This window comes from Phodopus roborovskii, unplaced genomic scaffold (assembly GCF_943737965.1).
Source record: "Phodopus roborovskii unplaced genomic scaffold, PHOROB, whole genome shotgun sequence".
NCBI lineage: Eukaryota > Metazoa > Chordata > Mammalia > Rodentia > Cricetidae > Phodopus > Phodopus roborovskii.
In genome coordinates, this window is record NW_026126560.1 from 200550 (window position 1) to 326726 (window position 126177).

General features: G+C 43.8%; 3 protein-coding genes and 2 non-coding genes across 16 annotated transcripts; 3 read left to right on the forward strand and 2 right to left on the reverse strand.

Annotated features, from left to right (window-relative positions):
* Nucleotides 1-4807: 4807 nt before the first annotated feature.
* Nucleotides 4808-80282, forward strand: Cnot1 (CCR4-NOT transcription complex subunit 1). Of its 8 annotated transcripts, none has more exons than XM_051201908.1 (49): nucleotides 4808-4956; nucleotides 19157-19432; nucleotides 28994-29101; nucleotides 29829-29927; nucleotides 30605-30673; nucleotides 30760-30814; nucleotides 31783-31986; nucleotides 33104-33272; nucleotides 34796-34922; nucleotides 35060-35170; nucleotides 39073-39243; nucleotides 39626-39753; nucleotides 41039-41279; nucleotides 43064-43183; nucleotides 43927-44049; nucleotides 44328-44479; nucleotides 46745-46895; nucleotides 48023-48224; nucleotides 49282-49428; nucleotides 51073-51197; nucleotides 51441-51727; nucleotides 52588-52666; nucleotides 53443-53673; nucleotides 54150-54290; nucleotides 55328-55507; nucleotides 56755-56871; nucleotides 57229-57339; nucleotides 57771-57848; nucleotides 58014-58191; nucleotides 59193-59323; nucleotides 60581-60877; nucleotides 61661-61801; nucleotides 61896-62000; nucleotides 62999-63118; nucleotides 66566-66757; nucleotides 67272-67414; nucleotides 68177-68285; nucleotides 68373-68542; nucleotides 69158-69410; nucleotides 72005-72253; nucleotides 73590-73753; nucleotides 74121-74238; nucleotides 75224-75325; nucleotides 76489-76662; nucleotides 77293-77442; nucleotides 78307-78487; nucleotides 78687-78819; nucleotides 79645-79779; nucleotides 79925-80282. In XM_051201908.1, exons 2-49 carry the CDS (start codon nucleotides 19331-19333, stop codon nucleotides 80001-80003), a joined length of 7152 nt encoding a protein of 2383 aa, XP_051057865.1. In that variant the 5' UTR covers nucleotides 4808-4956; nucleotides 19157-19330; the 3' UTR covers nucleotides 80004-80282. The 8 variants fall into 8 exon arrangements, with proteins under 8 accessions (XP_051057865.1, XP_051057870.1, XP_051057868.1 ...); XM_051201913.1 differs by having other exon boundaries at nucleotides 69158-69389; XM_051201911.1 differs by having other exon boundaries at nucleotides 49282-49413.
* LOC127234899 (small nucleolar RNA SNORA50) lies at nucleotides 47171-47305 on the forward strand. The gene has a single exon (XR_007835662.1). It is a non-coding gene; the product is annotated as a small nucleolar RNA SNORA50 (small nucleolar RNA).
* On the forward strand, nucleotides 56324-56458 carry LOC127234898 (small nucleolar RNA SNORA46). Its single transcript, XR_007835661.1, has one exon. It is a non-coding gene; the product is annotated as a small nucleolar RNA SNORA46 (small nucleolar RNA).
* A 759-nt stretch (nucleotides 80283-81041) lies between the features above and the next one.
* Setd6 (SET domain containing 6, protein lysine methyltransferase) lies at nucleotides 81042-84196 on the reverse strand. Its single transcript, XM_051201918.1, has 7 exons — nucleotides 83818-84196; nucleotides 83603-83744; nucleotides 83308-83502; nucleotides 83059-83179; nucleotides 82043-82223; nucleotides 81809-81951; nucleotides 81042-81668 (listed from the first exon to the last, which is right to left on the reverse strand). Exons 1-7 carry the CDS (start codon nucleotides 84179-84181, stop codon nucleotides 81363-81365), a joined length of 1452 nt encoding a protein of 483 aa, XP_051057875.1. The 5' UTR covers nucleotides 84182-84196; the 3' UTR covers nucleotides 81042-81362.
* A 1058-nt stretch (nucleotides 84197-85254) lies between these two features.
* On the reverse strand, nucleotides 85255-119980 carry Ndrg4 (NDRG family member 4). Of its 5 annotated transcripts, none has more exons than XM_051201900.1 (17): nucleotides 119932-119980; nucleotides 103377-103471; nucleotides 100621-100665; nucleotides 94121-94226; nucleotides 93775-93895; nucleotides 93628-93690; nucleotides 93395-93455; nucleotides 91522-91608; nucleotides 91384-91440; nucleotides 91009-91112; nucleotides 90455-90511; nucleotides 90324-90375; nucleotides 89555-89602; nucleotides 89372-89407; nucleotides 89196-89247; nucleotides 87798-87836; nucleotides 85255-87048 (listed from the first exon to the last, which is right to left on the reverse strand). In XM_051201900.1, exons 2-17 carry the CDS (start codon nucleotides 103446-103448, stop codon nucleotides 86894-86896), a joined length of 1155 nt encoding a protein of 384 aa, XP_051057857.1. In that variant the 5' UTR covers nucleotides 103449-103471; nucleotides 119932-119980; the 3' UTR covers nucleotides 85255-86893. The 5 variants fall into 5 exon arrangements, with proteins under 5 accessions (XP_051057857.1, XP_051057855.1, XP_051057856.1 ...); XM_051201898.1 differs by lacking the exon at nucleotides 119932-119980 and adding an exon at nucleotides 119445-119588; XM_051201899.1 differs by lacking the exons at nucleotides 87798-87836; nucleotides 119932-119980 and adding an exon at nucleotides 119445-119588.
* Between the last annotated feature and the right edge of the window lie 6197 nt (nucleotides 119981-126177).

A 126177-nucleotide genomic window follows, 5' to 3' on the forward strand; every position in this document is an offset into this window, starting at 1 on the left:
TCCCCTAAAGTTGGGTTGCTCCTCTTCCAGGTCTAGCCTAGAGTTCAGGGGATGCTTTTTCCTGCTTCTGCCTTCAGCTCTTTGCCACTTCCTCTAAGGCAGCAGCTCCCTTAGCCATCAGTAATGCTGACGCTAGTTTCCAAAATCTCTTGGAGCTTCAGTTCAATGGGAACCATTGTACAACTTTACCTGGGTGAATCATGGGTACCTTCTACTTCCAAATAGAACTATCTCTATTACTTAGGGTTCTCTAGAGGAACAGAAATGATATGCATGCATGTGCTAGGATGCCAAAGAAGTAGGTTTTAAAGCCAGTGAAGAAGTAGTCTTGCTAGCAAGAGTGACAGAAAGGAGGCCTGGGGCAAGCTTCCTTCTTCCATGTCCTTTCTATATGCTGCCATCAAATGTGGCCCATATTAAAGGAGGATCTTCCCACCTCAAGATCCAGATTAAAAGTGGACCTTACTACTTCAAAGGATCTAATTTAAAAAAAAAAACCCTCATAGGTGTGTCCAACTACTTGGGTTTTAGTTAATTCCAGATATAGTCACATTGAAACCAAGAGTAGCCATCACACTACCTCAATCTGTCCCTAGACTCATTGGTGGAAAGGCCTTTACTTCAGAGGAGCACGCTGGCATCTGCTCCAATCTCAGTCCTTGGGAAGCTAAGGCAGGAAGACTGCCCATCATTCAAGGCCAGCGTGGTGTACACAATGAGCCCCAGGCCAGGGGGGATCGCATAGAGACTTGCAATTTTTCTCTCATCTTTCACTGTCTCTCCATCAGTTGCTGAATTATGATTATTCTCTCCTCATCTGTGACTCTGGATCTATGTCCACCCCACAGTGCCTCTGATGGGATACCAATCCTTATTCCTCATCATAGCAGAGTCTAAGATTTTGAATATAAATTCACCCAGAAAAAGGCAGCACAGTAGCCCCCCCCCCCCTGTATGTGAGCTTCACACATAGACAAAATGAGCAAGTGATCCACATCTGGGTTCATGTTCACATCTCTCAGTTTTTTCTAGTTTGGTGATCCTGATCTATAGCAAGCACATCATCCAATCCCAGTATGGTGCTTTTGTGCATGGATTTCCAGCCCTTGACTGGCACATGTGAGGTTCTGTGTTGAACTCCATCTGGGGAGGGGAAGTAACTTATTTGTATAACACAGGAAGTTAGTGATATAGCCCAGGAAGGAAGTGGGTTTCTGAATGTTTCAGAACTCCCCCCTTCCCCCACCTTTTGGGGAATTTTTCTGTCTCTTTTTCTCTTTCTTTTTTGGTCTTTCGAGACAGGTTTCTCTGTGGCTTTGGAAGCTGTCCTGAAATTAGCTCTTGTAGACCAGGCTGCCCTCGAACTCACAGAGATCCACCTGCCTCTGCCTTCCAAGTGCTGGAACTAACAGCATGCGCCACCACTGCTTGGCAAAATGTGTAGTTCAAGCTGGCCTCCAACTCAAATCCACCTGCCTCTGCCTCTTCAGTATGCCCTACCAGCCTGTGCCACCAAAACTGGCTTTTTGGATTTTTGAGTGAGAGTTTCTCTGTGTAGCTTTGGAGTCTGTCCTGGGAACTCGCTCTATAGACCACGCTGGCCTTGAACTCAAAGAAATCTGCCTGCCTCTGCCTCCTGAGTGCTGGGATCAAAGGCATGCATCACCATCACCAAGCTCATCAAAGGGTTAAAACAACAACAACAACAACAAAAAAACAAACAAAAAAAAAACCCAAAAAACAATGCAATATCGCAATTACTACTTTGAGAATGTCATATTTAATATATTTAATGTATAAATAAATGTATTTAATGTATTATGATTATATTAACCCTACTTCCTAGCCTCTCTCCCAACTTTATGGCCCCTTCCCCCACACTTTTGGAGACAGGGTTTCACTATGTAGGTCTAGCTGGCCTGGAATTCACTACATAGACCAGGCTGGTCTGTCTAACCTTGAGTCACTGAGTCCAATTTGATCTCCCCATGTATTCAAGGATGAGGGTCCTCCATTGGAGCATAGTGAACCTACCTACCAGGATCAGGCCACTAAAGAAAATGCTCTCTTCCTCCAGCAGTCATCAGCTGTCAAGAGCTCCTTAGGCAGGGTTGGGAGTTTGTGAGCCCCTCCACGATCTGTGCTCTCAGAGAGATTTTTTTTTTTTTTTTTTTTTTTGTAGTTGTTTCTTGGATATCGTTTGGCCCAGGGAAGTCGAAATAGGAAGGAGTCCTAAGCTGATCAAAACTACCAAAAATGGAAGTTATTCAGTTATATGGGGAAAAAAATGGAACTAAAAATACCATCATAGACAGACAAGACCACTGATTTCTGCTCTGCTTTCTTCCAAGTACCTCCACTTTTTTTTTTAAGTCTTCTCAAATGTAAATAATTCTTTGTTGTATTGATGTGTTTTGTTCCCCACCCTTTCAAACACATAAAACAACAAGTTTGCTAACATACATTTTTCTCTTCAAGATTAAAAAAAAAATCTTTGACATGGTTTGTTTGTGTAGCCCTGGCTGTCCTGGGACTCACTCTGTAGACCACGCTGGCCTTGAACTCATAGAGATCTGCCTGCATCTGCCTCTGCCTTTTCAGTGCTGGAATTAACTTTTTAAAAATTTTTGCTTTTAACACAAAAATTTCTGTTGTATTTTACTTTATTCCCAGGACATTTTGTGAAAGTTATGTAAAACTCCTCCAGAGCCTGGGGTGCATAATAATTGGAGCAGGAAGGATGGGAAGAAGGTTGAGCAGGGCCAGGTTAAGACATCCTGTTCTTAAATACAGTTGAAAGCAAACATTTGTAATGCTGAGGTAGAAGGCGACACTTATAGATCCTTGACCAAGGTCTTTTCAGCTTTCTGGTAAAGACAGGAGCCATCCAGTCTAGACACACAGTCAAGGGTATTGTGAAAATCTTGGCTCACTCTCCATGGCAGTCCGATTTTAGTAGTGACATTGGTACAGCGTTGGTACAACCAAAGATGGGCAGTGGGCTTGAGAATCTCTTGCAGGAGCCTTGGTTTGAATCAGCAAACCATCATCTTGACAAAAATATGCTGAAGCAGGGGAAAACAATTCAGATTTATTTAAACTTACTTCACTTTTGGGGGAATCTATGTTAGAAAGGAAAACTTTTTTTAGAATTACCAAGTTGACCTTAGGCAGTTAATTTGTATGGTTCCCCCCCCATACCCTCCCCCACAATAGTTTTTCACTATGTAATTCAGGTTAGCCCAGAACTCTTGCTCTTCAGCCCCGTGAGTAACAACGGGCATGTATCATTACGTTCATTATTGTCCCTCTTTCTTCAATAAACAACAGAAGAAAACAAAACCCACGAAACAACCCCCAAATTGCTAAATCACACAAATAAAACATGGATAAAAAAGTTCAAAATGGGAGCTTGAGTGATGACTCAGTGTTCTAGCACTTGCTGTTTTTGCAGAGGAGCAGGGGTGGGTTCCTAGCACTCACAGGGCGTCTTCTGACCTTACAGCTATAGCTCTCATCCTAGTCCAAGGGGATCCAGAGGGCCCAGGTTTGATTATCAGCACCCATCCGGTGGCTCACAACCATCTGTAACTCCACTTCCAAAGATCCGATACCCACTTCTGACCTCTGAGGACACTCTACACGTGGTGTACAGATTTAGAGGCAGGCAAACACCCATATACATAAGATAAAAGTATTTACCAACTCTCTTTGAAGTTCAAATAATCCTGGTGTGAGAGGTCTTGCTTATTATCATCTCAGTAGTTGGGGAAGACTGCAAGGAGCTCAAGGTCGATTTATGCTACATAGTGTGTTCCAGACCAGTTTGGACTACAGTTGGGCTAAGTGAGTGAGACCTTTTCTCAAAACCCAAACAACAAAAATCCTACAAGATAGGAGGAGACAATGGATAACAATGGATAACAGCCTTTTATCCAAGAAACAAAGCTCATTAGCTTAGCATCCTTGAGTATAGCCAAGAACAGGAGGGATATTTCAGTTTCTACATCTCCGCAAAGCGTCCCCGCATTAACAGACAGACAAGAAACTTTAAAAGAGCTAGCAATATGTGTGCATCTGGAAGACTACATTCTCCAGCATGCATTGCTTTCAGGGCGCACACAGTGATGGACACAATCACGTTGCTTTTGCGACAGGAATAGGCGGGGCGTGCGACTACATAACCCAGGATGCAAAGAGCCCCCCCCCCCCCCCCCCGCCACTTTGGCCCGTGTCTGATGCTTTCTGATGGCTGCTGTTTCTTGCTAAAGAGGTTCCCAGGGGTGGACAATGCTGCCGCGGAGAACCAGCGCAACCTCTCCGACCGTGGCATTTTGAAAGACTAAGTAAAATAGACGAGGGTTGCATCACCCTATTTTTAAGTTCGCTTGTGCTCTGGGTGACAGTGCGTTGCGCGCTTCCTCCCGTGTTTAATTGTTTCTCGGATGCAGTGACCAGCCAGTTCCCATAGGTCGAACACCTCGAAAGCAGCTATCTGGAGCCCCAAATCGAAGTTGCCAGAGTCTACTCATTGGCCCGCACCTGGTGCGCAGGCGCTCGGGCTGGGACCGGGTCCCTCAGGGCTAGTGAGCGGCAATTGGCCTGGGCCTTCGAAATAGGAGTCTGGATTGGTAGTTGCCAGCAGGAGCCTGGTTTCTTCCTTGACTTCTGCGAGTGATAGTGTGTGATTGGTTTAAATCCGCGGATACCTGTCAGCGATTGGGCAGCATTTGTGGACGGCGTGCCACCATTGGCTGGCGCCAGGGCCATCCCTCCATCGGCGGGCAGCGAATGAAGAAATGGGAACGGGGAGGGGAAAGGCCGCGACGTGAGCGCGCGACCTCGGGCGCCATTTTGTCGAGAAACAAGCGGAGTTAACCGAAGAGGGGGGTCGAGGAGAGCCGGAGTCGAGGACCCAGGAGTTTCCTGTGTCCAGCGCTGCGGGAGCCGCCTGAGGTGAGGCGGGCTGGAGTTGGGAGTGGCGGGGCCTGGCAGTGTCAACCTCAGGACGCGGGTGCGGGAGGGAGCGGTGCCGGGGGTGGACCCGGACCATTGGAAGCGTTTCCCGGAGCGTCGGGACCCAGGCGCAGCCGGGACGGAGACGTGGGGCGAGGCGGGAGGGGACGGGCTCGGCCCGCTCGCGGAGGCTTTGCACCCAGAGCGGAGGCCAGCGTGGAGGCTGCTGGAAGCGGAGCGCCGGGCGCGGGCGAGCCTCTGGAGCGGCTCGGCCCGGGGCCTGGAGGCTTCCAGGATGGCGGCGGAGGCGGCAGTTCGGGTCCCAGGCCCTCGCCTCTCGGCGCGCGCAGGCTGCGCCCTCTGAGCGCACGAGCCCCTCAACTGCCCCTTTCTCGCGGGCTCGCGGATGGAGGCGGTGGGCACAGGCGCCCGTCCGCGGCCTAGGTCCCCGGCGGGCGGGGACGGGGTTGGAGTTGTTGCCGACTCTAGCGCTTCCCGGGGACTCACTCCCCTCCTCCGCCCCCTGCACGTTGTCAAGCCCCCAGCTTTCGGATGGTTGGCGGTGGGAGGGGCGGGCGGGAGCGAGCACTTCCGTGTTACTTCTCGCCACAGGTTTTTTTGTTCCACTAGCGCGCCCCGACGCTCGCACTTTGTACTAAGTCGGTCCCCACTTACTCAGTCACCTCGGTGCCTGTGGGTTCGGTTGTGACGGTTCTGCCTGCCCTGCCCGCCATCCCCAACCCCCGGCAAATGCCCACTAGTGAACTGGACACTTGTAGGTCTTGAAGTTGGTGCAGGTCTTGGAGAGGCTTAAAACCTAAGGATAAACACATCTATTTTGGCCATGCCACCGGCTCTGGGAGTTCACCCACCTGTGCTCACAGACGTTACTTGCAGGAGTGTGCTTCGTAGGTTAAAAAAGTACTTTTGAAAGTGTGTATTTAAAGTAAAACTAGATGAGAAGTAAACGTTCCTCTCAAGTCATCCCATCAAATGTCACACTCCCTCTCTCAGTGGGCATTAATCCAGGCAAGCCTTGCACCAGTGAACTCTAGCCCCAGATGTCGCGATTCTTTGGGGCGTTAGTAAAAAAAGCCTATTCCCCCCCCCATTCAAAATTTGGGTAAAAGTACTTGAGTTTCCCTACATGTTTTGTTGCAGTTCGATCCCCTGTGATTACATTGGAGGTTGGAGTTTTGTTTTTTGTTTTTGTTTTTTTTTAAGTCAATAATTGAGTAAGTGTACTCCTTTTTATAAAAAACTACCAAAGATTTCCTTCACGACCTCCCCTTTGAAAAGGAATAGAGCTACATAAGTGAAAATGACGGGGGTATAAATGGTATCCGTTTAAGTGGTGCATGAGGACACTACGGATTCTTACCTTGTCTGCAGGAAAACAGATTGATAGCTGGATTTTGAAGTAGTACGAAATGCCCTTACTTTTTGCAAGGAGAGGGACTTACTTAGAAGTTTGGGTGTTTTTTTTGTTTCTATTGAGTGGAAGCAAGTCTAGATGAAGCGAGGCACCAAAATAAATAAATAAATAAACAAACAAACAAACCTATCTTGACCTTTTGAGTGGTGGTACTGGCTTGTAATCGCAGTACTACAGAATCAGGTATGAAGAGCTCAGCAGTTTCTTTTGTCAACAGCCAAGGCAACATATCAAACCTTTCTCAAAAATAAAAAACAAAAAACAAAACAAAACAAAAATAACCCAACAAAAACGGGTGAGGGGGATGACGGGACACACACCAAAGAACTGGGAACCCCTAATGAATATCTGAAGGTATTTTTTTAAAGCCCACGATTAAAACAATTGCAAATCTTATTTTGTGTGAGTGTGTGTGAGTTTTGAATTCTTGTGCCACAGCTCTTGTGTGGAGGTCAGAGAAAAATTTGATAACCTTTATTCCCAGACCTGGCAGAGGCTAGCCTGGTCTATAGAGAGTCCAGGACAGCTAGGGTTACATAAAGAAACCCTGTGAAAGAAACCCAGTATTCTTACTCTTATGTGAATTTCAAGGAAGGATAGAACTCAGGCTTCTGTGGCAGATGCTTTTACCTGCCTAGCCATCTAGAGGACCCTAAGCTTATAATCTTACAAGTTAGCTTTTTGTTGTTAAGCTATCTCTCCCTCCCTTTCCCTCCCCCCCCCCCCCCCCCAGTTTGGGTCTCTTTGTATAGCTCTGGCTGTTCTGGAACTCTGTAGACCAGGTTGGCCTTGAACTCTTAGAGATCTGCCTACCTCTGCCTCCTGAGTGCTGAGATGAGAGGCATGTGCCGCCACCACTACCATCCAACCTAATTTTAAAAGTTACTTTAGACTTATTTTTTCATATGTTTTGTTCGTATGTATGTGCACCATGTGTGGCCTGGTCAGAAGAAGGCATTGGAACCCTTGGAATTAGATTATATGTGGTTTTGAGCAGCCATGTCAGTCCTGGCAAGAACAGCAATTGTTCTCTTGATTTGCTCAGCTATCTGTTTAACATCTTGTTTTGAGACAGACACTGTATGGTTCAGTTCAGAATCCTCCTGCCTCAGCTGGGCTGTGGCGGTGCATTACCCTTAGTCTCAGCACTCGGGAGGCAGAGGCAGGTGGATCTCTGTGAGTTTGAGACTAGTCTGGTCTTACAAGAGCTAGTTCCAGGATAGCTCCAAAACCACAGAGAAGCCCTGTCTCAAAACAAAAACAAACAAACAAACAAAAAAAGAAAATACTCCTGCCTCAGTTTACTGTGTGACAGCACCATTGGATTATAGCTAAAAATAGATTAATCACTGTATAACACTATCATGTTATGTTTCTTTAAAAATCATTTATTGTGTGAGTGTATTTATACATTTGTATGAGTGAGCCCATGCCACAGTTTCATACATATATAGGGGACAACTTTAAAGAGTTCTATTTTTTGGATCCTAGGGATAGAGTATAGGTTGTCAGGTTTAGTGGCAAGTGCATTTAACCACTGATGCATTGTGCTTGCCTCCATTTGACTCTTGTTGAGTTAATAAAAATAGTATCTGCCTTTTTGAAATGCTTTGTTTGGTGTCACTGTATATGTGGTGTTGGGGCTTGGACATAAGACCTTAACATATGCTAGGCAAATGCTCTGCCCCTGAGATATGTGACTTGCTTTTTGTTTTGTTTTTGTGTCAAGTACTCATTTCCATGAAGCACAGGCTAGTCTTGAACTTGTCAACCTCCTGCTCCAGCCTCCCAAATGCTGAAATTACAAGTGTATGCCATCACTTCTGTTTTGGTATATTTTAAATAAGAGAACACAACTTAAAAACTATTGTTTATGTAAGTATACCCTGTTTATATATGCACCATGTGCATTTGGGTGCTTGATGAGGCTAGAAAAGGGCATTGGCTCCCCTGGAACTGGAGTTAACTTGTGAGTGGTACCAGTGAGCGCTGGGAATGGAACTTGGGTCCTCTATAAGAGCAGTACATGTGCTTAATCACTGAGCCCCAAGAACAAAACTTCTCATAAGACTTAGCTGAACAGCTGGGCATAGTGATTCAGGCCTATACCTGAGGCTCAAGTCCAGCTTCAACTCATAGTGGTATATGAGATCCCATCTCAAGGGGAAGAAAATTAGCTGAAACACTTTTTAAATGACCCTGAATAAATTTTCTGTTTCAAAGTAGTGACATATAAATGAGGTTGTTTTGTTTTATGGTTCTGGGTGTGCTACTTAGGATCCAGCATATACTAGGCAATCATCTGTTGTCAAACTGCACTACCAATGAATTTTTTTTTTATGTTAAGATTGTGTATATAGAAAGTCCAGTAGTGCTTTTCTGTTGGCTCATAGTTTTTTTATTACGTGTGTGTGTGTTTGTGTTTGTATGCCAGAAGACAGCTTATGGGAGTTAACTCTCCTGCTGGGTCCTGAGGCATGGTGAAAACATTTTCCCATTGAGCCATCTCACTGGCCCATGGTCTTTGGCTCACAGTTTTTTGTTGTTTGTTGTTTTGGTTTGTTTGTTTCTTCTTTCTTCTTGAGACAGGGTCTCAACTGTGTATAAAACTAGCTGTCTTGGAACTCCTTGATCTCACAGTGATCTAGCTTTCAGGTGCTGGGACAAAGGTGCTGTCAGCCAGTCTGGGCTGGCTCACAGTTCTTAAGCATGTTTCAAAGCCAAATTGATCATCTATATATGTTTTTTATGTTAATTTTTATTGATTTGTAAGAATACAGCAAAACAAAAGGAATCATTCTTTGAAAAGTGTTCTTTGAGAAAGTAGTATTAATCTGAGAGTTTGTGTTAGGATTTGTAAAAGCAGCCTCTGGAAGAATAGAGCAGGGCAGGTTTAAGTGTCTTTCAGGGGCCTGGAAGGAGAGAACCAACTCCATCAGTCTCCATGTTTGCTGTGGCATGAGTTATACACACATAATGATAACAATAATTGCATTTCAAGCCAAGGCAGGAGAATCCTGAGTTCAAGGCCAGCCTGGTCTGCATAGTAAGATCCTACCTTGGAAAAACAAAAACAAAACAACATATCAGTCTTTCATTTTTGGCTTCTCAACTTCCAGGATGTGGCTTAATTTTTTAATACCTGTTGAATTAGTGAGATAATAAACTGTAGTGGAAAGTGGGTTGTGATGGTATATGTCTGTAATCCAGTCACCAGGGAGGCTGCAATAGTAATACCAACCTGGGGGTGCAATAGTGAAAGCCTATCTCAAACACAGGTGTAGAACTTTGTGTGTGTGTGTGTTGGGGGTGATCACCTAATTATATGAGATGCTGAGGATTGGAAGTAAAACTTTGAAAGACACCACATACATTGTGTGTGTGAATGAATGCAGGCTCAAATAGCCTTGTCATTAGTGTTGTCAGAGGACAACCAGAGGAAACCTCAAATGTTGGGCCTCATTTTCCACATTTTTTGACAGTTGTCTTTGTTGTTTTTCCACATATATGCCAGGCCAGGTGGCCCAGGAGCTTTTGGGATTCTCTCATCTCCACCAAGATTATGAAAGATGCCACAGTTCCTGGTTTTTTTAATGAGGGTTCTGGAGATTCAAACTCAGGTCCTCATGTGTAAATGGGAAGCACTTTTAATAATTGAAATATCTCATCCCCAGCCCACTGTACATTTTCTTTGTTGAGACAGCTTCATTGTATAACTGGCTTAACTTGAAACTTGTGATGTGAACCAAGCTGATCTCAAATTGCAATGCCCTTGCTACTTCTGTCTCCCAAGTGTTTAACACAACACTGTCTTATTTTTTGTTTTTAAGATTATATGTGAAGTGTCTTTGCCTGCATGTATCAAGTATGTGTATGACCAGAAGAAGGGTTAGATTCTGGAGCTGGAGTAGGTGAGCTGCTAGATGTGGGTGGGTGCTGGGAACTATGAGTCCTCTGTTAGAGTAGCACGTACTCTTAACCTTAACCATGATGCCATCTCCAGCTAGTCTCAGCTTTCCTTCTGCTCCCTTCCTTCTCCTTATTTGAGATAGTCTTGCTAGGATTTAGCCCCTGCTGACCTGGGACTGGGGAACCTTAGTCTGCTTGGGCATGTGGGTGCCGTTCTGCACTACCATGTTTCCTTCCTATCTACTTGGGGTGGGGGTGGTTAGAGGCTTGTCATGTAACCCTGGATGGCATGGAATGTAGACCAGGTAGATATCCACCTGCCTTTACCTTCTGAGTGCTGTGATTAAAAGCATGTTCCACTGTGCCTAGTTTACTTCTATGGTATTAAGAACTCTTGAGGGTGGGAGGGGCTCCAAAGGAGGAATACCTTAGTTTTTGTTGGGGGGCGAAAGGCAGAGAGGGTAGTGAGTATGTTTTGGGGAGTAGCTATAGTTCTCTTAGAAATAACAGGATTGCTGTTGCTCTCCACCCCACCCCCTCCTTCCTGTTTTCTGAGACAGGGTTTCTTTTCTGTGCAGCCCTGGCTGTCCTGGAACTTGGTAGAGCAGGCTGGCCTTGAACTCAGAGAAATCCACCTGGGATTAAAATGTGTGCCACCACACCCATCTGTAAGCAATTGCTTCTTAATGTCATCAGCTTTGGTGATTTTAAACAGAAATACATCATCTTGCCCAGATTATCACCCATAATGATGATAACACCTATCTTCATGTTCTTAAAAAAACTGTGTGTTGTTTATTTATATTTACATGTATGGCTGTTGTTTTCCTTTGTCTGCCATGTGTGTCTGGTGCCTTTGGAGGCCAGTGAAAAGGCTTCTTGAAGCTTAGAGCAGTATTTTGTTTGTTTGTATGTTTGTTTGTTGTTGTTGTTGTTATACTAGGGAACCAGTTTCTTCCAGCTAGGCCCTGTGGCTTTGAAAGTACATGGGCTGCATTTGGTAAGCACACTTGTTCTGAATGTCTGCTGTCTTCCCAGAGGCCTGTGTGCGGGTCCAGGAGGGTGAGAGACAAAGAGTGAGTGAGTGAGTGAGTGAGTGAGTGAGTGAGTCTGTCTGTCTGTCTGTCTGTCTGTCTGTCTGTCTGTCTGTCTGTCTTGTGCATGATTGCTCTTGAAGGTAATGTAGGTCAGGGAAGAATAGCGGGTGCCAGTCCTTCCTTTCACTTTGAGACAGGGTTTCTTTGTTCACTGTTACAATGTGCCAGGCTAGCTGTAGGGAATTTTCCCTGCTTCTGACTCCCATCTTGCTGTAGCACTACTGGGATTACAGACACACACCTGCTACCATGTCCAGTTTTTGTAGTTCTAGAGACTTAAACAGGTTGCTGCTTATGCAGCAAGCTTTTTTTTTTTTTTTTTTAAACCAACATAGCCCATTTTCCAGCCCTGTTTTTTTTTTTTTTTTGAGGTAGGTGTGTGTGTGAGAGAGAATGTCTGCAGTAGGTTCCTAGAGCTGAATTTACAAGTGGTTGTGAGCCACTTGATATGGGATCTGAACTTGGATCCTTTTTGAGAGAAGTAAGTGCTTCTTCCCTCCTAAAAGCATTTTTGACATTGGGCATTTCTAAGCCCAAGAATTAAATTTTTAAATATTCAAAAAAACTTCAGTTTATTTGTTTGGGGAGACTCTGCATGTCCTAGTCTCCTTGTGGAGATCAGAGATAGCATGTGGAAATTGGTTTGCTTCACCATATGGCTGCCAGGGATCAAGTTTAGGTCTTTATGCTTGGTAGCAAGTACTTACTGAGACATCTTACAGGCTCAAGAATATATAATTAAACATTGTGTGTTAGCGTGTACTCACCATAATCAGAGGACCCCTTAAGACAGTCTGTTTCTTATTCTATTGTGTGAGTTGAGTCCCAGGGATTGAACTCAGGTGGTCAGCCTGGGTAACAAGTACTTTTACCTGCTGAGGCATCTTACCTGACTAGAATATTTAATTTTTGGAGCTGAATATGATGGTATATGGCTGTAATCCTAGCTACCTGAGGCTGAGCTGTGCATGGATTATGTATTGGAAATGACCCTAGGATGTGTGAGTTCAAGGCCAGTGCTGGCTCTTCTGTCTCAAAAAGGCTATCATTTTTTGTGTGCATATGGTTTATACTTTAGTTTGTATAATTTTGCTTCTTAGCTGGTATAGCAGAGATACAGATACATTGCATGTACCCATTGTTACTATATTTCTGAGAATATGTCCTTTTCCTTTTCAGGCATTTATATGTATACTTACTTGAAAGTGTTGCATACTAAAAAGATTATATTTATATGCATGTCACTGTGGGTTTGTGTATGTGGATGCTAGTACCTGTGAGGCCTTGACGTGATGGTGTATGTGTTTGGCATAACAAGCTACAATAAGACCATGTTTGGTTGATCCTTGGAAGGCCTGCTGAGGGGAGGCGAAGGGAGCAGGGTGGATCTGGATAAGGCAGTCCACAGTAAGAAGAAATGAGTCCCACAAGTAGGCAAGAATCAGAGCCCCCCATCCCCACCCTCCCATTAGAATTCCATAAGAATACCAAGCTACTTGTCCATAGCATATATGCGGAGGACCCAGGTCCTCCTACAGGCTCCCTGGTCTCTGCAAATGGCCATGAGTCCTGGTCAGTTGATTTTGTGGACCATGTTCTGGTGATGTCCCAGACCCCTGACCCCTCTGATTCCTTTGATCTTTCCTGGTCTTCCTCTGCAGGACTCCTGTTTGGCTGTTTCATTCTTTCTTTCTTTCTTTCTTTCTTTCTTTCTTTCTTTCTTTCTTTCTGTCTTTCTTTCTTTTTCTTAATAAGGGAAGGGATTTTTTTTGGGGGGCGGGGAGAAGGGAAGGGAGAGACCGAAAGAGCAACAGAAGGAGAAAGAGACAAAGACTTGACTGCCTCTTCAGAGGAACAGCATCATCTCTTAAAGAGCAGAGATGACAAAACATTTCTCAATTGTTGACTACATTGTTTTCCTTTTTTTTTTTAAAGATGAATTTATTTTATTTGTATGAATGTTTTGCTTGCCACGTGTGTGCCTGGTGTCTTCAGGTCAGAAGATGATGTCGGGTCCTCTGAAACTGGAGCTTATGACGCATGAGGGAGGGTGCTGGGAATGGATCCAGGTCCTCAGCAAGAGCAAGAAAACCTCTTAACCTACTCAGCCAGTTCTTCAGCCTTTGTTTCTTTCCCCTTTGAAAAAAGCCTCATCTTTCAGTGGGGCATGGTGTTCCCATCTTCTGTCAGGTGGGGTAGTGTTTTTCAGTGAAATGCTGAATGTCTTTTCCTATGCTTTTTCATTCTACAGAATACAGAATGGGTATTTATGAGAAAACTACATTAAGTGGTTATTTGCCTTTTGGAGAAAGTTCTGTGGACTGCAAATAATCTTTTCACCAATGGAATTTTTGGTTATTTGTGTAATTGTTGGAAAAATACCCCAAATGCCTTTATACAAATTTTGTCCCCTGTGATTACCATTTTGCTTTTTATAAGATACTTTTTTTTTCTAGGGTGTGTGTGTGTGTGTGTGTGTGTGTGTGTGTGTGTGTTTGCTAGGAACCAAACCTAGGGCCTGTGGGCTAGGCAAACACTCTACCATTGAGCTGTATCTCCAGCCCACTATAAGTAACATCTTTCATATATTTAAAAGTATTAATGTTCAGGTACTAGTTGACTTGTGGTATATTGCTGTGACATGTTAGTGCCCTTTTTTGAGGGTATGTTTATTTTGAGACAGTTTTCCTGCTTGCATATAAGTATCTGTACTACATATGTGCCTGGTGCCTTCAGGTCAGAAGAAGATGTAGGGTCCTCTCTGCAACTGGAGTTTATGGGTGGTTGTGAACCATGTGGGGGCGCGTGTGCATGCAACATGCACACTTGCTCCTGTGTAGGTTCCTGTAAGGTCAGAGGTGTCAGATTCCCCCTAGTGCTGAAATTAGTTGTGAGCTGCCAGATGGGGGTGCTGGGAATTGAAGTAAGGTTCTCCAGAAGAGCTATGCATGTTCTAAAGGCTTTGGTTTTTGTGTTTTAAATATTGGTATGTGTCAGTGCTCTGTTGTAGGAATTAGAGGATGACCTTCAGCAGTTGGTTTTTTCCTACCTTCTATTCCAGGGAGTGAACCCAGGTTGTCAGTAGCAGGTGCTTTTATCTGCTGAACCACTTCACCAGCCCCCAGGCTTTGGTTTTCAAATGAAATTGTTATAAAATTTCTGGGTATAAAAACAGAATGATCCTGTTCTACTAATTACATGAAGTTACTGTAATAGAAAATCATTTGGCAGTCTTGATTTTTGTTGTTATTTGATAGGATCTTGTTTTGTAGCAACCCCCTGAGAGCTGGGGTCATAGGAAAGTACACTCTATGCTGGGCTAAAACTTTAGTAATCTTGAGATGATTTAGGCAGAGTGTGGTGGTACACATCTGAGGGCTTAGTAATTGAGGGTCAGTGAGTGGTAGGAGCAAGAGAGAAGTCAAGGACACATTGGGAGATTCTGTCTCAAATCAAAATAACATACACATGAACTCAAGAGACTTTGACTGCAGAGACAAGACTTGCAGGTTCACACCAGCAAGTTTGAATCTTAGCAGGCAGAGGGGAACATGAACACAGTCCCACCTCTAAGCAAGAAGCTATTTACGGTTGATAATTGCTTGGAAAGGGAAAACAGGTTTTCTCCAGTGGAGTGTCACTCTGTATCAACCACACTGGAGGGCAGGCACTGTGCCCAGGAGTAGTTGGCCAACACAAAACTCACTCTTTTTTATGTACCAGTTTTTATTTTGTATTACTAATTTTCTTTGAGAGGTTGAGTCAGTAGGCAGATGGGTAGGAATTTGAAGGAGTTGGAAGGATAAAGAATATGATCCAAAGTATTACATGGAAATTTTTTTTTTTTTCAGGAAAAAAAAAATCATCTGAAAAGGGAAAAAAGAGACTATGGTGGAATGAAAATAGGGAGCTCTATTCATTCAAACTTTTTTTACAGTGGGGCTTGTGAGATGTCTCAGTGATTAAGGTTCCAGAGAGCCTGGGTTTAATTTCCAGTACTTACATAGGAACTCAATAGCTTCCTGTAAGTCCAGTTCTAGGGGATGACACCTTCTTTTGGCCTCCAAAGGCATTGCACACATGTGGTGGTGCTCAGACATACAAGTAGGGAAAATACTCATGCATAAAATAAAGGTAAACTTAAAAAATTACAACAAAACAAAAACAAAAAGCAAACCTTCAAACCAAACAATCGTACTCCAAAACAAGCAAACAAACACAAAAAAAAGCTAAAGAAAATGTTTAGTGGAGAGCTTGTTAGCAGTGGTTTTGTAGCTTTGTATTACAGTGTTTAGGACAGATACAGGCTATAGCATACTGTGATCTAAATTATGTATAAAGTTATAGGGCTAGAGCTTAATTGGAAGGGCCTTACTTAACAAGTTAATATATGCAATATAGAAGCTGGTAAATTAAAATTTACAATAATTAAAGTCATGGGCCAGTAAAATGACTTAGATGCCATAGATGCTTGCTACTAAGTCTGACAACCTGAGTTTGATCCTGAGATCCATCCACCTTGGACACTTCTACATAATGGAAGGACAAAACTTCCACAAGCTGGACTTGAACTCAGAGAAATCTTCCTGCCTCTGCCTCTAATTTCTGGAATTAAAGGTGTGTGCCACCACACCTGGCACAGTAACATTTAGAGTTTTTCATTTTCATGTTTTTTAGGGCTTAGAAGATGGACTTAATGGGTAAAATGCTGTGTAAGCATGATGATAAGCGTGTGGATGCCCAAGCTAGGCATTTGATCTGTAACCCCATAGTTAAGGAGTGGAAACAGATAGGTCTGGGTGGCTTGCTGGCCAGCATATGTAGCAGAACTCTAGTTCCAGGATCTGTGAGAGACTCCCAGTCTCCCCAGAAGGGGAAGATAGAAGGAAACACCTTGACTTCACCCCCTGACTTCCACACACACCCACACAAAACCTTTGTTGTGCCTACCGGGTTTCCTCAACCTCCAAGGAAGTGACTCCCAACTGCAAAATCAAAAGGTTTTTATTTATTGGTAGGAACCAAACTGGTTGGAGCCTATCAGAAGAATAAGGTGCCTGCTTACAATTGCAAAGCCTTTTTAAAGGGAAAGGGAGGTTTGAGACTGCTAGTTTCAGCCCATAAGGTTTCCAAGGTTACAGAGATTTTATAGAGTACAAAGTGTTTACAAGGTGGGATTGCTTAGCACACCTGCAATGTTAGGGGGTTTTCTTTCTCTAGGACCAGTGGGCTCAGTGGCCTTGTCCTTAAGATAATGGGGAGCAGGGAGAATGTACTCTCCAGTCAGGGAGTTAATCTATATCTACTGGCAGAAGCACTTGTTCTTTCTGGTTTCCCTTCTTGCCATGAGTACCATTATCTTTTAGTTATTAATTTTCCCTCACACCTTCCTCTCTGGTTATATTGATAATAGACTACAGAGAACATATAAGATCTGAGAAATTAGTTGGAAGCCTATCAGTAATTCTGGTGAGAGACAAAGTTTAGATTTAAAGATGGTAGCAGCTTGGGAGTTTAAGATCTTGGTGTGAGTAATTTAAAATATAATCGTATCAATTGAGACTGGGAAAACTTTGCAAGCGTGTAAATAAAACAGTGGGAGGGAAGACCAGACCAGATTTGTTTTTTTTTTTTTTTTTAAACATACTGTGTGTTAGTATTAAGAAACAATGTAACAAAAGTCTGGACACCATGAACAGAGGTTTGAGCTGGAGATAGAATTGGAGAGTTAATGCTGTAGATGATGGTTTTTAAAATCAGAGGGGGGCTGGAGAAATGGCTCAGAGGTTAAGAGCACAGCACAGGCTGCTCTTCCAGAGGTCCTGAATTCAATTCCCAGCAACCACGTGGCGGCTCAGAACCATCTGTAATGAAATCTGGTGCCCTCTTCTGGCCTGCAGATATACATGCAAAGAGAACACTGTATACACGTAATGAATCTTAAAACCAGAGGCTGACGATTACTAAGAAAATGAATATAGAGAAGGAAAGGCTGAGAACTCTTACGTGAAAACAAGAGCTAGTAAGGAATCCAAAGAGAAATGATGTAGAATCATCAGAATGAGAAAGTATAACCATCATATTGGAGGGAGGGGAAGGGTCAGTTTTGTTTTAGGTGACACAGATCACATATCTTGGTTCACGTCAGGATGTTTATGGGAGATGGGGGAATAGTAGGAGTTGTAGTTGGTAGTGTCTTATGGAGCTAGGGATAGACTCCAGGGCCATGCAAATACTGTCAAGTGTTCTATCAGTGATAAACACCTATAAACACCCCCAGATATTTGTAATATTCTGTCAAATAATACTGCTTGTTTAAAAATATGCTTTGAATATTATTTTGGCTGACCATAACTTGCAGAAATGAGTTTTTAAATTATGTGGTGTCTGGACAGATGACTCAGTGCTTAAGGGCACTGTCTGCTCTTCCACAGGACCTGGCTTCAATTCCAAGCACCCACATGATGGCTCAGACTATCTGTAGACCAGGTACAAAGCTTACAGAGATAGGCCTACTTCACATCTGATTCTAATTTTTAAATATTTTTTGGGGGAGGGAGGTAGGGAGGGAGGAGAGAGAGAGAGAGAGAGAGAGAGAGAGAGAGAGAGAGAGAGAGAGAGAGAGAGAGAGAGCGCTCTTAGTATGCTTACTCCTGCAAAAGCTAGAAGAGGGCAGCAGCAGAATCCTGAAGTTGTAGTTACAGGCAGTTGGGACCTGGCCAGTTGTGGGTCCTGGGAGTAAAATACTAGTGTTCTTAAAAAAAAAAAAGGAACAAAACCCTCTTAGTTCCTGAGTTGTCTTTCCAGTCCCTCACTTTATTCATTTTAATAACTGTCTTATGTTGGCTATATTATATAGTTAGTAGTGTATATGGCCCTGGGGATTCAATCTAGGGCCTTGTGTTGTACATGCTGGGCAGACGATCTCCCTTCCCTTCTTCCTCTATTTTTTTGTTTTTAAAAATTATTTCTGCTGATGGAATTTATTTACATTAAAAAAATAGTCTTTTTGCATTTTTGAGACAAGGTCTGGTATAGGTCACATCAGCCTTGAATTCATATAGCCAAGGGTAATCTTGAACTGATTTTCCTGCTTTAGGATTACAGGCATATACACCACAATTAGTAGGAATATAGTCTTCATCCAGTTTTAAGGTTCAAGATTATTAGCGTGATAAACACTTTATTATCGTTAAGTAATTTAATGATAATGGTTAATTTTCATGAATTTGGGCCTGGAGAGATGACTCAGTGGTGAAGAATACTTGCTATTCTTGTAGAGGACCAGAGTTTGGTCTCCAATGACTAAATGAGGCTACTTTGAACAGCCCGTACTCAAGGATTCCAGTGGCCTCCACAGGCATGTGTGTGTAAATAAATCTTGGGGAAAAAACAGACAAAAAACCCCAAAAACATCTTAATGTATACCTTAAATGATAAAAGCTTTTAGTTTGTAATGGAGAAAAGGTGCGTTTGTTTTTTTGTTTCTGTTAGCCGACGAGAGTGGTTGGGGATAAACTAATGAACAACCTGCCATTTTAGCTTTACTACAGTTTAGGTTCATTTCTTTTTTTCTTTCTTTTTTTTTTTGAGACAGTTTGTTTTCTAATTTAAATTCAAGGCATTTTTAAAATCCACACTATTTGAGACATCATAATTATTTTTAAAAATGTCTTTAATAACATTTTAACTATTGAGAGACATGGTATTTGCTTAATCTTCCCCCCCAACTGAGTTCTGGAATTTTATTTTTAAACAGGTGCCATGTTTCAGAACAGAGTAAGACACTTGGTAAAGAAGAACTGAAGACATTTTACAGATAACAGAGATAGCTTAATTACAAAGAAAGCATTAACCTGCCTCTGAGGTGACTAAAGGGGAATAATGGTGATTTTGCGCCGGGCTCGGCCGCCTGCTTCCGCCCCAACCAGCAATGAATCTTGACTCGCTCTCGCTGGCCTTGTCTCAAATCAGCTACCTGGTGGACAATTTAACCAAGAAAAACTACCGAGCCAGCCAGCAGGAAATACAGCATGTAAGTATAATAAGTTGGCAATTTATGTGAAGATGTTGTGTAAGAGGTTATAATACTGCTTCTCTGTGTTTTTGCTTTAATGCAGTACATAAAAGACCTTATACCAGTCTATGAGTATTTATTCTTTATTTTTCTATCTTACAAATGAACATGAAGCCAGGTGTAGTGGCATATGCCTTTAATCCCAGCACTTGAGAAGCAGAAAGAGGATGGATCTGCACTTGAGGCCAGTCATGGCTACAAAGAGACCCTGTCTCAAAAACAAACAACAATAACAAAAAACCCAGTAAAGAAACATGATCTAAGGTCTAGTCCTACTTTTTTTTCCTCTTTAGCTTTAAAATGGGACAGCTTAGTAGATAAAGTGCTTACTGTGTTTTAAGTGTGAGGATGGGTGATAGGATTCCTTGAGCCTACATAAAAGTTGGGAAAGTATGGCAGCTTTCCTCTAATATCATTGCTCTGGAGACAGATGGGATCCCAGGGCAATGAAGACTAGACAGCCATAATTGATGATCTCTGTTCAGCCACAGACCGACCCTCCCTCGATCAGTAAAGTGGGGAGCATGATGAAGGAAGACATCGGATATCAACTCTGGGCTTCTATAGGCACACTCATGTTCCTGTAATGGCATGTGTTCCCACATGCTAACAAATACATAGAAAGGTTGAAATTGCACTGTTAGTGTAAGATGCTTGGTGGTGGAGGGCTTGCTTAGCATAGGTGAGTTCCTCAGTTTAGTAACAGTTGCTATCTTTGGGCTTTTAGCAATCTTCCTGGATATGAACATTTTTTGATTCACAAGTGTAAAGATGCAGAGTATTTGTTCCATGTATTGGTTTTACACCTTTGGAGAAGTACCTCTTAAATCATCATTTCCCACCCTGCTGGAAAAATTGCTTTGCAGTTATAGGAGCAGGACTGGAATTTGGCTTCTCACTCACATTGGGTTCCCATAATTTTAGTTCCAGACAGTCCAATGGCCTTTTTGTGTACACACACACACACACACACACACACACACACACACACCCCCGCCGCCGCCGCCGCCGCACGAATGTTTAAAAAAAAAAAAAAGCCCCAGTATTTAAATTCTTGCCTTTTCTGTAGTGTATACTTCATATATTAGTATTGATTGAAGCAGAATTCTTAAATATTGAAGGAAAAAGATTGCTATGAGCTTGAGGCCAGCCTGGACAATCCCGTAGCCTTGTCTCAAAAAAACAAAAACCTTACTCTTTCCTTTCTGTAATAGAACTTTTAATTGATTCATAGGTAGCTAACATAAGTGAAATTTGTGCCTGTTTATCTTAGCCATATCTAATAAAAAGGGATTTATACAGCTGTATTCAGTTTTGGTTTTTTATTTTGGGGTATGTGTGCAACAATTGTGGTAGGTTTGCTAATTTTAAAAAGTGTATAACACATGAATTGGTTAGCCTGCTTCTTCATTTCTACCCACAGGCAATGAATATTAAGTCTCCCCCTTCCCTTCCTTTTCCCTCTTCTCCCTCTCCCTCTTTCTGTCCCTCTCCCTCTCTCCCTCCTTTTTTGGGACAGGTTTTTACCATGTAACTCTGGCTGGCCTTAAACTGAACTTCTATACAGATCAAGCTGGCCTTTTACTGCCTGCCTCTGTTCTCAAATGCTGGCACACCAAACATTTTATTTATGAATGAATCTTTTGCCTGTAGCATACATGTATGCTCTGTGCCTTTGGAGATCAGAAAGGAGCATTGGACTCCCTAGAACTGGTGCTGTGGGTGGTTGTTGCCTCCATGGGGTATGGGAACCAAATCTGGGTCCTCTGCAAGAGCAGTAAATGCTCTGAACCACCCAGTCCTCTCTCCAGCTGTGAATAGTCAAATCTGATAACTATTAGAGAGAAGACTCACCCCTCACCCCTAGTTTTCTTGATTTGGATTAATTTTGAAAGTTATATGCCCTGAGCATTGTGACACATGCATCTAATCCTGGCTCTTTAGGTGGTTGGTTGAGGCAGAAGTATCTCTGAGGTCAGGCTAGCCTGATCTATACAGAGAGTTCAGGACAGCTAGAGCTAAAGATAAACTCTGGGAGGTGGTTTTCCAGACAATCAAAGAAAGTCCAACCCATTGAGCATCCATTTTGGGCCTCTTTTATGTAGGTTTTCTGCTTCTAAGCTCTTTCTCACCAGAATCTGCTTTGTCTTACACGTTTACCTGTGTTTTTTGTTTTTTAATTAGAAATCATTTTTAAGGGGAATGTGGCATCCCAGCTCACCTGGAGAGGTCAGAGGACAGCTTGAAGTAGATCTGATCTTCCACCATGTGGGTCTCAGAAATTGAACTCAAGCTGCTTGGCTATCTTGGTGGTCCCAACAGTTAGAGTTTAATTTTGCTTATTTTGAGACATGATCTCATTATGTATTCCTGGCTCTGCCTTCCATGTGTTGGCATTCAAGGCATGTACTGTAATGCCTGGTACATTTACTTTTAAATTTTTTTTTTAATTTAAATAGATTCATACAAATCTTATATGGATATCTTACTGTTCATCTGAACCTGCCTGTGATACTGGTTGAGAATGTATTCTCTGGAAGCAGGCAGGTATTAGGATTTGGAAAGTAGGATAAAAGTAATGTGTCATCTCTGTACAGGTTAGGATAAGACTGGGACATCTACAGTTTTGCTTAGTAACTGTGGTTCAGCCCTGATAAAACCTGGTTAATGCTAGGCTATGGTGACACATGCCTTTAATCCCAGCACTCAAGAGGCAGAGGCAGGCTGATCTCTGAGTTCCAGGACAGCCAAGACTACATAAACTCACTCTCAAAAAAACCACCCACCCAACCAAATAAATAAATACATGGGTTAACATTGTGTGTTAACTTCTAAGTCATATATCATAGGTGTACCACAGTGGGCTCAAAGGGCTAGACCATATTTGTACCCCTGCTGGATAAGGGCTGCCCTAGAGGGGATGCTCTTAGAAATTGACATTCTGCAACTGAGGCAAATTCTAGAGAAGCTATTTGTTGGCTACTGGATATGGTTTGTAGGTAAGAATCTAATGACACCAGCAATGCCCTACACGATCTAGTTGTACTATATTTTATAATTGGTTTATTCATTTTTTCCTTCTAAGTTCTTGATGTCTAAGAATATGTATGTCTCTTATGCATGACATTTAGTTATGTGGCCAAATCTGTGATGAAGGAATAAGTTATTTAAGATTTTTTTTTTTTTGCGGGTTTTTTTGTTTGTTTGTTTGTCTGTTTGTTTGTTTTTTGGAGACAGGGTTTCTCTGTAGGTTTCAGCCTGTCCTGGAACTAGATCAGGCTGTCCTCAAACTCACAGAGATCTACCTGTCTGCCTCCCAAGTGCTGGGATTAAAGGCATATGCCACCACTGCCCTGAAAGATTTATATTTTATGTGTATGTGTGTTTGTATGAGTTTTATGTGTACCATGTGCATGCAGAAGCCTATTGAGGCCAGAAGAGGAAATCGGAACTCCTGGAACTGGAGTTACAAATGGTTGAGAGCTGTGATGTGGTTGCTGGGGACTGAACCCAAATACTAGCACCTCAACCCTGAATAAATCATGTAATCATTTATTTTGTGTTTTTGTTTTACGTTTTTTAGATAAACTTTTTCTGTGTATTCTAAGATGGCCTTGAACTGGGATTACTGGCATATGTTACCGTGTCTAGGTCTAGTAATTAAACTTGAAGATAAAATATAAGAATTCATTTGATGGCTGAAGTTTCATAGTGTGCACAGATATTAAGATACATAAATTCTGTGGCTTCAATAGTGCCTTTGTATCTTTGCATATAACCCCTTTTAACACCTGGAGATTAGAAATTTAGACTTGGGATAGTGGCAAAGTTCTTTTTCTTGACATCTTGCTTTTTTCCTTTGGTGAAGATGATCAGTAAAGCTTCTTGCAAATCTTGAAACACTTAGTACCATTTTATGAAACTGATGCTCTTCTTACTATACAAGAAACAAGGAGGTCAGGTATATTTTATTGCTGTTTGACTGTGGTTAAGTCTAGTCAGGCTTAATAACTTGGCTAAGATGTTTTTCTTATGTGGTTTTACCTATTGACAAATGGAAAGAGGGGGATTTTTATTGATTTTTTTAAGATAATCTACTAATGTTAACTAATTAGTATTTCATCATCTTACAGACTAGAAAAGAGACTTGCCTCCCAGGTGAGATTTCTGTGATGTTATTCAAATATTAACATTGCAATCAATCATTCCTTTAAAATTATTGTTTTGGGGCCTGGTGTGGTGGTTAAGAGCACTTATTGACACAAAAGTCCTTGGTTAGGTTCCCAACACCCACAAGGTGCTTCACAACCATCTCTAACTCCCATTTTCAGGAGATCCCACACTTATCTGAGGACACCAGCATGCATGTGGTGTATATATATGCAAGGAAAGCACTCATAAGTAAAAAAATTTGGGGGGCATTGTGATGGCTCAGTAGATAAAGGTGCTTGCAAAAATAATGTGCCAATCCCTGAAAATTTACTAAGTGTAGGAGAGAACTAACTTTTCTAAGTTCTCTTCTGACCTCCACATGTATGTTTTTTCCATGCCCACCCACAATCATGTGGGCATAGCACAATAATAATAAATTAAAAAAAATTGGTGGGACTAAGGGATAGCTCAGTGATAAGTACTTTTTAGCTAGCATGGTTTTAGTCCCTGGGTTAGAGCCCCTGTACCATAGCATAAGTTTAAAAAAAAAAAAAAAAATACTGGTTGTACCATAGCATAAGTTTAAAAAAAAAATACTGGTTGTGATCATAAAGAATTTAAGACAGAAACTTGGAATAAAGTCCTTTTTCCTAATTGAGTTTAATTCTAGAGCCTGCATCTCGCTAGGCAAACAACATGTTGCCATTAAGTTGTATCTTCAATATGCTTTAATGCTTTGCTTCTCCCTTCTGGGCTTTCTCATTATCCCAAGTGCTAGGATTATAGGTGTTTTTATCATACCTAGCTGGTTTTTTTTTTTTTTTTTCTCCCAAGCCACAGCCCAATTTTATTTACACCCTCTGCAAATCATTAGTTAAACAATAGGTGTTGTAATGGGAGGTTGAAGGTCATAGAGGTTGCAGAGATAGACAGTGGGTTGGGAAAGAAAGAAGGTGATGATGGTGAGGATGGATTAGACCCTCTTCCAGTATTGTGTACCTCCTCCCCCCAGGTGCTGCCTTCAGGGTTTGAACTTGAAGACAGCTATTCTGAGACCAGCCAGCCCCACCACACCCACTGACATGCTGCCAATAGTGGCCAGGTCTTCTTGGCCATCTTACTTCGTGTCCTTGTCAATGAGAAATTCCAGCTCCTTTTCGTCTGATGGCGTGCGTGCGTGCGTGCGTGCGTGCGTGCGTGCGTGTGTGTGTGTGTGTGTGTGTGTTTGTGTGTGCACGTATGCAGATTGACTTCCTCAACCTGGGTCAGACTTCAGGGAATCTTAATAACAGGCGATTTATTCCCCAATGTATTTAAATCCAGTATAATTTGGAAAAAGTCTTCTGGTATAATACAATCCCCATTGCACAACGAAGTGTAATTACATTGAAACTTGTCAGGGTACATGTTATTTCCTTCCAAGAAGATGGGTTCAGTAGATAGGCTACCTACACTAGCTTAAGGGCCTAAATGTCTGGCTTGATCTCCATCATACAGATAGCCTTATAGGTCATTTGGACTCTTAGCCACCTCTGGTCCTGGTTGTGGGGAGAGGGAAACCATACTTAGGTCTTGATATGGCCTGGCCCAACAGATAACCCAGATCACCAGGCGTCTGTTAATCATGTCCAATCCTCAGCTTTCTGCATGGAAGAACAGATTTTTCATCTTTGCCATTGGAAAGATAATTTTGTGTGATTCCTGGTTTCTCTGGAGATGTGTGGGTGCTGTTTCCAACATTCTGGATCTCAGTCTGCAGCAGTCCTTGACAAATTTTAGAGCAGTTGTTGTTAACCTTTCTAATGTTGCAACCCTTTAATACAGTTTCCTCACATTGTAGTGACCCCTCCCCAACACCATAAAATGGCTGTGTTGCTGCTTAATAGCTGTAATTTTGCTATGGTTATGAATCTTAATGTAAATGTTTGATATACAGGATATCTGAAATGCGACCCTGATACATACAGGTTGAGAATTAGAGCCTTTTCCTATTCCTTGTGCTGATAGTTGCCCACTGACAAGTAGAAATAATCTCTTGACTCCTTTGGGCAATAGCTTAAAGCAGCATGATGCCTCTATGCATGTTGTCATTGTATTTTTGCTTCGTACTAGGCATGCTCAAATTGCAATTTCCTTTCAGAATTCTTCAGATCCTTCACAGAGAGCAGCTCAGTCAGCATGGAGGCCATCACCCCTGCAAGTCTCACATTGAAGTCTCTTTCTTGGTTTCTCTTTTAAAAATGCTGATTTATGATCATATTTTTAAGTGATATTAACACTGTTCATTTTTTTATTATTTATTTTGATGTGGGGGTATTTTGTGACCAGGCTGATATTGAATTTATAACACTCCTACCTCAGCTTCAACTGATTTAGTCAAAATATTAAGGAAATAAACCTATACTTAATTATCATCTAACTTTATTTCAAGACATAATCTGTTTTCATCTGGCCCATTTGCCCTATTTCTGAAGAAGATTTCGTACGTAATTTTGTCTGTTTGTGGCAATATAAACTTATCCTTAGTACCAGTTTTCTGTTTCTATTATTATTGTTGTTTTGATTTTTTGAGACTGGATTTCTCTGGGTAGCCTTGACTTTCCTGGAACTGTATAGGCAGGCAGTTCTTGGATTTGCCTGCTTCTGCTTCCTTAGTGCTGAGATTTTAAGGTTAAGATGTGTGCCACCACAGCCAGCTTGGTTTTAAATTTTATAATAAATAAATTTTGTCTTCTATTTTTAGACAAGGTCTCATGTAATCTTGGTTGGCCTGGAATTCATTACTTTTCTGCCTTGGCCTTCCAAGTACTGGAATACCAATACTGTCATGGAATTAATTTATTTTTTTCTTCCTTTCTTCCTCCTTCCATCCCTTTAAGAGCTCAAGTGATCCTCTTTAGTATCCTAAATAGCTGGGGATACAGAAATATGCTACTGTACTTAGTCTTCTGTGTTTTAAAAATGTAATAAGAAATTTAAATTACATTTACTTAGCAAGGTGTAGTGGTCCATGTCATTAATCCCAGCACTTGGGAGGCAGTAGAGGTTGCCAGACCTCTTTGATTTCCAGGACAGCCAGAGCTACATAGTGAGATTTGTCTCAAAACAAAACAAAACAAACCCCAAAAAACAACAACAAAAAATTTATGGCATTTTTACATTATTTATGTGGAGGCTGGTTGTATGTGCCACAGTGATTATGGTGGTCAGAGGACAGTTTGCAGGAGTTGGTTTTCTCTTTGTACTAGGTGGCTCCAGAGATTGAACTTGAATTGTCAAGCTTGGTAGTAAGCATCTTAATTGCAAAGCAATCTTGCATGCATAAAATAGCAATAATATTTAATCATCATAGTCATTTAACATTCATATTTTTCCTGTTTGCTTTATGTAAAAAGTTGGTGATGAGGGGTTTGGGCTAGTGCTTAGGATAGAATCTGGGAGTTTGTGCTTGCCAGACAAGTGTGCTGCCTCTGTGCCATATTTCCAGCTGCCTTGACCCTGCTTGTGCATGTGTGTTGAGATAGTTATTATAGTTATTGTTACTCATTCTTTGGCAATACGAAATGCCTATAGCAGGTGCTGGTGGGTTAAGTGCTCATATATATAAAGACCTGAGTTAGGGTTCCCAGCGTCCATGTAAAGAGTCGGGCTTGATAATATAGGTACATGCTTTTATAATCCTGGCATGAGGAGCTCGAGACAGGTGGATGCTGCAGAGCTCACAGTTGGCAAGCAGTAGAAGGGAAGGCGCTTTGGCCTCTACACAAATGGCACACATACAACCATACATACATACTCAAATATACACAAAGAAAAGAGGACCAGCAAGATGGCTTGGCAAACAAAGTGCTTGCAGCCAAACCTGAGAACCTAACCCAAGTTGGGTCCCTAGAATCCTACTTAGTAGAAGGAGAGAAACTGCCACATGCACACTGGTTCACCCACATCTACTCACACCCCACCCCCTCATATAGAGTAATGTGCATGTGCTGTTAAAAAATTGCTCAAAGCCTGCCTGCCTATACTACATTCATTATAAGTGGCTTGTTGAACTTTATGCTCTCTCTACTCTTAAACTGAAACATCATTCCTATGGGTTTTATTATGGAGGATTTTTTTGTTCTGATCTCTATTTAGTTCTCTGGAACTCACTATGTGTGCCAGGGTAGCCTCAAATTCACAGAGCTTCTTCTGCCTGATTGAAAGTGTGTTTTCTAGAGGGAGAGAGTCCATGATGGTAGAGAAGGCATGACAACAAGTGACCTGAGCAGGAAGCTGAGAGATTTCATTTCCATCCACATACATGAGACATAGAAAGTGAACTGGAAGTGGGGAGGTTTGGGGGTATTACAGACTTAAAGCCTGTACCTCACTCTTCATCTCTTAGCTACCAACTGCCAGTACTTCCTTCTTGGAGGAGTTTCATATCTTAACAGCAGTATTGAACAAATGTAACTATATCTAGAATATGTAACTTTCTAGAATATGCAAATTCCCTGATCTCCTGCAACTTAAAATAGCAAATGTCAAGTAACAGTAAATGTTGTGGAGAAAAGCAAAGGCAAATGAGGGGTAGTGGGCATGAGGAGGCTGCTGTTTTAGACAAGGTAGTTAGAAAAGGTGAGAACAGGCTTGCCTGAACTTTTCCTGCTAGAGGTAGTAGGCAACCATTGGAAAGTTTAAAGCATTTAAATCCCTGAAGTTGGATGTAGCTGTCTAGCTGTCTGCAGCTTCATTTAGATCTGGCCATATAAGGTATTTGTCAAGAGTTGGTTGGTAAGGAAAATTGAGTTATGAAATTTTTGCTGTAAAACTGTTAGGTGAGGAAAATTGAGTTATGAATTTTTTGCTATAAAACTGTTAGGTAGAAAACCCCATTTGATGACAAGTAATATGTTACTTTTGGTGTAAATGTTGACCACCATGCCAAGTTATTTGGTTTAATTGCTGGTAGGTTTTGTGTTTTTAGTCAGTTCAAAAAAGAATAAATTTAAAATTAGTCATTGCATATAGGTATTTCTACTTCAGTGATTACTATAATTTTACTTTTGTTTTTGAGAACAGGTCTTCTGCCTTCCAGTCTTAAACTTTTTCTGTTGCTTGAGGCTGGCTTGAAATCCTGACTGATTTGCCATTCTTTGAATCCCAAGAGTCAGGATTATAGTGGCTTTTACCACTATGCTTAGCAGTAATTTCTATAACTATTGCTACAAGATAAATTTTACCCTAGAGGTTTACTTTCCTAGAACTGTATTTGTAAGATCCAAAATGTCACGCATACTTGGCAAGTGCTACCATTGAGCTATGTCCCTAGTCCTTTTTTTCTTTTCCCAAACCCCCCTTTAAACTTATATTTTTGTGTTTCAGATTGTGAATCGGCACGGTCCTGAGGCAGACAGGCATTTATTACGCTGTCTATTTTCACATGTGGATTTCAGTGGCGATGGTAAAAGCAGTGGCAAAGATTTCCATCAGGTATTTGGGGAGTAGAGTTTAAGTCTATTATCCCCAATCATCTTATAAATTTGTAGTTTAGGTCATAGTATATGAACACTACGAACAAGATAATGTCCAGAACATAATCTTACAAGGGTAGCTAAGAGGTATTGGGGATTCTTTTCTGTACTTTACTGAAGACTATTTAATTTAGGATTATCCAGCTGCTGCTGGATCTGCCTTATGAAGGAATCATGAATTGGGGAGGGCCTGCTGGACAAGGTAAATAGGTTATCTCATGTTGTGCATGGGATCTCTTTGACTTTATTTTCAGTCTTGTCAAAGTTAATTATAATATTGTTTGAGACTTACAGAATTTAATAAAGATATTTTGATTTAACACTTGTTGCTGATAAGTTTTATATAGTTAAGTGGGATTTTTAAAGAGCTGGGGTTTATTTGTTGATGGTTTTGTTTTTCTTCAAGGCGGGGTTTCTCTGTGAAACAGTCCTGGCTGACCTAAAACTCACTTTGTAGACCAGGCTGGCCTTTGAACTCATAGAGATCCACCTACCTCTGCCTTCCGAGTGCTGGGATCAAAGGTGTGTGCCACCACTGCCCAGCACTAAAGAGCTGATTTTGATAGTAAAACTATATATCATTTGATGTTCATAGGTTCTCTTTTCCTTTATTTATGTGAGATGATGGTTAATGCTAATAGAAGTTCTTTTTTTTTTTTTTTTTTTTTTTTTTTTTTTTTATGAAGACACAGTTTCTGATTCAGGAGTGTGCCTCGCTGATTACAAAGCCAAATTTTATCTCGACATTGTCCTATGCCATTGATAATCCATTGCACTACCAGAAGGTTGGTATAATTTTATCTCGACATAGTGATAATATCTATCTCTCTCTTTCATTTTTAAAGCCAGGTCTTTCTATGTAATGCAGGATATTCTTCCATTTCAGTCTTCTCAGTGCTGGGCTATCGTAGGCATGAAGCACCACATCTAATTTGAATATGCTCTAATTTGGGTTATTTAAAATGACTTCGGATTTTTACTTTTGTGGTTTTGGTGTTTGTTTTGCTTTGCCCTTTAAAGATCTGGTCTCTGTGTATGTAGTTTTAGCTGACCTAGAAGTCACTGTATAGATCAGGCTGCTTTGCTGCTTTGAACTCACAGAGAGCCAGCCACTTACCTGATTGTGTGGCTCAGGAGTGTTGGAAGTACCTGTATGGTTTTTGTTTTTTTTTTTTAAATAGTGCCATAACCTAATTTGAAGGATTGCCTTTCTTTTGTAACTTTTGGAGAGAATTAAGCCAATTGCTTAGGTAGTAATGGAAGCTTAACTAAAACCAGATTTGGGTCAGTGTTTAAGTTTGTTCAGTTACAGTTCTAGACTATAATGTATTCCTTATAGTAGCTCAGAATTATGTCATGAGTATATTGTGTCATAACTGGATGAACTAATACTTTAAAAACTGTAAAAAAATTGTTTTGGGAAAAAAATCCCAAAAATTGAATCTTAAAATTTATGTTTCAGAGTTTAAAGCCTGCACCCCATTTATTTGCCCAGCTGAGTAAAGTTCTCAAGTTAAGTAAAGTACAAGAGGTAAGTGTTTTGAGAAAAGAAATGTAGGTAGAAATGAAAGTTAAAAACCATTTGACGCTTGTTAATATAACTCCTCCTTGTTTCAGGTAATTTTTGGTCTTGCCCTTTTGAACTCTTCTAGCTCAGATCTCAGGGGTTTTGGTAAGTTATATAAGATTTTTTCTTGGCTGCTTTTAAAATTCATTTTGTGTGTTATTAGGGATTAAATCCAGAGCATTGGACATGTTAGACAAAATGCTTACATTTCTGGGTTCTTAAGTAGTTTTTGTTGTTTTGAAGTTACATTTATGCATGTATGAGTGTTTTGTGTATGTGTAAGTGCGTCATGTGTATACCTGGTGCTTGAAGAGGCCAGAAAAAAAAATGTCAGGTCCTCTGGAAGTAGTTATGAGCTTCCGTGTGCATGGTGGGAACTGAACCTGGGTTCTCTGCAAGAGTAAAATTGTTTTAACTGCTCTCTTTCCAGCTCTTGTTTTTGTTTTTAAGACGCAGTTGTACTTGTATAGCTCAGGCTGGCCTCAAACTCACTATCCTTCTGAGTTGAGTGTTCAGATTGCAGGCATGGGCTATGATGTCCAGAGCGCTGGCTGTCCTGTAACTCCCAGTATAAGCCAGACTGGCCTCAAAACTCAGAGATCCACCTGTCTCTGCCTCATGAGTGCTGGGATTGAAGACATATAACATCATACCCTGCTCTAGCTCTGGTTTTTTTTTAAACATAAATTCTATGGTTTTAGTTATGTTTGCATTATTGTATAACTGATTTCAGAGGCTTTTCATTTTTGGGGGAGGGGGCAAGGTAATAGCCCTGGCTGTCCTAGAACTCACTCTGTAGACCAGGCTGGCCTCAAATTTACAGAGATCTGCCTGCCTCTGCCTCCTGAGTGGTGGGATTAAAGGCTGTACTACCATGCTAGGGTCAGAACCTTTCATCTTGTAAAAATGTTCTTTCTTTTATCAGTGATTGTTTGAGTATGCCTCTCAGTTAGTTATGTGAAAGCATAAGAAAGGTAACAAATATATACAAAGGTAAATACAAAGGGTGAGCATTTGAATTTTTTTTAAAACCTATTATGGTATAAAAGTAACTTGGTTTATTTGACTTTTAGCTGCCCAGTTTATCAAACAGAAGCTTCCAGATCTTCTGCGTTCTTACATAGACGCAGACGTCAGTGGAAATCAAGAAGGTGGCTTCCAAGATATAGCAATAGAGGTCCTACATCTCCTACTCTCCCATCTCCTTTTTGGGCAGAAGGGAGCCTTTGGAGTTGGACAGGAACAGATAGACGCTTTTCTTAAGACACTGCGCAGAGGTAAGGCATAGCCTATTACAGGTTGTCACAAACTATGATTAAAAAAAATATGTTGAAAATATAAGTGAAGATGATGATTTCCTATTCCTTGTTTTTAGTCTTATAGTATAATACCATTTTAAATATAAGAATTATAATAGAACTTTGTTAAAGAATAAGTATAAAATAAGCTGAATTTAATCTGTGTTTTTGTTATGTAAGTACAATCACGTGAGGCTAGGAATATTTCTTTTCTGCCTTTTCTCTACTTTAGGGAGGGAGACTACATTATGGGACAGGCTGTTTTTAATTAGAAAGGTTGGCCATGTTTTTAGTTTTCAAGACGGGGTTTTTATTTGTAGCTATGGTTATGCTGGAACTTAGATCTGCCTGCCTCTGCCTCCTGAATGCTGGGATTAAAGGCATGTGCCACCAGGTCCAGCTAGGTTGGCCACTTTTGATAATACTTACATTATTTCCCCAGCGGTTAGCTTTGTAATTCAAGATCAATAAATCACCACCCTCTTGTCCTCAAAAAAGAGAAATAGGGGTCTTCTTTACTTATGTTGTTTGTGTGGTTTAAGCTGCATCACCCTTTTCGGTCCTTTTGTAGTTGTAATACATTCTGTTCCCCTATAATGAATTCTGCCCTTTATATGGGGATTTTGCTGTAAAAGTTTAATATATAGTATGAATTGATAAGTAGATACTCATATCTGCACATGAGCAACTGTTTTGAGATACCCAATAAAATTTGAGATTATCAAATTTTAGGCTTGGTTTGAGGTCATAGCGTGGGTCAGCTTGGGAAAACTTTTGAGACAGATTCATTTTTTTTATGTAGTCCTGGCTGTCCTCCAGCACACTAAAAGAGATAAACTTCTGCCTTCTGAGTGCTGGGATTAAACGTATGAATGAAGGATTACACCCAGCCATAAACTGATTTTGAATATGAGCTTGCCAAAGAATTGAGTTTGAAGGAATTTTAGAGCAATAGCAGAGAAATGTGTATTTATGTGTTGCTGGTCATTGAACCCAGGGCCACAGGCATGCTACACAGACTCTTAATGTGCTGCATCTTTAGCCTCTAGGTGTCTTTTAGTTGTTTATAACAGTTGTATTCCCTTTCTTTCTTCAGATTTTCCCCAAGAGCGTTGTCCTGTGGTGCTTGCACCACTTTTATACCCTGAAAAACGGGACATTCTAATGGACAGGATCTTGCCTGATTCTGGAGGGGTAGCTAAAACCATGATGGAGAGCTCTCTGGCTGATTTCATGCAAGAAGTAGGCTATGGCTTTTGTGCAAGGTTGGTAGGAAGACCTGACAAAATTGTAGCTGTTTTAAAGCATAATTATTGAAAACAAGTACACAAAATTGTTTAGTTATTATGTGCATCAGGATTATTGCTTCTGAATTTTAATCTACACCCTAGTCTAGTGTTGTTGCCAGCTATAAACATTTTAGGACTTGAACTTGTGAGTTCTCATCCCTACCAGTTTCTCAATGCTTAGGAACCAAGTTAGTTTAGTTACTAGGATAGCCATATTTTATTTAGCACATATATTTTGAATTAAATTTCTAGAAGCAACATGAAGAGGATAGGATACACTTTCTTTTTTTTTATGCATATAGAGTATTTTTTATTTAATTTTATATAACAAAGTCCAATTAAATGAAAACAAACATTTATACACAATATTTGGGAATTTGGGTGTCGTTCTTTCCAAACTACTTCCTGCTGGTAAGGGGCGCTGTCTTGGGGGATTCGAAGAAGATTCAGATATCCTAGCTGTAGTCTGTAGGGCTGTTTTGTCCAGCTGTTTGGAATGTAGGATCAGCTTGTACTCTGTTTCAGGCGGTCTGGTGTGATCAAACCACATTAGTCTGGAAGGAATCCACATCTTTTCATTTTCTGTGGAAACAAAAATAGAAATACTTTTCCCCAGTAACTTGTTCTTCAACTTAAATTTTGGAGTCAAAGTAGGATACACTTTCTATTTGATATATCCCCCCGCAAGACAGGGTTTCTCAGTGTAGGTTTGTAGACGAGGTTGGCCTTGAACTCACATAGATCTGCCTGCCTCTGCCTCTCTCCACTACCTGGCTACATTTTCAAAGTGTTGTAAATATTATTCAGACTCATCTCTGGGTGTGAGATTAGCTCTATTTTGGTGCTGATGAGAAAGCTCAGCTGGTAAAGGTGTTGCTGAATTTGATGAGTGCAATCTCTGGAACCCATCTGGAAGGAGAGAATAGATTCTACTCAAGTTGTTCTAGTGCTGGAACAAAAGATACACAGGCACATGTGTGCAAAGTGTGATTTTAAAAAGGAAATTGAGCAGGGCAGTGGTGGTGCACGCCTTTAATCCCAGCACTTGGGAGGCAGAGGCAGGCAGATCTCAGTGAGTTGGGGCCTACCTGCACTACAGAGTGAGTTCCAGGACAGCCAGGACTATTACATACAGAAACCCTGTCTCAGAACCAAACAAAACAAAAAAAGGAAGTTGATTCATATTAAAAATGAAGATGCTATTTTTGTTTTTCACTCTTTCGACACAGATTTTCTTTTGTGTAGCTCTGGCTGTCCTGGAACTCGCTCCATAGGTCAGGCTAGCCTCAAACTCAGTGAGATCTGCCTGGCTCTGTCTCATGAGTGCTGGAATCACAGGTATGTGCCACCATGGCCTTACCAGATAACTATTAAGCAAAGTAACACATCAGTTTCCCTATGTTAAGGATTTCACAACACATTTATTAGTAGCCCTTTTTAGTCTTGGTGTATGAGGTTAGGAAGTTAGCATATTTTTAAAGTAATATTTTTTGTTTCAGTATTGAAGAATGTCGAAATATAATCATGCAGTTTGGTGTTCGGGAGGTCACAGCTGCCCAGGTTGCCAGGGTTTTGGGAATGATGGCTCGAACTCATTCAGGATTAACAGATGGTATTCCATTACAGGTGTGTTGACTTTGTTATACCAAAAGACTTGAAATTCTGTCCTCTTCTGTTTATTAAATTGCAGTGTGATTCAATTGCTCTAAAGATGAGATGAAAACATTAGTTAGATTTGCTTAATTGTAGTTTTACTTTTACAGAGCATCTCTGCTCCTGGCAGTGGGATCTGGAGTGATGGAAAAGATAAAAGTGAAGGCACACAGGCACACACATGGAATGTAGAGGTTTTGATTGATGTTCTTAAAGAACTGGTGAGTACATGTGATTAAGGTTTGGATTCATATTAACATTATCTCCTCAGAGGATTTTTGTTATTGTTTCTTTTATAAATTCTATGGACAGCCTGAAGAGGAGGAACAATGTTTTGTAATATCTCAACTCTATTGGTTCAAAAAAAAAAAAAAAAAAATGAAGCATTTATAGTAATTATATAGGCTAAACAGTACAAAATCAAATTCAAGCCTCCCACCCCTCCATTAGGAGCTGTCAATTTCCAATTGTATGTCTATGCATGTATGTGGAGGCCCTAGGTTAGCTGTGGATGCCTTCTTTCTCTCTGTTTTCATCTTACTTTTGGAACAGTATCTTACTGAATGTAAGGTCATTGACTCAGCTAGGTTGCCTCTGGCCAATGACTTCCACATAGCCATCTGTTGTGTTGTCCCCATCTCCTACCCATCCTGTGATTACGGATGCATACCATCACACCTACCTCTTTTTTGGAGGTTCAAGGTATTGGACAATAAACACAGTTTCTGATCCTCCTGATCCTACTGCTGTTTAGCTCCAAATAAACATACTGAGACATATTAATTATTAAACTGTTTGGCCAATGGCTTAGGCTTCTTACTGGCTAGCTCTCTTAATTATTAATTTATTTCTAATAGTGGAAGTTATTTCCACATGGTCTTATCTTACTGGATAATTTTGCTCCCTCAGCAGCTTCATGGTCTGCTCTGGTGGCATCTCTCTTTCCTCTACCCTGCATTTTCCTCATCTGGTAGCCCCATCTATACTTTCTGCCTGGCTACTGGCCAATCAGTGTTTTATTCATCAACCAATAAGAGAAACATATACAGACGGACATCTCCCATCATTGGATTCAGTATTCTTTAGACTGGCACAAGGAAGCCATCTCTGTAGTTCCTATTTTACAGTCCTGAATGGTGAATTGGTTTCTGGGTGTTTTGAGGGCAGCTCTGGCTGCCCTGGAACTCAATTTGTAAACTATGCTGACCTGGAATTCAAAGAGATACCACCTGTCTCTACCTCCTAAGTGCTGGGATGAAAGGCATGCAGAACACTGCCTGGAAACATGGTGAATTGTTAAGTGTAGTCTTTGGTCAGGTTCTGGGATGGGCTAAATGATTGCAAAGTAGTAAGTTAAAAAATTAATTGAAAAGGCAAGCCAGAATTTCTTAAATGTGCACCAAAAATTATCTTTACTATATATTGATATTTCTTTATTTTCTGATTATTCAGAAACTAATTGGCCCTTTATGTAAAGAAAACACCTGGATGAAATATAGAAGTGCTTAAATAAAACCTAAAGGACAAATTGGAGGGATTGACATTTATTCAGCAGGGGAATAGTAAATTCAGATGTAGTATATTACTTGATAAAATATCAGAGAATAAAATACAAGAATTATAGGGCTGGAGATTAGTCTTAGCAGTTGTGAGTACTGGCTATTCTTCCAGAGGATCGGGGGTTCAGTTCCCAGCAACCACATGACAGCACAGAACTATCTGACTCCAGTTCCAGGTGAACCAACACTCTTACATAGATATATACAGGCAAAATATCAATGAAATAAATAGTAATACTTTTTAAAAAATTATCATGGGTTCGAATGGTGATGCATGCCTATGAGGCAAAAGGCAGGATTTTTTTGGGGGGAGGGGTGGACAGACCTCTGCTTTATTGATTGAACTTTTAAAAAAATGCCAAAGGCATTTTACATTTGTTAGCTTGACCACTAGGGTATGAGAGCAAGTGCTTTCTATGCCTTGCTTGCTAACAGTCTCTCCTCCTTTAGAGAGGATTTTGTAATGGTAATGGTGATGGGGAAGGCTGTTGCCAACAACACAAATACATTTCTGTGGTGGAAAGGTATGTCAAACCTTCCATCTCACTTGAGGAGTCTTTCTACTTGAGGTGGGCGCTGGGGTCTCTTTTGGGGAGTGGAGAGTCTTGGTGGGGTATCCACCGAAGATGGGGGCTTTCCTGGGGTTTCTTGGCTCCTCAATTCACGTTTATAATTTCTGATAAGGAACCACATGGTTCCTTCTTAATAGGAGAGTGCTTAGGAGTTTTTGTTTTGACTTTTGAAAATTCAGGAGCCAGTTTTTTAAACAGGAGTCTTTCTGTATTTCCTAATGGGGTTTTCCTTTTGTGTCCTCTTCCACTTCATCCACATGAGAAAGGCTTGGAAGGCAGAGTCTGGGATGTCTCGCAAAGCTCCGGCTGGCGCTCCAGTTTAATTTTCTCAAGACAACTTTTCTCTCTCTTCAGGTTCATAGCCCTGAAACAGTTTGTGCCTTTTTCTTTCTTGTTATCCCTCTTTACCAGCTGCATCCATTTTTTAATACGTGCAATCTGAGCAAGGAGTGTATCTCTCTTGGACTTCAGCTCCTTGATCTCTTTTTTTCCCCTTGGCCTGCAACTGCTGCTGCTTCTGCTCAATGAGGTCCAATTGCAGCAGAAGGATCTGTTTGAGGCTTCTCAAAACTGGAGGCTCTTGAGCTGCCACCACCCCTGAGAGGGCTCTTCCTCATACTCTTCCATCTGCCCTCGCTGTCTGCCAGGGTCCCGGCAGTGGCGGTGGGTGTAAGAGGTGGCGGCCTGGGCAGAGGTAGTGGTGGGGATCCCACTGGGTCTGAGGCAGTGGCAGCTGGGGGAGCCACCCCACTCTTGTCGCCAGCCCAGGATGTAGGCTCTTTGGCTGCCACAAGAGAGCCCATCTGAATGGGCAGCACTGCCTAATACTTGGGCCGGGGCCTGCAGCCAGCTCCGGCTGGGACTGGCTCTCCATCAAAGGCAGGAATATTATACAGGTGGAAACTCTCTGCTCTGCTCTGCATAGCAAATTCCAGGCCAACCAGGCTACATCACAAACTGTCTTGAAAAACTGGACAGACAGTAATAGCTTTTAGAGTTAGTTATGTGAAGTTGGCAATGTGGCTCAGTGGTAGAGTGCTTACCTAGCACACTGAAAGCTATGTTCAGTCTCTGAACAGCAGAAAAGACAAGCCAAAATCCTCAGTCCTGGAGCTATGTAGCACATAGTACAGCCTTGAACTAGAATCATCTTATACCTCCAGAGTGCTGGGACCACAAACATGTACCACCAACCCTAGTAGGAGTTGAGTCTAAGACCTCAGTACATGTTAGATATTGTGCCAGAGCTGTTAACCCATCCCTGCTCATAAGTCTTACCACACATTGAGGTATTTATCCTAGTTATCAAGTTTAGTTTTTCTGTTTATAACTTATTACCAAGACCTAGTTGCAGAGAACCCTTCTGTTCTTTCATAACTTCACTATTAATAGAAATTGGTTTTACTCTATTTTCTAATAGCTTCAGGGAACAAAGCCTTCTCAGACTTCTAAGGATTTTCTAGTTGTGCCCCTCGTTTTGCTGAATTACAGGAATGCCCACATTGTAACAGCATTGGTTCTGGAGGTTCAAACTCGGGTCATTAACACACCTCTTGAGCCATTTTCATAGCCTTTCACCATATTTTTTTGAAATGGTCTCTAGTTGGAGCTCATCAACTTGGCTAGGTCACCTGGTCAGTGAGCTCTAGGGACTGTTTTAGGGACTAAAGAGATGGCTCAGAGGTTAAGAGCACTGGTTGCTCTTCCAGAGGTCCTGAGTTAAATTCCCAGCTCTAACATGGTGGCTCACAGCCATCTGTAATGAGACCTGCTGCATTCACATGCATGGGTTACATGCAGGCAGAACACTATATACATAATAATAAATCTTTAAAAAAAAAAAAAAAAGCTTTTGGAAGCTGCTAAAAATCTTTGCTATTGGTGGATATGTTAAATAGAATGCTATCAATTTCAGATTTATTTTGACTTGGCCAAAGCATCAGTATTTGTCCATATTTGTTTCTTTAACTTAAAATGTTTTCATCTTCTTAGAACCCGAGTTTAAATTTCAAGGAAGTAACTTATGAACTGGACCATCCTGGATTTCAAATTCGTGACAGCAAAGGACTTCACAATGTGGTTTATGGTATTCAGAGGGGCCTGGGCATGGAAGTGTTTCCAGTGGATTTTATATATAGGCCTTGGAAACATGCAGAAGGCCAGGTAAGAATGATGCTTCAGTTATAGAATGAAGAAATAATAATGACTTCTTTTATTAGGACAGTTTACCCATTGATTACAATATTATACTTATTTCGCATAGCTTAGGAAATTGGTTTGCTTGCTATCAGGGTTTATATGTTCACAGTTTTAGTTCTTTGAGGTACAGCAGTCAAGCTCTTCCAATTTGATTATGTTTATCTCTAAGACCATCTTATTGTCCCTTTCCATCTTATCTGGTTTCCGAAGGGCAAATAGTTCTTTTTTTTTTTTTTAAAAATGGGCAATTATGTAACGACTCTAAGATGAGTCTCATGAAAGCGGTTCATATTTTTGAGCATTCCTAATCCTTTATGGCAATATGGACATTGTCTTTCTGTTGCAGCTTTCCTTCATCCAGCATTCCCTGATAAACCCAGAGGTCTTCTGCTTTGCCGACTACCCCTGTCATACTGTTGCCACTGACATTTTGAAAGCACCACCAGAGGATGACAATCGAGAAATTGCCACATGGTAAACACTCCTGCAAGTAACACTGTTAATATATTTAAAGGAAAATTTATTTTTATTTATTATGTATATAGTCTTCTGCCTATATCAGGACTTACTGTAAATGGTTGTGAGCCACCATATGGTTGCTGGGAATTGAACTCAGGACCTCTGGAAGGCTAGATAGATAGTACTTAACCTCTGAACCATCTCTCCAGTTCTGAAATTTTATTTTTAATGAGGTGACTTAATAAAGGTTTTTATAAATGATGTTGATTAGTAAAAATAATTTTAGTTACATTGTCCCTAGTTACAATTTTTATTTTTGTGAGTTGTGATATTTATGTATTTTCTACATGTAATTCTAATAGGCTCAAAAGAGTCTTTTTTTTTTTTTAAAAAAAGCATTTCTGGGACAGAATGTAGCCACATGCCAAACATTTCAGTTGTATAAATTCTCTCAACTCTTTTTTTTTTTTTTTTTTTTTTTGCCATTGATACATCATTTGTCTTCTAGACCCTTCTATGGCCTTATCCTTTTCCTCAAGGACTAAATGTATATAGTTAGATTTTTAGATATGATTTATGCCAACTAAATTCTAATTAATTAGTGCAGTATATCAGAAGACAGCTACTGAAAACTTTGCATTACTATGGTTTTAAGGCTATATATTTTGATAGAAATTTTATCATATAAATTATCTTACTAATGTGTATATTTTAGATTTTTTTTAAACTATTATAAAACAACATTTGTTTTTTTTATCCCAGTCATAAAAATCTTGGTAATGATGATCTATTATTATGCAAATTGGTTGATTGTTAATTTAAATTTCCTTTTAAAGTAGTTTATAGTCGCAGATTAAATTAATCTATAGGCATAGCAGTAGATGTCTCTCCCTCTAACACACATAATGCTCATGAAATGAGGGGCTTTACAACTTTTAGGCAAGTGCTTTCTTGCCTTGCTATACATAACCTCAGAAGCCTGTGTGTTGTGTTTAAAATCCATAGCAGACATGTAAGAATATTTATTCTTGCCAGGTGGTGGTGGCGCATGCCTTTAATTCCAGCACTCAGGAGGCAGAGGCAGGTGATGAGTCTCTGAGTTCAAGGCCACCCTGGTCTACAGAGCTAATTCCAGGACAGCTAGGGCTGTTACACAAAGAAACCATGTCTCAAAAAACAAACAATGGTAAAGTACCTACAAGGACATGGTTTCAGTGCCCAGCATCCAAGGGGAAAAAAAGCAATTCTTTTATATAGTTAATTTTTTCAATGGTCAACCATCTTTCTTCATTCTTGTTAGGAAAAGCTTGGATTTGATTGAATCTCTGCTGAGGCTTGCAGAGGTTGGGCAGTATGAACAAGTGAAACAACTCTTCAGCTTCCCTATTAAACACTGCCCAGACATGTTGGTATTGGCCTTACTACAAATCAACACCTCCTGGCACACCTTACGCCATGAACTCATCTCTACTTTGATGCCAATTTTCCTTGGAAACCATCCTAACTCTGCCATTATTTTGCACTATGCATGGCATGGGCAGGTAAGACAATTAATTTGCTTATCAGTTTTCCATTGCATTTATTGACATCCTTTTAAGGCTAGAGTGGTGGTTCCGCAGTTAAAAGATTGCTTACTGCTTCTTTTAGAGGACCTGGGTTCAGTACCCATCATCCACATGGTTGCTCACAACCATCTGTAACACCAGTTCTAGCAGAACCAAAAGTCCTCCTGACCTCTAATGTCATCAGGCATGCACATGGTATACAAGACATGCCTTCAGGCAAATCATTCATACATTAAATAAATAAGTCTAAATATCACATAGGATTAAAAAAAATCTCTGCTCCTAAGACAAATTTATTGTCATCAAAAAGATTTTTATCTTTTAGGATCCTATAGTCAATTCTTTAAAAAGTACCAGAGAGCAAGGACGTTAGGTTAATAATGAACATCCTTAAAAATAGCTACTTGCACCAATCAGCGGTGGAGCTTACCTTTAATTCTAGCACTTGGGAGGCAGAGGCAGGCGGAACCCTCTGAGTTCAAGGCCAACCTGATCTACAATCGCTAGTTCTAGGACAAGCTCCAAAGCTAGACAGGGAAACCCTGTCTACAAAAACAAACAAACAGACCAAAAAAAAAAAAAATTGCTACTTGCTGTGACACATTATGACATTAATGAAGAGCTTACATAGTTATGAAAGCAAAAGATCTGATGTTGCTTTCAGCAGTAAATTAAGAAATTCACAAACGAGTCTTTATTTTGTTTTGGAGTCAAGAGTCAGGTGTATTCCAGGCTGGACTGGAAATCAGTTTAGGATTCCTGAAGTGCTGTAGTGCTGATTAATAAACCCAGGGCTTTTGAGTGTGCTAAGGAAGTATTCTATCTAGCAGGTTAGCTATATTCCCCACCCCAAAGATAGCTTTAAAAAAAAAAAAAAAGGGTATTTTTTATCTTTCTGAAGTAGATCATTTATTGTGTTCTTATTATTACTGTTTTTTTTTTTTTTTGAGACGTAGTGTTTTTTTTTTGGGTGTGGGGTGTGTGTATAGTAGTCATGCATTCAGAAGGTTAGGCAGTCTTATCCTTTTTTTTTTTTTCAACCAAGAGCTATGCTGGCATTCAACAAGCTTCTTGTTTCTCTTACATTGCAGGGTTATACTCATGCAGGGGCAGTGATCCGAACTTAAGTCCTTATGCTTCTAAAGCAAGCACTTTTATCTATTTCTTTATGCTTTCACCCCTAGTTTTATAGATTATACTTGACAAATAAATGTCTCCTTATGTCCTTACACCCCCACCAAAAACAAACAAACAAACCAACAAAAGACAAAAATAAAACAAACAAAAAAGTGAGAGAGAGAAAAGAAGAAAGCATGCCTACCTGGTTTGGAATTTTTTGGGGGGGGGTTGTTGTTGTTTTTATTTTCTTTGTTTTGTTTTTAGTTTTTTGTTGCAGGGTCTCCTGATGCATCAAACCTAAACACTTAGCTAAGAGTAGTCATGAGCTCTTAACATATTGTATGATGCGATTATAGGCACACACCAGTGCATTTGGCTTATTATGTTTGAAATTTCATGTTTGAAAATAAGAAGACTTACTTACATGCTCATAGAAAAACTTAGTTTTTGGAGTAGTTGACTAGGTTTGGGATGATGTAAAGAATGTTGCAGTAATTACAGTTATTGACTCTGAGCGCTTAGTCTCTGTATTGATACTTCTTTTTATAAGCAGAACATGGAAGATTAGCTAGGCATATATAATAATATTCACCAAGTAGCTGACAGGGTTGCAATTTAACCTTCCCACCTCTTTTTCTTAGGGACAGTCTCCATCAATTCGCCAACTTATAATGCATGCAATGGCAGAATGGTACATGAGAGGAGAACAGTATGATCAGGCCAAATTGTCTCGAATACTTGATGTGGCCCAGGACTTGAAGGTGATTTTAGAGTACAGTAATAGCAGTTTAATAATGATTAGTACTTTTCAATGTAATACACATGTAATAGGAATATTTTATATGTAACTAGCTCATCTGATTATGATTTAAAATTTTGCTGTGTGCATGTGCATTGAAAGGTAACAGAATTGTTTCAGCTAGGTAAACATAACACTTATTTTTGATTGGTCTGACTCAGACCGATTGATTCTTTTAGTGGTGTTCACAATTAAATATCAGTGATTTAGAGATTGTAGGCAAACTCTACCACAAAGCTGTGTAACCAGCCTTGCAAGACTATTTTAAAGCAAGTGATGAATGAGCTTTAGTCATTAGTAATATATGAGTTATAATTTTGTAGAAAATAGGTTAATTTCAACTCCAGCAAATTTATTAGAATTTTCTCTTGACTAAGTGTCATTTATTACTGTGTTAATAGCAGTGATGTAACTGGTATTTATGTTAAGCTTGCATGTAGATGCTAAAAAAATGGGAAAGGGTCATTGTTTATATTTGTGTTTTGTTCTTAATACTGTTATTTAAAAAAGAGCCAAATCATATTATGAAGGTTGTCATGAGTTAACCTTTAAAATGGGGCTTTAATTCTAAATGGAGTACTTCCTTAAAAAAAAAAAAAAAAGTTTTTTTTCTTTTTTTGTTTAAAAAAAAAATGTTAAAAACAGGAAGTAGAAAATAGTACAAAGAAATGGTTATTACTTGACTTTGTAAATGTTCTGCTTTAGGCCTTGTCAATGCTGCTAAATGGCACTCCATTTGCCTTTGTTATTGACCTTGCTGCACTTGCTTCACGGCGTGAATACCTCAAACTTGACAAGTGGCTAACAGATAAAATAAGAGAACATGGGGTAAGCAGTAAGCAGGAATTGCTCATTCTTTAAAAATTTGGTGGCTAAAATGTCTAAAGAAGCAATTAAAAAAAAAAAAAAAAAAAAAAGAATGCTACACCATTGCTTTACCTCTGAGCCACATCCCTATCCCAAGAAGCCCCTTTTTATAATGACATCTAAAATCTTATTTTACTGTCATTTATTGTAGATGGTAGTTACATTGTTTAGTTTTTTGATTTGAAAGCATTTAAGATAAATGTAAAATACACTGAAGCCTTTTCTTTTTTTTTTTAAAGGAGCCTTTTATACAAGCATGCATGACTTTTTTAAAGAGAAGGTGCCCTTCTATTTTGGGTGGACTTGCCCCAGAGAAAGATCAGCCCAAAAGTGCTCAACTTCCTGCTGAAACGCTAGCAACAATGTTGGCTTGTCTACAGGCTTGTGCAGGGTAAGAAGAATGTACTTGGAAATGACTGTATTGGGCCAGGCTTGGGGCGATACATGCCCATAATTCCAACACTCACTAGGTAGCTGGTGGATCATCATGGGTTTGAGGCCAGCTTAGTCTTCATGATTGAATTCCTGACCTGCCAGTGCTTTGTGGAAAGACCCTGTATAAACCAATACAACCAATCAAAAAGCTATGTTTGATGACTGTTGATTTGGAGAAAGTGAGGTTTGAAGAAGTGACACTGGGGTGCTGAGGGCAAGTGATCTCTTGAGTTCCTGGCCATCCAGGGAGAATAGTGAGACCCAGTCTGGGAAGAAGTAGGGGTAAAGAAGAAGGAATAAAGGAAGAAGAAATCTGTTGGTTTTTAGTCACAAGTCACTATAACATTAATAGCATGTCTTAGCACCACTGTTAAATGAAATTTCTTTGGCTTGTGCTTTCAAAAATGTCATGTATGGGTTTATTTATGGATTCTTAATTCTGTCTTGACTCCATATTGCTATGTCATACTGTCTTAATTAAACCATCCTTTTAGTAAATGTTGAAATTTAAAACTACTAAGAGACTTCCACTTTTCTTTTTGAAGTTCCTTGAATTTCTATATGACTTTCAAGGTCACTTGGTACATGTCTGCAGACGGCAAAGCAGCTCTGGGATCACAGTTAGTGTGTTTCATATTTGGCTCATAATCAGGCCTTACAGGCCTTTTTCAAACAAATGGTTGAGATTTAACCAGAGGTATTGTATGATACAAGAATTTATAGAGATTAGGTTCATAGATAATGTCACCCTAATAAAATTAAGACTTCCAGTCTAGAACTGGGCTGTCTTTGTATTTTAGTTCTTTGACGTTTTGTTTTATGGTATTTTCAGTATACAAAACTTGTCCTTCTTTGCTGATTAAAATAATTCTTAAAAATGTATGTGTGCATACATCTCTGTATAAGTGTACTTGTGTGCAAAGGGGTGAAGGTCAGAGGACACCTTTTTGGAGCCAGTTCTTTCCTTCCACCCACCATATAGGGCCCAGGGATCAGACTTGGCAGCAGCTGCCATCTCACTAGCCTCCTTGTTAATATTTATTGCTGAGTATTTTATAAAAGATCATGTTATCCATAAATTATGGCGACTTTCTGCTTTTCATTGTTTTTTGAGACAGGGTTTCTCTCTAGCCCTGGCTGTCCTGGAGCTCACTATACAGACCAGGTTGGTCTTGAATTCACAGAGATCCATCTTCCACTGTCTCCTGCCACCAAAAATTGGCTTAATTTTCTAATCTGGGTGTTTTTTATGTCTTATCTTACATGATGGGAATGGAGCATTGTCTTGTTCCAGATTTAGGGCAAAGTTTTAAGTGCTTTACCATGTTGATAACTCTGGGTTGTCATAGATTTCCTTTTTCAGATTGAATTCTCTCTGCCTTCTGGATGATAAGCCTCACTGTGTTGCACAGGCTAGCCTAGAACTCATTATTCACAGGGCTGGCCTTTAACCTCTAAAGCAAACTTGCTTCAGCTTCCTGAGTCTGGGGATTACAGTTGTTAGCCCAGTTTGAATGGTAGTTATTATGAAAGGGTTTTGTCAAAGTCCTTTGTGCTATTTGGTAAGGTTATCATGTGAGTTGTTTTTTATTTTCTTGGTATGTGATCTTATAGTAAGATTTTAGAGATTAGATCTTGTATCTTATCATTACATCTCACATGGTAATTCTGTGTGTGTGTGTGTGTGTGTGTGTGTAATTTTTTTCAGTGTGCTATTGAGTTACATTCACTAGTATTTAGTTGGGGGATTTTATGTAAATTTTTTGTAGTTTTGCTGTATTTGTCTAGTACTGTTGACTTCATAGAAGTCATTATAAGTGCTTTCCTAAGTTTTCTGAGTATAAATGTTCATTATTATTGTCATTTTAAAGAAACAGTCTTAACTATGTCACCTGGGCTAGTCCTAAACTCCCAGAGTTAAGCAGTATTTCTGTTTGAGTCTCCTTGCTGCTGAGATTATAGGCATGTTTTGCTTTGTTTATTGTTCCCATTCTCTAATGGTACTAATACAACATGTCTTTGTTTAAGTACAATTTTTACCATAAGTTTTGAAGATAACCCACTGTTAAGAAAATGCTGGTTGTAAATGGCACATGCAAGGGGTGAGATACAATTGTATCCATTTGCTCCAGAATATCTTATTAGATGATCATACTGATATCTTTTCATTATTTTGGGAAATAGCAAGCATATATTTCATTTTTTTTTCTTTTCCTTGTAGGAGTGTTTCTCAGGAGTTATCAGAGACCATCCTCACCATGGTAGCCAATTGCAGTAATGTCATGAATAAGGCCAGACAACCACCACCTGGAGTTATGCCAAAAGGTCGCCCTCCTAGTGCTAGCAGCTTAGATGCCATTTCTCCTGTTCAGGTAACGAATGCTACTACAGATCTTGTCTCCATTTGTTCATAGATTCAGAATAGACCAAGCTTCTGCATCTTCAGTAACAGCATGAGTTTATTATACTTCAGATACCTGCATGTGTAGCATATTTTAAAGGAGATCCTTCAGTAGGCAGCACAACTGAGGATAGACTTTAATAATCAAATAGCACATGACTGAGAGGAAAGATGTAAAACAGAACCACTTATTTAGGTGAATGAAGAGGGTTTCTTTTTAAAATTAGAATTACACTCTTGAGAAATAAGCACTGCCTTTGAATCTGATGTGTCTTGTTTGTAGCTTCACGGGCCAAGCAACAGTACTAGAGCCTAACGACTTGTTATAACTGGGCTCTTCAGCTCTCAACTGAACTGCTCTTTTAAAAACAAGGTACATTTAAGTTACTCCCTGACATCGCCCACCCCATTCTCTTTGGGAGCAACATATTCCACTTATGTTTCAGATGCACTAAATGGCAGGTTGTAAGGAAGGTTGGGGTTTTAAGGAAGGAAAGGCACTACTTAGTGATTCTTCAGTGTCTACTTCAGAAAAGACATTTGCTTGTCATTTCCCATACTCATGAAGGTGTGAAGTAGTGCTACAACTAACATATTTGGATTAGTTACTACTTTTTTTTTTTTTTTTAATCTGTGTGAATAGTACATCTGGTTTTTGTTGCTTTTGAAAATCAGAGGTGACCTTAAAATTTATAAAATCTGACAATGTGTTTTAACTGAAAGATAATTTCTAATACTTTTATTATGTTGTAAGTAAAGCAACAGGTTGAAATTAGTTTTTAATAATGTAATATTTGCCCAATGTTACTACTAAAAATTAGTAGTCAAACAATAGGGAGGACAGTTATCTTGTTAGTTTTGTAGTTTCTTCCTATAGCTTTGGTACTTTATGGCAGGACTTAATTCTTTAACTCTGTTATTTATATAATATGAAAAAATGACTAGTATAGACTTGATAACTGTCTCATTATTTTAATTGTGTGGGTGTTAAAGTGCCTAAGAGCATAAAAAGAAGTATTACTAAGAATTATTTACTATATTTGTGCCATATCTGCCTTTCCTCAACATGTGTAATACGTTGTTAATGTTTTTCTTTAGATTGACCCTCTTGCTGGAATGGCATCTCTTAGTATAGGTGGTTCAGCTGCCCCTCACACCCAGAGTATGCAGGGTTTCCCTCCAAATTTGGGTTCTGCATTCAGTACCCCTCAATCACCAGCAAAAGCATTTCCACCTCTATCCACCCCAAATCAAACAACGGCATTCAGTGGTATTGGAGGACTTTCATCACAACTTCCAGGTAAGAGGAAGTTGGGTACATTTGGAAGTATTTGTAAATTTTATTATACCCTAGTTACTATATGCTTAAAGGGGTTGGAGTGACTGGGAAAAGAAAGATACCTTAGCAAAATGTGAAAACTATTATGCCAACATCCTAAGTTGGGGAGAAGAAAACATACTGTTTAACTTAGTTCCTCTTAATGTAAATAAATGATTAGGATTTTATGGTAGTAAATTCAGTTGATTTGTACAGGAAGAATTTTGTATTACCAAATGATAGTATGTGGAGCATGGCACTCAGTTAGTTATTTGTTATATCCTATGATATTTTTTGGTGCTGGGGATTTCCTTACTGGACCAGCCACATGGTAATGGTGTGGATTCAGCCGTATGAATCACAGAGGTAGAAAAGAGTGTACATGTGAAATTTAGGCTTTTAGCCTGTCTTGTATAACCACATAGAAAAATCTTTAAAGCCCTTTTAATGCCTTCTCAGTGTTAATTTATATGCTTCTCTTGTGCAGGCTATAACTTAGGACACAAACCCATGAAGTGATGATTGCTGCTTTATGGTTCTAGACCTGATGATTAATTTACTTAAACTAAAACCACTGGTCATATTAAAGCCTTCCTAGCAAAGATACAACTATTCAACTTTGTGGTTCTTACTGTTCTTTGCTTAGTTTTTGGGGTTAAAGTTGAGAGGAATAAGTAGAGAAATCCTGACTCTTGATAATTTCATGAAATTCTTTAATTTTTTAATCATTGTAATCTTGAGTTAGCTGGTATATATTCTTTGAGAGAGGACCCTTTAAAATTACATATTTAATAGTATAAATGGTGGCGCCAGTGAAATGACTCAGTGGAAAAGGCTCTTGTCCCTGAGAGCCTGGATTTGTAAGTTTGTTCCTCTGACGCCATGTAAAGGTGGAATGAGAAAAACAATTCCAGTTTGTGCCATGGTGCATATGTCTTGTCTTCCTACATGCACCATGTGCACACAGTAAATTAATTTTCTTTTTGAAGTGAATAACATAAGTATTGACTGAACTTCTGGCTGCATTCATTCTCTTTAGTAGGTGGTCTTGGCACAGGAAGCTTGACTGGTATAGGAACTGGGGGCCTTGGACTTCCTGCAGTGAACAATGACCCTTTTGTACAGAGGAAACTGGGCACCTCTGGACTCAACCAGCCTACATTCCAGCAGAGTAAGATGAAACCTTGTAAGTGGTAGTGTTGTCTGTGATTGTGAAGTGTGACTGATAAATGTAAAACAAAATTTTGTACGTTGTTTTTACAATTATGCAGACAAAAACGTTTACTTACATGTTGATAATAGTCATCATCGGATGATGCATATCCTTAGATCTGTGGGAAGACACAAATTTGAATTAATAGAGTAAAACTAGAGCTGCCACTTCATTTGTACTCTGGACTGCCAAAACGATAGTAAGGGGTGGTGTCCTTATGGTGTCACATGTCACATACAGATTTATTGGTGTGGCTTTCAAGAAGTCAGGAGCCCCAGGCATGGTGTCACATGCCATTTAATTCCCAGCATTTTTGAGGAAGGTGGATTTCTGAATTGGAGGCCTTTGTGTACAATGTGAATTTCAGGCATCTAGAGCTATATAAAAAGACCCTTTCTCAAGTGGGGGAAAGAAGTTAGGAGCAGAATGAGTGGAGGAATGGTCAATATAATTTCAGATTTCTGTTCAGTTAAGGTTATGAAGTAAATTGGATATTAACTTCCCAGTATGTATTTTATTTACTTCATAAATATCACTGTGTAATACATATGATCATATTTATACCAATTTTTAAGGCTTACTTAGTAACATTACCCCAAAGAAACACCAATATATACCCATCAGCATAGTTAAATGACTCATATATATGTCTTATTGCTGGAACTAAATATTGATGGTAGAAGAATTGAAAGAGCTAGCATGGTGGCATACACTTGTAATTCCTGTACCTGAGCAGCAGAAGCAAGTTCTAGCTAAGCCTGGGCTAACTTAATGTTTACATACTAGTTCTATTTTTTCCCTTCTCCAAAAAACAAAGGTGATTAAAAGCGCCAGGTTCTCTTCAGAGGACTAGGTTCAATTCCCAATACCCATGTAACAGCTTAAAATTGTCTGGAAGTCTAGTTCCAGGGGAATCTTAACATTCTCTTCTGGTCTCCAAAAGCACCAGGTATGTGCATTGTGCACAGACTTACTTGCAGGCAACACACCATACACAAAAGATAATTTCTCCGGGGTGGGGGTGGGAAGAGGTATTGGTGGTACAGGCTGTTAATTCCAGAGGAGCAGAGCAGTTGGATCTCTGTGAGTTTAAGGCCATCCAGAGATACATACCATGGTCCAGGGCAGCCAGAGGTACATAGTTGAGACACTGTCTCCCCCCCAAAAAAAATTAATAATAATAATAGAAGAAACTGACTTGAAAATGTTAGTGTGAAAGGTTTGTCTGAATGTTAATGTTTTATGGCATGCTTTTGTGTTTATGTGTGTGTTATGGTTTGTGTTAATTCATGTTTTTAATACAAAGCAGTAAAGATTTGCTAACCATGAGTGGGCTATGTTAATGGTAAATGTGTTAGGAGTTGTAGCCTAGTTTACTTTTTACTGCAGTATGACTTAGAAAATACTCTAGTAGAATAAGTAAAGCCATTTGTTTAGAAGTTGTTCTTGTCTGCATGGACAACTCTAATAATAGAATCAATCATTAGATACTTGTACCTTAAGTTTCTTTTATTTTTAACTCCTGGAAAGTTAGAAAACCGTATCAGTCTCTAGCTCTCTGGAGGAATTGAATAAAGACTTACATGTGTATACTGATAACCCTTTTCCCCCCAACAGCTGATTTGTCTCAGGTGTGGCCAGAGGCCAATCAGCACTTCAGTAAAGAGATAGATGATGAAGCAAACAGCTATTTCCAGCGAATATATAATCACCCACCACATCCAACCATGTCTGTTGATGAGGTGAGTATCTAGGAGTACAAATGACTCATGTTTCTATAAACTGGAAATCATTGTGGCCTTTCAAGGATTTTAAAGATTCACTTAAAGTATTGTGGTATTTCTGTGTATCTTTTGTAATCTTAATAATTTGTCTTACACTCTGTTTTCTTATTGGTACATACTTTTCTTAGCAAGTCTGCCATTAAGATATATAAGAAAGATTCTTGGTAACGTTTGTGTGTTTGTGTTACCTTGCTTTTCTAGGTACTAGAAATGCTACAGAGATTTAAAGACTCTACTATAAAAAGGGAGAGAGAAGTATTTAACTGTATGCTGAGGAACTTGTTTGAAGAATATCGTTTTTTCCCCCAGTACCCTGATAAAGAATTACATATAACAGCCTGCCTGTTTGGTGGCATAATTGAAAAAGGACTGGTCACTTACATGGCATTGGGTCTGGCCCTGCGATATGTTCTTGAAGCCTTACGGAAGCCTTTTGGATCAAAAATGTATTATTTTGGTATTGCTGCATTAGATAGATTTAAAAATAGGTGAGTAGGTACACTGACATACTCCTTCATCCCCAACCCTCATCTGACATTTGGTATTTCCTATTCTCCATTCTCTTGGTTCTGGGTAGTTATCTTTTCAATGTGTGGAGCACTAACTAGTGTATATATCATACACACATGCGTACATTTCCACTGAGCTGTACTCCTAGTCCATTTTGGGGGAGGGGTTAGTAAAATGTGGTATTTTAAAAAGAAGGGGTAATGGCTTTATTTTATATTACTTAATTTTAAATCACTTTTTAAAAATTTTGATTGGCTGTTTTATGTGGCATATTCTGGCCTGAAAATCACAATTCTCTTCCCTCCCTGTCCCAAGTGCTGGGATTACAAGCCTGTGTGACCATACCTGGGTAGCGGTTTTTTTTCCCCCCCTAATATGGTGTCATGTTTATGATTGCACTCCTCCCCCCATTTTGGTGTTAATCTCTTTGTTATTAATGGGTTCTTTTGTTTGTTTGTTTTGTTTTTTGAGACAGGGTGTCTTCTGTGTAACAGCCTTGGCTGTCCTGGCACTCACTCTGTATACCAGACTGGCTTCAAATTGACACAGAAATCCGCTTACCTCTGTTTCCCAAGTGTTGGGATTAAAGCCATGTGCAGCCACTACTCTGCATGTTTCTCCCCCACCCACCCACCCACCCATTTTTTTTTTTTTTTTTTTTTTTTTTTTTTGAGATGAAGCTAGGTTGGCCTTGATTTTGTGCTCCTGCTATTAAGTTCTGGGGTTGTGTGATTTTTCACATAGTATTGTGTGAAGAAAAATGATTTTTTTTCCCTTTCTGTTTTTACATGAAATGATGGCTGAACATTCATCCATTTATTTATTTATATATTTGCAGATTGAAGGACTATCCTCAGTATTGTCAGCACTTGGCTTCTATAAGTCACTTTATGCAGTTTCCACATCATTTGCAGGAGGTAAGTGGTCTGATCTGTGGGCAGAAGCTTTATCTTTTTCGATCTGTTTGGAGATTTGTGAGAAATACTACTAAGATTAAGAATTTTTTATGATAATTTCAAAAAATTATTTCATGTATATGTATAAGGACATGCACTTTTTATAGCCTGTATGGGGTCAGAGGACAACTTTTGTGTCATTTCTCTTTTATATTTCTTTGTACATAGTTCTTGGAATGCAGTTCTTGGGGCTTTTTGGGCAAGTACTCTTCCTACTGAGATACAACTCACACTGTAGTATGTTTGAAGCTGGTGTCCAATAAGAAAGAAGATTGATATAAACTTTTAATTTTTTTAAGGGTTTAAGGAATTTTATTTATAGATATCTGAGATTACTTAATCATTTATTTATTCCTACTATTATTTGTTATGCTTTCATTGGTGTTTTACCTGCATGTATGTCTTTGTGAGGGTAGAACTAGAGTTACAGACAGTTGGGAACTGACATGTGGATTAAGGGAAGAGAAAACTTTGATATTACCTTATCCTTTCATAAGTGAAGGCCATGTAAGACAAAATTTTGTCATTTCAGCGGGTTAGTGGTGGCGGCATGGGCCTTTAATCCCACCACTTGGGAGGCAGAGGCAGGTGGATTTCTGTGAGTTCAAGAGCAACCTTGTCTACAGAGTGTGTTCCAGGACAGCCAAGACTGTTACACAAAGAAACCCTGTCTCAAAACACCCACCTCCCCATTTCTATCATGAAGCCTCAATATGCTTCTCTCTGTACCCATATAGTACATCGAGTATGGACAGCAATCTCGAGATCCTCCTGTGAAAATGCAGGGCTCTATCACAACCCCTGGAAGTATTGCACTGGCTCAGGCCCAGGCTCAGGCCCAGGTTCCAGCAAAAGCTCCTCTTGCGGGTCAGGTTAACACAATGGTAACCACCTCAACAACCACTACTGTTGCTAAAACGGTTACAGTCACCAAGCCAACGGGAGTCAGCTTTAAGAAAGATGTGCCAGTAAGTAGGTCCTTTTCCTTTTCCAGGATCTGATGGTGTGAATATGTAGTAGAAAATATGTCCATTATTTTATTTTATTATAAGCAGAAAAGATCAGTATTTCTTCCTGTATTCCCTAGAGACTGCTATATAATATTTTAATAATGGCTTTAACTCTTACCAATGTAGTTATCCCACATGTGTTTTTCATCATGCTAATGGAATCTCTGTAATCTTTCATTTCAAAAAATGTTTCATTATCTTTGTATTTTATTGTCTATTTTATATGTGTGCACTGTGGTGTATATGTGGAGGTCAGAGGACTTAGAGTTAGTTCTCTCCTAGCATGTGGGTTCCAGGCATTAAACTCAGGCCTTTTTTGGCCTTGGAGGTGAGTGAGTGCTTTTAGCCTCTGAGCCATCTTGCCAGCACTTCTATTTTGTGTTCCAATGAAGCAGCCTCAACTATTTTAACCTAATGTATTTTATTACTTCTAGCCTTCTATAAACACAACAAATATAGATACATTGCTTGTGGCCACAGATCAAACTGAGAGGATTGTGGAGCCCCCAGAAAATATCCAAGAGAAAATTGCTTTTATCTTCAACAATCTCTCACAGTCAAACATGACCCAGAAGGTAAGCATGTTATAATGGTTTTTGAAATGCCCTCTCCTTTTCCTTGATGGATAGAGGGATATTTTAAAACCCCTTTAGTTCAATCAGTCAGGTACATGGTGAAAGTCCAAGCTACTGAGGAGGCCAAAGTGGGAAAATTATAAGCACAAGGAAAAGACTAGCCTTTTATGTTGTTTAGTGATTAAAAAGCCTGATTGAAAACAAAAACAAACTCATTCCATTTAAAAGGTATGATTTTATCTGGGCATGGTGTCACATGTCTTTTAAAAAGGAAAAATAAAAGTATTTTTTATAAGAATTAAGCAGTATCCCTTTCACATGTATTGTTTTGCATTGAGTTGTAACCTTTTTAAAATAATGTCATGCTCTCCTAATAAGGGAAGTGTTATTTATTTTTGGTGATAAGTTGTTGTTTTTGTTTTCTTTGTTTATTTGAAACTAGGTCTCATTAATAAATAGCCTTGGCCAGCCTGGAGCTCACTATGTTAACCATGATGACCTCTAAAGTCAGTCTACCTCCCAAGTGCTGGGATTAAAGGTCCTTAACACCATGCCCAACCTTGATAGAAGTTTCCTTTATTAGACCCAGAAAATACGGTGAGGTACAACTGTGAGAACAGTGCTTGCCTTCTGAGAGTAAAGATTAAGATAGTAAATTTGAAATGGCAGTCTTTGAGGAGGTTATCATAAGAAATAGGTTTAAGTTGAGCATGATAACACATGGTGAAATAGAGGCAGGAGGATTTCTGAGAGTTTGAGGCTAGCCTAGTCTACATTGTAAATTCAAGCTATGTAGAGAGAGACCCGGCCTCGGGGTGTAAGCTTGTAATACCAACATTTGGGAATCTTTATAAAAAAGTCTGAGGAGTACTTGTCAAAGTATCATGGGGGGGAAGGACCCACATTAGTAGTTCAGTATCATGGAGTTGATATGGAGTCAGATGCAGAGAGGGTGTGTTTCATAGAACCCAGGATTCATTCTATATGGTTTTCTATTTGTACTAATTCTTTTTTGCCTGTGTATGTTGATTGGCTAGGTGGAAGAGCTTAAAGAAACCGTGAAGGAAGAGTTTATGCCTTGGGTTTCCCAGTATCTAGTTATGAAAAGAGTCAGTATTGAGCCAAACTTTCATAGTCTGTATTCAAACTTTCTTGACACATTGAAGAATCCTGAATTTAACAAGATGGTTCTGAATGAGACCTACAGAAACATTAAAGTAAGAGTTGTTAATATGTCCTTTAATCCTTTGCTTTATGTTGATTTTAGCAGGTAGAACTTTGGATGATTTGTTCTTTTTCTCTTTGTTATCTATGTTAGATAACCATAGAAAGGGCTATAGATTTTGTATAAGATGTTTAACTACTGGGTTCTATAGACCTAATTTTAAATTGTTTGCACACTCATATGCACATGTGTGTGCTCAGAGGACAGCTTTCAGGAGGTGGTTCTCTGTGATGTGGTTCTCGGGGCTCACACACAGAATATCAAACACCAGAATATCTGGTTTGGTGGCCAACACTTAAACTTGCTAAAATCATTTAGCTTGCCCAAGAATTTACTAATCTTTTAGGCATAATCTGGTGTATTGCTTAAGTATAATCTCCTTTTAGGATTTGTTTTCATCTTATAGCTATAGAATTTTACTTATGTTACATGTATTCAGTATATTTGTGGCATAACATACTTTTGTTGACTTGGTCGTGCCCAACTATTTCTCACTCATCTCTTTGGAGATTAGGTGCAGGATGTCCTCATTTCTCTATCTTGGTTTTTAAGAACTAGAAATAGTCTTACACAAAACCATTCTGTTGGTCAAGAGTTGGTATCTAGATTCCAGACCTATTTGTGAAATAGCTTTGTTTCTGAGATTCTTTACAGTATAAAGTCAGACTTAATTTGTTCCATAAAGTTCAGATGTTTCATTTCAAAGCTACCATTTATGTTCGAATATGAAACTTTTTCAAGAAACAGTGTAAACCAGATAAAGCTGAGATTATCCATTATTGAATAACTTGGGTCTGGCTTAGGAAGTAGCACTATATTTAAACCTATGGATGGGAATCTTCCCCATTCTAGGTTACGCTGTAGTGCAAAAGGAATTCCTGGCTCCTGGTTGCACAGCTGACTTATGCCATTTTGCTGTTGCTTTATGGAGTTAAGGACATTGTATTCTTTTATAATCTTACAGTAAGGTTTTTTTCCAATCTTTGGAAGTTCCCATGAGGCAAATTTCACAGTAACCATTTATTTACTATGTCATGCTGTACTCTAACCAAGGGTCTTGCACATGGTAGATTAGTATTCCACCAATTGATCTCCTTAAATGATACATGGAATAGATCTATTTTGGGTATATTCTCGGAATTCATAGCTTATTTTTAAAATGGATAATGGAATTCTCAATATGAAATTGGGAATTTCTTTCATAAGCTTATTATATTTATAAATACTATACTATTGTAGGTGCTGCTGACCTCTGATAAAGCTGCGGCCAATTTCTCAGATCGTTCTTTGCTGAAGAACTTGGGACATTGGCTAGGAATGATCACATTAGCTAAAAATAAACCCATCTTGCACACGGTGAGTCTTAAGCTAGACATGCATATATAAAAGTTGGCTGGAAGGAATGCTTTATTACTTGGCTTTTACAAGACTTGGACCATGTTAGAATTGATAATTCTGTGTTCATGGTCTCTTGGGCTCTTTTGGGATATAGAAAAGCCAGTGAGGGTGCTTGCATCCTCTTTTTCTTTATCTTAGGCAAGGATCAGATAATGTATTGATTGAATTTTGAAAGATAAGCTTAGTGAGTGACATACTTTTTCTGGTGTTTTGTTTGTTTGTTTTTTTATTTTAATGACCTCTCCCCTTGGGGGGGGGAGTTGCTTCTAGAACAGATTCTCGGCTTCTCAAAAGTTTTTTGTTTTTAATTTCTAGGACTTGGATGTGAAATCTTTGCTGCTAGAGGCTTACGTTAAAGGACAGCAAGAGCTGCTTTATGTAGTGCCCTTTGTTGCCAAAGTTCTGGAGTCCAGCATCCGTAGTCTGGTGAGTAAATGTTATTCATTCATGGCGAATTGTAAGAGATTGTCAACATAATTCCCAAGAGATTTTAGCTTTCTTCTTATGCACATGGAGTAAATCTTCCTTAGTAGTTTGCTTGTTTTTGTTTTGTTTTTTTTAAAGACTTATTTATTATACAGTGTTCTGCCTTCAAACCAGAAGAGGGCACCAGATCTCATTATAGATGGTTGTGAGCTACCATTCAGGTGCTGGGAATTGAACTCAGGGAGGGCCTCTTCTAGAAGAGTGACCAGCAGCCAGTGCCCTTAACCTCTGAGTCATTTCTCCAGCTCTGGTCTTAGATATTTTTAAAATTAGGTAAAATTATAAGACAGAATGTATCATCTTCGTTGTTTTTCTGTAATAACACTGAATAACTGATTTAGAGCTAGCTTAATACCATAACTTTTCTTTAGGTTTTTAGACCACCAAACCCCTGGACAATGGCAATTATGAATGTATTGGCTGAATTGCACCAGGAGCATGACTTAAAGGTAAAATTATTGGAGAATTCTTTGCCTTAAGATGAATAAACTTTGCAATTAAGACAGACCATTGAAAAGGGCAGTGGGCATTGTACCATTGGATTGAGGGTATTATTACGAATAAAGCTCAGATTTTTCTCTTCAAAATTCTAATCAAATACTGGAATTATGCAGTTAAACTTGAAGTTTGAGATTGAAGTGCTCTGTAAGAACCTTGCATTAGACATCAATGAGCTCAAACCTGGAAACCTATTGAAAGATAAAGATCGCCTGAAGAACTTAGATGAACAACTCTCTGCTCCAAAGAAAGACATCAAACAGCCAGAAGAGCTTCCTGCCATAACAACGACAAGTAAGTACAGAAGTCTAGCCTTTGTCAGCCAGAGTCTTCTCAAATGGTATATTTTCATAAAAGCAAACTGTTAACCATCCCACATTGGGTAAAAATTTGTTTACTTTTTGGTAAACCTTCTCATTATCAAGTCAGAGCAACATCTAAGGGTGGTCACCTTATCTTAAGATAACTCTTGCAAGTGTGAGTCAGTTAATTGTCCTTGTATCATATCCGGGCTTGTTTATCACTTACATTGTCTAGGATTTGTCAGATTAGGCACACCTGCTAAGAGAACATTACTTTACAATCAGAACTGGGTTTAAGGGTGCAGGCCTATATAATTCCAGCACTTGAGAAACTAAAGGAAGGAGGATTGTGAATTTGAGGCCAAATTAAGCTACATACTTAGTTCTCACTCAGACTGACCCTTTCTAAAAATCAGTCAAGCAAACGTGTGTGTGTGTGTGTGTGTGTGTGTGTGTGTTGCATGCAGTTATATTAAACAGTGAGGTATTGGTATATATGCCACCTGCACCATTTCTCTTGATGTTTGACTAATTCCAAGTGAGCCTGATTAAGGCTAGCTTGAAGACAGGTACCCATGGCTAATGTAGATTTGCCCTTAAAATGTTTATGTGCAGCTGGGTGTGGTGGCACAAGCCTTTAATCCCACCACTTGAGAGTTAGAGTTATGTAGATGGATCTTAGTGAGTTCAAGGCCAGCCTGGTCTACAGGGGGAGTTCCAGGACAGCTAGGGCTATTACACAGAGAAACCCTGTTTGTGGGGGCGGGGATGTTGGGGATGTTTCTGTGCCTTGGAATACTGCCTCTGATGGAAATTTATGTACTTGGCTCATAGCTCATGAAGTAACAAAATTATTTTTCAGAATGGGGAAGATGTGACCTCAACTGCCCTGGTTTCAGGAGTCTAGCCCAATTAATAGAAGTACAGATCCACTTAATGGCCAGTTAATTTTTGCATATAGTCATCAGATGTGCTCTTATCTCTTACTTCTAGCAACTTCTACAACACCAGCTACCAGTACTACGTGTACAGCCACAGTTCCACCACAGCCACAGTACAGCTACCACGACATCAATGTCTATTCTCTTGCAGGCCTGGCACCGCACATTACTCTAAACCCTACAGTAAGTACAAACTGCTCCCTCTCTTCCCTTCCTCCCTCTCTGATTGATTTATTGTGTGTGGTTGTTTTACTTGCATGTATATAGGTATACCATGTGTATGTCAGGTACATTAGAATTCTTGGAACTGGAGTTACAGATGATTGTGAGCTACCAGACTGAATCGAATACTGGTCCTCTTTAAGAACAGCACGTGCACTGGGCCTCTACTGTTCACCATTTTCCTCCTGGGTTTTTGTTTTTTCTTCAAATGCCTTTAATCCCAGCTCTCCAGAGGCAGAGTCAGGCAGATGTCTGTGAGTTCCAGGACAGCAAGGGCTACACAAAGAAAGGATCCCTTTGCTTATAAAAATTTGTTCTCCTACCCTAGCCTACAATGATTTAATTATGCCAGCAATTTAAAACACACACACACACACACACACACACACACACACACACACACACACACACAATTTTGAATAATCCATACACAGGTCAAAGATACACAGGTCAAAAATGTATGCTGTAGTATTTTGTTCTTTTGCTCTCATTACCATGTCACTTTGGCCTGGTATTAAGCAATTCCTTTTGGTAGAATGCATTTGTATGTAGAATTTCTAAGCCTGCATGTATTGCATGTAAGCCACTTGTGTCCTTGAGGAGGCCAGAAGGGGACACCAGATCTCCTGGGGTTACAGAACATTGTGAAGCTGCCATGTAAGTGCTGGGAACCAAATCCTGGGACCTCTACAATAGAAGCACATGCTCCAGTGAGCCATCTTCTCTTGCCCCTGAAAATTTGCTTTTTGGTTGTTTGTTTTCTTGTTTTTGTTTTTGGAGATAGGGTTCCAAATGTAACTGCCCTGGTTGTCCTGGAAACTTATTCTGTAGACCAGGCTGGCTTCGAACTCACAGAGATTCACCTGCCTCTGCCCTCCCAGCCCTGGGATTTATTTAAATCATGTGCCACCACCAATAGTCAAGGAATTGCCTTCTTAACAATTCAGCCATAATTTTAAATTAGAAAGTCATGCCTCTATAATGGAGTAATGGTGTTTAATGATCAGTTTGCATGTTAAAATGGAAGGGAATTAAAAAAAAATAAAAAGAATTATAGTTTATACTGACTTCTTTTTTTCCCAGCTTCTGTTTCCTGAGGTTTCTTTCGTTAGTTTATTTATGAATGCTGTAGTTTCCATAGCATTGAAAGAATACCAGAATCACTGTCACTTAAATAAGCTCATGACATGATTTGTGCCTCTCTTTTTCTCTTTCCAGATCCCTTTGTTCCAGGCTCATCCACAGTTGAAGCAGTGTGTGAGGCAAGCCATTGAAAGGGCTGTCCAGGAGCTAGTCCATCCTGTGGTAGATCGGTCAATTAAGATTGCTATGACTACTTGTGAACAGATAGTTAGAAAGGATTTTGCCCTGGATTCTGAGGAATCCAGAATGCGAATAGCAGCTCATCACATGATGCGCAACTTGACGGCTGGAATGGCTATGATTACTTGCAGGGAGCCTTTACTGATGAGCATATCTACCAACCTAAAAAACAGTTTTGCCTCAGCCCTTCGTGTAAGTTGATCATTTTGTGTATCATAAAATTCATTACTTGTCTGCCAGTTTTTACCTGTGGCATTGACTACTTAATCTTAAAATAACCTTTTTAAAAGAATTTTTATTTTAATGTCTTCCTCTTTCACCCTCGGTGGAATCCATAGCCTTTTTAGTTTAGGAAACTTCAGCTCTAAGGTGTGTCAAGTCAAGGAATCACATTTGCTTATTTGTGCAATGTTGTGTGACCTGTTGGTGTTCACCAGATACAAAGATTGATTCTTTGTTAAGACAGGGTGGCTGCCTATAGCCTTCGTTGTCCTATAGAGAGACCAGGATGGCCTGAAATTTATAGAGATCCACCTGCTTCTATCTATTCAATGCTGCAGTCAAATGCATGTGCATTTGACTATATGCCTGGCTGAACTCTTTTTTTTTTTTTTTTTTTCTTTTCCTTTTTAAGAGACCGTAAACAGTCTAAATTCTTTTATAGATGAATTAAATTCCAGTTAGAACATTATAACGTGATTTCAAGTTAGTTTGTATATATAGTTACCACACTGTGTCTCTTCAAGTCACTCTTTTGAGTCTCAGGTATCAGATTTAGGAATTTTGGTTTCTTTACTGTTAACCATATTGTTCAGTAGGTTCACAACAAATTGATGAAATGTTTAAAAGTGTATAGGTGAATGAATTACAGATATTTGATTAGTACCAGAACTTGGAACAATGTGTTTGATTGTACTGTATTCCTTACTGTACATTTTAAGATTACTTTTTTCTTTTGTCTTGTGTTCTCAATAGACTGCATCCCCACAACAAAGGGAAATGATGGACCAGGCTGCTGCTCAATTAGCTCAGGACAATTGTGAATTAGCTTGTTGTTTTATTCAGAAAACTGCAGTGGAGAAAGCAGGCCCTGAGATGGACAAGAGATTGGCAACTGTAAGTATTTAGTATTTATCTTTAAAGTTGTGGTTTCTTTTAATCTGAGAAAGTTTCTCATAACAAGAACCTCAGTGACATTTTTTATTTGTAGGAATTTGAGCTGAGGAAACATGCCCGGCAAGAAGGACGAAGATACTGTGACCCTGTTGTATTAACCTACCAAGCTGAACGGATGCCAGAGCAAATCAGGCTGAAAGTGAGAATTGAGGCTCTTTTCTCCTTCTACTTTGCTTTCTATGTAATACTGTTGCATTCATGCCTTGTCAGGACTAGGGGAGTGTATCTAAATACTACTTCTGAAGAAAGCATCCCTAGTAGCATTTCACTTTAAAATTTCCTGGAATAGGTAGGGAAATTCTTCCCATCCTCAAGAGTTGTTCAGTGTTGGTATAAAAAGTTCATGTATGTTTAGTTCTTACTTCCCAACTTGGGCTTAACTTTTCACGTTTTCTAGTATTAATCCATCTATTGATAGTTCCTTATTGATCCCAGCTCAATGTTGGATGATCTGATGCATCATCAAGGGAGAATTGCATGGTACAAGCCCCATCTGAAGCATTTCATAGTGATTATTGTTCAGACAGGGCTTCCATATATAGCCCAGACTGTCTCAAACTTGTAATCATCTGGTCTCTGCTTCCCAAGTGCTGGGACTGTAGGTGTGCTAACACATGTGGCTCATGAGAAATAATTCTTGCCAGTGCCAGCACTCAGGAGGCATAGGCAAGTAGGTCTCTGAGTTTGAGTTCAGCCTGGTCTACAGAGCTAGTTCCAAAACAATACAGAGAGACTCTGTCTCGGAAAAAAAAAAAAAAAGAATTAAAGAAAAAAATTCTTAATGACTTTAAGTGACAGTGACTCTGCCAGGAAAATGAGAAAACATTTTGTGTGGTCTATGGGCATGCATGCTGGCATATGTTATATTAAATTAACATATATTAAAATCTTAATGCAAACTTTCCACTTAAAATAAGTTTCAGCTGGGTGTGGTGGCACAGGCTTTTAATCCCAGCAGAGGGAGGAGGATCTCTCAGTTTGAGGCCAGCTTGCCTATATATTGAGTTCTGGTATTACATAGAGAGACCCCATTTCAAACCCTCCCCCGCTCTCCCCGCCCTCCCCGCCCTCCCTCCCAAAAGTTTCTTTTGATTGTGATGTGGATTCTACCCAAAAAAAGGCTTTTCTTCTTTTAAGGTTGGCGGTGTCGACCCAAAGCAGCTAGCCGTTTATGAAGAATTTGCACGAAATGTTCCTGGCTTCTTACCTACAAACGACTTAAGCCAGCCAACAGGATTTTTAGCTCAGCCCATGAAGGTAAATACCTCCCTTGGATTAAATAGTTTGTGTCATGAAATATAATTTAATAAAGCATCATGTTATGCTTGGAAGTTTGTTACTGGGCTTAGGGGTTTGGAAGCTGATGATGAGTTATAGATGTTATTTGTTAAGTCACCATGGTGTGTTTGGCATTAGCTTAGCTATACTATTCAGCTCATTGTAGCTTAACTCTTGACTTCCTTTGTATTTTTTGGTTTGATTCTTTAATTTATACTATTTTATTTGAAGGGAGAGTTTCTAAAATTATGTAAGAGATTTAATAGAAGTTGAAAATATGAGGAAACATTTTCCCACATGAGAAGTTGTGACCTATTGCCCTCTTTTAGAAAGAATAAGTGCCTTGTGCCTTTACTGAGTGTGTATTTCTGAAGGTTTTTTTTCTTCTTAAAATAATTTTAAATTTTATTCATTATTAGTTTCATGCATGTGTATATACTCAGCATATTTACCTCTCTTGTGCCCTCATTTATCCCCTTAGTTTCTGTGGAGCTCAATTTCTTCCCAATCTCCCCATTTTTCTATTTATTTATTTTTAAATAACCTACTGGTGATCCAGAGAAATGACTTAGTCATGTAATAAAGGCATTTTCCAACAAACCTGAAAATCTACATTTTCCCCAGGAAGGAGAAAACAGATTCCTATAAATTATTCTCTGACCTCCATATGCATCCATACTCTCACAAAGTGAAAGTAAATAACCCACTGAATGTAAGTAGGGTAGCTTGCATGTTTGCATGGGTGTAATAGGTTTTTTACTGGATCAATTACATCCCTAATCTCTCCCTAGAGCCATTAAGTAGGGAAAAGGGCCTCATGTACTTCTCTCCCATCCATGGTGCAGTGTTGATGAGCTCCATCTTGTGCCTATGACCAGAGCTTCTGTGAGTTCCACATCATATCCAGAATACTTCTCTCTGTTAATAATCTGCCTGTGAAATTCTTTGTACCACTGTTTAAATATACCCTGATACAGATGTCTTGTTCAGGGATAGTTATCAGCTCCTTGACCAGGGTTGATTCTTATCCATTGTAAAAAGATTTTCTGAAAAAGATTTTCTGACCTATGTTGAGAGCAGCATTGATCTAAGACTGTAAGATGAATAGGCAGTTTGACAGCATGCCCATTTAGCAGAATAGATAAGTGAATGTAGTAGATCCCTTCCCCTACAAGGGTGTATGTATGACCTTTTGGACTTTTGGCCAAATTTACAGTACCAGACCTGAATTCTTTGCTTGGAGTGGGGCTTGAATTCAGTCATAAGTGGCTGATTAGCCCTATATTCATGACACTATTCCACTAGTGGGTATATCTTACCTGTCAGTTTGTTATACTTTGCGTGCCTCATGGCTGAGAAGGACCATTGATAACTTTTCTCACCCAACAGCCCAGTCACTTCCTGTTCTAATCTCAGAAAGCATACAATTCAGTTATAGCTTGATTCCCCTCCCCCTTACAACTGAAGTGTATTGTTTTTGGCATTATGAAGTCTTATATAGTTTTGTTGAGCAGCATAAGCAATTGCACTAGCCTCTTTTTGAGATTCTGAAGCCTCCCTGATGAACAACCTTGTAGGGAGGTCTTCCATGCCCTTCACTGGGTTTTTTGTTAAGAGGGGCAATATTATTCACCAATGCTTAGCACTTCCCATTCAGTCTCGGTATCCCTCCCACCAGAAGTATAAATATACACGTACAAGTTTTGTTTGCTTGGGGGTGTGTGTGTGTATGCAGGTTTTTTGTTTGTTTGTTTTGTTTTGTTTTTTTGTTTTTGTTTTTTTGGTACTTGAGACTGGGTTTCATATAACCCAGGCTTACTTTGAACACTGTAGTCAAGGGCAGCCTTGCCCTTATCCTCTGTCCCCACCTCCTGAGTACACAAATTATAAATGTCCACTACCACACTTGACTTATGAGGTCCTGAGGATTGAACCCAGGGCCTTAAAGCACATTACCCACTGAAATACATTTCCAACTCTAATTATTAGTTTAAGGCTGTCTTGGAACTTACAGAGATCTGCCTGCCTCTACCTCTGAGTATATGAGATTAAAGGTATGTGCCACTATGCCCAGCCAAAGTATTTAGTTTCAAGGTCTCTGTATCCTTTTGGCTAAGAACACCCTCACTCCAAATTTTTTTGGGGCGAGGAGCAGGTACAGTTAGCAGTCATCATTTCTTTACACATATCTTATATTTGACCATTTCAGACATGTATTTTAATGCTCAGGTGGCTTATAGTTCTTAGAGACATATTCTTTATAACCATAAAGCACAAATGTTAAGAACAAGAAATTAAATGCCAGCATCTTCATCTAATTCTTTAAACTTCAAGTTTTTAGAGTAACATGGTAAAAGATCTATTTTAGAATTATAATCTTTTGAAATAATAGCCCTCTGAATTTCCTCACTTGTTGACCTGGGATTTACTGTAGGGCCTCAAACATGGGAACTGAGCACTCTTGCTGAGCTACATCTAGACTTTTCCTTGTCCTAGAGTGTGTACATGATCACGTTTGTGTGCATTTGTGAAGGTGTGAGTGTGTGTGTGTGTGTGTGTGTGTGTGTGTGTGTGTGTGTGTGTGTGTTAGTTAGACAGGATTGTGTTGCTCCTTCTACCTTGTTTGAGACCCAATTGCCTTGTTTTTCATTGTTGTGTATATTTGGCTAGCTGGCCTGTGAGCTTCCATGAATGCCATCATCCACTTTTCATCTCATTGTTAGAACACTGGGATTATATATAGACACATGCTGCCACACCCATTACTACAGGTTTCTAGAGATTTGACCTCAGGTCTTCATGGCTGCAGGGCAGGCTCTTGATACATTAGGCTAATCTTTCCAGGCCAGTAGTATGTTTTTAATAGAAAATGCACATAGCTGGTTATGATGGTACACACCTTTAATCTCAGAACTCTGGAGGCAGAGGCAGGCGGATCTGTGAGTTAGAGGCCAGTCTGGAATATAGAGCGAGTGCCAGTTCAGAGCAACACAGAGAAACCCTGTTTTGAAATACTACCAGAAAAGAGGAAAAAAAAAAAAAAAAGGAAAGAAAGAAAAGCACAGAAGTGATGCTTTATACTTACTGTATCCAATCATGCTCTATAACTTAGAAGACTGTCAAGTAACAGAAGGCTGTATCTTTTGCATTATTGTTATTATACTCTGATCACTTAATTATGTTGGTGCTATCTATGCTTTGCCCTCTGAAACATTTATGTTCAAGCCTTGCATTACCCTCACTTAAAATGCAAAGACTGAATAGATCAGGAAGGGGTTAAAGAAAAGGGCTTATATATTTGAATGAAAAAAATAAGCTGAAGAAATAAGCCAAGGACTGACTTCTATTTCATCATTGGTATGTTATGCCAGTGAACAACCTTAAAACAAGTTTGCTTATCTCTGGCCATTTCTTTCTCCAAAACAGCAAGCTTGGGCAACAGATGATGTAGCTCAGATTTATGATAAGTGTATTACAGAACTGGAGCAACACCTACATGCTATTCCACCAACTTTGGCCATGAATCCTCAAGCCCAAGCTCTCCGAAGTCTTTTGGAGGTTGTAGTGTTGTCTCGGAATTCTCGAGATGCGATAGCTGCTCTTGGATTACTACAAAAGGTTGGTTTTAAGCTATTGCTTATAGATGGAACTAGGTTTATAGAGTTTGAACTATACCTAAATCTATATACTTAGAATTGAGTTTCAAAAATTAATATAAACCAAGTTTGTTGATAACCACTATCCCATCCCCACTGACCCCCCCCACACACACACACTTCCCCTCCTGGTGCATGCTGTAAAATATTGTTATGACAGAAGTAGCTGTGTGGGACATCTTTTCCATATGGTAGTATTTTCTTGGAAATATGATGAATGGAAAAACTATAAAGACACCTTTTTGATTTTAAGAAGTAAATTGATACAAATATTTGGGTAATAGGCAGTTTAGATTGGGAAGCCCTTGACTTGACTGCGTAGAGACTTAAGACAGCAAATAATGATGAAGTGGAAATGTAGATAAGAATTTTGAAGCTTCAGAACTTATGTGGTTGTTTGTATTTGATTTCCAATTTGTATAGCTGGTGTGAGCCCTGTATTTTCCATGGTTGTAAATACTATCTTTTGTTCCTAGGCTGTAGAAGGTTTATTAGATGCCACAAGTGGTGCTGATGCTGACCTATTGCTGCGATACAGGGAATGCCACCTCTTGGTACTAAAAGCTTTGCAGGATGGCAGAGCATATGGATCCCCATGGTGCAACAAACAGATCACAAGGTGGGTAACCTTAAAATACTAATCATTACTAGGCTAGTTTTACCATTATTTTATATTTTTAAGTTTTACTTTATGTGCATGAATGTTTTGTTTGCGTGCATTGTGTGTTGCATGCTTGCATATGTGTGCCTGGATAGAAGAAGACATCAGAGCCCCTGAAGTTGGCATGAAGGATGATTGTGAGCCACCATGTGGATGCTGAAGATTGACCCAGGGTCAATACAAAAAGTATTCTAAGCCATTGAGCCATTTCTAAAGCTCCATGGACTAGCTTTTGACATACATAGCCTATTTCCAGATGTTTTTCTTTTGCCTGGAAGATAAATGGAGTTTTGAGGTTCTTGATTCCAAGGGGTAAGATTTGTTGACTAGTTCCAGCACATGCCTTTGAGGAATAGATTTCAGGTCATTTGTTTTCATGATTTCACAGTTAATATCATTCATGGTAAATATTTTATTTTAGTGTCTTAAATGAAATTCTTCCTACTTCTCAAATTTGAAAGCAAAGCCTGGGCTGTCTTAACATTAAGACTGTCTTTTCTATTGGTTGGGGCTGTTTGCTGAGAATCTCATACATGCTAAGCCTAGGTTGTACTGTTTTAAAACTTGATACTGTTTGTGGTTGATTCGTTGGTTGGTTGGTTGGTGGTCTGTGTGTCTCTGTTCTGTTGGGCTTTTGGTTTTTGCAGTTGTCTCTTAGGATATCCTTGTGTGGAACAGATTGCCAGTTTGGTTAGTATGACTGAAATATTGTCTTTCTAGGTGCCTAATTGAGTGTCGAGATGAATATAAATATAATGTAGAGGCTGTGGAGTTGTTAATTCGAAATCATTTGGTTAACATGCAGCAATATGATCTTCATCTAGCTCAGGTATGGAAGAAATTTAACTTAAATAGACTAAAGGATTTAGGGAGTGTTTTTATTTTAATCGTTATCTCACATTTGCTGTGTTGCCAGTCAATGGAGAATGGCTTAAACTACATGGCCGTGGCATTTGCTATGCAATTGGTAAAAATTCTGCTGGTGGATGAAAGGAGTGTTGCCCATATTACTGAGGCAGACCTATTCCATACCATTGAAACCCTCATGAGGATTAATGCTCATTCCAGAGGCAATGCTCCGGAAGGGTAAGAATGAAATGCTTTGCTTTCCTCATGCACTCACAGTCTCAGAGCTTTAGAAATTAATGTACACACTAACATTATTTTATGACTGTTTCACATAAAACATAATTTTAGTTAGGCCTTATGTTGTTGTGAAAGTGTGAATGCTTAATCTTGATAATAGAGCTGTGCATAAAGTGACTGATAAGTTGGCACCAGAAACCTGGTTTGAGCATTGGCTGTTTAGGCTGAAGATAAATGTCAGTGAAGTGCTTTAATGCATACTTGTAATGCCAGTGCTGGGCTAGGCACAGGTTGTATAGCCTAATCAGCAAACTCCAGGTTCCAGTGAGAAACTTTATTAAAAAACAGCATGGACAGATCTTGCAGAAATAATACCCAACATTGTCCTCTGGCCTCCACAAGTGTGTACACATACATTCATCTGTCCACATGGGAATGTGCACCACACAAAACTGTTGTAGTTGTGCACACTGGTAATCTCAGCACCGGGGAGGCTCATTGACCAGCCAGCCTAGCCTACTTGATTTCCCAAGTTCTGATGAATGGTCCAGTTGTGTATCTTTAAAATAAATAATGGTGGGTTAACTGATTTTCACTCTGACTTTATCATGCTAGATTGCCCCAGTTGATGGAAGTAGTGCGATCCAACTATGAAGCAATGATTGATCGTGCTCATGGAGGCCCTAACTTTATGATGCATTCTGGGATCTCTCAAGCCTCAGAATATGATGACCCTCCAGGCCTGAGGGAGAAGGCAGAGTATCTTCTGAGGGAATGGGTGAATCTATACCATTCAGCAGCAGCTGGCCGTGACAGTACCAAAGCGTTCTCTGCGTTTGTTGGACAGGTAGAGCTTTTGGAAAGAAAGGTGCTTTTTATTCAACATAAGTAGGGTGTGATAACTTCAATATTAAAGTTCAATATTGTATACCTGTGGTCAGAATTACCTCCATACTTATGCAAAAATATACTACTGTGCTCTGTTAAGTTAATATGGTCTATTTTTCCTCACTATTAATCATAGTTACTGTAAATTGAACATTTCTACTTCATTAGTCCTATTTACCCCATTCCAGTGTCATAGCTATAATGTGTGGTGGGTCATAAAATGAATAACAAAGCTACAAAGTATTCTAATATAATAGTCACTAGCTTTAGAATATCTTTTTTTTTTTTTTTTTTTAAAGACAAGGTTTCTATGTGTACTCATAGCTCTCTTAGAACTCACTTTCTAGACCAGGCTGGCCTTGAACTCACAGATATCTATCTGCCTCTGCTTCCCAAGTGCTGGGATTAAAGGTGTGCGCCACCACACCCAACTAGCATATTTTAAAAACAAGATACAACAAATTCCCATTTAGTAATCGAATATTTTTATTGTATTTTCTCTAGTATATTTTGTTTATTGAATCTGATGCAAATTGAAGTCTGAGAGTAATGGAAATTGAACTGCTTTCTAAAAATCAGGCGTACCAAGTGTCTTAGTAAGAGGCACCATGACCAAGGCAACTTTTAGAAAAGAAAGCATTTAATTGGCTTGATTATAGTTTTCAGAGGTTGGAGTGTGGTAGCAAGCATGGCACTGGAGTAGTAGCTGAGAGCTACATCCTGATCCATAAGCAGAGATACAGAGACATGCTGTGGAGTAGCACAACACAATCCTGCAACATTGTCCCAAAAAAAAAAAAAAAAGAAGGCCAAACTTCCTAATTCTTCTCAAACGTTTGCCCCCGCCCCAAGCATCCAAATCTATATATGGGACCATTCTTAGACCACCACACACCACTCCAAGAACAAGTAGTTATGGTGAGCTGGAGAAAGGGATAGGCATATACTTCATACTGTTCCTACAGAGGGCTGAAGTTTAGTTCCCCGTGCCAACATTGGGTGACTGACTCCAGCTCCAAGGACACTCTGGTTTTGCCAGATATCCGTACTCATGTGCACGCATCTTTGCCATTAAACACAAGTGCAAACTAATAAGCATGCATGATCACTCAAACACAATTACAGAATAAATTGGGAACAAAATAGTCATGATCCATTTTATATTGTCTTCTCCTCTCCTCTTCCCCCCCCACCCCCCCATTACTGGCAATGTAAGAAACAGGAAGAATTAATGTCCTGACTATAATAGAACTTGTCAGGAATTGTACTTTCTTGAACTGGCCTTAGAATTTCTTTACTAAAACTACACAATATTTGTTCAGTAAGCAATGAAGCTTGAATTTTTTTTTTCTTTCCTCAAAATTGAAACCAAAAGTTGGTTGTCTTGCCAAAGAAAGATTACTTATGTCTGTTTTTAAATACCTGACAATTAAGTGGATGAACTTGTTAATTAGTGGATATACTGGGCTGGAGAGAGATGGTTTAGCTGTTAAAGGCTAAGCTCACAACCAAAAATACAAGAATTGGGTATACTTTTCAGCATAAATGATACTAGTAAACTGTGCAATGTAAAATGCTAAAAGAATCCAGGAAATTATAAAACATAACTCTGTTGAAAGCTGTCATCTATGTTTACAGTTTGTTTTCTCATTCCATTGGAAGAAATTCAAATGCATGGGGTTTTGTGGGCATTGTGTTGTGGTTTTGATGTGGTTCCTATCTATCTCCTTGTTTGCTTTACTGGGGAGATGGTGCAATAGAGTCATAGCACATGTTCTTACACTTCAAAACCTTCACTTTCAGTTTGGAGTAAGATCCTTTTGCTGACCTTCTTATTGGCTTGGGTATATTGTTTTCATAATTCAAAAAAAAATTTTAAATAGCTGTTTTATTGTTTATCAAGATAAATACTTTTAAAACTTCTATGATGACCTGTAGGTCCTGGATGACTCTCCTCCCCTCCCCGAGATTGTTAGGTAGCACTCATCCTTCTCATTCTGCTTTAATGTTACATCTCCTCTTGCTGTGTTTTTTTGAGACAGAGTTGCTGTGTAGCCCTTGGAGCTCACTTTGTCCACTAATTATAACAGTATAAAATGTCAATACATTTAAATAATGTAATTTTGAGTATTTATTACATAAATTAATGATTTTTCTGCAGATGGCTGGAATTTCAAAAGCTTTGCCACTGGTTAAATACAGGAGGGTATCTGTAAGAAGTGTTCCTTATGGGAAGTTAAATGTACAGGCAATTGAGTCTCCCTGGAAAAACAATATTAACACCTTGATTTTCTGAAAGTTAGCTTTATTTATATAATTTTTCTAGATTGTTTGGAGATACCCTCTTGTTCAAGGTTTATAGTGTATCTCTTTGTCAGTTTCATTCTTCTCCATGAATTAAAACTGGGGAGGAACTCTGCCATGGCTCTTAATAATAAGGGAGTCATTTTCCTAATGGCATTCTTTCACACAGTAAGAATTAGAAATGAAAAAGTATGGTTGTTTGAAAGCTAACATGTGTAAAGCTGATTTTGAGTATGGTCTCACTATGTTGGTTGTTTGTTCTCACTGTAGATGCACCAGCAAGGAATACTTAAGACTGATGACCTAATAACAAGGTTTTTTCGTCTTTGCACTGAAATGTGTGTTGAAATCAGTTATCGTGCTCAAGCGGAGCAGCAGCACAATCCTGCTGCCAATCCCACCATGATACGAGCCAAGTGCTATCACAACCTGGATGCCTTTGTCCGACTCATTGCACTGTTAGTGAAGCACTCTGGGGAGGCCACCAACACTGTCACCAAGATCAATCTGCTGAATAAGGTCTGGAGTCTTTTCTTGACCCTTAGATTTTTGTGTTCTTTTCTGTTTTTTTGCTCCATTGTGTTCTGTGTTGCCATCTTCCCCACTATGTTGTTTGAGACTGACTGACTGTATATCCCTGGCTGGCCTGGAACTTACTGTATAGATAAGTCAAGCTCAGCTGCCTGCCTCTGCCTTCAAAGTGCTGTGATTAAAGGGCATGCATCATCACACCCAGACAACCAAAACCTTTTGTAGTAGGTTTTTTTCCCATCCAAAAATGAAATATAGAAGAGAATATCCACTATAGTTAAAAGAAAAGGGTGTTTAAGAGAATATGAGAGAAAAAGAGAGAGAATCATAATGTATTTTAGTGTTATGGTGCTTTGATATCGCAACAGGCAGCAGATAGGTAGTGTGTCTTCTTACCCCAGTTGTGTCTGGTGGGTAGACCAGTACCAGGAGTGGCATTTAATTATTGACCTGATGAAAAGTTGAATATCAAACTCTACTACAAGAATGTATAAAACTTGGCTGTAAATTTTGTTCTTGGAGAAATACAATGTCCCCCTCACTGATCAGTGAGCAAAACTAAGTGGAATGCAATCCTACTTGATGTCAAGAGGGTGAGAACCATTTGCTCCTTGTGGACATTGGGTCCCATTAGAAGATTTAACATTGTGGCATTTCACTGTGATGATAAGAGACATCTTGGTCAAGTGGTATCTTGTGGAGGATATAGAAGTTTGGTCTAATGATAATGAAATTCAAAGAAAACACATGGAGTCAAACAAATATCCCTTTGACTGCCCACATACAAATTTGTGTTCAAATGGCATGTAACTTTTCCTTCTTTGTTGGTAGTACTTAAGAGTGCAGGGTGAACCAGTCCTGGTGGTGCAGTTTTATAAGTATTTGGAAGACTGGGTGATGCAGAAACATCACAATGAGACTTGCAAACTCACAGCTAGCTTTTGGAAATATTAGAGAGACCTTGTCTCTCTAATAAAAACCTGAAGATAGCACTCAAGCAGTGGGATACTTGTCTAGCATTTGTGAAGGCCTAGGTTCAACCCAAGAACACAAAATAGAAGGTTTTAATTTAGCTGGTCAGTGAGTGGTAGCACATGCGCCTTTAATCCTAGCTAGCACTTTGGAAGTAGAGACAGGCAGGTCTCTTGAGTTTGATTGAGGACAGCCTAGTCTACACAATGACTACACAGGACAGTCAGGGCTACACAGAGAAACCCTGTCTCAAAAAACCAACTTAAATAAACACAAAAATAAAAAATCATGTATTGGAAGCAGGAAGTGGCTTGTCTGTGTGACTAATGAGCTTTAACTCTGTTCTGTTTAGGTTCTTGGTATAGTGGTGGGAGTTCTCCTCCAGGATCATGATGTTCGGCAGAGTGAATTTCAGCAGCTTCCCTACCATAGGATTTTTATCATGCTGCTGTTGGAGCTCAATGCACCTGAGCATGTGTTAGAAACCATTAATTTCCAGACTCTTACAGCTTTCTGGTGAGTGTTATTTGACATGGGGTCTTACAGCTCAGATTTACCTCTAAAGTTCCTGTGCTGTTGAGGCTAGCCTTGAACTTCTAATTCTGAGTCTAGCTTCCAAGATTACAGGGCACTCAACTTGATTGTTGGTTTCTGTTTCTCAATGGTAGTTCTCACTAGGTAGCACAGGCTGTGTTGGGGATCACTGGCAGTGCCATGGGCCTTGCTAAGAATTAAAGACTGTTGGTTTAGTGTAGTAGAAATCATGTAGAACTTTGGTATGTTTAGATACAATTTGTTTTTTTGTAAGGTAACTTGAACATTGTCTACATTCATGTGTTGTTTACTATATCTAAGTTTGAACTTTTTAAAATTTTTCTTTCAGCAATACATTCCACATCTTAAGGCCTACCAAAGCCCCTGGCTTTGTATATGCCTGGCTTGAATTGATCTCCCATCGGATCTTTATTGCAAGAATGCTGGCACATACGCCACAGCAGAAGGTGTGGCTGCAGTTTATCTCCTACAGATGAAGCCTGTAACTACCTGGGGCTTACTAGCACTGTTTATTGTCGGTTTTTATTAGTTACTTAGTAGTAGTTTATTTTTTTCCAAGCGTGTTACTTGGTGATTAGATTATTAAAGGTCAAATCATGTAAAGAGATGTAAAGAGACTTATCGAGTCTTGACTCCATTTAAAGGCTTTCTTGGGTGACCAGTTTTGCTTCTCTAGCTTTGTTAGGGACTATCTGTTCTGGTCTTTTAATGCTTTGCGTTCTTAACAATATTTAATCTGAGAAGTTTCTCATTTTGCAATTAAACTGCAAGAATACTACAAATAGTATCTTCATTTGGACCATCAGACCAGAAGAAAATGTAATGACTATCTGTTGAAATAAACAGGGCAAGAAAGTGAAATAATTACTTAATGAACTTGATTTTGTCCTATGATTTTCATATGCAAACCATGGCACACAGACACATGCATGGCATGCACACAAAAAGATGACATATAATTGGTATGGTTGAGGCGTGTATAGTAAGCAGGCCACTCTTAGCTGAAAATACAGAATTATTGCTATGAATTCAGCAAGGTTTTTTTTTACTAGAACTTGGGAGTAAGAAAAGAAATTGTTGAGACCCAAACCTTAAGGAATTATGGAAACCAGGTACAATTGGCTTGGTATTATATCTGAAATTTCCTCAAGGTAGTCTCCTTTTTCTTACTTAGTTTTCTTACAGGCAGAAAGATAAATATGTCCCCAAATCCTTGAGTTCTCTTATTCCAGAAAATATCATCCACTACCTTAATACTTAGTCTTTCTGTGTGCTAGCTACCACACTGACTGCATCAAGAGGTCTTGTCACATCAGGGTTTCCACTTAACATTAGTGTGGGTAACCACAATGTATCATACTTGGCAACTTTTTGGTAGTTGAACATCTTTATGAAATGTCACTATAACTCATATACATTTCTTTGTTTTAGGGGTGGCCTATGTATGCACAGCTATTGATTGATTTATTCAAATATTTAGCGCCTTTCCTTAGAAACGTGGAACTCACTAAACCTATGCAAATACTCTACAAGGTAATTTTTATTTACATATAACTGAATTTTTTTGGTAGCATGTGGGCTGTTATTATCTCTTGCAGTAGCACAGGATACTCAGAGGCTTTGCTTAAGGATACTCTAGTGTTAGAAGTGCTTCTACCAGTTTATATTTTCAATGGAAAGTTGGCTTTCCCCCATCTTTTATGTATCTTCTCTGCTGTGTGGGCCTCCTCCCCCACCATTTTAGCAATTTGATACAATCTCACTGAGTGTTTAATTTTTATTTCCTTAATGCTTTATTGGTTTTTAAACATTTTTCTTAGATTTAGGTGTATGACTTTAGGATATATGCATATATATGCACTGTGTGTGTGCCTGGTGCTCAGGGAATACGGAAGAGGATGTGGAGCCTCTGGAACTGGTGTTACAGATGGTTGAGAGCTGGGAACCAAATTCTGCTCCTCGGCAAGAGCAGCAAGTATTCTTAACTGCTGAGCCATCTCTCCAGAGGTGTTTGGTTCTTGAGGCAGAGGCTCACTATATCTCTGGTTTGCTTAGAACTAGGAGATACTCCTGACTCTTGCCTTGCTGTTGCTGGAATTAAAGGCATGCACCACCTGACTTCTTTAGTGAGAGTTGCATGCATGTATGCACCCTTTTTGTGATATTCCTTCCATGTTCCTCTAGGATTGTTTGCATTTTTATTTTCAAGTTTTACTCTTTTTTTTTTTTTTTCCCCTTCTAAGGGGCTCTGACAATCAAACCTAGGGCCTTCTTAGACATACTAGGCTATCTTAGGTTGCTAAGGAGTTCTTACCACCTGTTTATCAGAACTGTTGAATACTAGTCAAGAACTAACAAGCTTGCTTTGATTTCGTCCCCCATTTTCAGTAAGTTTTTTTCAGCTGATGTATTGCGGCCCCCTTCCTTGAACTTTTTGTTCTTTCCAGCATCTTGGGATAGATATCATTGTATTGTTTTTGTGCAGAATATATTGTTGAACTTATTTAAGGCACCAGCTCCTAAAGTTAGTTAACTTTTTATGGTTTCTACGTGTAATTATTTTTTAATCTTAACTATTTATTGATTATAGCTTATAGATTTTTTTATGTTAATAACATATTTTTGGCCTGAATTAGAACTCATGATGGGAAAAAATACTGCTTTCTTAGTGTGGAATGTTTTTTCTTTTTATGTAGGGTACTCTAAGAGTGCTGCTAGTTCTTTTGCATGATTTCCCAGAGTTCCTTTGTGATTACCATTATGGGTTCTGTGATGTGATCCCTCCTAATTGTATCCAGTTAAGAAATTTGATCCTGAGTGCCTTCCCAAGAAATATGAGGCTCCCAGACCCATTCACTCCTAATTTGAAGGTAAAGTTTTAACAGATGGAACATGGTTGTTTTGTTTTCCTTTCTTTTTTCTTTCAGTTTTAATCTATGTATCTGTGTGACTTTATGTGTATCACATGCATGTGGGAGTCTGTAGTGAATCCCCTTGAGGCAGAATCAGATTGTGAGCTGCCACGTGAGTGATGGGAACTAAAATCAGGTCCTCTGAAAGAGAGACCAGTGCTCTTAACCACTGGGCCATCTTTGTAGTTCCCAAAGGAAAGTTTTTTACTGTATTGTAGCCTATTTAAAATCATTGAATTTAGCTTTAGGCAATGGTAGGGTAGCTAATTCTGTTACTAATCCTGATTGGTGTGATATTGTCCCTAAATATTGGTTCATACTTTCTTTGGTTGGGCAATTGCTGTTCCCAGGCTGCATTATTGAAGAACAAACTAATCTTTGCAATGTACATGTTTAAATTGTTTAAGGAAAGGGACCATTTAAAAATCATACAACCATTAACATAAATAAATAATATGGAATTTCTAGCATATAATAGAGTGTGTGTGTGTGTGTGTGTGTGTAGTTTTACAAAGCTTTCCTTAAGCTTCTGTCTTAGGTATAATGTTAACTTCTGTGCCCAATTATGATTCTTGATATTTGTGACAGGTGGACATGTTGAGTGAAATTAACATTGCACCTCGGATCCTCACCAATTTCACTGGAGTGATGCCACCTCAGTTCAAAAAAGATTTGGATTCCTATCTTAAAACTCGATCCCCTGTCACTTTTCTGTCGGATCTGCGCAGTAATCTACAGGTTAATTGGTTTGACTTAAGTGTTCTCTGCTGGGTTTTCAGTACAGGACACTTTGTGTGTACTGTCCTTTTGTGTCTCATTTCTGAGTTAGTTTCAGCCTGATTTATATAGTTGAAAAAAACCACTGTTGAATTTGGTGTGCTGAAGAAACTGAGGAAGACAGATCATGAGTTTGTAGCCAGCCTGAACTACAATGGCATGACTTTATTCTCCAAAATACGCCCACCCCGTATACAGTTCAAAAAACTGTTGTTCCTGTTCATGGGATGAGCTTAACTGGGTTATATATACTTTATTAATATTTTATCATTGACCCAGTTATGACTGAGATCATTACAGAAGATAATATTTTCCTCTAAGACCTAGTCAGTATTCTTAAATAGATTGCATTTAAATTTGCTTTATGGAGTGACTTGTTGCACACTGTGCATCTTCTTTCTCCAAACTTACATAATTGAGTTTGTACTTGTTGTAAATGGCTAAATTTTATTTTCTAGCTATATCATGTGAAAAATGATAGTATTTGGTTTTTCCAAAGGAACTCCCTTCTGGTTGAATCACTCCTTAGAGCAGCTGTACATTTGTATAGTTCACAATCCTGAGCAAACTTCTTTCATCTAAATTGCAAAAAATATGAAGAATTGTACATCCCCTTTTGGAGAACCTTGAGGAGGATTGAGAAATAGTAATGTGGTGGGGCATAGTGGTGCATGCCTTTAATCTCAGCAGAGGCAGGTGGATCTCTTAGTTCAAGCCCAGCCAGAGAGAGAGCGCTACATTGTGAGATCCTGTCTCTGGGAGAAAAAAAAATAGTAGTGCTGGTCAGTCAATTCTGTAGTAAAGTTTTCTCTTGTGCCTGTTTAGGTATCTAACGAGCCTGGCAATCGCTACAACCTCCAGCTTATCAACGCACTGGTGCTCTATGTAGGGACTCAGGCCATCGCACACATCCACAACAAGGGCAGCACACCTTCAATGAGCACCATCACCCACTCAGCACACATGGACATCTTCCAGAACCTGGCTGTGGACTTGGACACCGAGGGTGAGTGAAGCTACCCACTTCTAAATCACAGAATTAGAATAACCTTCACAGATTTTCATGTCATCCTTGTATGACGCCATGCGATTCCGGGCTGTTAAAAGTGAGCCTCCTAGTGTACCATCCCGTTCAGGAATAGTACATTTGTCTCCAATATTGGTCTTTCAGAGTGAACCCTAAATCTTGTTTTCCTCATTTTTAGGCCGGTATCTCTTCTTGAATGCAATTGCAAACCAGCTGCGGTACCCAAACAGCCACACTCACTATTTCAGCTGCACCATGCTGTACCTTTTTGCTGAGGCGAACACTGAGGCAATCCAGGAACAGATCACAAGGTGAGAGATTGTCACAAGGTGAGAGATTGTCAAGATGCAGGAAAAGGGCTCTTCTCCTTCTCCCCAACCTCTGAATAGAGCTCTGTGCATTCCCAGTTTAGCTATCTTATCCTAAACCATGCCTATGGAATTACTAAACAAGTTCATATTGACAGTAGTTTGCTTTTCAATGCTGAGGACTAGTCTACAGTAAAAGCAATATACTGATTTCTTGGCAACAGCATTTGTATCCAGAATCTTGATTAATATGCATAGGATTAGAAACTGGCACATGATACAGTGAGGTACAAATACCTTAAAGACTTTAATTTATGCTAGGTGTGGTGGCACACCTTTAATCCCAGCACCTGGGAGGCAGAAGCAGATGGATCTCTGTGAGTTCCAGAACAGCCATTGCTACACAAAGAAACCCTGTCTCCAAAACAAACAAATTTAAAAAAACAAAACTTTTAAAAGGTTTACCTGTTCAACTAATTAAATACTAATTAAATATATGGTTCTTATATATGTCTGAACTACTTATTGCATGCTTGAATTTCAAGAGTTCTGTTTTGTTTGTAATTATGCCTAATGCTTCGACAACGGCTTTAGTCCTTAATCTTTGCCCCCAGGAAACAAAGTGAGAACACAGCTTTGCAACTAGCAGATCACAGCACATGAATGTTTAAGCTAGCACTTACAGCCACATTGAGTAGAATTCTTCCTTTTACATATGCTGTTGTTAAAAACAAAATTCTAAGTGGATTAATGGAAAAAGAGGTAATGGAGGTATAGTTGTGAATGTGTTTCTTTATGTATTAACTAATGCTTCTACCTCCCTTTTAGGGTTCTCTTGGAACGGTTGATTGTAAATAGGCCGCATCCTTGGGGTCTTCTTATCACCTTCATTGAGCTGATTAAAAACCCAGCATTTAAGTTCTGGAACCATGAGTTTGTACACTGTGCCCCAGAGATTGAAAAGTGAGTATTAAATGATTTAAGTACCTAGCAGGGAAACAGAAAAGAATGCTTCTAATTTGGGTCTATGAGTTATAGCTGATGCACATTGAGATATCCTGAGGCCTAAATTCTGTTAAGTAAATTTGGAATTGTCTTCACTTTCCAGGTTATTCCAGTCTGTTGCACAGTGCTGCATGGGACAGAAGCAGGCTCAGCAAGTGATGGAAGGGACCGGTGCCAGTTAGATGAACTGTATATCCCTTGCCAGAGGCATCAGCCTTGGTCCCAGTGGACCAAGTTCATAAACTGAAGAATACTTTCAGCTCCTTCAGACTTTCCCAGCCCTTTGGTTCTCGGGTGTCTGCCCCTTCAATTGGTGGGGTTGGCCTCCTGTCTATGTGGGCAAGTTCCAAAGTTTAAATGCATTTTTTTTTTTTTTTTGACTCTTGGCCAAAATTTAGAAGATGCTGTGAATATCATTTTGAACTTGTGTAAATATATGAAAGAGAAAACTTTTGTCTGAACTTCTTGGGTTTGTGCAAAGTGTGTCTTAAGGAAAGTACACAAACTAGTGCCCTGCATTGGAAGCAGTGGTGACTATCTTGAGCATAGTTCATGTCCCCTGCACTCCAAAGAACAGCAAAACATTTGATTCATTCAACACTTAAAAAAATGTAGGCATGCTAGACTCTTAACACAGGAGGGCACACAGTCGAGATCCATGGGGTTTGCTTGCCTTTTCTTTCTCCAAAGCTCACTGCAGGGAAAGCAGCTAAAACTGCTTCTTGGTTCTAAGTGAGAACATAACCTGAAGAGGAAACCATCTGGTCAGGGGCTCCCTATCACCATGCTTAGGTTTGTATGTGCGAAGAGAGTAAACATTAAAGTCAGCATGAATAGGAGTCCACTGTGCCTTTCTCAGCAACAGCAGCCCGTGCTGGTGAGGAAGAAGTGGATAACCCAATCTCCTAGAAAAGAATCACTTCTTACTAAATGACCAAATTTTCCTATTATTACCTAAAGATGTCGTTGAAGTCAAGGTCCTACTATGTAGACCAAATTATCTCCAGTCTCAGCTTCCTGGAGGCTGGGATTACTGGCATACCACAACCATGTCAAAGCAAGGAAATTTTTTTTATAATACCTTTTCTGTTTCAATAGGAAGCTGTTGGAGCAAGAAAATCTGTGCAGTTAAACTGAATTAGAAAAACTCTTTAGGTGTTTTTGGTATAAATAGTTAGTATTTGAAATAATTTCATTTACAATCTACATTGCCAAATACGACTTGGATGCCCTTCATGTCCTTGAAAGGTGAGTTGTGACTACTGATTGGACTGAAGGTGCAGCAAAGCTACCTGGTATGCTTTAGTTCGAAGTCCAGCTCAGTCCGTATTTATTCAGTTCATTAGTAAAAATAGAATGTCTTGACAACTGGCAGTGATTCCCAAATCTCAATCCTAAAATGTCAAGATACAACTCTTGCCTTGGATTAATCCTAGCTTACCTTTAGTGACTTTTCCTTTGATACTGACTTAGAGCAAAAGACCCAAAGCAACAAGACACAAGTCAAAAGATTCTCACTGCTGGTCAAGGCAGGAAACCTGCTAACTTGTGAGTTCCAACAACTGGTGTAAGATCATCTTCTGACCATATCGGACTTGTAAGGCTTGCTGTTCCCGCCAGCTGAGCTTGGCATAGACCTCTTTATTACTTAGTAAATCTTGTTCAGTTTTTAAGTCGGTGGCATAGGTCTGAAGGGTCAATAGAACACTGTCTCGAAGAAGCCGTTTCCATGATGCTTGGAGCTTGGGGATATTTGTGATTGTCAGACTGTCCTCTTCTCTTGCTTCCTCTCCCTGTCCAGCCTGTTCTTTATAGTTTCTGAATTCCTCAGCAGGCATGCACAGTACCTGGAAGGAACATGGAACCCTTCAGTTAGGGTGCACTACTATCTGTGAGACAGATACACCACTGTAGGAAAATTGAGTCCCCTTTGTCTTTCGTTTGGCTTTATTTGAATACCAGCACCTCATACCCTGTCAGCCCGTACCTTGAGTGTGGTGGCTAGCTCTTCTTCAGTCAACACCTCCTCATGACCAATCACAAAAGCTCCTTCTTCCCCTACCATCTCCAGTTTGCACAGGAAATCCCAGCGTTCACACAAGAGCAGCTTTTCAGCTTCATCCTTTGTTCCTGTGAAGTAATGGATGAGAATGAGACATGAACTCTAGCAAGCCAAGTGCTGTCAGCAGAGGAAAAATGGAACCTGGATGGGCAGACGCACCCTGCAGTGCAGCATCTCGGACTGTCACCATCTGAATGTCAGCTGTGTCGTCTGTGTTGTCAGGATAGGGCTCAGCAAAACCATACATATGAATCAGCTGCCAATTAGCCATTTGCCCATATGTGTTGAAAATCTCATGACCTTTTCGAATGGGCTGAGTAGCTACCATCCGGAGATAATCCTGGGATGAAAGTGAAAACTTTAAGTTCCCACCAGCATGTGAAGATCATTTCCCTCTTAGAAGAGTCTATCAGACTGTGGGCTGAGACTATATACCACTGTCTACTGTTACACCCCATATTATAGGAGGGGTGAAACCAACTAAACCCAAGATCACCTTAGTGTATCGGGTGCATCTTTGCCTAGTTATCTACCTTTAAAACAATGCTGAGGCCAGGCCTGGTGATGCACACCCAGTGCTCACAAGGCAATCTTTTGAGTTCCAGAATAGCCAAGACTATGAGGTTTAAAAAAAAAAAAAGTTAAACTTCGTATGAAAATAGAATAGGAATAAGTAAAAATCACATCTGCTGACTTCTGGGGACAAGGTCTTAATGTTTTAAACTAAACATTGTTGGAAGTTACTTGAGTTAGGGAAACTTCAATTCTGCCTCAGCCTGAGATTGCAGGTGTAAGCCACCAGGCCCACATAATTTGCTAATTTTTAAAATCACATACATGTGTGTCTTACAATTTTCCAAGCAGAATCAACACTAAAGTGGGGTCTTACTCTACCTTGGCCCATGAACATTCCACCTCTTGAAAAGTACTTAAACAGTGCTGTTCCATATTACTGTCCACAGAGCCTCGGGTGACATGGCAGAGCAGAGAGTAGGCAGGGTTCTTTTTGGGGGGTCGGGGGAGTGGCCTATAAGGTGTGTCCACACATCTTACTATAACTTGATACCAAAAATACACAGGAGAGTAGCTAATCTCACCCACTCAATGTTTAGTAAGTAGGAAAATGGAGCCCCATGACTCATAATGCACATAACCAGGCATAGGGGTTCACTCACTGCAGAGTACTCAAGATTGGCATTGTAATTGGCTATGTGGTTTAGTAAGTCTGCAGCAGGCACCATCAAGGGGGAGTTGGGCTCCTTTTCATCATCATCTTCCTCCAGGGGTTCTTGAAAGCTGCCAAAGAGAGAACTCAACTAAGGCCCCCTCTTGAGTGAGGGACCTGGAGTTCACTGTTCTTCCCCACCTTCCCCCTCAACAATGTTCTAAAAATGAGGGTCTGCTCCTCCAGGCTTATCACTGACCTATAAGACATTACGAGAGCCACGAGCTGACGGTAGAGTTCCAGGGAGCGAACAGTGGGGCTGAAGAGATCGGAGTGGGCCTCCATGAAGGGCAGGACGATGGAATGGTATTCGCTACTGATATTCACCAAATCCTTCTCCACAGCCTCCGGGACACCTGTACCCTTTAGGAGGCGCCGCCGCTCCTCCTCTGGCCTGCAACCCATCCAGAACCCTTCACAGCATGCCGCTCTGATTCAGCAGATACCCAGTCCCCTGAGCAAAGTGGTTGGAATAGGTTCTCCCCAGCTCTCACCAAAACATGGGATGCTCCAAACGCCCCAGCTCTGGCCAGAGCGCGAAGTAGGGGCTCCAGGGTGAGGCTGGGGACTGCAGCTCGTGGAGCAGCGCCAGCAGCAGCGGCACCCACCCCGACAGGCTCTGCAGCGCGCCTCGCTCTAGGGAAGAAACCCGGTGAACGCCCGCCGTACCGCCGCCAGCCTCCGAGCCAGCCCTCCGGCCCCTACCCACCTCGCTCCAGCAGGCCGCTGATGGAACAGGTGTGGGGAGACAGAAGCGCCGAGCGCGGCACTGCGAACAGCACCTCCCCCGGCTGCACGCTCTCCCGCGCCACCATGCCATAGCCGGCCACCGTGCCCTGCCGGCTCACCGCCACCTTGGGACTCAGCTCCAGCCCCACTCCCGCGCACCAGCACAGGAAGCCGGATACCGCGTCGCCGTCGGAATCACCACCACTGGGCCACGCCGCCAGCGGGGTGAAGCCGCACCCGGGACCCGGGGGCGACAGGGGTGCGCGGGCAAGTCTCAGGACGGAGCAGGGCGCGGGGAGGGGCAAGCCGCCACTCGTCCGCGCGCGCTTGGCCGGAGCCGCCATGCCGGGAGGCGCCGCGTCCTCCCTGCGCTTCCGGAGCCGATGGACGCGAGCGGACGGGGCGGAGCTCCGGTCCCGGCACCCACGCTGCCGCCTCGCTCCGCAAAGCCTCTCTGGCGTGACCTCCAGCGGGTTGAGACCTCCCTCGCGTGTCCGTGAGCACACAGGCGAGGTCTGTGCTGTCTCCGCCCTAGTTATGGGCGCGTCCCCGAAAGCAGAGTGCAGGAACAAAATCTGGTTTCTTCCTGGAGTCTTCTTGGCTGTTGTGCGGTAGTGAACGGCCACTTGTTAACGATAACCATTTATTTCACCGGCATTCGTTCTATTAGACAGTTTGCACGTAGGTTTGAAGTGGCCTGAAGGTTTTCTACATCTGATAGACACATACCCACCCTCAGTTGCTAATTTACTCGGTTTTCGTTTTCTGTGTAGATATGATTCATTTTACTTTTTTTTTTTTTTTTTCTCATACATTCGAAGGAGTCAATATCAGGTGAATGAATGATGGCACTAAATAATGAACGTGGAGAAGTCGGCAGTGTAATTCTAGTATTTGGGAGACTGCAACAGGAGTATTACTGGGAGTCCCTGTCCAAACTACGCTAGAGTGAAACTGTCTCAAAGCAACAAAAACCAAACAAAAAAGCAAGTGTGTCTGTCCTTGCTTTGAAGAGGTCGTACTGGCTAAGCTATTTCCTCATCTATGACACTGAGAACTAGCGTCAGGATTGGTAAATCATGTCTCAATCAGGATATATGGTAAACCTTGCCTATCATGTGTGACCACCCTGGTTCGATCCCCATCACCCTGAAAGGAAAAACAAAAGCTAGGCAAGGTGGCCTACATAATCCTAACACTCAGGAAGCTGAAGCAGGATTTCAATGAATGTTCTAGACCAGCCTGGGCTACAGTATGAAACTATGCAACCTCCACTCCCCGCAAAATGTGTGTAACAGGCACTGAAAGTATAAAGATATACAGAAACATTTGCTACCCTCCACATATCCGAGCCAGAGGCAGCTAGACTGACTAAACAATTTCAGCCTCCCATGTGACAGGAAACACTACATACTCATATTCTTCATTTCTTTATTAGTTTTTCTGCACAGTTAACTTTCTGTATCAACAAGGGCTTTTCTTTTGTTTTACATTTTGTCATCTCAAAATCTTTTATCAGCCACCAGAATACACAAAATTAGGCTCTTTGTACAGAAAGAAAAGTAATGAACTCCATTAAAAGTTCACCTTGACCAAAAAGGAAACAACCACCAATCAGGAAAACACACACAGGAGGACCTGATATACATACATACATACATATATATATATATAATGTATAGGTATTTATAGATATCTTAAGAACACAGCAAAAAGATGTCCAATACTGGAAGTGCTATCTACAGTAAGGATTAATTCTACCAGCTTTAAACAGTCACATTCAGTATTCACGGAAGCACGTGAGTGAACAGAACTGGGGATAGAATACACTCCACTGGACTTGAGAGCAGTCTAGAAATGGCTTACAGTTACAGAAGGGAGTGGCATGTGCCACAGAGACATCGATGTAGATGTTCTTAGTTCAGAACACCTATACAATACCTCCCCCATACACACACACAGCTCTTTTTTTCTTCTTTTGTTTTGGTGCTTTCTCTCCCCCATTTTGGTGACAGTGGATGAAACCAGTGACCAGGCTGAAACAACAGCTCTGGTTTCTGGGCTTCGAGTCTACTCGGTAAGATAATGAACAGGAAGACAGCATAGTTGGGGTCTCTAGGAGGCTAGGGTGCATCAAGAACCTTTGGCCTCTTTGCCTTTATTCACCTCAAGGACCCACCCATTTCCCACCCCGGGACCGAGCAAGCTCCAGCCCCTCCAGCAGGCAGAGGTCATGGTATCTTTCTGTCTTGGACCATCACTTTCCATCATTTCTCCAGTGATGTCTGTGACACACTGGCCCAAATTGACCAGGGCACTGCCACAAACACTCTTGGTGGAATCTTGGATAAGAGGGACTCTAGTACTTTCCAACTCCCAAAGGGATCACCGTGAAGTTTGCAGGGTTACAAACTACACAATGCAATCTTGACCTTTTCCCTCTGCCACAAGGGGCAGGAGACAAGGTGACCTTTGCCTCAGGGTGAGACCTGGCCCTGGGGTGGCAGAGTATGGGGGTTCTTTCTATTCTGTCTCCATAGTTTTGTCTGGCTAGCCTTACAGCACCTGACCTGCCCAGAGAGCACCAGGAGAGTAGTCGTCTGCTTAGAGTGCCCTCTTGCGGCTTCTAGCCTCAGGATTGTCACCTGTACTATCAGGATAGGTGTGTTTGGTGCAAGGGTTATAGGAAAGGGACTCTCGGAGGTTCAGGGCTCCCCATTGTCTGACTCCCACTCACACCAGAGCCTAGGCTCAGCACCCCCCATCTTCAGACACCACACCTACTGTATCCTATTTCCTGGCCCCACCCCAAGGCCATGTCGAGCTGATGACCATGTTGAATGAAATGGGAATAGATAAGGCGAGCCCCTCATTCCATCTAAGACTGTTCTGCTGTACTGTCTAAGGTGGATCCCCTTGTCCTTTAAATAAAAGAGAAGTAACCCATTTCCTCCCCTTCGCTCTCACAAAAATAAACTAAATGGAAGATGAGCCGGGGCAGAGATGGCAGTGGACCTGGGGGCAGGTAAGCAGGCGTCTTGGGCAGGACAAGGGCTTCAGCAGGATACCTCCATGGTATGGTTGACCTGGCCCATGCCCTCACTGCTCTCTGAGTGGGTGCAGGGCTGTGGGCGGCTGCCATCCACAGAACTGGCGCTGGTGAGGGATGCCGTGCGTGAGCGCGCAAGGCGAGTCATGCTGGCTGACGGCACTGTGAACAAAAACAAAGGGTCCTGAGGACAGGTAAGGTGGGTACCAGCAGGTAGGAAAAGGACAGTGTGAGCAAAGCGGCCAGTAAGCTCCAGTCTTGCCACAATGTGCACAGAGGCCCATCCCAAGCCAGGGTGCTGAAGCTGGCCCCATCAGGCCGAGGCATGCAGGGCCAGCGACAGTGAGCAGGCCAAATGGGCTGTGGCCAGCAGGGTCCTAGGTCCCAATAGCTACCAAGAGCTTTGGCCAGGGTAGGGTACTTGTTGATTAGAAACTCTTTGTGGCTAACTAGACCTTCATCCTGAGAGTGACAGGGTAGGAGGCATGATTGCTTCTTTGAAGGACACAAACAGCTACAAACTACCCTGAATCTTGCTTCCTACTGTTGTAGGTCCACCTAAAGGCTGGGCCAGGGACAGACACAATGCCTGCAAAGGTCAACCTAGCGCTGTGTCTGAGGCTCTGCTTCTAACTCCCAAAGCTTTGGAAGCCCCATAGCTCAGGGCAACCTAGAAACAAGACAACTGCTCTGAAATCAGCCGGCATCAGGTTCCCACATGGAACAGAGCCCTCAGCAGACCAGGGTCTGCAGAGGAGCAGGGGATCTGCTGAGGCTTTGAGCTGAGCAGGACACAAGAAGATTCCAAACCACAGCAAGACACGGTGTGGCTGCAGCACTTCAGTGGAGCGGGGATGGGGTGGGGGGCTATGCAGGGTGTCCATGCATCAGGAGAGGGGCCATGGGGCTACCTGCTCCTCCACTCAGCCTTCGGTCCTTCAAGTGTGCAACTAAGAGAAAAGACAGCCAGAGAGGGCAAGGGTAGGGGAGACACAGAACAAGGTGAAGATTGAGCCAGGCCAAGGGCATCGAGATGGCCGAGATGAGACAGACAAACAAGTGAGGGCCAGGGCTGAGCCTCGAAACGCCCACTGTTGCAACCTGTCCAAACAGCAGTTCATGGAAGCCATACCAGTCTCCGGATTCTTGCCTCTCCCTCTTCTCTAGCCCAGGCTGTGGTATAAGGCCCACGGAGGGAACATCCTAGACCCAGTGCCCTGACTGCTCTTCCAGACCCCAATCTTGCACACGAAGGGGAGGAAGCCTGTACAATCTCCTAAAGCCCCTCCAGCTCCTGGGATGCCTGGTAGATCCCTCATGAAGTCCAAGGACACACGCTACTGCCTACAAGTGTTGCTCCTTCTTGGCCTCATAGCTGTCTGCCAAGCTCCAAGAGTGCATGGGGCCCAGCTCGGAGGTCTGGCTGGTCCTCCCTGTCTGTCTGTACCTTTCTTTGTCATTTCCCCCATGAGGCTGGCAGGTGGAGGGCTATCCTATTTCTGTCCCAAGGAAGTACAAGCTCCAGAGCTGAAGTCTTTGGTGGAGGACACCAAATTGAGGGAGAGCAGTTCACCTCCTGGCAGTTGTGTGCTGTTAAGAGGGGACCAGAGGTCCAGGAGGTATACAGGAGCCGCCAGGATCACAAACTTGTGTGTATGTATATGTGTGCATGTGTGTGTACATGTTTGTGTGTATGTATATTTGTGTGTGTATTATGTGTATGTTTGTATATGTATGTGTCTGTATGTTTGTGTGTATGTGTGTGTGTGTCTGTGTTGTGTGCTCATGGGCATAGGCTGAGTCTCATCACTGTTACATGAAGGGATGTTTCAGGAAGGATAGAGAACAGAAAACTGCTTTAGAGCCCTCATTCCCAGCAGATCCTCAGGCTTATTTCCACAGGTTTGGACATGGTCTTAATTCCCTTTTCTGGTCCCAGACTCCATGGGCCTGGGCTCTAAGCCTCTACTGTGACAAAGAGCCTTTTGAGATGTCCTAATCCCAATAGGGTGTGGGTGACTCATCTGAAATAGGCATTCCTAACAGCACCAGGCCAAGCTCCTGGTCTTTCAAGGCTGGAAGAAGAGTCCTCTCCCAAACAGGCTCTGTCTGACATCAGGCTTAGAATAATGTCTAAAGGTCCACACAAGTACAGAGGCTGGTTGGGCCTGGGATACCCACCCTATAATGTATGCAGAGTATGGGAGAGTAGGCCAGCCTTCAGGGGTCCAAGTGACAGAGTACACTCACCCCAGCACATAGTCAATATGTCCCGGTCCCTTGCCCAGGATGGGTGGAGGTGTACTTACTGTAGCCCATGCCTTGCAGGAAGTATTTGAAGGCCTCCGTCAGCTTTCCTGGCTGCAATAAGATGGACAGGAACAAGCTCTGATTGGCTGCCTGGGTCTAGTGGGGAGATACCATCCCACTCCACCCATCCCCTAACAGGCTGGGTGAGACAAAGGCAGAAGGTCCAGGGTCTTACCTGTGTCACCTGAGGAAGGCCACCAGAATCTGCCATCTGAAAGGAAAAGTGCAGGGAGAACTGAGGAGTCCCTCCCAACACCTGGACAGATTGTGCTATTCAAGCATCATCCTGTTTCCATGCTGTCCACCCCTTCCTGCAGCTGAGCCACAGGGCTGATGGCGGGTGGGGTGGGGATCTCACCTTCAGGAAGGTTGTGGTGGTTGGGTCCAGTTTGGAGTTGCAATCAACCTGGGGACAAGGAGGCAGTTGTAGCAAGACCCCTGCTCCACTGCTTAGGGCAGGTTCTGTGCCCAGAGCAGGAAGGGGGGGAGCGCTTCCCTTCCCAGGCTTTCTCGCGCTAGGGCTTCCTAAGTCCCTGGAGGCCTGTTGGTCTGCTGGGCATGAAATTCCACTCATAACCACAAGTAGGGCAGGGATGGGACAAGGGTTTGATCCAGAAGGCCAGGGTCACTCTATCAGAATGGACCAGAGGATCTGGACACTGTGAGGGGACAGCAGGGGATACTGGGGCTCTGCCTGGGTCAAGATAGCTACTTCAGCCTACGCCCTGCCCTTGCAGCCTTCCTCATGAGCCCTTGAAAGTTTGGTGTTTTCTGAACACCCTGGGCCTGCAGGCACCTGCCCTGAGACTGCTACTGCCAGGGTGCCAACGGAAGCGCTTCATGCCCCGCCACACCCTGGGAGCCTGGGTTCTCCAGGGTGAGCATTAATGTTTATGAGCCACTCACGGGTCAGATTTTGGAAGAAGTGTGGGTTGGGCTCTAAAGTGAAAGTGTGTGGAGACTGAGGTTGGCTACACGGTGGAGAGAGGAGGGAACCAGGCAGCATGGCCCTAGTCCTAGCTCCATCCATGCACTGGCACTGGGCCCCTTCCCCTGCACGATGGGGGTGGCCAGGTGACCTGCCCCAGACTCTGACCTCCCACTCCACCCAGGAGAGCCACACTCACCACCCCATCCTCAGCAGGTGCGTTATCTCCGACTACCAGCATCACGGGGCAACTGAAACAGAGGTTAAGGGTTATCTGGCCTGGGTTTAGGGACAAAGGCAAGGGCAGGCTGGAGGGCAGGGGTCACTCACCGGAGAGTCTTGGCATTGGGCACAGTCCCAGGCCGGTTAATGTCAAGGTCTCTGCGGCTGTGGGGGGAGGGAGGGGCAAAAGTAAAGGGGGCTTCCCGGGATGGATCCCAACACTGCCAACTGGTAAACCTGGGAGTCATGAATTTGCTGTGTATACACAGGACCCTGTGGACTACCCTTATCACGACTCCTTTCCAGAGCCCCAAGCTGTGCCAGGCATGTGCTCCAGCGCCTGCCATGTCCATCTTCACACCCCTGCTCCAGGACCAAACATACAGCCCTTACTCAGTATTTGCATCCGGGTCTCTTCCTCACCGTAGTTTTCCCAGCAGGAGTTTCTTTGCGAACAGTTTACAAAAGCAAAGATACAGGGCTGAGCACCTACAGTGGGGACTGTGGGTGCTGATAGCACTCCCCAATCCCTCAGGTCCAAGGAGGCCACACCCTGGGCAAGAAGCTGACCTCTGGCAGACTTCAAAATCAGCTCCTCTGCCAGCAGGGATGTGGTGCTGCCTGCCCTGCCCCCTCCCATGGGGGGGTGGGGCCCCCCACACCTGTTGTACATGTTCCAGAAGAGCTGCAGGTTGGCCTGGTTCACCACGTTTGAGATCTGCTGCCGGTAGCTCTGCACCAGCTCTGTGTTGTTCACCAGCTCCTCCTGGGCATGGGAGGGAGGGTGGGGGGGTGCACACAGGAGGGAGGGCCTCAGGGCTCTGAGAGGGCACCGTGGGGGTCACCTACAGAATTCGCCAGCCCCACTCCCAGCAGGAGTGGTCTGGAAGGCAGAGGAGGGGCCTCAGGAGTGGACTGGCCACCTCAGACAGGGTACTATGACCCAGCCTAGCTCAGCCTGCAGCTGGCTGAGCCCCAGCCTGTAGCCCCTGCTGTTGAGGATGCCCGAAATGCAATCCCATCCATCCGCCCCTTACCTGGCTGAAGAGATGGGAGAGTACCGTATCTGGTAAAGTGCTGGTCAAGCCAGAGAGCTGCAGGAGGGAGGGAAAGCCACAGTGAGGCCATCTCAGGTCCCAGCTCCCACAGCCAGGCCTTGTGGGCTTGGTGCTCACCTTGGTGGCGGCCCAGTCAATCCAGCCTTTGCCGTTGGGGTCAATGTTCATCAACACCAGCCCCTCCACCAAGTCAGGGAAAATGAGCTGCAGGACAAGGGGTAAAGGAAAACAGGCCATAAAACTCTTGCTTGGTGAAGTCTTCAAGATACCACAAATGGGCCAACTGTGTACTTGGGTCTGTCTCTATAGGGCTCCCATGAGGGGGCCTCACTGCTCCTCTCTGCCCATGCCTAAAAATTATTGGATTTAGGTAGAATCCATTAAAGCAGCTTTTTACTCTTTTTTGTACATGTATATATACTTGTTGGTATAGTTCTGGGGATGGGACCCAGAGTTCTATCACGTGTGCCAGGCAAATGCTCTATCATGAAGCCATACTTTTAATATGTTTTTGAAGGTGTTACAAAACTGAATATTAGGTATCTTCAAATCTGGAATTTTTTTTATATTTCTTTGTGTGTGTGTGTGTGTGTGTATACATTCTCATATGAAGCAAGACCCTAGTGGGAACTGTTTATCTCTTCTACCATATAAGTCCAGGGGATCAAGTTCAGGTTGTCAGGCTTGGTGGCAAGCTCCTCTATTGGCTGAGTCAGCTTGCTGGCCCCATCTTCAAATTTTAAAACAGAGCAGGACAGTGGTGGCTCACACATTTGATCTCAGCAGTTGGGAAGCAGAGACAGGCATATCTCTACGAGTTTGAGGCCAGCCTGGTCGACAGAGCAAGTTCCAGGATAAACTCCAAAAGCTAGAGAGAAACTCTGTCTCAAAAAACCACAAATAAGTAAAAATAAAATCTTAAAACAGGCTGTTTCCTTTCTTGCTTTTTATGGCTGAAGATCCTATGGTAGAAGACAAGACACAGACCTTTTCAAAGCCAGCTTTGTGCTGACTGAGACAGGGGGGTCTTCTGTTCAATTGTTGGCCCGCACATAGGGAGAGCAGGTGACAGACACACACATAGAGAGCCCTGCAGTCTGTCTGCAGGGTCTGGGGTACAAAATGACTCAGTGTGGGAACAGAAACTGGAGGTAGAAAAAATTCTGTTTCTTTTTCAACAATAAATGTTTGAGTCCTAAGTAGTTCCTGGCTTTAGAGATAAAGGTTTTCCTGCCTAGCCCACTATTTCTGAAACGTGGTTCTCTTTAACCCTCAGAACCTGAAGGTAAGTGCAGTGTTGGGTTAAAGACCACTGTGTCCATATGGTACTTCATCTAATGGGGATAACCTGTGCTGGCTGGTGCGCAGAGTGATAAGAGAGTTTGTCACTAACAGGAATACAGCTTAGGAGAAAGGTTAAGCAAGCAGTAGCTAATAGTCCTCTGAAGCAATGCACAGGGGGAAGGAACTGCCTTTTCTGATTTATTCCAATTACTCATTTACATTTAGTGTGTGTGTGGCACGTTACAACTCTGTGGGTTCTCTTTTCTCCTTCCTTCTTTATGTGTGCTCCAGGGATCGAACTCAGGTCTCCAGGCTTGTGCAGCAGGTGCTTTACTTGCTAAACCACCTCCTCAGTCCATGTATTTTATTTTTGTGTGATGCTAGAGGAGGGACCAGAGTCCCACCCGTGCAGCATGCAAGGCAAACACTATCACAGAGCCACACCCCTAGCACATCTCTCTTCTCTCCTCCCTCCCTCCCTCCCTCCATCCTTTGTTCCCTCCATCCTTTCCTTCCTCCCTCTCCCTCTCTCTCTCCCCACTCCCTCCCTCCCTTCCATTAATTTCCTTGGAGGGAAAAAAGGAGGAAGGGCTTCTTTCTTAGCAAAAGGGAAGGAATAGGAAGAAGACCAGGGAACGCCCTTTGTGGCCCAAGGATCATGCTCTTGGCCTGGACAGGGATTGTCTGTGAGGGAGGGGGAACTCACCGCAAACTTGGCCAGAACATAGGCTCCGGCTCCCACGCCAATGCCAATCACATATTTGAACCTGTTGTAGAGCAGAGCTAGTTACTCCAGGGCTGGGATGTCATTTCTCATGAAACTCAGCTAGAGCAGATCTCACTCACCCCCCTCAGCCCTTAGCTGAAGCCAGGCTAACTGCAGTGGTATGGGCAACTCCTATCCCCCTGCCCGGAGTCGGGAGCCTATGAGGGACTCACCCAAAGTGCTGAACCACACTCGGGAGCATGGCAGCCAGCTGCTCCATGGAAGGGAACTGGTACCTGTGGGCAGAGTGGAAGTTCAGGACCTGGGTACAGTTGAGGCCACAGGGCTGGAGCGGGTGAAGAGACTCTGGGTGTACCTACCCCTGAGGGAACTGTGACGCCCCCACCTGCTGCCCGGGGGCATCCACATGGCACACCACAAAGTGTTTGGTGATCTCCTGCATGTCCTCAAAATTGAAGAAGGTGTTGAAGCACAGCTTGTCTGCAAAGACACACCTCTTAGTGGGCAAAAACAGAGGACAGACATCAAGGATGTCAGGGGCCAAAGGGCTTCAGAGTCCAGTGGGGAATCCCAGGCCAGAGGCTGAGCCACAGAGGGGATGGGAACTGAGACCTGCAGGACCACACAGGGAGGAGAGGAATCCTCCCTGGTTTGGGAGTTCAAGGTAGGGTCAGACAGAACGGACCAGGGCATAGCTGCACTTACGATTGAGGCCCACGTCATGGTAGGTGAGGATGGCTGGGCGGTTCCCTTTCGGAGAGCCCCGGATCACCACATGCAGAAGGCCATAAGGCGTCTCAATGTCATGTTCCTGGTGGGGAGGAGCAGATGGCATTGGAAACTCTGCTTCTTGGGGAATAAGGTGGTAGAGCCCCTGGTCAAGGTGTGTATCCCCTCGAGTCATCCCACAGAGGACTCCTCAGAGGTGTTCAGCCTAGAACATTCCCGATTCCCTCTACAAACCAATCTGCCACTGCCCTGCCCCTTGCTCTACGTCCAGCCTGCCACAGGGGCCTGGGAGGCCAGCTATCTCCATTTCACACAGCCCTCCCAAGAGGGCTCTGGCACCCCAGTCCAAGTTCCTTACCCCATTATCAACCAAGGTGTGACCCCTTTCTTGCAGAATGGCCTCTGCCACCCCACCTAGAAGCCACAGCAAACATTTCCCTGTCAGCCACATCCTGCTCCCATTCCATACACCTGTCCTCATTCCTGTTCCCTCAGATTCCATGACCTGTGGTATGCACACATGTCCATGACCTTCCTCAGGCAGGACCGGGCTAGCCATGCCCGCCCACAATATCTTTTGCAGCCCTTACTCCCTGTTCCCAAGCCCTTCACTTTGTTGCTCAGGTCTAGTCCTTCAGGGGGACCTTATTATGTGTGACTCTGAGCAGGGCAAGCAGCTTCTCAAATCATCTCACAGAGACTTTGTGGGAGTCACGCACATCATGTAGACATGGCCCAGACAGAGGGGGGGGGCTGTTGCAGCTGGCAGCCCTGAACCTTGAGGGGCAAGCCTGCTGACTGACCTCTTTGCAAACAGGTCATTCCTGGGATGCCTGGATCAGGAAATCTAACACATTGGTCAGAGATTAATATACCCTGGCCTCCACCACAGGGGTCCTGATACCACTGCCAGTAGCCCAGAGCTGGAGCTGGTGCTACTGTCCCCATCAGGAGAGACACCGCAAATGACCAAGCACCAACTGTGTTCCAAACTTCCTACCTGCCACTCAAGATGGAGGGGACCTACACTCTATTGTGCTGACATGGACACTGGTTTCAGATAAGGGAGATGTGTGTGACAAAGCCAGCTTCCCACAGACTGGCTTTTTTTGGGTGCAGTATAAGAGGTTCACTGTTCAGACTGGGCCTCCAGAAGGAAATGTGGTGATAACCCCATGACCACAGGCCATACTCTGGGACCCACACTCTGCTGGGAGGCCCGAGTATCGATCACCCTGTGGTCATCACTTAAGCCCAGGCCCAACACAGCCTCCTGGTCTGTCCCTCCCACAGGACCCATTTGACCAAGAAAAGCTTTCTGCTTGCTGGTGCTTGCTATGTGACACCTCACATATCCTCATGGACCCCGGCCCTCTACAGCATGCTCTACAGGAAGACATAATCGACTCGCCCAAGGTCGAGCCCAGGGTTGACAAGATGTCAGCTTAGGGCTCTGCACCAAGGGAAGCATCTTTCTGAGGGGGAGGCTGAGGTCCATCCAAGGGCCCTGCCTCGCAAGCAGGCTGCCACCGCCCCAGCCAGCTGCTTTTCTCTGGGGTCCCTGCTATGGTCACTCCACTGTTCTCTCAGCTCCAGAGAAAGGGATGGGGTCTGGGGTGCACAGTGTAAAAGGGGCAGCCCTCCATTGTGATGGGTCTGATCTTCCTCTGCAAGGACACAGGGACCGCTACCCTCTGGGTATGTGAGGGGTGCCTGCCCTCTGCTACCAAGGTGTTCTACATTCCCTTTCCTTCCCTGATATGGCCACCCAAGTCTAGGCAGATACCATCACAGCACTAGCCTTGCTAAGGAAGGTTCACTTCCCAGGTGGAGAAGTACTGGCTTTGACCATGAGGACCTACTGGAGTGACACTAACTGCCTTTCTTGTCCTGAGACACAGTGACCTTGACTGAATGATCCCAACAACTTCTTTTCCACGTCATCCTCCTCAGCCCTTGGCTGAGGACTCAGATCCAGGTTGTCTGACAGAAGCTGAGCATCCCCACCCCTCAGGATGCTGACTAGAGTGGGAAGCTTGCCTCAAGGACCACAGCCCAGCAGGCAGTCAGCCCCTCATCCCAGGGTAGAGTGCTCCCATTGGCTCTCAGTGACGTCAGAGCCCAGCCCCCCACCTCCAGGTGGGCGCTAGAGAGATGCATTGCGGCAGGCAGCAAGGGAGGGGGCTTTGGCATGCCCTCCCAGGCTGCCTCTCCTCACCAGTGACCTTGAGGGCTGGGGAGAAGGTAGGATCTGTTTTCAGCAGCTTCCTGGGTAATTCAGGAGACAGGGTCTGCTCAGGAGGGTAGAGGCTCATCAGGACCAGTAAGGAGAATGAGTGACAGGGGCACGGGATGCCTGCAGGGCAAATCTGCCCTTGCATCTCCCTCCCTGAAGAAGAGCAAAAGGCCTGGGTAGGTGTTGCTCCTCCCCCACGGCAAGAGGAGGTGTCCTGGGACCCCACGCCCTGCCAGCTCAGTACTCTAGTCTTGTCTTCCCCACCTTGTAAGATAAAGCAGGGCAGCCTCTCCTTGACTCTCCTCCTGCAATACTCCTACCTGAAGACCCAAACCCCCACCCTTCAGCCTGGCTCTGCAGTGCACCGGGGACACACAAACAACTCCTCATGGGGTCATGACGTTCTGCTGCATCTATTCAGCATCAGACAATCCCTCACAGGCCAGACCCTGCAGGCACAACCCTGACAGATGCTAGGAACATGCCCTGGGCTCACAGAGGTCTCACCAAGCTGAAGTGACCCCAGGAGTTCATATATGAGGCAGAGAACAGAAGCCAGCAAGCAGAGGGCGATGCACCCACCACATTTCCCAGACACCATCCTTCATACCCCACCCTCCACACCCAGAGCCTGAACAGATCAGGAAGACAGGCATCTGGGCAGAACTGTCACCAGACAGGGCAGGAGGACACCTTGTCCTCTATAGGTCACAAGGATGTCCCATCCTCCCTGCCCATCCCGCAGCACCCCCTGGTCCCCACTCACCCCATCCCAGCACTCCGGCATCTTGCCGAGGAAGGGAATTTGCTGAACCAGAAAGGGCAAACAAAAGCCTGAGTCACTCGATCTGGAGGGAGGGGGCAGCCTGGGTGGGAAGACTTCAGCTCTGGGATGATGGGGGCACAGCTCCGGGTGATTTTATACACAGATCCTGGCCCTGCCCAGACTGGCCCCTCCTCCCTGAAGGGTTTCTAAGCAGCTACTTGCTCATTCCGTGTCCTCGCTCCCACATTGGCTGCTAGGAGACAAACCAGTCTCCAATTGGCTTCTGAGATCCTCTCTCACTCGGCCTTGTTTCGGGGCCCCTCCCGCCCTAATGACACAACAACCTGATGGTCCCCAGCCTCTGCAGCTCAAGGGTACTTAGTGCCCAGGCACCTCCCATCAGGTATGGCTGTGTGTGGCTCCCGGGGAGCAGTAGCCAGGGTCTCATAGGCGCCCTGCATCAGGCACACAGAGACCCATCACAGATACGCAGGGCAATGCAGGGCCGCTTGAGAAGCTGGGCTTGCAGGCCTGTCTCAGCACTTGTCTCCATTTTCCGGGAGCACAAAGATCCTTAAAACCCAGTATCTGGAGGATCTGACTCCCAGGCCCAGTCACCCCAGCAAGATGACAGCCTGTGTCACTTGACCTTGAGGACAGCTACTGGCTGGGGAGGCCATCACTGGTTTGGGGAATACCTAGGTTTATCAATTGCTTCAGGGTTTGCCACTCCTCTACCCACTGGGGTGTATCTCCCCTTAGGTATCTCCCACCTTGCCTACACCGAAGCCCAGGGCTGACCCACAGCCCCGAAAGTGTGGAGTTGAGGGGTCTGAGGGTGCTGGGCGGGAGCGGAGGAGCAGTAGCATGGCTCTCCCTGACCTCACATTCCTGGAAGAGGACAAGGTGCCCGGAAGAGGAGGAGGGAGGTGGACATGTTTCCACCCCACACACTCATCCCAAGCCCTGTCTTCTGAAGCTAGTCAGTATGAAGTCCAGCTCCTGTCTCTGGAGAGGACATACAAGCTGTGCCTAACCTATCAGGGCAATGAGGTTCCGAGGCACACAAATGGGGCACACGGAGCAGAGGAGCGGAAGTAGGCCAGGGAGCTGACAAAGGAGGGAGCCCCAGGGCTGAGAGGACAAAGGAACAGGGAACATGGTGGGGGCTGGGGGCCTGTGCCCCCATTCCGACTCCTTGGTAGAGGAACAACTGCTGGTCCCTATCTGTGCTGATAGCCCTGCACCCTGGTGAGTCCCAGAGGAAGGTGGCCAGCTCCTGGCCCAGTTGCCTGGTGACCTGCTTTACAACAGTTAAGTGTGCACGATTCCTAGCAACAGCTGCCCAGGTGCCAACAGCTTTCCCTGTGCCACTTCTGACCAGGCCACCCCCAAACAGAGACATGGAAGAGTGCCTCAGGCTTAAGTCCTCCCATGGGCCTCTCAAGGGAGCAGAAAGTCCTGCTGCTGATTCCCACTCCCTGTGTTCCCTAACCAATCCATGCCTGCTCCCTGACTCCCTCCAGAGAGGTTTCCGTCTCTCTGGCTCCCAAGGGAGATGCTGACCCAACACTGGCCTCTTTCAAGCTACCTGACTACAAACCCACAGACCTGAGGCCGGGTTCTGCTCAACCAACTCTCTGAGGAGTCCTGGGGCAAGGTTTTTAATTCTCTGCCTCTGAGGAGACACAGAAGTCTGAGAGAAAGTCGAGGAGCCTGAGGCCCAGAAGCCTGTTTTCTCATTCAGGTAAAGGGCATCATGGTTCGCTAGGCCCAAGTATAACCATCAAGGGGAGCAGACACATTAGGGTGTCCCCACATGCGGGACCCTGGATAAGTGCTTTACATGTTTCCTCACTTAGTGCCCACTTTTCAGACATGTGGTAAGCGGCCCCACCTCACACAGCCACAAGCCACAGCATCAGCAGCCATACCAGGTTGTCTACTGTGACTGTGTGATACGGTTGTTGGCTATGCCTTGTCATGGGGAGAGGGGGTGTGGCGGAAGATGTCTGAACACTAGGCCCTGGACACCATCCTGTCACAGCACTGAGCCACTGACTTTACTGTATGGAACGAACGGGCAGAGAGGAGCATGTGGGGGTGGGGGGACCTAGACTAGGGCAGGCTGAGAGGAGCATGGTGGGGGAGTGGACACAGACGGATCTCGACTGTGATCTCTTGTACTTTCTGGTTTCTCTGTCTTCTTTCTTCTGCAGCTGACCCTGCAAAGCCAGAGACAGTGATGCCGCCTGCCACTGTGGAGCAGGGGATGAAGGTGGTTCCCCAGCTGTGGCCCAGATAGCAGCCATCTTTGTGTTATTCTTTAAAAAAGAAAAAAGAAAAGCAAACAAAAAGCCTGCCTTCATGAAGTGTTCCCAGGGTGGCATGAGGATCCTGGAGTTTACCTGATCCCACCATGCATAGCTGCTCTAGGCTTGTGGGCCCACATAGCCCCATGGTCTGATTTCTGGCTATCCCTTCTGCACAGGCTGGTCCACCGGCAGCCACATCCCTCCCATTCCTTCTCAGGGGCTCCGATTAGCTTCAGCTGCCTTTCAGCCGATGCCTGTGACCTCAGGGGATATGGGCATGGGCACATGGTCTGCCTATAGTCTTCCCTCATGTCCTTGAAGAGGCACATGACCAAGGGACCAACACAGGCCCAGATCCTCATTCTTGCTGGCTAGCTGCTTCAGGGGGAGGAGCCATCGGGGAGTCCCACCTCCTGCATCCAGACTATAAGACTGTTCTGAGAAGACTGATCCAGATAGAGGTCAGGTGGAGAAAAGCGGTGGTTTGGGGGTGACTTCCATGCAGCAGGGAGGAGGGCGGTCTGAACTGGTCTGTCATATTTGGATGGCTGGTACAGTCTGAGAACCCTGTAGGCCTATCTCCCTCTCCAACCTATGCTGGCTGTTAGATACGTTCTGGTGCCTGGAAGCAAACTGTTATTAGGGAACTCTTGAGGGGAAAAACAGCTGGACACGTGAGCAAAAATCATCACGTGGAGGAATAAAACAAAGAGCAAGCTCCGTTTTCATGGTACCTTTGGCATCAAACTAAAGAGGACATGGTTGTCCTGGCAACGGCTGCTATGGAAACAAGAGTTATTTCATAGTCAACCTAGCTTTCACTGGAGTAAAATGCTGATTCAGGTGACAGCATCTCTCACTTCCTTCTGCACACTCACTGCCTGAGGCCTCTGCTTCCTCCCCACACATCTTGTTCACAGAGGGTCTGCCCCTCCCCCACATACACTGGGCGGGGGGGGGGGCAGCTACAGCAGGAAGCAGGTAGAGGGACACTGTGAGCAGTAGGAGCGGTCATCAGACCATGAGGTGGTCTGTCCTCACCACCAGAGACAGGGACACACAGACCAGCTCTGTCTTTCCTCTAGGACCCAGCCCAATGGGAATGGGATCCAGACAGATACGACGGGTCCCACATTTGAAAGGCTGAGCCTTAACCTACCTTCCAGTCTGTGTCCACAATTGAGAGGAAGGTGTCAGGGTTATCCTAAGGAAGGCAAACAAAGGAGGACAAGTTAGCCCAGCTCCCAGGGCTCTGCCAGAGCAGACTGGTCTTCTGACCCCCAATCATGTTCATGCTAACAGAAGCGGCTCGTGGGCCTACCCAGGGTTTCAGGGTATGAACAGCACGAGGGTTTCTATCTTACAGGGTACCAGGGAGACTGAGGGCTGCTCCACAGGCAGAACGTACTTGGATCTCTGCTTTAGTGCTGCTTTGGATCGCTGCACACAAGGGCAGAGGATCATGGAGGAGCAAAAAGACACCATGGTTGTCACCCCCAGGGCAGAGAAGGTAGCTGAGGCCTGTTCGGTGCCCTGACCTATGCACACTGGGTGTTGTCAAGGCCAGTAGCACTGTCCACTCTACTCTCTCAGACTTCTTGGGTCTATGTGAAAGTGGCAGTGGCATCTTCCAATAGTGCCTGTCTTGTCTCTGGACTCCAGGTGCCATGATGGAGGGACTCTATCTGGCCATGTAAAGCCTGGACTAGAGTGGGATCCCAAACACAGGCTAATCTGGACAAACAATCTGCCTTCATAAATGAGGGGCATGTGGGTCAGAAGACACCCAAATCTGGGCATAGCAGCACATGCCAGTAGTTCAGTATTCAGGAGGTCGGGAGTCCAAGGCCAGCCTCAGCTATGCAGTGGGACTTACGGATTCTTCCATGGCCTAGGGGAACTACAGGGATCAAGGGAGGGAGGGCGGCCACTTCTGGGATCCCTGGGGGGGGGCCTTCTGGCAGAAGGGGGTAAGGCTAGTCATTGAAGGAGCCTTTCAGGGAGAGGGCTGAAAAGCAAGTGTGGGAAGGCAATTACCTCAGGGAAGGAGGGAGGAGAAAGTTCTGTTAAAAAAACAAAATCTGATGGGATGATGCAGATAATGGTAGGGTGTGCTAAATGCTCGGGAGGTAGGACTGTGGGAGGGATGGGGCCCACAAGCCAAGACAGAGTAGAAGAATGAGCCCGGGAACGTCAGGAGGTGGCCCAGGGAGGTCACAGCAAAGGGCAGAAGAGGGTCTGGATGAATGGAAGCCTAAGAGGGGTATAGAGAGAGGCAGTAGTGTCCCATAGAACCCGGGACTCCCCAGACCCTGCAGTCTTCAGGGAAAGCAAGTCTAAAGTGGCTTATAGAGGTGGAAAGGCACATAGAATATAGTCGTCTGCTTCTCCGTGATGGAATTTTATCTCCCCAGAACCCATGGTTTTCTGCTCTCACACAATTCAAATCAATTCTAGACTGCCTATAACACATTTTCTAGAAGACATGCATGTGTCATGGAAATAGTTTAAGGACAAGAAAAAAGTGTTTACTCTGGCTACTTCTACCTGGCTAACTGAGGCCCTGGGTGTGGACACCGTGGATAGGGAGGGCCTGCTGTATTCACTCCTCTCTGGATACAACAGTGTCTACCTGGCAAACTACAGCCATTCAGACAGTCAAGAGGTCAGGCAGGCACTGCGCTCAGAATGCTGAGAGAACCTGCCAGCATCACAGCCTGCGAAAGGGCAGCTCTTGAGGACAAAGGCACAGCTAGCTGACACCTCAAGAACTTTGTGGGAGTCACGAGGAGGCTACAGTGGGCATTTTTCCTAATGCCCCTTTGGAAAAAGCAGAGCTGACAGGGTACCCAGCAAGAGCCTCTTGCTGACTCAAGGAGTGGCAAACTACAGCCCTGGTGGCCGCTGCTGTGAAATGAGAGACTGGGTACAGCAGCAGGAGGAGGTAGGCTGCCAGGAGCAGGAAGGAAAGGACCATGAGTCATGAGAAAGGGACAGTAAGATGCTGCAGGAGGCTGGAGAGGCCTGGGCATAGGACAGACCTGTGCTGCAGGTTAGGGTCTGACGACAGCTCGTGCTGGGAGCGACAACAGAGTGTGGACGGGTGCCAGTAACAACCTAGTGGTCAACAAAGGCTTCCTGGGAACACTTGAGAAGAGGCCTGAATAAAATAGGGAGGTTGCCCTGTGAGTGCCTGGAATAATGTCTTCTTCCAGCAGAGGAAGCAGCTGGAAATATGGCAGAAACACTCAAGGTTCAAGGAGCTTGGGAAAGGGGGGGGGCGCACAGGGAAAAGAGGATACAGTGCCCCTGGTCTCAGGCATGACCACTGCAGTCTCTGGGTGAGATGGCAGCCACTGGAAAGTTTAAGTAAAGGACTATCGTGTGCATTTTTTAAAGGGTTGTATTGCACAAGGACGGAAATGGGGACAAGGGGAGGAGGCTCCTGTAGGTTACTTAGCAGGAGGATCTGCTGTGGTCCAGGAGCAATGGAACCTGGGATGAAGAGCTTGCCAAACATGCAGTTCAGTGCCGGCCCCACAGGCTATCCTTAAATAACCCAGGAGTGGGCGCTTTGCTTGGGATTATTTGTTCAATGACCAACCACACCCCGTTCAGGGGCAGGGCTGTGGCTTCATGCGGTTGGATTCCCGGGCGCCCTGGCTAAGCCGCATGATCCCAGTCCTTGCCGATTCAGGGGGCTGAAGGTGGGCGTGGCGCATACCCAGCCACGCTGGATGGCCACTCAGGCTGACTCTGCATCTTTCTCAAGAAATGAACTGGTCAGTTCTGGGTGGCTCTGAGCTTACAGGAAGGTTCTCCCCACCACCACAGCTAAGATTGCCAGAAAACACGCAATTTCATTTCTCACCACAAGGTGGCACACGGCCCCAGGAGCTGGAAGGGGCGACTCACCAGCTCTGTCACATCCTGGCCGCGGAGCAGAGGCTTCTCCTCAGGGAATCGCAGCTCCTGCAGCCCGGCCATGGTCACGTCGTGGAGCAGGAGCCCTAGGAGGAAGGGGGCATGAGGTTGGGCCTTGTTCTGAAGCTTCCCAGTGAGTCTATCAGGCCAGGGATACTGCCCCAGGCAACCACAACTGATCTCTCTCCAAGACCTGCTTTTGCCAAGGAATATTATATTGTAATTGCTCTTTTCAAATAAAATCATGTTTAGCATAATTAGTCAATAAAAGGACCCTTGTAGGTTTCAAACAAAACTCTGCCTTTACTGTGAGGCAGAAGGGTTCAGTGGGGAGGTACGAAAGAGGTGGGCTCAAAGTGGCCAGAAGTGTCCTGCAGAGGTTTTGGAAGACTGAAGCTGGAGAGGGTGGGAGGTGAGAGCTCTCTTTCCTGGGACTTGAACAGGGTCAGGACAGAACATACATGTGATGTCAGCCTATGGCCACCAGAAGGTCCCATGCCCTGATTTCTGTAACTCAGGCAGAGGCAGAACTTTTTGTTTATTTGGTGCACGCCTTTAATCCCAGTACTTGGGAGGCAGAGGCAGGCAGATCTCTGTGAGTTTGAGACCAGCCTGGTCTACAAGAGCTAGTTCCAGGACAGGCTCAAAAGCCACAGAGAGACCCTGTCTAGGGGGGAAAAATATATATATGTATATATGTATGTATGTGTATATATATATATTTGTTCTGCCTGCATGTACACCTGCACACCAGAACAGTGCACTAGATCTCAATATAGATGGTTGTGAGCCACCATGTGGTTGCTGGGAATTGAACTCTGGAAGAGCAGCCTCTTAACCTCTGAACCATCTCTTCAGCCCCAATGCAGAAACGTTTGACCCTTGGAGGAAGAAAGGGTTACACTTATACAGTGTGTACACATTTCCCTTGTGTTTGTGTAGGGGTGCAGTAACAAACATCAGACAGACAGACAACCCAGGATGAGGTGCTTGCAGGAGAGGCAGTACCATCTTTCACTTGGGTATAATGGCAGAGGCCAGAATATATTAGGAGGGAAATGAGGCAAGGCTTTGCACTAAACATTCATTAAGACACAGAAAGATATTCAAAGAAACTCAGATTAAAATAACATACTCAGCCAGCATGGTGGTGCACGCATTTGATCCCAGTACTTGGGAGGCAGAGGCAGATGGATTTCTGTGAGTTTGAGGCCACCCTGGTTTGCACAGCAAGTAGCAGGCCAGCCAGGACTTTATACTACAACCCTGTCTCAAACAAATAACCAATAAGATTCTCATTTTTTTTCCCATTGTGACCATGAAACAGGCAAAGCTTGCGGTGCCAGCTAAGAAGCACAGAAAGCAGCACTTTGTAGATTTTGGTGGCACTGGGGATGGAACCCAGGGCCTTGCACATTACAGGGGCATGCTACCACTGAGCTACCTGCCCAGCCCCAGACTCCCAGACTAGCACTTTCTTAATTTGCATGGCACAAAAACATGGTCAACCCCCATCCCCAGATCAGTTTGTACAAGTGAATGAAAATTCCTCAAAAGGCTCAAACAATGGGCTGGGTATAGCCAATATGGATTACCAAAAAAAGAAACAATGTAACCTAAAGAGTCACATTGTCAGACTTCCTAAGGAAGCCAGGGAGGTGACTGATGACTTAGCCCCATCAACAGAAAAGCTGGAAGAAGCTAAAAGCCGATCAGTGGGCCACTAGAGCCACATATGGCTTTGGTAATTTGACAAAGATTACTTTAACTCATGGGGAAATGCTGTGTAACAATTAATAAAATGTAGCTAGCAGGGTGTGAGATGTCTCAGCAGGCAAAGTCATTTGCCACTAGAGCTGATAATTGAGTTCCATTTCCAGAACCCAAATAGTCCCACAGTGTCCTCTGACCTCTGCATGCATGTCACCACACATGTACAACAGAGATAATGATTTTTTTTTTTAAAGCAACTACAAAAGCATTCAGTATCCGCATTATGTATGAGAGATTCTAACAGTACCACAAGAGCCTGGACAGCTATGTGTGACATCACATGGTTCCCAGGAGGAAGCTTGGTGGAGGGTAAGCCGGGGCATGTGGGGGAGGGGGGTGTCTGAGATAAAAGTGAAACGCTGACAAAATATTCATAATAAACAATTAGTTTCAGGCATTGCCCCTGCAGAGGTGGAGGAGGATTGAAAATAGGGTGTCCACTACGAGAACACAGCCCACAGAATCAACCGACTAGGACTTATGGAGGCTGGCAGAGATCAGGGGCCTGTCTGACCTGGGTCCTCTGCATGTACGTTAAGGTAGCTCCTAACAATGGGAGCGGGGGGGGGGGAGGGGGCTGTCTCTGATTCTTTTGCCTACTTGGGGGACCCTTTTTCTCCTACTCATTGGGTTGCCTTTATGTGTCTGGTCTGGTATGTGTCTGGTTGATATCTCTGGGAGGCCTGCTCTCTTCTGAGGGGAGGCAGGGAGTGAATTTGGGGGTGAGGGAAGGTAGGAGAGGAAAATAGGATGCCCACTTCCAGGTGCGTGGGGGGGGTAGACATTTAAAAACAAAATCATTTTTGGGACAAGAGTCTCATTATGTAGCCTTGGCTGACCTGAACAGTAGTTGTAGACCAGGCTGGCTTAAAATTTTGTTGTTGTTGTTGTTGTTTTTCTTTTCTGAGACAGAGTTTCTCTGTGTAACAGTCCTTGCTGTCCTGAAACTAACTCTGTAGATCAGGCTGGCCTCGAACTCAGAGATCCATCTGCCTCTGCCTCCCGAGTGCTGGGATTAAAGGTGTGTGTGGCCACCGCCCAGCCCAATTCCTCCTCCTCACATGGCACCCGCAGCTTGTAAAGTGTTTACTTGGGCTATTTCACTATACCCTGACCTGAAGTAGCCTAGACAGTGCCTTAGCCTTCCTGCTCCCCTGCAGTGGGTCCCCAGCAGCAGGCTGCTCAGAGCTGCCCTTCCCTAATCCTGTCCTGTTTGCTCCCCCTACAGAAGGCCAGTGACTGAATGATGTCTGGCCAGGTGGCAGCCCTGAGCCTTCATCCTAACCCTCAGGACAGGAGGCAGGAGGAGGCTCTGCCACCCTAAGCGCCCTGGGTCCCCACCCAATCACACCCTGCCACCCTGCTGAGCTTTTTGTTCCCAGAGGTTTCCCAGGAAACTAGCTAATGCGACACAGATGGGCTGTATTTTTAGAATGGCGTCCTCTCTCCTCCCTCTGCCCTTTCTTCCCTTCCTTTCTGCTGTGTGCACATCTCATCCATCCATCGGAGTGGGAGTTCTGCGAGGCCCCCACCTTGAGAAACCTCCTTCATTAGGACTTTCCTAGCCACCTGCCTCCCTGCCTCCCTGCCTCCCACCTCAATTCAAGGCTTTGGGATGTCCCGCCCTCCCCCACCTGCTGTGAAGCCACCTGGAGGCCGGTCTCTCTAGGGACAATGCTATTAAAAGGGTTGGGGGTGGGCAGTGCTAGGACAGATGGTCTGTGATGAGGGAGTTGCAGGGAAGGGGTAGGGAGAGACAATGAGAGAACCCAGCCTGCCTCTGCCCTAGGGAAATGGGCATCCCAGCCTGCTCTGGGGCTTCCGGGCAGAGGCGAGTGACATTTCCCTGAAGACAGCAAAGTACATTCTCCTCAAAGAGTTACATTTTTCCCCCCTCACAGCAGCGGGGTGGTGGAGGAGATACATCTTCCTGGATGAGCCTGGTTGAGAGCTGAGTGAAGCAGGTGGATGACTGGGATCCTCGGGGTCTGAAAATGCCACCATATTCTTTCCCCTTTGCTCTCTTCCCTCTAGACCACTCATTACCTACAGGCTTGTGGAGCGAGCCTCAAATCCAAACAGGACTGGGGCGACTCCAACCCTCCCTCTTACAGTGGTTAGGCCAGCTAACCAGTGGTCCCTTCAGTGCTGGGCAATGTCCACCATCAGTCACTGCCCAGCTTGTGTGGGCAGGTCACAAGGAGACTGCTGACATGCAGAGAGGAGCTGTGGCCTCCTGTGCCCACCTTGGAAAACTTAGGGGGTTGGGTGGGGCTGCAGAGACAACAGCTGTTTTAGGCCATGCTGGCCAGGGCTCCCTGGTCCAGTGATCTCTACTTTGTGTCTCAAGCACCACACAGAAGAAAGGAAAACTGTAATGGAAGACTTTTGTCTCCCACCCAAGTACTAACCAGACCCCACTCTGCTTAGCCCCCGAAATCTGATAAGATTAGGTGTGTTAAAGTTCTGTACCTAAAAATGAGCAAACAAACTAAACAAAGCAAGCTTACTCAGAGCTGAGCATGTGCATCCTCCCTGCCCATTCAGACTCCTGTTTCCCTGATGACTGTTTCAGGGAAAAGTCGAGGAGGACTGGGTTCCCTTTGTGAACATCTTTACACATGGCCCCATGATGATGGGACTGGGCCAACAGAACCTCAGATTAGGGAGGGTTAAAAACACAGCAGTTAGGGCCAGCAAGATGGCTCAGCAGGCACCAAGCCTGATGATCTGAGTTCAATCCCCAGAGCCCAAGTGGTAGAAGGAATGAATTACTCTTAAGTTGTCCTCTGACCTCCACATATACACCATGGCAAAGAGTATGTGTGTGTGCACATGCATGTGCGCTCAAGCACATATATGCACCCCCCACACAAAATGTAATCAAACTTTTAAAAAATATATGTATTACCTCAGACTCATAGGAAAACCAGAGCCCATGGAGGGTGGTAAGGTTCAGAGGGATAGCAAAGCCACCTTTTGGTCCATGTGTGGATTTTGACAGTGTGTGCAAATACATGTACCTCAATGGCTTTCCTCTCCCCAGGATGTTTACAGCCCGAAGGTTGCTCCCCTGCAGAAAGTGCTCCTACACAGAGATCAGCTAATCAGCCCCCCTGTCCAGCTGTACACCATACACCCTGCCTCCTTGTCCAGCTGTATGCAGTAACTCTGCCTCCTTGTCCAGCTGTATGCTGTAACTCTGCCTCCCGCTTCAACTGTATAACAAACGTGCTGAGGTTTCTTCATCAGGGAGCCCAGGCCACTGATCCCAGCTTTTCTGCATGTGTCTTTTCCTCGTTTTCTCACTGAACCATGTGAGGCCAATTCCATGGAGCCATGAAAAGACTAAGTGGTGGTGGTGGTGATAGTGATGATGGTGGTGTGATGTAGTGGTTTGGTTGTGGTGGGGTCCTTTGTCTTACTTTTCTTTTACTAGGTGGGCAACTATCAAATGAGAGGAACCAGTCAGCTAGCAGTAGAATAGGCAGGGAGGGGATGCTTGAGATGCATATGGGGATTTTAGAGTGTTTCCCCATGGGACTCCTCCCGACATTTAGTGTCCTGGAGTGCTCTGTGCCTCCAAAATGCCCATTCACTGCTCACCCAGAAACACTAGAAGGAAACACAAGAGCTGAGCAGTGTCAATGGTGACAAACTCAGAAGCAACAGGTGAACCAGGTGTGTGCCAGGGATGCCAAGGAAGCAAGAGAGGCCTGAAGGAGGCTCTGTTTTCACACTTCTGAGTGGCTACCTGGCCAGTCAAGATGTCAAGATCAAGGCCAGTCCCACCGCCCATCTGTGCTGCGTTCCTGATGTTACAAGATCTATTATCACAAGAGGAGCTAAATGAACAAACATTTGCAGGCAAAGAGCCCCGTGTGTGTGTGTGTGTGTGTGTGTGTGTGTGTGTGTGTGTGTGTGTGTGTGTGTGTTCCTGACATAGGGGAGGATGTCACAAGGAAAACCACCAAACCTGCATGCCACAGCAGCCTTCCAGATGTGACTGGCCTAGAGTCCCCCACTGCTCCACCCACACCTGATCCTGAACCCCAAGACCCCCAGAATTACGGGGTTGGAGTTTCCCTCCCCAGATGATGCCCCCTTTCCCTATCCTGACCACAGAGCGTGGGGACCCTTCTTCACTAATGAGAAGACAGCAGGGAAGGAGAGGTGCACTCCAGGGAGATGCAGGTTGCACCTGAGGACATATGATGTTTCTTCTCTTCTGGCCTTCCATTTTCCCCTCTAGCTGCTGCCCCTTGGTTTGTTCCAGACCTGAAAGAGACCTGCTCTCCTACAAATGTCTACTCCCCGACCTCACCCCTTCTCATGTTCTTTACTGGCTACAACCTGAAGGATGATGCCAAGTTTCCCTCAGTGAGGCCTCGGGGTGGGGGAGGAGACACAGTCACATATGCTGCTGGCTGGGCTGTAGCAGGGATATCTTATTTGGGGAGCAACCTGGTAGCTTGTCAACTCCGTGGTTCTGTGTCTGGATAGAAATCCTAAAGGAAACACCATAGGTATGCCGAGAGAAGTATACGCGGACCCCCAAACTCTGTTGGAAGAGTGAAAATCCTGAGGGCCTAGGATCTTAGGAGACTCATGCAGCTGCAAAAAAGACAGCATCACTCTGAAACACACAGGGACAAGGACGTGCCAAACAGCAGTAAGTATACAAAAAATTCCATTTAGTAAGAAATATGCACCAAACAGGTGCCTGTGTCAGCAAATTCAAAACAAAATCCTCACATGACTCCAGGTAAAGTAATGATTCACTTGGAGGGAAGAGTGTTGGTTTGGAGGCGATCAAACAGACTTCTATTCCATATATCAAATTTCATCTCTTCTGACACCACTAGATCATATGCGACGTTTTTTTTACCATCAACAAGGACAAAAACCATTTATAATAAATCATAGCATTTCCCCCACTTTATCTTACAGATAAATTGTAACAACACAAACTAAAGACCCCCCCCCCCAATGCCTTTGGCCCAGCTTCCCCCAATGATCTCATGCTACGGAGGCACCAATAGTGTTAGAAGAAATAGCAAAGAAACCAGCATGCAGGCCTGATGCTGGGCTGAGGGGGTTCAGGACCCAGCAGCATTTGGCTGCCAAGGCCCCTCCCTCTCTAGCTGGCACAGGCCCTTGGTTTTTCATAATTGTGACACTCTGGAAGAAAGTGTGGCCAGTGAACTTGAACAATGCCCTCAGTCTGTGCTTGCTTTTGATCAGACCCAACGTTAGGCATTTGGGGCAAGGACAGAAGAGAAACAGTGTGCCAGTTCAGAACCGCCCGGCACAGTGGGCTCATGGTGCTGATCTGTGCTGCTGCCACAGGAGCTGGTGACCTTGAGCACTGCTGGGCGGTGGCACCTGCTGGGCTTCTCTGCTGCTGGAACTTTCTTTGTAACAGTTATCACACAGGAAGGTACTCTGCCAACACCCCATTTCTTCTCATACTTTCCCAGGCTAATTTTAGCAGCCCTTGATGACTCTTGTCCACAATTCTTACTGTGGCATTGGTCTAATACTTCTCTATTTCCGTCATCCTGTCTGGTTGCTAGTTGGGATTATGTGGAAAACAGCTATCCTTTCTCCTCCATAGAGCTGTCCATGCCATCATTTCACGATCCCACAACAGACTGGTGGGGATTTACTCTGTTGTGGCGCTTTTGTTCTTCAAAGCGGGCAGTCTTCGGCCACCTTGCATCTTTTTCAGTTGCCACTCTGTCCTTTCTACATGAACCCACCAGTTTTTGAGCAGCCACTAACTAACTGCCCGGCCACACTTGGCATTGCACATGCTTCTTTTGTGTTCTCTGCATGCCCCGTGGCACCCTCTTCTCCAGGGTCCCCGGCTGCTGTTGTGGAGGATGCTGTTTAGAAAGCAGGGTGTGGGAGCAGGTGCACTCCTGTATCAGCTGCTCCAGGCCCTGTCTGCAGCAGAGCCAGGGGATGTGCAGCACTAACACAGACTCTACACCCATCCCACTGTGAGCATGCAAGGAGCCTGGAACTAGACTTCTAACTCCTTTAAGCACAGTTGAATACAGCAGACTTTATCTAGCTTCTGTCCTTTATCAAATGGTGAGAAATCTGGCTTATAGTACCCTTTTCTTTGTCAGTGCTGAAGAGCAAACTTGTGGCTGTGCATGACAAGGGACCCACAATGTTTTATTTCATCACTTCTAGAGCAGATACAAGAAGATTTAGAATCGTCGCCTGCAAGATGAGGGACTTTTGAATGTGTATGTGTGGTATGCGTGTGTGTGTGTGTGTGTGTGTGTGTGTGTGTGTGTGTGTGTACGCGCGTGCGCGCACACGCACGTGAGTGTGCATGTGTAGGCCAAGGTGACATCAGGTGTTTCCCTTGATGGTACTCCACCTCATACATCAAGGTAGGGTCTCCCCTAAACTTGGAGTTCCCATCTCAGTCACAAAGCTTACTCTGCAAATCTTTTTGCCTCCTTTGGATCACAGATGGCAGCATTTCCATGGGTCCTGAGGGGCTGAACTCTGCTCCTTACTTGTGGAGTAAGCCCACTTAAGGATTTGTCTTTGAAATCACAGAGGACTGTCTGGAACTTTAAGATTCTAACTTTTAAAAGCAGCTCCTCCCAGCACTCAGAAGCAGGGGTAGGAGGATCTCTGCAAATTCGAGGCCAGTCAGGTCTACATAGTGAGCTCTAGGACAGCCAGAGCTTCATAGTGAGACCCTGTCTCAAAACCAAAACAATAAACCCAGCTCTCTCACAGGACTCTAAAGAAAACAGGGGGAATAAATGGCTTCAACTTCCTTGCCCTCCAGTCCCTATCTCTGGTCCTCACTGCTCCAGATGCCTGCTTGTGTGCAGCCCATGCTTGCTTGTGTGCAGCCCATGCCTGCTTGTGTGCAGTAGCACTCCTCCAGAGCACACTGTGCTCTACAGTCTCCAGGCTCCCGACACAGCAAGGACAGCAGAGCTGTGGGGCCAGCTTGCCAAGGACTGTTGGGTGCTCCCAGCTTCAGGGTGGCCAAAGATTTAAAGCATGCACTCACCATGGCCAGTGCCTCTCTCTGAAGCTGGGAAACTTCTAACTGAGGACAGAGGGAAAGGAAATCCCAGCCACACCCACTGGCAGCAACTGTGTGGAGCCCAAGGGTCCCACCTCAGCTGAGATGATGCCAGCTGGATGCCTGTTCTCCCCCTTTTCTTACTGAGAGATCCCGGAATTTTAGATGGGCAGGTTGGTGATGGGAATCATATTCACATCCATGACATGTAACAGCTGAGTGTGCGTCATGTGATTTGGGGGTAATATTTGTTAAGGATGAGGTACACTGGTGTTTTGTTTTGTGTGTGCATGGATGGGTATGTACATGCTATGACCTGCTTGTGAAGGTCAGGGCAATTTTGGGAGTCAGTTCCCTTCCACCACCTGGATTTTTGGGGATGGAACTCAGGTTATGGAGCACAGCTATACGTGCTTTTATCCAGGGAACCATCTCACTAGCCCAACATGAACCGTTCTTTGGCTCTTTCCGGGCCAGTTGGCTGGCATGCAGACACAATGGCAGGAGCTTGAGCAGCTAACTACCTTGGATGCAGAGGCAACTGCTAGGAACAGCAATGGCAACACAGTAGCATCTGAGTGACACAGGCAACTAGGAATCCAGGTCCAGTGTGGAAGGCAGGAACACAGCTTGCTTAATCTGTGACCGTCATCAGTTTTCTGTCACGTACAACTGACACGAATGTAAGTTTGAGACATTTTTTTGGGAGAATAAACCCACCCTACATGCAAAAAGAAGTCACAGGGAAGGAAAAGGGCAGGGCTTTCCACATGCAAACAGGATGTGCTCACGTTCCTGGCCCAGCAGCAGGCCTATCAGCAGCCCCTCCCCCAGCAACAAAGCCCTGAATGACTTTCTCTCCTGGGTCTTAACTCCCTGTCTCTGACTCACAGCTCACAGGGCTGCGCTAGTCAGCACCTGCACCAGAGACCATGATGGACACAAGCTCAAAACTTCGTTTGGCACTTTTGTCACAAACTCTCAAAGTTCCTCAGCACAGGCATCCCACTCAACTCAGCTGCGTCTGCCCAACCTGGCGGAATTCCCAGAAACAAAGACACTTGTCCTGGATTCTGGTGTAAGATTCTAAAAGGTAATAAGCCGAGGCAGTGCACGTCCCACCTCACAGATTCTGTCACATGGTCTCGGGACAGCAGCAGACACGCCTTCCTAAGGGCATTTTCCTCACCATGCCTCTCCAAACCACCTGTTTAGTTAGCACTTCAGAAATCAGTATTGCTGCAGAAAAGGACCCCACAGCGCCAGCACCTGCCAACCTTCTCCTCTCAAGGGCTAGGTCTGCAGGAGGTCTGTATTTGCCTCATGCAGCAGCATCCACGCCTCCTCAATCTATATGCTTTAGGTAGGGATGATGGTGGCCCAGTGGTGACCCAAGGCATTTTCCGGCCAGACAGAATCTGGGCACAGGTCACTGGTGGACCTCACAAATGTGAAGGCCTGTGGTGCCCTGAGATGTGACCTTGACCTCTCCATTCTGCCTCAGCTGCCCAGGGATAGTTCAGCCTCATCCAGTTAAACTTGGAAATTTCGGAGGGCACCAACTGAGGCCTGAAGCTTTCTGAACATAGACATGCCATTCAAGGTTTTGTTTTATTTTTAAAGGTTTTCTTTGAGACAGGGCTTCTTTGCATAACAGCCCTGGCTGTCCTGGAACTCGCTCTGTAGAGCAGGCTAACCCAGAACTCACAGAGATTCTCCTGCCTCTGCCTCCCAAGTGCTGGGATTAAAGGTGTGTGCCATTCCTACATTTGTTCTAGGGCAGATGGTGGTGTGCCCATTGGAATGCAGGGAGAATACCTGTCTCTGTGCCCGAAAGACCCCCTGAGCCCACCCCTTGGCCTGGTTTTGCATGTGGTTTTCATGAGGTCTCATGTTGAGCTTCTCTTGCCCCTTTGATCCCAGGACAGGGAGGACTTGGAAAGGGCAGTGTTGGGCTCTATGGCAGCCATGGTGGGCACGGGCTATCTGTTCTGGTCTCTCCTCCATTCTTGTTAGTTTGGTTGTTTGGTATATTTCTTAGGCCCTTCCTCACAACAGGTCATCCTCTGCTGTTCCCAGCAAAGAACTCATCCTCAAGGTTTCCAACAAAAGCCTGGTCTGAGCGGATCAAGGCTCTGACTCACCTCGATCCCTCTCTGAGATGTGGCCATGGGCCCCCGTCCACTCTGGTTCCATAGACCATCACTCCCTGTCCTCATACACATGTGGGCCTCGTCTATTCTCAGCGTTAATGTTGCAAGTGCCAGCTCCTGATGACCTGAGTACACATTCTTCCTTCCTCAGCCCTGTCATCCCTTCACCTGGCTCAGATCTGAAGCACACAGCTTCTGTTGTTCTTTTGCTGCAATGTTAGGATAAAGATGGAGGGGGTCCTGCCTGGGGGACCATGGCGGATTCCATGGCAGGAAGGGGGTAACCAAGGTGGGGGACAAACACGCAAGGCAGACAGAACCTGAGTGAGAAGTTTTATTAGAAAGGGGAGGGAGGGGGAAGGGAAGAGAAAAGAGGTAAAGAGACGCAGAGACAGAGAAGACAGAAGAGGGAGACAGGAGCAGAAAGAGAGGAGAGAACAGTAAGAGCAGAAAGAGAGCAAAGAGGCCATAAGTGGGTGGGGTCTGTCTTTTAAAGGGGTCCTTACACCTGTGTGTAGACTAGTACTCATGGAACACTGGGCTGACCAGAGTACTCCCTGAATGCATTCTGCCAGGTGACAGGCAGCATAATGCCTGAATCCTTATAGCTTCTCCTTCCCCTGACCTCTTTGGATACAGAGTATGATCTGAAGTCTACAAACCCTGTTCTCAGCTATGGGACGACCTCCATACTCTGGAGAAAGAGGTCTCTGTCTCACCTGCCTTGGATGGGGCACACCCATAGGCACACAGCACTCACTCTGCTATCTGAAGCTGGTGTGTGTGTATGTGTATGTGTGTGTATGTGTGTGTGTGTGTGTGTGTATACTGTCTTCTGTACCTGATGGGATCAGGGTGTGGCAGGCAGGGAAAGCACACAATTAATTCAGGCTCCTATGGGGCTTTCTCAGCTGAGCCCAGGACCACATTGGGACACAGCCAGGGCTGATGGGAGGCATCTGTAGACCCCAACCTCGAAGGGCCTGCCCACCTTCTGTAGGTCACCTTCTAGTGCCAGGTCTGATAAATCTTCATTATCTTGGTGGCATTGTTATGATGAATCTTCATTACCTGGACTTAACCCCCTCACAGTCCTGGAGGATGGAACTGAGGCAGACTCACTCCCCACCTCCAGGCAGTGCTCCTCACATCTTTGCTTTGGTGGCCTTCCCCACCACCTGGCCAACAGCTGAGCAGCTTGCTCTGGGCCTCTGCTTCCCAAATGGGACAGTTCCTTCCTCCCTCTTACAGCAGGAAGCAGGTGCACAAAGGGCCCACCTGCTAATCCAGGAACTTTCTCCAGATGAAATCCTTAATCTCATCAGCAAGGTCCCTTTAGTATGTATGCTAACATTTCTGGGTTCTAGGGACTAAGGACAAATACCTGCTTGGGGCCATTCTTCTGGCTAGTACACCCTGGATACAGAGCAGGGAACTGAGGTGTGTATTTATGCTATGGGGCTGAAAGTAGAAGCCTGCATACTGGGCTCACATAGCTGTCTGGCTGCTCACCAGGATGCAGTATCTTTTCCCCTCAGGGTCTTGGAAGGCCAGCTCCCACATGCCCTCAGAACAGCTGTGAGTTCTCTCCGAGTTTGCAGGAGGGGCTTCCTTGGCACCCCAGTCCTCACAGTGCTCTCCTGCATCTGCAAGAGTTCAGCTTTATTTATTTTGTTGCCCTTGTAACCCATGCTAACCCAAACCTACCATCTCCTCTCATCCTCCTAAGTACTAGGATCACAGGCAGGTGTGAACCATTACACCTGTTTTACAAAGCAGAACTTAATTGCTGGGGATGCTGGCTCTTGCCACTTTCTCCAATAATGACAGGACAAAAATATCTGAATGGACACCTCTACACTCATCTTCATTTTTTCCTAAAAATTTAACTGCAAAGACACAGATCACACACCGTTAAGAACTGATACCCCACTACCAACTTGTGCTTCGTGAGAGTGGTACCAGCTTCTCTCTCTTCCACACAGTGGGGCAGAGTGCCCATCGTCCCACATCTGAGGACCTGGAATTCCCACTCCCTAACCCCACTCCCACCAGCTGGGGACCAAGTTTTCAAGTATATGAGGCTATGGGGCTATTCTCATTCACACCACCATAGTCGTGAAGTGTCTCCCACAGTTTTCCAGGATCCATTTAAATAGTGCCTGATTGTTGGTGGGCCTGATGAGGGGAAACTGAGGCACAGAACTGCCTTTGAGGACTAGAATGGGCACCCTGAGTCTTCCTCTTCAGCTTATCCATCTCAGTACACACCCTGCTTCCCTGGAGTTCTGGGCTGTAGCAAGGGAGTGGGGTTTCCTGGTTCTCAGAGGTCTACTGTGCAGAGAACCCCGTGAGGGGACTAGGATACCCTGGAGACTGCAGAGGGCACAGGAGACCTCAGGGCACCGTGGAGAAGGCTCAGAGACCAAGGTAGACCACCTGCCAGATGCTGCAACATTTGAGAAGCATGCTCACATTCAACTGTGGAAGGTGCTGCATTACTCTACTTCACAGTGGAGCAAATGAAGTGTGGGATGGTTTAGTCTGGCCCCCAGCTGAGCAGGAAAGAGGTCATGAGCATATGAGGCAGGCTATGCATCACCTACTCTCGGCTATGTGAATGTGGTGGTAAGATGGAAGCCATAAAAATTACCAGAATCAACTTCCTGCGGGTGGATAAGGGCAAGGATCCAGAGGCCTCTGCAAAATCATTCTGGAGGCACAGCTGATGAACAGGGTGTTTGAGCTTGGACCAATCCAAGAAGTACTGAGCACTTGCTGTACACTACTACAATAAACCCATCAACCTGTTACCTACACATCACTCCAAGGAGTTTAAAAAAAAAAAAAAAAAAAAAAAAAAAAAACTCTTTGTTGCCTGTCGGCAGGGGTAATGTAGAGTGTGTGTGGCAGATCCCAAGTCCTTACTAGCCAACAAGGCAAGGCAGGCCCAATCCTTCATTATCAAGAGAAGTAGACAAAAGGACAGATAGACTCTGGAGGTCCCAATCAGATGTGTCACCTGCTATCTCAGAAGGCCTCATGACATCTCTTAGGAAGTTTTATGATGAGACAATAAGCTGGAGGTCAAACAACCTGTCTGAAATCACTACTGGCTGCGGCTAGAATTTGAATCCAAACCTATGAGACAGGAAGAAGACAAAAGGGAGTTGGGGGGTGGTGGTGAGAAAGGGAAGGTGAATGAAGGATAACAAGAAGGGACTCAATACATAGCCCAGGCTGGCCCCAAATTCACCACCCTCATGCTTGCAGAACTCATTACATAGCCCAGGCTGGTCCCAAATTCACCACCCTCATGCTTGCAGAACTCATTACATAGCCCAGGCTGGCCCTAAATTCACCACGCTCATGTGGGTGACAAGATCACAGGTGTATCACCATGACTGGCCACAGCCGGGTCTAGCACACTGGGGGCTTACAAGAGTAACAGAGTCCTGTAGAACCCGCCCAGGGGTTCAGAAAGCCTGCCACAGCTCAATGATGACCTAAGGGCACGCTGCACATGGTGCCATCATTTATCATCCATTCCCTATGGGGGCCACCTGGGGATGGGAGGACCTGGTTCTGCTCTTAAGCAGGACTCTAAATCCCAGGCTCCACTGGCCCCTCCTTCTAGTCTGAGTTAACAAGGCTGTACCTCTCTTCAAGGTGGGTGGCCAGGTCTGTCTCCAGTGACTGCCATAAGGAAAAGAAAAGGTGAAGGGAGGTGGTGGGTGCCAAAACACACCCAGCTAGGGTTCCAAGATTCCAGGAAAACTCCACCTGCCCTGCTCTATGAGCCCAGCATAGCCCACTGTGGTTTAGCATAAAGCCCAAACCCTTTTCTGGCCTACTTTCCTCTTGTAACACCTTACCACACACACATGCACACTCACACACACACATGCTCACACACACTCAGAGCCCAAACCTTCACCTGGCCTACTTCCCTCCTGTATCTCTATCCAGCACCAGCACCAGCCCCAACACACACACACACACACACACACACACACACACACACAGACAGACAGAACTTCCAGTGCTATGCCACTCCTGGATCAAGTCACTCACACCCTAGGGTACACACACAGATCATCTCTTGATTCTTCAGCTTGAAATGTGACCTCTCCTTTCCATGAACAGAAAGTACTGCTTCCAGTGTCTTCAAATGCAGCTGCCTGCTCTAATCTCACCAACCTCTCTGCTCCCTGCCCCAGAGCTCATCCCTATTCCTGAATAGATACACAGAGAGCAGTGGCCCCTTCCTCACCTTACAGCCAGGGTCCTGATTCTACCAGGACCCCAAGTGCCTGAAGGCATCTCTGTGAACATGTTCATCAGGTATACTAGGGTTGAGCACTTAACAAAGGCCGGATCCAGTGTGGAGTGGACAGAGCTGTCACCTTCCACCCAGGTGTCCACCTTCACCCTGGGAACACAGAAGCCTCCAGTACTCCAGTGCTCCTTGGCTTCCCGTGTGAGGAGTGTCTACCTTTCAGACACCTGGTCCCTTTCTCATCTCTAGGCACCTATCTTCTCCTAGACATTCAAGCCCCTGGCCTCAGGATGCCCTCAGCGGGGCATCTGGTTTCTCCTCCACAGTGGCGAATGGCACCAGACCTCACGGTTCCACCATCCCAAGCCACTTGGCTCTACTTCCAGTAAGAAACTTCTCTCCAGAGAGAAAGAGAGAGAGGTGCGTTTGACCATCACAGGGATGCAGAAGAGGCCCTTGCACAGGTTCTCCCCGCTTCCCTAGGAGGCTCGGGGCTGCTTTCTCAGGGGACAAACGACAGTTGATTGGAAGACTACGGAGCTCCTCTTGGGATGCTGATCTGAGCTCCGCTGGCGGGACACCGCAGGGGACCTTTCTCGCGATCCGCGACACGGCGCTGGCTCTTTATCCTCCCAGACTCCGCCCGGGAACTCAGTAGAGCCCGGTGTACCTTAGGTTTCGCTCTACTGGGAACGCGCACCCGGGATCGCCCCTTCCAACCCGGGTCACCGCGCCCCGAGCCCGCTCCAAGTCGGAAAGCGCCAGTGGCGAGCGGCGGGCTGCGGTACCTGTCAGCAGTTGGAGCCTGTGTCCCAGCACCTTCATCTCGGCGTCCGAGGAGCGCGCTGGACCGCCTGGGGCGAGGCGCGCGGTAGCCGCAGAGAAGAGCGGCGGGAGAGCGGGAGCGGCGGGAGCAGCAGCCGGCAACCGGGAGCGCTCGCCGCCCCCTCCAGCAGGGTTTAAAAAAATCCACCAATAGCACAGCCGCGCACCCAAAAGGCACCCGCCGCCACCTGGCAGGGGTGAGCGCCGAAGGAAGGGAGTGTGGCACCGCGGGAGGGGCCACGCAGGAACAAAGACGCCTGTCGCCCCTGGCCGTCGCGGCAGGACAAGTGTCCCCGGTCTCCGGGGGGCTCGGGCCAAGAAGGCAAGGCGATGGCTGGGAGACAGGGCGTCGCCCTCGGCGTGGGCGGGAGGTGGCCGCAGAAGAAGGTGCGCGGCTGCAGTGTGGCAGCACCGAGAGGGGATAACAGGGGCGAGGGCGCGGCGACTCACCCAGGCTGCCGAGCGACACGGTCGCGCAGGCGGGAGCCGGGTCTGGATGCTGCCGCCCACGAGTGGTGCAGGTTCCCGGCACAAGCAAACCCCGGAGCTGGGGCGGGGCGCCGCGCCGCGGGGGCGTGCCCACGTGGGTGGGTGGGCGTGGGCCGAATCCCGCAAACCGCTTGGTGGCTGGACTCGGACTGCCGCGGACTGTGGGAGTGGGCGGGAGGCTCAGAGGGACGACCCCACAGCTTGGCACAGACCCAAGCAATCCGCAGCGCCCAGCCCCCTGTTCATATCTGGGGGGCTCCCAGAGAGGGTCCTGCATAGAGCGCTGTGCGTGGATTACTGAGAACGCTGGCCTTGGTTCCAGGTGGCCAGCACCTGAAGTGACAGTACATAACTCCGCTGCCTGCTGAAGAAACTGCTGAGATTTTTGATGACTGCTTGTGGTGCTTTGGTCAAGCCTTGAAACCAAAGCAGCAAGCTTGGTTTCTGCAGGTTCGGGAAATCCCTCCCTTTTAGTGTCTTCCTTTGTTAAAGGAGTTGGGGTGGGGCAGTCTGGTGACAGCATGAACCATCTCTGAAATGTTTTTCCTTCCTTGGGCTTGGGTTCTGTAGGTGAAAGTAGGGGTCCGCACTTTCATGCACTTTGTTTGTTTGCTTATTTATTTTTTCATTCCCTCCCTCCCTCGTGACTTCTGGCTCTCTTCCAGCCTTTTCACACACTGTGAGACTGGGATGGAGTTGACCCCAGAAGACTCCTGTAGGAATTAAAAGATGGGGCAGGGTCTACAGAGGAGAAGATGCAGGGTAAAGCACTTGCCCTGCAAACAGAATTAAGATCCCCAGAACCCACATAAAGCCTGGTAGGCATGCTGGCTGAAAGGGAAAGTCTTGGCTTAGGACCCCTAAGACCAAGTTGTTCCAGAGAGTCAGAGGGGGGAAAGAGACAAAGACAGGAGATAGAGGACTAGAGAGGAGAAGGGAACAAAGGAAAGCAGTCATGGTATTTCTGGATAGAGAGGAGACACATGTGGCGTATAGGAAAATGGCAGTTTATAAAGGTACAAGGGGAAACCTCATGTTAGAATGAGGTGATAAATTTTAATTGCACATGTTAATTAGGTGAGCCAAAGGGGGCTTTGGTTGTTGGACTTGAATACTTTAATAGCTGGACCTTGGCAGTCAACCTCAGGAGAAGGAATTGGCCAAATAAGGGAACAGACCTTGGTGGCCAGCTTCAGGAATGCATCTAACAGTTTTTTAGTAAGGCCGAGGGAATCAGGGAGAAGGGCAAGGCCTGCCGGAGCCATGATTGCCCTGCTCAAGCTGGCCAGAGTCCCTTCATAGCCATCTGTAACTGCAGCACTCAGGAGGCAAAGACGGCATCCATGGGGCCTGCTGGATGATGAGCTATAAGTTCACTAAGAGAGACTGCCTCAGGAAAGGAAGTGGAGACATCCCTTGTCAACATTAGGCAAGCAGGGACATGCACACATGTGCACCCCCACAAGTGCAAACATGCATACACTTGTACTCACATGTACATACCACCTCAAATTAAATGATAGACTGTGAAAAACATGGTTTTAGTGTCCAGTGAGTGGTTGCTATTGTTGTTGATGATGACATTGTTATTGCTGCCTCACAGAATCACACTTTCCAACTTCTGCCCTTCTCAGTAATTTCAGAACAGGATAAAATGCCTACCACCTGACATTCCATTACTTGACATTTGCAAGCTTTGTGCCCACAAGTGTCTACATGGATTTTTCCAATCAGAGATAGCAATAATGGCATCGAGATGGAGAGCTACTGAATCTTGGTGTTCTCACCCAGTATATGCACAATACTGGTGACATTGTTATCATGCAGTGGCTTGGAACCCTAGCCATCAGAACGCCTACAGAAAGAAAGTCCAGAGACTCCTGTTTCATTTTCCCACGGTTCTGGCCTCAAGCAGCTCGTCCTTGGAGTCATCACGCTTCTGAAGCTGAGTGTCTTTCAGCCTTCCAAGCCCAGCACATAGTCTGGCAGGAGTCGCCCTACATTTGTTCACATTTTGAAAGCTCTGGACAGCCGCAGAAACAGAGTGAATGCTGCAGCCACTGCCTCCATCCTCACCAGGAGGATGGAGGCTGTGTGTTTTAGTTTCTAATTCGGAGCCCAGAGCACATCTGGTTGGGGGAGCCCAGGTCAGGCTCTCAATAAAGCTGCGAGGGAAGTGGTTCTGCCTCATACGCCCACCTTGGATGCTGGTAGCCAAATAAGTGCCCAGAAGCAATTTCAGATAACAGTGGGCTTGTAGCACTGTTTGAAGATGACATACACAGACACTAACTTGAATCCTGGTGCTGAATAACACGGTGTCCCCAGTTCCTGAGACTGGCACTGTAGTGTGAGCCCAAGCCAAGCATCACAGCCAGTGGTGCCCCCTCATGTGTTCTAATCTTGATTCTTTTTTTCCAGCAGGTGAAAGACAAAAGGACCTTCAAAGCAGTGTGGCTTGCTGCCTGCTGCCAGGAGGGCAGGTGACTGGGTTTTTCCATTGTGGTGATGAATTGGGCTGAGTCACCGTCCCTCTCTGGTCCCCTTGTGACTGTGACTGGGAGCAGTGAAAGAACTTAAGTGATGGGCAGGGGCACAGATGAACCCGGGGCCAAAGAAACTTCATCTTTTAGCAGGGAGTGGGGAGGCAGGTGCGCCCCTCCCTTCCTACTCAGAGGCCAGTCGCCAGACAGCTAGTTGAAGAGGCGCCCTTCTCACCTTTCATAACATTAGCTTCTCAGCCCTTGGCACCACGCCCTGTGCTACATACAGAGAGGGTCCACTGGAAACAAGAGTTGACCCAATATTGATCTTTTCTTTACATTTCTTGAACTTACAGAAGAAACCGGCAGACAGCGATAACCTGGAGACCAGGAAGATACACATAGTCAAGATGTGTAACTGAGGTTACTGTGGAGTACATTGAGGGGTAGGGCACTCAGAAAAGTCTTCCTGGAGGAGGAGACAGCTAAGCCTGCAGATAAAGGGATGGTCAGCCGATGGGGTGATGGAGAAGAGAGAGCTCTGTCCACTCATCCATCTGTCCATCTATACACACACACACACACACACACACACACACACACACACACAGCATTGTCTAAAAATTTTTATAAGCCAGTATTAACATTTCAGGGCATAAACCATTACCACTTCATGTTTATCTTGATAAAAATTATTCTTTTGGGAGGCCAAGAAACAAATTCAAGGCCAGCCTGGGCTATGTAATGGTTTCCAGGCCAGCCTGGACTATTAAGTGAGATCCTATCTCAATAACAAAAATTCTCCTCTAATATAGTTATAACAGCTGGCATTGTCTTCTTTTCTTCAGGTGCACCTGATTTTCTTAGCCAACCCTCTGTTACTTGAACATTTAGGATGCATTCATTTTTCATAATTGCAAGCAATATTGCAAGTAGCTCCCTCTACCCAAGCCTTTGCACACATGTCTGGCGAGCCACTCGGCAGCCTCCCTTGTCTGGTTATGTGTTCTCTGACCACCTGTCAATGCCAGCTCATCCCCATCTGGAAGCCAGTATGTGTTCAAAGCATGACTGTCTCCACACCTGTGTGGGTTCTGGGGTGAATCCAAGGAAAAGAACCTGGTATAAAAGCCCAGGGCTCTGATCATGTTCTATGCTTATGTAAAGTATTACATTGGAAGAAACCGAATGAGGTGTAAGACCACTAGACTTCTCTTCTATAATTGCAACTTCCTGTTAATCACTTCAAATAAATACAGCAAACAAAACTGGTGGATGAATTATTTAGCCGAGTCAAACAAGTTGATGTTTTTGAGTCTGTACTTGGTTACAGGGAACAGAGCAGATGTGTCCTTATCTTAGTGTCCTTTGGAAGGCAGGACAGGGTCAAAGAAAGGCACCCCTCATGGCTGGTGGCTTCCCTACACCTTTGTGACCAGAAACACAGCCTTCCTGTGAATCTAGGAAGGCAGCAGGGCCCAACATATGGGAGCCTGGCAGAAAGAAAGAAGATGAAGGTATGAGCCACGGAGAAGAAAAAAGCCATTCTCCTTCCCAAAGAGAAAACATACACTCAGCAGAATCTCTCTGCCTTGAGGCACTGGGAGCTGGAATCCCTTCCCATGGGCGTGGGCTCAGGCTTCTTGGGCTGTTATTGTCACAGACCCACTCTGCTTTGAGCTTAGGCCAAGTCCACGTCTCTGACTTGGGATCCATTCAGTCCTATGGCTGGATCAGCCAAGGACACCTGTTCTCAGGGCTACAGTGATTTCCCAGTGTTCTCATCACTTGACAGCAAATGTGGGTGGAGCCAGAGATCTCCATGAATCCCCTACTTGGGGTATAAGGGGAACTTTAAGTGTTGAGAAAGCGTATGTGTTCAGTAGGCACTGTACTTTGAGTTTGTATTTTCCCAGACAGGCTGGAGGCAGTTGGAGGCTCTCCCCGGTGCTAGCTAGCAGCAGCTCTGAGTCGGGATCAGATTTTACGGGAGGCAATTGCTATGTGCAACATTGCTGTATTCGGTGGGTTCTTCGAGTCAGTGATTTTCAGCTCTCTGGGCCCTTGGGACACAGCCCCACCATAAGTTTAGGGAGTCTCTTCTAAGCCAGTATCCTTCTCTTGGGCCTTGTCATTGTTGGGGCCTGTAGAACTGGTGTCCTGGCTCCTGCATAAGCCCTTGCCTTAAGTCTTGGGTCCCCTAACCTGACTCCAGGGTAGACCAGCTGTTCTCTTAAGGTCCCTTCTCATTCAATTTTCCTCATTGCCCTGCCTGCATCCAAGGGGCCAAGCCATCAATAGCCAGTTCAGGCTTCATGGTCTGGGCTTCATAGTAAACAAAGAAAAGTTCCGTCCCCAGGGAGACTTCCACCAATATTTGTGGATAAATGAGTAAAGAGCCACACAGGTTTGGCACTATTGCAGCACTCTCAAAGTCCTGTACCCTGACCCCTGGGATTGTGACTGTGTATTAGTTGATGCCAAGGAATGAAGGTTCTAGAAGATGTCAATCAGCAGGTTTGTTTATTTATTTTTGAGACAGGTTCTCTTGTATTCTAGGCTGGGCATAAACTTGCTATGTAACTGAAGATGACTTTGAATTTCTCACCCTCCTGCCTCTACTTCCTCCCAAGTGCCAGGATTACAGGAGTGTGCCACCACATCTGGTTTATATGATGCTGGGAAATGGAACTCAGTTCTTCTTTCATCCACTCTACCAATGGGGCTATAACTTCAGCTCAGCTGGAGGGAGCTTGGGCGCTAGAGAGATGATGACTCAGCAGACATGAACCTGCCACTGAGTCTGACACACTGAGTCCAGTCCCCAGGGTACCGGGGTGGAAGGGGAAAACATACTTCAGCCAGCTGTCCTCTGACTTCCACATGTGCATAGTGGCAGATGCCTCCCCACAAAGTAAATGAACAGGTTTGCAAGAAGGTAAAATAAGGAGATTACCCAGGGTTCTCTGTGACCCACGTGATCACAGGGGTCCTTGAAAGCAGGAGGAAGAGGCAAGAATGGGACAAGAGGGAAGCTTGAGGAGGCTTTGGTTTGACACGGTTGTTGGCTTTGGAGGTAGAGGACAGGGCCATGAGCCCAAGCAGGTGGGCAGACTGAAAGCTAAACAAACAAACAAGCAAACAAAAAAACCAAAAATGGCTGAAGTGTGGAACATTTGCTCGACTTCCGAAAGGGAAGCAGTGAAGGGGACATTATGCTTTAGCTTGAAGAAACACATTTCAGACATAGGGCCTCCAAAACTATTTTTTAAAATGTGTACTTGGGAGGAACCTAAGAGATTCATACAAGGTCCCTCACAGAAGGGGAAAGGGACAAGATCTCCTGAGCATATTGGGAACAGGGGAGTAGTGAGTGGAGAGGGAGTTAAGAGAAAGAGAAAGGGGAGGAGAGGAGAACAGGTGGGACCAGGGAGATTGAATTGAGGGATGAATAGACGATAGCAAGAAAAGACATACCATAATAAAGGGAGCCATTATAGGTTTGAACTGACCCTAGAGAAATGTCCAGAGACCTACAAGGATGACCCCAACTAACAATCTGAGCAATAGTGGAGCAGCTACCTTAAATTCCCTTCCCTGATAATGAGATTGGTAACTAATTTATCCACTATCATAGAGCCCTCATCTAGTAGCTGTTGGAAACAGAAGCAGACACCCTCAGCTAAACACTGAGCTAAACTCCTGGAATCCAACTGAAGAGAGG

What these genes read in the sequence shown, in the direction of transcription:
- Cnot1 (XM_051201908.1), top strand. Translation starts at nt 19,331, where the DNA reads ATGAATCTTGACTCGCTCTCGCTGGCCTTGTCTCAAATCAGCTACCTG. An exon ending in GGCTATGGCTTTTGTGCAAG is followed by an intron (nt 33,273 to 34,795) that starts GTTGGTAGGAAG and finishes TTTTTGTTTCAG; the next exon opens with TATTGAAGAATGTCGAAATA. An exon ending in AGAGGCAATGCTCCGGAAGG is followed by an intron (nt 68,543 to 69,157) that starts GTAAGAATGAAA and finishes TTATCATGCTAG; the next exon opens with ATTGCCCCAGTTGATGGAAG.
- Setd6 (XM_051201918.1), bottom strand. Translation starts at nt 84,181, where the DNA reads ATGGCGGCTCCGGCCAAGCGCGCGCGGACGAGTGGCGGCTTGCCCCTC. An exon ending in CAGCGGCCTGCTGGAGCGAG is followed by an intron (nt 83,745 to 83,817) that starts GTGGGTAGGGGC and finishes TTTCTTCCCTAG; the next exon opens with AGCGAGGCGCGCTGCAGAGC. An exon ending in GCTCTCGTAATGTCTTATAG is followed by an intron (nt 83,180 to 83,307) that starts GTCAGTGATAAG and finishes TCTCTTTGGCAG; the next exon opens with CTTTCAAGAACCCCTGGAGG.
- Ndrg4 (XM_051201898.1), bottom strand. Translation starts at nt 119,481, where the DNA reads ATGAAGGTGCTGGGACACAGGCTCCAACTGCTGACAG. An exon ending in GCGTCACAGTTCCCTCAGGG is followed by an intron (nt 93,691 to 93,774) that starts GTAGGTACACCC and finishes CTCTGCCCACAG; the next exon opens with GTACCAGTTCCCTTCCATGG. An exon ending in GCCTTCCTCAGGTGACACAG is followed by an intron (nt 89,248 to 89,371) that starts GTAAGACCCTGG and finishes ATCTTATTGCAG; the next exon opens with CCAGGAAAGCTGACGGAGGC.